Genomic DNA, 144179 nt, shown 5'->3' on the forward strand with positions numbered 1-144179 from the left:
ATTCTCAGAAACTTCTTCATGATGACAGCTTTCAACTCACAGACTTGAACGTTCCTTTTGAAAGAGCAGTTTTGAAACACTCTGATTGAAGAATCTGCAAGTGGATATTTGGAACGCTTTGAGGCCTAGGCTGGGAAATGAAATATCTTCACCTAAAAACTAGACAGAAGTATGCTCAGAAACTTCTGTATGATGAGTGCATCCAACTCACAGACTTGAACGTTCCTTTTGAAAGAGCAGTTTTGAAACACTCTTTTTGTAGAATCTGCTAGTGTATATTTTTAGCGCATTGAGGCCTGTGCTGGGAAATGAAATATCTTCACCTAAAAACTAGACAGAAGCATTCTCAGAAACTTCTGTGTGATGAGTGCATTCAACTCACAGACTTCAACGTTCCTTTTGATAGAACGGTTTTGACACACTCCTTTTGTAGGATCTGTAAGTGTTTATTTCGAGCGCTTTGGGGCCTATGCTGGAAAAGGAAATATCTTCACATTAAAACTAGACTGAAGCATTCTCAGAATCTTGTTTGTGATGACTTTATTCTACTCATGGAGTGAAACCTTCTTTTTGATAGAAGAGTTTTGAAACGCTCTTTTTGTAGAATCTGCAAGTGGATATTTGGAGCTGTTTGTGGCCAATACTGGAAAAGGAAACATCTTCACATAAAAACTAGACAGAAGAATTCTCAGAAACCTCTTTGTGATGAGTGCATTCAACTCACAGACTTGAACCTTTCTTTTGAAAGAGCAGTTTTGAAACACTCTTTTTGTAGAATCTGCTACTGTATATTTGGAGCGCACTGAGTCCTATGCTGGGAAATGAAATATCTTCACTTACAAACTAGACAGAAGGATTCTCAGAAACTACTGTGTGATGAGTACATTCAACTCACATATTTGAACCTTGCTTTTGAAAGAGGAGTTTTGAAACACTCTTTTTGTGGAATCTGCAAGTGGATATTTGGAGCGCCTTGAAGCCTATGCTGGGAAATGAAATATCTTCAACTAAAAACTAGACAGAAGCAATCTCAGAAACTTCTTCGCGATGCGTGCATTCAACTCACAGAGTTGAAACTGACTTTGATAGAGTAATTTGGAAACACACTTTTTGTAATTTCTGCAAGAGGATATATGGAGCGACTACGGCATCTAGTGGAAAAGGAAATACATGCAGATGAAAACTAGATAGAACCATTCTCAGAAACCTCTTTCTGAGGAGTGAGTTCAACTCACAGACTTGAACGTTCCTCTTGAAAGAGCAGTTTTGAAACACTCTTTTTGTAGAATCTGCAAGTGGATATTTGGAGCGCTCTCAGGTCTATGCTGGAAAAGGAAATATCTTCACATAAGAACTAGACAGAAGCATTCTCAGAAACTTCTGTGTGATGAGTGCATTCAACTCACGGACACGAACGTTCCTTTTGATATAACAGTTTTGTAACACTCCTTTTGTAAAATGTGCAAGTGTTTATTTGGAGGGCTTTGAGGCCTATGCAGGAAAAGGAAATATCTTCACGTAAGAACTAGACAGAAGCATTCTCAGAAACTTCTTCATGATGACAGCTTTCAACTCACAGACTTGAACGTTCCTTTTGAAAGAGCAGTTTTGAAACACTCTGATTGAAGAATCTGCAAGTGGATATTTGGAACGCTTTGAGGCCTAGGCTGGGAAATGAAATATCTTCACCTAAAAACTAGACAGAAGTATGCTCAGAAACTTCTGTATGATGAGTGCATCCAACTCACAGACTTGAACGTTCCTTTTGAAAGAGCAGTTTTGAAACACTCTTTTTGTAGAATCTGCTAGTGTATATTTTTAGCGCATTGAGGCCTGTGCTGGGAAATGAAATATCTTCACCTAAAAACTAGACAGAAGCATTCTCAGAAACTTCTGTGTGATGAGTGCATTCAACTCACAGACTTCAACGTTCCTTTTGATAGAACGGTTTTGACACACTCCTTTTGTAGGATCTGTAAGTGTTTATTTCGAGCGCTTTGGGGCCTATGCTGGAAAAGGAAATATCTTCACATTAAAACTAGACTGAAGCATTCTCAGAATCTTGTTTGTGATGACTTTATTCTACTCATGGAGTGAAACCTTCTTTTTGATAGAAGAGTTTTGAAACGCTCTTTTTGTAGAATCTGCAAGTGGATATTTGGAGCTGTTTGAGGCCAATACTGGAAAAGGAAACATCTTCACATAAAAACTAGACAGAAGAATTCTCAGAAACCTCTTTGTGATGAGTGCATTCAACTCACAGACTTGAACCTTTCTTTTGAAAGAGCAGTTTTGAAACACTCTTTTTGTAGAATCTGCTACTGTATATTTGGAGCGCACTGAGTCCTATGCTGGGAAATGAAATATCTTCACTTACAAACTAGACAGAAGGATTCTCAGAAACTACTGTGTGATGAGTACATTCAACTCACATATTTGAACCTTGCTTTTGAAAGAGGAGTTTTGAAACACTCTTTTTGTGCAATCTGCAAGTGGATATTTGGAGCGCCTTGAAGCCTATGCTGGGAAATGAAATATCTTCAACTAAAAACTAGACAGAAGCAATCTCAGAAACTTCTTCGCGATGCGTGCATTCAACTCACAGAGTTGAAACTGACTTTGATAGAGTAATTTGGAAACACACTTTTTGTAATTTCTGCAAGAGGATATATGGAGCGACTACGGCATCTAGTGGAAAAGGAAATACATGCAGATGAAAACTAGATAGAACCATTCTCAGAAACCTCTTTCTGAGGAGTGAGTTCAACTCACAGACTTGAACGTTCCTCTTGAAAGAGCAGTTATGAAACACTCTTTTTGTAGAATCTGCAAGTGGATATTTGGAGCGCTCTCAGGTCTATGCTGGAAAAGGAAATATCTTCACATAAGAACTAGACAGAAGCATTCTCAGAAACTTCTGTGTGATGAGTGCATTCAACTCACGGACACGAACGTTCCTTTTGATATAACAGTTTTGTAACACTCCTTTTGTAAAATGTGCAAGTGTTTATTTGGAGGGCTTTGAGGCCTATGCAGGAAAAGGAAATATCTTCACGTAAGAACTAGACAGAAGCATTCTCAGAAACTTCTTCATGATGACAGCTTTCAACTCACAGACTTGAACGTTCCTTTTGAAAGAGCAGTTTTGAAACACTCTGATTGAAGAATCTGCAAGTGGATATTTGGAACGCTTTGAGGCCTAGGCTGGGAAATGAAATATCTTCACCTAAAAACTAGACAGAAGTATGCTCAGAAACTTCTGTATGATGAGTGCATCCAACTCACAGACTTGAACGTTCCTTTTGAAAGAGCAGTTTTGAAACACTCTTTTTGTAGAATCTGCAAGTGGATATTTGGAGCGCTTTGTGGCCTATGCTGGGAAAAGGAATATCTTCAAATAAAAACTAGACAGAAGCATTCTCAGAAACTTCTGTGTGATGAGTGCATTCAACTCACAGACTTGAGCATTCCTTTTCATAGAACAGTTTGGAAACACTCCTTTTGTAGAATCTGCAAGTGTTTATTTGGAGCGCTTTGGGGCCTATGCTGGAAAAGGAAATATCATCACATAAAAACTAGACAGAAGCATTCTCAGAATCTGGTTTGTGATGACTGCATTCTACTCACAGGGTTGAACCTTCTTTTCGATAGAAGAGTTTTGAAACTCTCTTTTTGTTGAATCTTCAAGTGGATATCTAGAGCTGTTTGAGGCCAATTCTGGAAAAGGAAATATCTTCACATAAAAACTAGACAAAAGCATTCTCAGAAACCTCTTTGTGATGAGTGCATTCAACTCACAGACTTGAACCTTTCTTTTGAAAGAGCAGTTTTGAAACACTCTTTTTGTAGAATCTGCTAGTGTATATTTTTAGCGCATTGAGGCCTGTGCTGGGAAATGAAATATCTTCACCTAAAAACTAGACAGAAGCATTCTCAGAAACTTCTGTGTGATGAGTGCATTCAACTCACAGACTTCAACGTTCCTTTTGATAGAACGGTTTTGACACACTCCTTTTGTAGGATCTGTAAGTGTTTATTTCGAGCGCTTTGGGGCCTATGCTGGAAAAGGAAATATCTTCACATTAAAACTAGACTGAAGCATTCTCAGAATCTTGTTTGTGATGACTTTATTCTACTCATGGAGTGAAACCTTCTTTTTGATAGAAGAGTTTTGAAACGCTCTTTTTGTAGAATCTGCAAGTGGATATTTGGAGCTGTTTGAGGCCAATACTGGAAAAGGAAACATCTTCACATAAAAACTAGACAGAAGAATTCTCAGAAACCTCTTTGTGATGAGTGCATTCAACTCACAGACTTGAACCTTTCTTTTGAAAGAGCAGTTTTGAAACACTCTTTTTGTAGAATCTGCTACTGTATATTTGGAGCGCACTGAGTCCTATGCTGGGAAATGAAATATCTTCACTTACAAACTAGACAGAAGGATTCTCAGAAACTACTGTGTGATGAGTACATTCAACTCACATATTTGAACCTTGCTTTTGAAAGAGGAGTTTTGAAACACTCTTTTTGTGCAATCTGCAAGTGGATATTTGGAGCGCCTTGAAGCCTATGCTGGGAAATGAAATATCTTCAACTAAAAACTAGACAGAAGCAATCTCAGAAACTTCTTCGCGATGCGTGCATTCAACTCACAGAGTTGAAACTGACTTTGATAGAGTAATTTGGAAACACACTTTTTGTAATTTCTGCAAGAGGATATATGGAGCGACTACGGCATCTAGTGGAAAAGGAAATACATGCAGATGAAAACTAGATAGAACCATTCTCAGAAACCTCTTTCTGAGGAGTGAGTTCAACTCACAGACTTGAACGTTCCTCTTGAAAGAGCAGTTATGAAACACTCTTTTTGTAGAATCTGCAAGTGGATATTTGGAGCGCTCTCAGGTCTATGCTGGAAAAGGAAATATCTTCACATAAGAACTAGACAGAAGCATTCTCAGAAACTTCTGTGTGATGAGTGCATTCAACTCACGGACACGAACGTTCCTTTTGATATAACAGTTTTGTAACACTCCTTTTGTAAAATGTGCAAGTGTTTATTTGGAGGGCTTTGAGGCCTATGCAGGAAAAGGAAATATCTTCACGTAAGAACTAGACAGAAGCATTCTCAGAAACTTCTTCATGATGACAGCTTTCAACTCACAGACTTGAACGTTCCTTTTGAAAGAGCAGTTTTGAAACACTCTGATTGAAGAATCTGCAAGTGGATATTTGGAACGCTTTGAGGCCTAGGCTGGGAAATGAAATATCTTCACCTAAAAACTAGACAGAAGTATGCTCAGAAACTTCTGTATGATGAGTGCATCCAAATCACAGACTTGAACGTTCCTTTTGAAAGAGTAGTTTTGAAACACTCTTTTTGTAGAATCTGCTAGTGTATATTTTTAGCGCATTGAGGCCTGTGCTGGGAAATGAAATATCTTCACCTAAAAACTAGACAGAAGCATTCTCAGAAACTTCTGTGTGATGAGTGCATTCAACTCACAGACTTCAACGTTCCTTTTGATAGAACGGTTTTGACACACTCCTTTTGTAGGATCTGTAAGTGTTTATTTCGAGCGCTTTGGGGCCTATGCTGGAAAAGGAAATATCTTCACATTAAAACTAGACTGAAGCATTCTCAGAATCTTGTTTGTGATGACTTTATTCTACTCATGGAGTGAAACCTTCTTTTTGATAGAAGAGTTTTGAAACGCTCTTTTTGTAGAATCTGCAAGTGGATATTTGGAGCTGTTTGAGGCCAATACTGGAAAAGGAAACATCTTCACATAAAAACTAGACAGAAGAATTCTCAGAAACCTCTTTGTGATGAGTGCATTCAACTCACAGACTTGAACCTTTCTTTTGAAAGAGCAGTTTTGAAACACTCTTTTTGTAGAATCTGCTACTGTATATTTGGAGCGCACTGAGTCCTATGCTGGGAAATGAAATATCTTCACTTACAAACTAGACAGAAGGATTCTCAGAAACTACTGTGTGATGAGTACATTCAACTCACATATTTGAACCTTGCTTTTGAAAGAGGAGTTTTGAAACACTCTTTTTGTGCAATCTGCAAGTGGATATTTGGAGCGCCTTGAAGCCTATGCTGGGAAATGAAATATCTTCAACTAAAAACTAGACAGAAGCAATCTCAGAAACTTCTTCGCGATGCGTGCATTCAACTCACAGAGTTGAAACTGACTTTGATAGAGTAATTTGGAAACACACTTTTTGTAATTTCTGCAAGAGGATATATGGAGCGACTACGGCATCTAGTGGAAAAGGAAATACATGCAGATGAAAACTAGATAGAACCATTCTCAGAAACCTCTTTCTGAGGAGTGAGTTCAACTCACAGACTTGAACGTTCCTCTTGAAAGAGCAGTTATGAAACACTCTTTTTGTAGAATCTGCAAGTGGATATTTGGAGCGCTCTCAGGTCTATGCTGGAAAAGGAAATATCTTCACATAAGAACTAGACAGAAGCATTCTCAGAAACTTCTGTGTGATGAGTGCATTCAACTCACGGACACGAACGTTCCTTTTGATATAACAGTTTTGTAACACTCCTTTTGTAAAATGTGCAAGTGTTTATTTGGAGGGCTTTGAGGCCTATGCAGGAAAAGGAAATATCTTCACGTAAGAACTAGACAGAAGCATTCTCAGAAACTTCTTCATGATGACAGCTTTCAACTCACAGACTTGAACGTTCCTTTTGAAAGAGCAGTTTTGAAACACTCTGATTGAAGAATCTGCAAGTGGATATTTGGAACGCTTTGAGGCCTAGGCTGGGAAATGAAATATCTTCACCTAAAAACTAGACAGAAGTATGCTCAGAAACTTCTGTATGATGAGTGCATCCAACTCACAGACTTGAACGTTCCTTTTGAAAGAGCAGTTTTGAAACACTCTTTTTGTAGAATCTGCAAGTGGATATTTGGAGCGCTTTGTGGCCTATGCTGGGAAAAGGAATATCTTCAAATAAAAACTAGACAGAAGCATTCTCAGAAACTTCTGTGTGATGAGTGCATTCAACTCACAGACTTGAGCATTCCTTTTCATAGAACAGTTTGGAAACACTCCTTTTGTAGAATCTGCAAGTGTTTATTTGGAGCGCTTTGGGGCCTATGCTGGAAAAGGAAATATCATCACATAAAAACTAGACAGAAGCATTCTCAGAATCTGGTTTGTGATGACTGCATTCTACTCACAGGGTTGAACCTTCTTTTCGATAGAAGAGTTTTGAAACTCTCTTTTTGTTGAATCTTCAAGTGGATATCTAGAGCTGTTTGAGGCCAATTCTGGAAAAGGAAATATCTTCACATAAAAACTAGACAAAAGCATTCTCAGAAACCTCTTTGTGATGAGTGCATTCAACTCACAGACTTGAACCTTTCTTTTGAAAGAGCAGTTTTGAAACACTCTTTTTGTAGAATCTGCTAGTGTATATTTTTAGCGCATTGAGGCCTGTGCTGGGAAATGAAATATCTTCACCTAAAAACTAGACAGAAGCATTCTCAGAAACTTCTGTGTGATGAGTGCATTCAACTCACAGACTTCAACGTTCCTTTTGATAGAACGGTTTTGACACACTCCTTTTGTAGGATCTGTAAGTGTTTATTTCGAGCGCTTTGGGGCCTATGCTGGAAAAGGAAATATCTTCACATTAAAACTAGACTGAAGCATTCTCAGAATCTTGTTTGTGATGACTTTATTCTACTCATGGAGTGAAACCTTCTTTTTGATAGAAGAGTTTTGAAACGCTCTTTTTGTAGAATCTGCAAGTGGATATTTGGAGCTGTTTGAGGCCAATACTGGAAAAGGAAACATCTTCACATAAAAACTAGACAGAAGAATTCTCAGAAACCTCTTTGTGATGAGTGCATTCAACTCACAGACTTGAACCTTTCTTTTGAAAGAGCAGTTTTGAAACACTCTTTTTGTAGAATCTGCTACTGTATATTTGGAGCGCACTGAGTCCTATGCTGGGAAATGAAATATCTTCACTTACAAACTAGACAGAAGGATTCTCAGAAACTACTGTGTGATGAGTACATTCAGCTCACATATTTGAACCTTGCTTTTGAAAGAGGAGTTTTGAAACACTCTTTTTGTGCAATCTGCAAGTGGATATTTGGAGCGCCTTGAAGCCTATGCTGGGAAATGAAATATCTTCAACTAAAAACTAGACAGAAGCAATCTCAGAAACTTCTTCGCGATGCGTGCATTCAACTCACAGAGTTGAAACTGACTTTGATAGAGTAATTTGGAAACACACTTTTTGTAATTTCTGCAAGAGGATATATGGAGCGACTACGGCATCTAGTGGAAAAGGAAATACATGCAGATGAAAACTAGATAGAACCATTCTCAGAAACCTCTTTCTGAGGAGTGAGTTCAACTCACAGACTTGAACGTTCCTCTTGAAAGAGCAGTTATGAAACACTCTTTTTGTAGAATCTGCAAGTGGATATTTGGAGCGCTCTCAGGTCTATGCTGGAAAAGGAAATATCTTCACATAAGAACTAGACAGAAGCATTCTCAGAAACTTCTGTGTGATGAGTGCATTCAACTCACGGACACGAACGTTCCTTTTGATATAACAGTTTTGTAACACTCCTTTTGTAAAATGTGCAAGTGTTTATTTGGAGGGCTTTGAGGCCTATGCAGGAAAAGGAAATATCTTCACGTAAGAACTAGACAGAAGCATTCTCAGAAACTTCTTCATGATGACAGCTTTCAACTCACAGACTTGAACGTTCCTTTTGAAAGAGCAGTTTTGAAACACTCTGATTGAAGAATCTGCAAGTGGATATTTGGAACGCTTTGAGGCCTAGGCTGGGAAATGAAATATCTTCACCTAAAAACTAGACAGAAGTATGCTCAGAAACTTCTGTATGATGAGTGCATCCAACTCACAGACTTGAACGTTCCTTTTGAAAGAGCAGTTTTGAAACACTCTTTTTGTAGAATCTGCAAGTGGATATTTGGAGCGCTTTGTGGCCTATGCTGGGAAAAGGAATATCTTCAAATAAAAACTAGACAGAAGCATTCTCAGAAACTTCTGTGTGATGAGTGCATTCAACTCACAGACTTGAGCATTCCTTTTCATAGAACAGTTTGGAAACACTCCTTTTGTAGAATCTGCAAGTGTTTATTTGGAGCGCTTTGGGGCCTATGCTGGAAAAGGAAATATCATCACATAAAAACTAGACAGAAGCATTCTCAGAATCTGGTTTGTGATGACTGCATTCTACTCACAGGGTTGAACCTTCTTTTCGATAGAAGAGTTTTGAAACTCTCTTTTTGTTGAATCTTCAAGTGGATATCTAGAGCTGTTTGAGGCCAATTCTGGAAAAGGAAATATCTTCACATAAAAACTAGACAAAAGCATTCTCAGAAACCTCTTTGTGATGAGTGCATTCAACTCACAGACTTGAACCTTTCTTTTGAAAGAGCAGTTTTGAAACACTCTTTTTGTAGAATCTGCTAGTGTATATTTTTAGCGCATTGAGGCCTGTGCTGGGAAATGAAATATCTTCACCTAAAAACTAGACAGAAGCATTCTCAGAAACTTCTGTGTGATGAGTGCATTCAACTCACAGACTTCAACGTTCCTTTTGATAGAACGGTTTTGACACACTCCTTTTGTAGGATCTGTAAGTGTTTATTTCGAGCGCTTTGGGGCCTATGCTGGAAAAGGAAATATCTTCACATTAAAACTAGACTGAAGCATTCTCAGAATCTTGTTTGTGATGACTTTATTCTACTCATGGAGTGAAACCTTCTTTTTGATAGAAGAGTTTTGAAACGCTCTTTTTGTAGAATCTGCAAGTGGATATTTGGAGCTGTTTGAGGCCAATACTGGAAAAGGAAACATCTTCACATAAAAACTAGACAGAAGAATTCTCAGAAACCTCTTTGTGATGAGTGCATTCAACTCACAGACTTGAACCTTTCTTTTGAAAGAGCAGTTTTGAAACACTCTTTTTGTAGAATCTGCTACTGTATATTTGGAGCGCACTGAGTCCTATGCTGGGAAATGAAATATCTTCACTTACAAACTAGACAGAAGGATTCTCAGAAACTACTGTGTGATGAGTACATTCAACTCACATATTTGAACCTTGCTTTTGAAAGAGGAGTTTTGAAACACTCTTTTTGTGCAATCTGCAAGTGGATATTTGGAGCGCCTTGAAGCCTATGCTGGGAAATGAAATATCTTCAACTAAAAACTAGACAGAAGCAATCTCAGAAACTTCTTCGCGATGCGTGCATTCAACTCACAGAGTTGAAACTGACTTTGATAGAGTAATTTGGAAACACACTTTTTGTAATTTCTGCAAGAGGATATATGGAGCGACTACGGCATCTAGTGGAAAAGGAAATACATGCAGATGAAAACTAGATAGAACCATTCTCAGAAACCTCTTTCTGAGGAGTGAGTTCAACTCACAGACTTGAACGTTCCTCTTGAAAGAGCAGTTATGAAACACTCTTTTTGTAGAATCTGCAAGTGGATATTTGGAGCGCTCTCAGGTCTATGCTGGAAAAGGAAATATCTTCACATAAGAACTAGACAGAAGCATTCTCAGAAACTTCTGTGTGATGAGTGCATTCAACTCACGGACACGAACGTTCCTTTTGATATAACAGTTTTGTAACACTCCTTTTGTAAAATGTGCAAGTGTTTATTTGGAGGGCTTTGAGGCCTATGCAGGAAAAGGAAATATCTTCACGTAAGAACTAGACAGAAGCATTCTCAGAAACTTCTTCATGATGACAGCTTTCAACTCACAGACTTGAACGTTCCTTTTGAAAGAGCAGTTTTGAAACACTCTGATTGAAGAATCTGCAAGTGGATATTTGGAACGCTTTGAGGCCTAGGCTGGGAAATGAAATATCTTCACCTAAAAACTAGACAGAAGTATGCTCAGAAACTTCTGTATGATGAGTGCATCCAAATCACAGACTTGAACGTTCCTTTTGAAAGAGCAGTTTTGAAACACTCTTTTTGTAGAATCTGCTAGTGTATATTTTTAGCGCATTGAGGCCTGTGCTGGGAAATGAAATATCTTCACCTAAAAACTAGACAGAAGCATTCTCAGAAACTTCTGTGTGATGAGTGCATTCAACTCACAGACTTCAACGTTCCTTTTGATAGAACGGTTTTGACACACTCCTTTTGTAGGATCTGTAAGTGTTTATTTCGAGCGCTTTGGGGCCTATGCTGGAAAAGGAAATATCTTCACATTAAAACTAGACTGAAGCATTCTCAGAATCTTGTTTGTGATGACTTTATTCTACTCATGGAGTGAAACCTTCTTTTTGATAGAAGAGTTTTGAAACGCTCTTTTTGTAGAATCTGCAAGTGGATATTTGGAGCTGTTTGAGGCCAATACTGGAAAAGGAAACATCTTCACATAAAAACTAGACAGAAGAATTCTCAGAAACCTCTTTGTGATGAGTGCATTCAACTCACAGACTTGAACCTTTCTTTTGAAAGAGCAGTTTTGAAACACTCTTTTTGTAGAATCTGCTACTGTATATTTGGAGCGCACTGAGTCCTATGCTGGGAAATGAAATATCTTCACTTACAAACTAGACAGAAGGATTCTCAGAAACTACTGTGTGATGAGTACATTCAACTCACATATTTGAACCTTGCTTTTGAAAGAGGAGTTTTGAAACACTCTTTTTGTGCAATCTGCAAGTGGATATTTGGAGCGCCTTGAAGCCTATGCTGGGAAATGAAATATCTTCAACTAAAAACTAGACAGAAGCAATCTCAGAAACTTCTTCGCGATGCGTGCATTCAACTCACAGAGTTGAAACTGACTTTGATAGAGTAATTTGGAAACACACTTTTTGTAATTTCTGCAAGAGGATATATGGAGCGACTACGGCATCTAGTGGAAAAGGAAATACATGCAGATGAAAACTAGATAGAACCATTCTCAGAAACCTCTTTCTGAGGAGTGAGTTCAACTCACAGACTTGAACGTTCCTCTTGAAAGAGCAGTTATGAAACACTCTTTTTGTAGAATCTGCAAGTGGATATTTGGAGCGCTCTCAGGTCTATGCTGGAAAAGGAAATATCTTCACATAAGAACTAGACAGAAGCATTCTCAGAAACTTCTGTGTGATGAGTGCATTCAACTCACGGACACGAACGTTCCTTTTGATATAACAGTTTTGTAACACTCCTTTTGTAAAATGTGCAAGTGTTTATTTGGAGGGCTTTGAGGCCTATGCAGGAAAAGGAAATATCTTCACGTAAGAACTAGACAGAAGCATTCTCAGAAACTTCTTCATGATGACAGCTTTCAACTCACAGACTTGAACGTTCCTTTTGAAAGAGCAGTTTTGAAACACTCTGATTGAAGAATCTGCAAGTGGATATTTGGAACGCTTTGAGGCCTAGGCTGGGAAATGAAATATCTTCACCTAAAAACTAGACAGAAGTATGCTCAGAAACTTCTGTATGATGAGTGCATCCAACTCACAGACTTGAACGTTCCTTTTGAAAGAGCAGTTTTGAAACACTCTTTTTGTAGAATCTGCAAGTGGATATTTGGAGCGCTTTGTGGCCTATGCTGGGAAAAGGAATATCTTCAAATAAAAACTAGACAGAAGCATTCTCAGAAACTTCTGTGTGATGAGTGCATTCAACTCACAGACTTGAGCATTCCTTTTCATAGAACAGTTTGGAAACACTCCTTTTGTAGAATCTGCAAGTGTTTATTTGGAGCGCTTTGGGGCCTATGCTGGAAAAGGAAATATCATCACATAAAAACTAGACAGAAGCATTCTCAGAATCTGGTTTGTGATGACTGCATTCTACTCACAGGGTTGAACCTTCTTTTCGATAGAAGAGTTTTGAAACTCTCTTTTTGTTGAATCTTCAAGTGGATATCTAGAGCTGTTTGAGGCCAATTCTGGAAAAGGAAATATCTTCACATAAAAACTAGACAAAAGCATTCTCAGAAACCTCTTTGTGATGAGTGCATTCAACTCACAGACTTGAACCTTTCTTTTGAAAGAGCAGTTTTGAAACACTCTTTTTGTAGAATCTGCTAGTGTATATTTTTAGCGCATTGAGGCCTGTGCTGGGAAATGAAATATCTTCACCTAAAAACTAGACAGAAGCATTCTCAGAAACTTCTGTGTGATGAGTGCATTCAACTCACAGACTTCAACGTTCCTTTTGATAGAACGGTTTTGACACACTCCTTTTGTAGGATCTGTAAGTGTTTATTTCGAGCGCTTTGGGGCCTATGCTGGAAAAGGAAATATCTTCACATTAAAACTAGACTGAAGCATTCTCAGAATCTTGTTTGTGATGACTTTATTCTACTCATGGAGTGAAACCTTCTTTTTGATAGAAGAGTTTTGAAACGCTCTTTTTGTAGAATCTGCAAGTGGATATTTGGAGCTGTTTGAGGCCAATACTGGAAAAGGAAACATCTTCACATAAAAACTAGACAGAAGAATTCTCAGAAACCTCTTTGTGATGAGTGCATTCAACTCACAGACTTGAACCTTTCTTTTGAAAGAGCAGTTTTGAAACACTCTTTTTGTAGAATCTGCTACTGTATATTTGGAGCGCACTGAGTCCTATGCTGGGAAATGAAATATCTTCACTTACAAACTAGACAGAAGGATTCTCAGAAACTACTGTGTGATGAGTACATTCAGCTCACATATTTGAACCTTGCTTTTGAAAGAGGAGTTTTGAAACACTCTTTTTGTGCAATCTGCAAGTGGATATTTGGAGCGCCTTGAAGCCTATGCTGGGAAATGAAATATCTTCAACTAAAAACTAGACAGAAGCAATCTCAGAAACTTCTTCGCGATGCGTGCATTCAACTCACAGAGTTGAAACTGACTTTGATAGAGTAATTTGGAAACACACTTTTTGTAATTTCTGCAAGAGGATATATGGAGCGACTACGGCATCTAGTGGAAAAGGAAATACATGCAGATGAAAACTAGATAGAACCATTCTCAGAAACCTCTTTCTGAGGAGTGAGTTCAACTCACAGACTTGAACGTTCCTCTTGAAAGAGCAGTTATGAAACACTCTTTTTGTAGAATCTGCAAGTGGATATTTGGAGCGCTCTCAGGTCTATGCTGGAAAAGGAAATATCTTCACATAAGAACTAGACAGAAGCATTCTCAGAAACTTCTGTGTGATGAGTGCATTCAACTCACGGACACGAACGTTCCTTTTGATATAACAGTTTTGTAACACTCCTTTTGTAAAATGTGCAAGTGTTTATTTGGAGGGCTTTGAGGCCTATGCAGGAAAAGGAAATATCTTCACGTAAGAACTAGACAGAAGCATTCTCAGAAACTTCTTCATGATGACAGCTTTCAACTCACAGACTTGAACGTTCCTTTTGAAAGAGCAGTTTTGAAACACTCTGATTGAAGAATCTGCAAGTGGATATTTGGAACGCTTTGAGGCCTAGGCTGGGAAATGAAATATCTTCACCTAAAAACTAGACAGAAGTATGCTCAGAAACTTCTGTATGATGAGTGCATCCAACTCACAGACTTGAACGTTCCTTTTGAAAGAGCAGTTTTGAAACACTCTTTTTGTAGAATCTGCAAGTGGATATTTGGAGCGCTTTGTGGCCTATGCTGGGAAAAGGAATATCTTCAAATAAAAACTAGACAGAAGCATTCTCAGAAACTTCTGTGTGATGAGTGCATTCAACTCACAGACTTGAGCATTCCTTTTAATAGAACAGTTTGGAAACACTCCTTTTGTAGAATCTGCAAGTGTTTATTTGGAGCGCTTTGGGGCCTATGCTGGAAAAGGAAATATCATCACATAAAAACTAGACAGAAGCATTCTCAGAATCTGGTTTGTGATGACTGCATTCTACTCACAGGGTTGAACCTTCTTTTCGATAGAAGAGTTTTGAAACTCTCTTTTTGTTGAATCTTCAAGTGGATATCTAGAGCTGTTTGAGGCCAATTCTGGAAAAGGAAATATCTTCACATAAAAACTAGACAAAAGCATTCTCAGAAACCTCTTTGTGATGAGTGCATTCAACTCACAGACTTGAACCTTTCTTTTGAAAGAGCAGTTTTGAAACACTCTTTTTGTAGAATCTGCTAGTGTATATTTTTAGCGCATTGAGGCCTGTGCTGGGAAATGAAATATCTTCACCTAAAAACTAGACAGAAGCATTCTCAGAAACTTCTGTGTGATGAGTGCATTCAACTCACAGACTTCAACGTTCCTTTTGATAGAACGGTTTTGACACACTCCTTTTGTAGGATCTGTAAGTGTTTATTTCGAGCGCTTTGGGGCCTATGCTGGAAAAGGAAATATCTTCACATTAAAACTAGACTGAAGCATTCTCAGAATCTTGTTTGTGATGACTTTATTCTACTCATGGAGTGAAACCTTCTTTTTGATAGAAGAGTTTTGAAACGCTCTTTTTGTAGAATCTGCAAGTGGATATTTGGAGCTGTTTGAGGCCAATACTGGAAAAGGAAACATCTTCACATAAAAACTAGACAGAAGAATTCTCAGAAACCTCTTTGTGATGAGTGCATTCAACTCACAGACTTGAACCTTTCTTTTGAAAGAGCAGTTTTGAAACACTCTTTTTGTAGAATCTGCTACTGTATATTTGGAGCGCACTGAGTCCTATGCTGGGAAATGAAATATCTTCACTTACAAACTAGACAGAAGGATTCTCAGAAACTACTGTGTGATGAGTACATTCAGCTCACATATTTGAACCTTGCTTTTGAAAGAGGAGTTTTGAAACACTCTTTTTGTGCAATCTGCAAGTGGATATTTGGAGCGCCTTGAAGCCTATGCTGGGAAATGAAATATCTTCAACTAAAAACTAGACAGAAGCAATCTCAGAAACTTCTTCGCGATGCGTGCATTCAACTCACAGAGTTGAAACTGACTTTGATAGAGTAATTTGGAAACACACTTTTTGTAATTTCTGCAAGAGGATATATGGAGCGACTACGGCATCTAGTGGAAAAGGAAATACATGCAGATGAAAACTAGATAGAACCATTCTCAGAAACCTCTTTCTGAGGAGTGAGTTCAACTCACAGACTTGAACGTTCCTCTTGAAAGAGCAGTTATGAAACACTCTTTTTGTAGAATCTGCAAGTGGATATTTGGAGCGCTCTCAGGTCTATGCTGGAAAAGGAAATATCTTCACATAAGAACTAGACAGAAGCATTCTCAGAAACTTCTGTGTGATGAGTGCATTCAACTCACGGACACGAACGTTCCTTTTGATATAACAGTTTTGTAACACTCCTTTTGTAAAATGTGCAAGTGTTTATTTGGAGGGCTTTGAGGCCTATGCAGGAAAAGGAAATATCTTCACGTAAGAACTAGACAGAAGCATTCTCAGAAACTTCTTCATGATGACAGCTTTCAACTCACAGACTTGAACGTTCCTTTTGAAAGAGCAGTTTTGAAACACTCTGATTGAAGAATCTGCAAGTGGATATTTGGAACGCTTTGAGGCCTAGGCTGGGAAATGAAATATCTTCACCTAAAAACTAGACAGAAGTATGCTCAGAAACTTCTGTATGATGAGTGCATCCAACTCACAGACTTGAACGTTCCTTTTGAAAGAGCAGTTTTGAAACACTCTTTTTGTAGAATCTGCAAGTGGATATTTGGAGCGCTTTGTGGCCTATGCTGGGAAAAGGAATATCTTCAAATAAAAACTAGACAGAAGCATTCTCAGAAACTTCTGTGTGATGAGTGCATTCAACTCACGGACACGAACGTTCCTTTTGATATAACAGTTTTGTAACACTCCTTTTGTAAAATGTGCAAGTGTTTATTTGGAGGGCTTTGAGGCCTATGCAGGAAAAGGAAATATCTTCACGTAAGAACTAGACAGAAGCATTCTCAGAAACTTCTTCATGATGACAGCTTTCAACTCACAGACTTGAACGTTCCTTTTGAAAGAGCAGTTTTGAAACACTCTGATTGAAGAATCTGCAAGTGGATATTTGGAACGCTTTGAGGCCTAGGCTGGGAAATGAAATATCTTCACCTAAAAACTAGACAGAAGTATGCTCAGAAACTTCTGTATGATGAGTGCATCCAACTCACAGACTTGAACGTTCCTTTTGAAAGAGCAGTTTTGAAACACTCTTTTTGTAGAATCTGCAAGTGGATATTTGGAGCGCTTTGTGGCCTATGCTGGGAAAAGGAATATCTTCAAATAAAAACTAGACAGAAGCATTCTCAGAAACTTCTGTGTGATGAGTGCATTCAACTCACAGACTTGAGCATTCCTTTTCATAGAACAGTTTGGAAACACTCCTTTTGTAGAATCTGCAAGTGTTTATTTGGAGCGCTTTGGGGCCTATGCTGGAAAAGGAAATATCATCACATAAAAACTAGACAGAAGCATTCTCAGAATCTGGTTTGTGATGACTGCATTCTACTCACAGGGTTGAACCTTCTTTTCGATAGAAGAGTTTTGAAACTCTCTTTTTGTTGAATCTTCAAGTGGATATCTAGAGCTGTTTGAGGCCAATTCTGGAAAAGGAAATATCTTCACATAAAAACTAGACAAAAGCATTCTCAGAAACCTCTTTGTGATGAGTGCATTCAACTCACAGACTTGAACCTTTCTTTTGAAAGAGCAGTTTTGAAACACTCTTTTTGTAGAATCTGCTAGTGTATATTTTTAGCGCATTGAGGCCTGTGCTGGGAAATGAAATATCTTCACCTAAAAACTAGACAGAAGCATTCTCAGAAACTTCTGTGTGATGAGTGCATTCAACTCACAGACTTCAATGTTCCTTTTGATAGAACGGTTTTGACACACTCCTTTTGTAGGATCTGTAAGTGTTTATTTCGAGCGCTTTGGGGCCTATGCTGGAAAAGGAAATATCTTCACATTAAAACTAGACTGAAGCATTCTCAGAATCTTGTTTGTGATGACTTTATTCTACTCATGGAGTGAAACCTTCTTTTTGATAGAAGAGTTTTGAAACGCTCTTTTTGTAGAATCTGCAAGTGGATATTTGGAGCTGTTTGAGGCCAATACTGGAAAAGGAAACATCTTCACATAAAAACTAGACAGAAGAATTCTCAGAAACCTGTTTGTGATGAGTGCATTCAACTCACAGACTTGAACCTTTCTTTTGAAAGAGCAGTTTTGAAACACTCTTTTTGTAGAATCTGCTACTGTATATTTGGAGCGCACTGAGTCCTATGCTGGGAAATGAAATATCTTCACTTACAAACTAGACAGAAGGATTCTCAGAAACTACTGTGTGATGAGTACATTCAACTCACATATTTGAACCTTGCTTTTGAAAGAGGAGTTTTGAAACACTCTTTTTGTGCAATCTGCAAGTGGATATTTGGAGCGCCTTGAAGCCTATGCTGGGAAATGAAATATCTTCAACTAAAAACTAGACAGAAGCAATCTCAGAAACTTCTTCGCGATGCGTGCATTCAACTCACAGAGTTGAAACTGACTTTGATAGAGTAATTTGGAAACACACTTTTTGTAATTTCTGCAAGAGGATATATGGAGCGACTACGGCATCTAGTGGAAAAGGAAATACATGCAGATGAAAACTAGATAGAACCATTCTCAGAAACCTCTTTCTGAGGAGTGAGTTCAACTCACAGACTTGAACGTTCCTCTTGAAAGAGCAGTTATGAAACACTCTTTTTGTAGAATCTGCAAGTGGATATTTGGAGCGCTCTCAGGTCTATGCTGGAAAAGGAAATATCTTCACATAAGAACTAGACAGAAGCATTCTCAGAAACTTCTGTGTGATGAGTGCATTCAACTCACGGACACGAACGTTCCTTTTGATATAACAGTTTTGTAACACTCCTTTTGTAAAATGTGCAAGTGTTTATTTGGAGGGCTTTGAGGCCTATGCAGGAAAAGGAAATATCTTCACGTAAGAACTAGACAGAAGCATTCTCAGAAACTTCTTCATGATGACAGCTTTCAACTCACAGACTTGAACGTTCCTTTTGAAAGAGCAGTTTTGAAACACTCTGATTGAAGAATCTGCAAGTGGATATTTGGAACGCTTTGAGGCCTAGGCTGGGAAATGAAATATCTTCACCTAAAAACTAGACAGAAGTATGCTCAGAAACTTCTGTATGATGAGTGCATCCAACTCACAGACTTGAACGTTCCTTTTGAAAGAGCAGTTTTGAAACACTCTTTTTGTAGAATCTGCAAGTGGATATTTGGAGCGCTTTGTGGCCTATGCTGGGAAAAGGAATATCTTCAAATAAAAACTAGACAGAAGCATTCTCAGAAACTTCTGTGTGATGAGTGCATTCAACTCACAGACTTGAGCATTCCTTTTCATAGAACAGTTTGGAAACACTCCTTTTGTAGAATCTGCAAGTGTTTATTTGGAGCGCTTTGGGGCCTATGCTGGAAAAGGAAATATCATCACATAAAAACTAGACAGAAGCATTCTCAGAATCTGGTTTGTGATGACTGCATTCTACTCACAGGGTTGAACCTTCTTTTCGATAGAAGAGTTTTGAAACTCTCTTTTTGTTGAATCTTCAAGTGGATATCTAGAGCTGTTTGAGGCCAATTCTGGAAAAGGAAATATCTTCACATAAAAACTAGACAAAAGCATTCTCAGAAACCTCTTTGTGATGAGTGCATTCAACTCACAGACTTGAACCTTTCTTTTGAAAGAGCAGTTTTGAAACACTCTTTTTGTAGAATCTGCTAGTGTATATTTTTAGCGCATTGAGGCCTGTGCTGGGAAATGAAATATCTTCACCTAAAAACTAGACAGAAGCATTCTCAGAAACTTCTGTGTGATGAGTGCATTCAACTCACAGACTTCAACGTTCCTTTTGATAGAACGGTTTTGACACACTCCTTTTGTAGGATCTGTAAGTGTTTATTTCGAGCGCTTTGGGGCCTATGCTGGAAAAGGAAATATCTTCACATTAAAACTAGACTGAAGCATTCTCAGAATCTTGTTTGTGATGACTTTATTCTACTCATGGAGTGAAACCTTCTTTTTGATAGAAGAGTTTTGAAACGCTCTTTTTGTAGAATCTGCAAGTGGATATTTGGAGCTGTTTGAGGCCAATACTGGAAAAGGAAACATCTTCACATAAAAACTAGACAGAAGAATTCTCAGAAACCTCTTTGTGATGAGTGCATTCAACTCACAGACTTGAACCTTTCTTTTGAAAGAGCAGTTTTGAAACACTCTTTTTGTAGAATCTGCTACTGTATATTTGGAGCGCACTGAGTCCTATGCTGGGAAATGAAATATCTTCACTTACAAACTAGACAGAAGGATTCTCAGAAACTACTGTGTGATGAGTACATTCAACTCACATATTTGAACCTTGCTTTTGAAAGAGGAGTTTTGAAACACTCTTTTTGTGCAATCTGCAAGTGGATATTTGGAGCGCCTTGAAGCCTATGCTGGGAAATGAAATATCTTCAACTAAAAACTAGACAGAAGCAATCTCAGAAACTTCTTCGCGATGCGTGCATTCAACTCACAGAGTTGAAACTGACTTTGATAGAGTAATTTGGAAACACACTTTTTGTAATTTCTGCAAGAGGATATATGGAGCGACTACGGCATCTAGTGGAAAAGGAAATACATGCAGATGAAAACTAGATAGAACCATTCTCAGAAACCTCTTTCTGAGGAGTGAGTTCAACTCACAGACTTGAACGTTCCTCTTGAAAGAGCAGTTATGAAACACTCTTTTTGTAGAATCTGCAAGTGGATATTTGGAGCGCTCTCAGGTCTATGCTGGAAAAGGAAATATCTTCACATAAGAACTAGACAGAAGCATTCTCAGAAACTTCTGTGTGATGAGTGCATTCAACTCACGGACACGAACGTTCCTTTTGATATAACAGTTTTGTAACACTCCTTTTGTAAAATGTGCAAGTGTTTATTTGGAGGGCTTTGAGGCCTATGCAGGAAAAGGAAATATCTTCACGTAAGAACTAGACAGAAGCATTCTCAGAAACTTCTTCATGATGACAGCTTTCAACTCACAGACTTGAACGTTCCTTTTGAAGGAGCAGTTTTGAAACACTCTGATTGAAGAATCTGCAAGTGGATATTTGGAACGCTTTGAGGCCTAGGCTGGGAAATGAAATATCTTCACCTAAAAACTAGACAGAAGTATGCTCAGAAACTTCTGTATGATGAGTGCATCCAACTCGCAGACTTGAACGTTCCTTTTGAAAGAACAGTTTTGAAACACTCTTTTTGTAGAATCTGCTAGTGTATATTTTTAGCGCATTGAGGCCTGTGCTGGGAAATGAAATATCTTCACCTAAAAACTAGACAGAAGCATTCTCAGAAACTTCTGTGTGATGAGTGCATTCAACTCACAGACTTCAACGTTCCTTTTGATAGAACGGTTTTGACACACTCCTTTTGTAGGATCTGTAAGTGTTTATTTCGAGCACTTTGGGGCCTATGCTGGAAAAGGAAATATCTTCACATTAAAACTAGACTGAAGCATTCTCAGAATCTTGTTTGTGATGACTTTATTCTACTCATGGAGTGAAACCTTCTTTTTGATAGAAGAGTTTTGAAACGCTCTTTTTGTAGAATCTGCAAGTGGATATTTGGAGCTGTTTGAGGCCAATACTGGAAAAGGAAACATCTTCACATAAAAACTAGACAGAAGAATTCTCAGAAACCTCTTTGTGATGAGTGCATTCAACTCACAGACTTGAACCTTTCTTTTGAAAGAGCAGTTTTGAAACACTCTTTTTGTAGAATCTGCTACTGTATATTTGGAGCGCACTGAGTCCTATGCTGGGAAATGAAATATCTTCACTTACAAACTAGACAGAAGGATTCTCAGAAACTACTGTGTGATGAGTACATTCAACTCACATATTTGAACCTTGCTTTTGAAAGAGGAGTTTTGAAACACTCTTTTTGTGCAATCTGCAAGTGGATATTTGGAGCGCCTTGAAGCCTATGCTGGGAAATGAAATATCTTCAACTAAAAACTAGACAGAAGCAATCTCAGAAACTTCTTCGCGATGCGTGCATTCAACTCACAGAGTTGAAACTGACTTTGATAGAGTAATTTGGAAACACACTTTTTGTAATTTCTGCAAGAGGATATATGGAGCGACTACGGCATCTAGTGGAAAAGGAAATACATGCAGATGAAAACTAGATAGAACCATTCTCAGAAACCTCTTTCTGAGGAGTGAGTTCAACTCACAGACTTGAACGTTCCTCTTGAAAGAGCAGTTATGAAACACTCTTTTTGTAGAATCTGCAAGTGGATATTTGGAGCGCTCTCAGGTCTATGCTGGAAAAGGAAATATCTTCACATAAGAACTAGACAGAAGCATTCTCAGAAACTTCTGTGTGATGAGTGCATTCAACTCACGGACACGAACGTTCCTTTTGATATAACAGTTTTGTAACACTCCTTTTGTAAAATGTGCAAGTGTTTATTTGGAGGGCTTTGAGGCCTATGCAGGAAAAGGAAATATCTTCACGTAAGAACTAGACAGAAGCATTCTCAGAAACTTCTTCATGATGACAGCTTTCAACTCACAGACTTGAACGTTCCTTTTGAAAGAGCAGTTTTGAAACACTCTGATTGAAGAATCTGCAAGTGGATATTTGGAACGCTTTGAGGCCTAGGCTGGGAAATGAAATATCTTCACCTAAAAACTAGACAGAAGTATGCTCAGAAACTTCTGTATGATGAGTGCATCCAACTCACAGACTTGAACGTTCCTTTTGAAAGAGCAGTTTTGAAACACTCTTTTTGTAGAATCTGCTAGTGTATATTTTTAGCGCATTGAGGCCTGTGCTGGGAAATGAAATATCTTCACCTAAAAACTAGACAGAAGCATTCTCAGAAACTTCTGTGTGATGAGTGCATTCAACTCACAGACTTCAACGTTCCTTTTGATAGAACGGTTTTGACACACTCCTTTTGTAGGATCTGTAAGTGTTTATTTCGAGCGCTTTGGGGCCTATGCTGGAAAAGGAAATATCTTCACATTAAAACTAGACTGAAGCATTCTCAGAATCTTGTTTGTGATGACTTTATTCTACTCATGGAGTGAAACCTTCTTTTTGATAGAAGAGTTTTGAAACGCTCTTTTTGTAGAATCTGCAAGTGGATATTTGGAGCTGTTTGAGGCCAATACTGGAAAAGGAAACATCTTCACATAAAAACTAGACAGAAGAATTCTCAGAAACCTCTTTGTGATGAGTGCATTCAACTCACAGACTTGAACCTTTCTTTTGAAAGAGCAGTTTTGAAACACTCTTTTTGTAGAATCTGCTACTGTATATTTGGAGCGCACTGAGTCCTATGCTGGGAAATGAAATATCTTCACTTACAAACTAGACAGAAGGATTCTCAGAAACTACTGTGTGATGAGTACATTCAACTCACATATTTGAACCTTGCTTTTGAAAGAGGAGTTTTGAAACACTCTTTTTGTGCAATCTGCAAGTGGATATTTGGAGCGCCTTGAAGCCTATGCTGGGAAATGAAATATCTTCAACTAAAAACTAGACAGAAGCAATCTCAGAAACTTCTTCGCGATGCGTGCATTCAACTCACAGAGTTGAAACTGACTTTGATAGAGTAATTTGGAAACACACTTTTTGTAATTTCTGCAAGAGGATATATGGAGCGACTACGGCATCTAGTGGAAAAGGAAATACATGCAGATGAAAACTAGATAGAACCATTCTCAGAAACCTCTTTCTGAGGAGTGAGTTCAACTCACAGACTTGAACGTTCCTCTTGAAAGAGCAGTTATGAAACACTCTTTTTGTAGAATCTGCAAGTGGATATTTGGAGCGCTCTCAGGTCTATGCTGGAAAAGGAAATATCTTCACATAAGAACTAGACAGAAGCATTCTCAGAAACTTCTGTGTGATGAGTGCATTCAACTCACGGACACGAACGTTCCTTTTGATATAACAGTTTTGTAACACTCCTTTTGTAAAATGTGCAAGTGTTTATTTGGAGGGCTTTGAGGCCTATGCAGGAAAAGGAAATATCTTCACGTAAGAACTAGACAGAAGCATTCTCAGAAACTTCTTCATGAGGACAGCTTTCAACTCACAGACTTGAACGTTCCTTTTGAAAGAGCAGTTTTGAAACACTCTGATTGAAGAATCTGCAAGTGGATATTTGGAACGCTTTGAGGCCTAGGCTGGGAAATGAAATATCTTCACCTAAAAACTAGACAGAAGTATGCTCAGAAACTTCTGTATGATGAGTGCATCCAACTCACAGACTTGAACGTTCGTTTTGAAAGAGCAGTTTTGAAACACTCTTTTTGTAGAATCTGCAAGTGGATATTTGGAGCGCTTTGTGGCCTATGCTGGGAAAAGGAATATCTTCAAATAAAAACTAGACAGAAGCATTCTCAGAAACTTCTGTGTGATGAGTGCATTCAACTCACAGACTTGAGCATTCCTTTTCATAGAACAGTTTGGAAACACTCCTTTTGTAGAATCTGCAAGTGTTTATTTGGAGCGCTTTGGGGCCTATGCTGGAAAAGGAAATATCATCACATAAAAACTAGACAGAAGCATTCTCAGAATCTGGTTTGTGATGACTGCATTCTACTCACAGGGTTGAACCTTCTTTTCGATAGAAGAGTTTTGAAACTCTCTTTTTGTTGAATCTTCAAGTGGATATCTAGAGCTGTTTGAGGCCAATTCTGGAAAAGGAAATATCTTCACATAAAAACTAGACAAAAGCATTCTCAGAAACCTCTTTGTGATGAGTGCATTCAACTCACAGACTTGAACCTTTCTTTTGAAAGAGCAGTTTTGAAACACTCTTTTTGTAGAATCTGCTAGTGTATATTTTTAGCGCATTGAGGCCTGTGCTGGGAAATGAAATATCTTCACCTAAAAACTAGACAGAAGCATTCTCAGAAACTTCTGTGTGATGAGTGCATTCAACTCACAGACTTCAACGTTCCTTTTGATAGAACGGTTTTGACACACTCCTTTTGTAGGATCTGTAAGTGTTTATTTCGAGCGCTTTGGGGCCTATGCTGGAAAAGGAAATATCTTCACATTAAAACTAGACTGAAGCATTCTCAGAATCTTGTTTGTGATGACTTTATTCTACTCATGGAGTGAAACCTTCTTTTTGATAGAAGAGTTTTGAAACGCTCTTTTTGTAGAATCTGCAAGTGGATATTTGGAGCTGTTTGAGGCCAATACTGGAAAAGGAAACATCTTCACATAAAAACTAGACAGAAGAATTCTCAGAAACCTCTTTGTGATGAGTGCATTCAACTCACAGACTTGAACCTTTCTTTTGAAAGAGCAGTTTTGAAACACTCTTTTTGTAGAATCTGCTACTGTATATTTGGAGCGCACTGAGTCCTATGCTGGGAAATGAAATATCTTCACTTACAAACTAGACAGAAGGATTCTCAGAAACTACTGTGTGATGAGTACATTCAACTCAAATATTTGAACCTTGCTTTTGAAAGAGGAGTTTTGAAACACTCTTTTTGTGCAATCTGCAAGTGGATATTTGGAGCGCCTTGAAGCCTATGCTGGGAAATGAAATATCTTCAACTAAAAACTAGACAGAAGCAATCTCAGAAACTTCTTCGTGATGCGTGCATTCAACTCACAGAGTTGAAACTGACTTTGATAGAGTAATTTGGAAACACACTTTTTGTAATTTCTGCAAGAGGATATATGGAGCGACTACGGCATCTAGTGGAAAAGGAAATACATGCAGATGAAAACTAGATAGAACCATTCTCAGAAACCTCTTTCTGAGGAGTGAGTTCAACTCACAGACTTGAACGTTCCTCTTGAAAGAGCAGTTATGAAACACTCTTTTTGTAGAATCTGCAAGTGGATATTTGGAGCGCTCTCAGGTCTATGCTGGAAAAGGAAATATCTTCACATAAGAACTAGACAGAAGCATTCTCAGAAACTTCTGTGTGATGAGTGCATTCAACTCACGGTCACGAACGTTCCTTTTGATATAACAGTTTTGTAACACTCCTTTTGTAAAATGTGCAAGTGTTTATTTGGAGGGCTTTGAGGCCTATGCAGGAAAAGGAAATATCTTCACGTAAGAACTAGACAGAAGCATTCTCAGAAACTTCTTCATGATGACAGCTTTCAACTCACAGACTTGAACGTTCCTTTTGAAAGAGCAGTTTTGAAACACTCTGATTGAAGAATCTGCAAGTGGATATTTGGAACGCTTTGAGGCCTAGGCTGGGAAATGAAATATCTTCACCTAAAAACTAGACAGAAGTATGCTCAGAAACTTCTGTATGATGAGTGCATCCAACTCACAGACTTGAACGTTCCTTTTGAAAGAGCAGTTTTGAAACACTCTTTTTGTAGAATCTGCTAGTGTATATTTTTAGCGCATTGAGGCCTGTGCTGGGAAATGAAATATCTTCACCTAAAAACTAGACAGAAGCATTCTCAGAAACTTCTGTGTGATGAGTGCATTCAACTCACAGACTTCAACGTTCCTTTTGATAGAACGGTTTTGACACACTCCTTTTGTAGGATCTGTAAGTGTTTATTTCGAGCGCTTTGGGGCCTATGCTGGAAAAGGAAATATCTTCACATTAAAACTAGACTGAAGCATTCTCAGAATCTTGTTTGTGATGACTTTATTCTACTCATGGAGTGAAACCTTCTTTTTGATAGAAGAGTTTTGAAACGCTCTTTTTGTAGAATCTGCAAGTGGATATTTGGAGCTGTTTGAGGCCAATACTGGAAAAGGAAACATCTTCACATAAAAACTAGACAGAAGAATTCTCAGAAACCTCTTTGTGATGAGTGCATTCAACTCACAGACTTGAACCTTTCTTTTGAAAGAGCAGTTTTGAAACACTCTTTTTGTAGAATCTGCTACTGTATATTTGGAGCGCACTGAGTCCTATGCTGGGAAATGAAATATCTTCACTTACAAACTAGACAGAAGGATTCTCAGAAACTACTGTGTGATGAGTACATTCAACTCACATATTTGAACCTTGCTTTTGAAAGAGGAGTTTTGAAACACTCTTTTTGTGCAATCTGCAAGTGGATATTTGGAGCGCCTTGAAGCCTATGCTGGGAAATGAAATATCTTCAACTAAAAACTAGACAGAAGCAATCTCAGAAACTTCTTCGCGATGCGTGCATTCAACTCACAGAGTTGAAACTGACTTTGATAGAGTAATTTGGAAACACACTTTTTGTAATTTCTGCAAGAGGATATATGGAGCGACTACGGCATCTAGTGGAAAAGGAAATACATGCAGATGAAAACTAGATAGAACCATTCTCAGAAACCTCTTTCTGAGGAGTGAGTTCAACTCACAGACTTGAACGTTCCTCTTGAAAGAGCAGTTATGAAACACTCTTTTTGTAGAATCTGCAAGTGGATATTTGGAGCGCTCTCAGGTCTATGCTGGAAAAGGAAATATCTTCACATAAGAACTAGACAGAAGCATTCTCAGAAACTTCTGTGTGATGAGTGCATTCAACTCACGGACACGAACGTTCCTTTTGATATAACAGTTTTGTAACACTCCTTTTGTAAAATGTGCAAGTGTTTATTTGGAGGGCTTTGAGGCCTATGCAGGAAAAGGAAATATCTTCACGTAAGAACTAGACAGAAGCATTCTCAGAAACTTCTTCATGATGACAGCTTTCAACTCACAGACTTGAACGTTCCTTTTGAAAGAGCAGTTTTGAAACACTCTGATTGAAGAATCTGCAAGTGGATATTTGGAACGCTTTGAGGCCTAGGCTGGGAAATGAAATATCTTCACCTAAAAACTAGACAGAAGTATGCTCAGAAACTTCTGTATGATGAGTGCATCCAACTCACAGACTTGAACGTTCCTTTTGAAAGAGCAGTTTTGAAACACTCTTTTTGTAGAATCTGCAAGTGGATATTTGGAGCGCTTTGTGGCCTATGCTGGGAAAAGGAATATCTTCAAATAAAAACTAGACAGAAGCATTCTCAGAAACTTCTGTGTGATGAGTGCATTCAACTCACAGACTTGAGCATTCCTTTTCATAGAACAGTTTGGAAACACTCCTTTTGTAGAATCTGCAAGTGTTTATTTGGAGCGCTTTGGGGCCTATGCTGGAAAAGGAAATATCATCACATAAAAACTAGACAGAAGCATTCTCAGAATCTGGTTTGTGATGACTGCATTCTACTCACAGGGTTGAACCTTCTTTTCGATAGAAGAGTTTTGAAACTCTCTTTTTGTTGAATCTTCAAGTGGATATCTAGAGCTGTTTGAGGCCAATTCTGGAAAAGGAAATATCTTCACATAAAAACTAGACAAAAGCATTCTCAGAAACCTCTTTGTGATGAGTGCATTCAACTCACAGACTTGAACCTTTCTTTTGAAAGAGCAGTTTTGAAACACTCTTTTTGTAGAATCTGCTAGTGTATATTTTTAGCGCATTGAGGCCTGTGCTGGGAAATGAAATATCTTCACCTAAAAACTAGACAGAAGCATTCTCAGAAACTTCTGTGTGATGAGTGCATTCAACTCACAGACTTCAACGTTCCTTTTGATAGAACGGTTTTGACACACTCCTTTTGTAGGATCTGTAAGTGTTTATTTCGAGCGCTTTGGGGCCTATGCTGGAAAAGGAAATATCTTCACATTAAAACTAGACTGAAGCATTCTCAGAATCTTGTTTGTGATGACTTTATTCTACTCATGGAGTGAAACCTTCTTTTTGATAGAAGAGTTTTGAAACGCTCTTTTTGTAGAATCTGCAAGTGGATATTTGGAGCTGTTTGAGGCCAATACTGGAAAAGGAAACATCTTCACATAAAAACTAGACAGAAGAATTCTCAGAAACCTCTTTGTGATGAGTGCATTCAACTCACAGACTTGAACCTTTCTTTTGAAAGAGCAGTTTTGAAACACTCTTTTTGTAGAATCTGCTACTGTATATTTGGAGCGCACTGAGTCCTATGCTGGGAAATGAAATATCTTCACTTACAAACTAGACAGAAGGATTCTCAGAAACTACTGTGGGATGAGTACATTCAACTCACATATTTGAACCTTGCTTTTGAAAGAGGAGTTTTGAAACACTCTTTCTGTGCAATCTGCAAGTGGATATTTGGAGCACCTTGAAGCCTATGCTGGGAAATGAAATATCTTCAACTAAAAACTAGACAGAAGCAATCTCAGAAACTTCTTCGCGATGCGTGCATTCAACTCACAGAGTTGAAACTGACTTTGATAGAGTAATTTGGAAACACACTTTTTGTAATTTCTGCAAGAGGATATATGGAGCGACTACGGCATCTAGTGGAAAAGGAAATACATGCAGATGAAAACTAGATAGAACCATTCTCAGAAACCTCTTTCTGAGGAGTGAGTTCAACTCACAGACTTGAACGTTCCTCTTGAAAGAGCAGTTATGAAACACTCTTTTTGTAGAATCTGCAAGTGGATATTTGGAGCGCTCTCAGGTCTATGCTGGAAAAGGAAATATCTTCACATAAGAACTAGACAGAAGCATTCTCAGAAACTTCTGTGTGATGAGTGCATTCAACTCACGGACACGAACGTTCCTTTTGATATAACAGTTTTGTAACACTCCTTTTGTAAAATGTGCAAGTGTTTATTTGGAGGGCTTTGAGGCCTATGCAGGAAAAGGAAATATCTTCACGTAAGAACTAGACAGAAGCATTCTCAGAAACTTCTTCATGATGACAGCTTTCAACTCACAGACTTGAACGTTCCTTTTGAAAGAGCAGTTTTGAAACACTCTGATTGAAGAATCTGCAAGTGGATATTTGGAACGCTTTGAGGCCTAGGCTGGGAAATGAAATATCTTCACCTAAAAACTAGACAGAAGTATGCTCAGAAACTTCTGTATGATGAGTGCATCCAACTCACAGACTTGAACGTTCGTTTTGAAAGAGCAGTTTTGAAACACTCTTTTTGTAGAATCTGCAAGTGGATATTTGGAGCGCTTTGTGGCCTATGCTGGGAAAAGGAATATCTTCAAATAAAAACTAGACAGAAGCATTCTCAGAAACTTCTGTGTGATGAGTGCATTCAACTCACAGACTTGAGCATTCCTTTTCATAGAACAGTTTGGAAACACTCCTTTTGTAGAATCTGCAAGTGTTTATTTGGAGCGCTTTGGGGCCTATGCTGGAAAAGGAAATATCATCACATAAAAACTAGACAGAAGCATTCTCAGAATCTGGTTTGTGATGACTGCATTCTACTCACAGGGTTGAACCTTCTTTTCGATAGAAGAGTTTTGAAACTCTCTTTTTGTTGAATCTTCAAGTGGATATCTAGAGCTGTTTGAGGCCAATTCTGGAAAAGGAAATATCTTCACATAAAAACTAGACAAAAGCATTCTCAGAAACCTCTTTGTGATGAGTGCATTCAACTCACAGACTTGAACCTTTCTTTTGAAAGAGCAGTTTTGAAACACTCTTTTTGTAGAATCTGCTAGTGTATATTTTTAGCGCATTGAGGCCTGTGCTGGGAAATGAAATATCTTCACCTAAAAACTAGACAGAAGCATTCTCAGAAACTTCTGTGTGATGAGTGCATTCAACTCACAGACTTCAACGTTCCTTTTGATAGAACGGTTTTGACACACTCCTTTTGTAGGATCTGTAAGTGTTTATTTCGAGCGCTTTGGGGCCTATGCTGGAAAAGGAAATATCTTCACATTAAAACTAGACTGAAGCATTCTCAGAATCTTGTTTGTGATGACTTTATTCTACTCATGGAGTGAAACCTTCTTTTTGATAGAAGAGTTTTGAAACGCTCTTTTTGTAGAATCTGCAAGTGGATATTTGGAGCTGTTTGAGGCCAATACTGGAAAAGGAAACATCTTCACATAAAAACTAGACAGAAGAATTCTCAGAAACCTCTTTGTGATGAGTGCATTCAACTCACAGACTTGAACCTTTCTTTTGAAAGAGCAGTTTTGAAACACTCTTTTTGTAGAATCTGCTACTGTATATTTGGAGCGCACTGAGTCCTATGCTGGGAAATGAAATATCTTCACTTACAAACTAGACAGAAGGATTCTCAGAAACTACTGTGTGATGAGTACATTCAACTCACATATTTGAACCTTGCTTTTGAAAGAGGAGTTTTGAAACACTCTTTTTGTGCAATCTGCAAGTGGATATTTGGAGCGCCTTGAAGCCTATGCTGGGAAATGAAATATCTTCAACTAAAAACTAGACAGAAGCAATCTCAGAAACTTCTTCGCGATGCGTGCATTCAACTCACAGAGTTGAAACTGACTTTGATAGAGTAATTTGGAAACACACTTTTTGTAATTTCTGCAAGAGGATATATGGAGCGACTACGGCATCTAGTGGAAAAGGAAATACATGCAGATGAAAACTAGATAGAACCATTCTCAGAAACCTCTTTCTGAGGAGTGAGTTCAACTCACAGACTTGAACGTTCCTCTTGAAAGAGCAGTTATGAAACACTCTTTTTGTAGAATCTGCAAGTGGATATTTGGAGCGCTCTCAGGTCTATGCTGGAAAAGGAAATATCTTCACATAAGAACTAGACAGAAGCATTCTCAGAAACTTCTGTGTGATGAGTGCATTCAACTCACGGACACGAACGTTCCTTTAGATATAACAGTTTTGTAACACTCCTTTTGTAAAATGTGCAAGTGTTTATTTGGAGGGCTTTGAGGCCTATGCAGGAAAAGGAAATATCTTCACGTAAGAACTAGACAGAAGCATTCTCAGAAACTTCTTCATGATGACAGCTTTCAACTCACAGACTTGAACGTTCCTTTTGAAAGAGCAGTTTTGAAACACTCTGATTGAAGAATCTGCAAGTGGATATTTGGAACGCTTTGAGGCCTAGGCTGGGAAATGAAATATCTTCACCTAAAAACTAGACAGAAGTATGCTCAGAAACTTCTGTATGATGAGTGCATCCAACTCACAGACTTGAACGTTCGTTTTGAAAGAGCAGTTTTGAAACACTCTTTTTGTAGAATCTGCAAGTGGATATTTGGAGCGCTTTGTGGCCTATGCTGGGAAAAGGAATATCTTCAAATAAAAACTAGACAGAAGCATTCTCAGAAACTTCTGTGTGATGAGTGCATTCAACTCACAGACTTGAGCATTCCTTTTCATAGAACAGTTTGGAAACACTCCTTTTGTAGAATCTGCAAGTGTTTATTTGGAGCGCTTTGGGGCCTATGCTGGAAAAGGAAATATCATCACATAAAAACTAGACAGAAGCATTCTCAGAATCTGGTTTGTGATGACTGCATTCTACTCACAGGGTTGAACCTTCTTTTCGATAGAAGAGGTTTGAAACTCTCTTTTTGTTGAATCTTCAAGTGGATATCTAGAGCTGTTTGAGGCCAATTCTGGAAACGGAAATATCTTCACATAAAAACTAGACAAAAGCATTCTCAGAAACCTCTTTGTGATGAGTGCATTCAACTCACAGACTTGAACCTTTCTTTTGAAAGAGCAGTTTTGAAACACTCTTTTTGTAGAATCTGCTAGTGTATATTTTTAGCGCATTGAGGCCTGTGCTGGGAAATGAAATATCTTCACCTAAAAACTAGACAGAAGCATTCTCAGAAACTTCTGTGTGATGAGTGCATTCAACTCACAGACTTCAACGTTCCTTTTGATAGAACGGTTTTGACACACTCCTTTTGTAGGATCTGTAAGTGTTTATTTCGAGCGCTTTGGGGCCTATGCTGGAAAAGGAAATATCTTCACATTAAAACTAGACTGAAGCATTCTCAGAATCTTGTTTGTGATGACTTTATTCTACTCATGGAGTGAAACCTTCTTTTTGATAGAAGAGTTTTGAAACGCTCTTTTTGTAGAATCTGCAAGTGGATATTTGGAGCTGTTTGAGGCCAATACTGGAAAAGGAAACATCTTCACATAAAAACTAGACAGAAGAATTCTCAGAAACCTCTTTGTGATGAGTGCATTCAACTCACAGACTTGAACCTTTCTTTTGAAAGAGCAGTTTTGAAACACTCTTTTTGTAGAATCTGCTACTGTATATTTGGAGCGCACTGAGTCCTATGCTGGGAAATGAAATATCTTCACTTACAAACTAGACAGAAGGATTCTCAGAAACTACTGTGTGATGAGTACATTCAACTCACATATTTGAACCTTGCTTTTGAAAGAGGAGTTTTGAAACACTCTTTTTGTGCAATCTGCAAGTGGATATTTGGAGCGCCTTGAAGCCTATGCTGGGAAATGAAATATCTTCAACTAAAAACTAGACAGAAGCAATCTCAGAAACTTCTTCGCGATGCGTGCATTCAACTCACAGAGTTGAAACTGACTTTGATAGAGTAATTTGGAAACACACCTTTTGTAATTTCTGCAAGAGGATATATGGAGCGACTACGGCATCTAGTGGAAAAGGAAATACATGCAGATGAAAACTAGATAGAACCATTCTCAGAAACCTCTTTCTGAGGAGTGAGTTCAACTCACAGACTTGAACGTTCCTCTTGAAAGAGCAGTTTTGAAACACTCTTTTTGTAGAATCTGCAAGTGGATATTTGGAGCGCTCTCAGGTCTATGCTGGAAAAGGAAATATCTTCACATAAGAACTAGACAGAAGCATTCTCAGAAACTTCTGTGTGATGAGTGCATTCAACTCACGGACACGAACGTTCCTTTTGATATAACAGTTTTGTAACACTCCTTTTGTAAAATGTGCAAGTGTTTATTTGGAGGGCTTTGAGGCCTATGCAGGAAAAGGAAATATCTTCACGTAAGAACTAGACAGAAGCATTCTCAGAAACTTCTTCATGATGACAGCTTTCAACTCACAGACTTGAACGTTCCTTTTGAAAGAGCAGTTTTGAAACACTCTGTTTGAAGGATCTGCAAGTGGATATTTGGAACGCTTTGAGGCCTAGGCTGGGAAATGAAATATCTTCACCTAAAAACTAGACAGAAGTATGCTCAGAAACTTCTGTATGATGAGTGCATCCAACTCACAGACTTGAACGTTCCTTTTGAAAGAGCAGTTTTGAAACACTCTTTTTGTAGAATCTGCAAGTGGATATTTGGAGCGCTTTGTGGCCTATGCTGGGAAAAGGAATATCTTCAAATAAAAACTAGACAGAAGCATTCTCAGAAACTTCTGTGTGATGAGTGCATTCAACTCACAGACTTGAGCATTCCTTTTCATAGAACAGTTTGGAAACACTCCTTTTGTAGAATCTGCAAGTGTTTATTTGGAGCGCTTTGGGGCCTATGCTGGAAAAGGAAATATCATCACATAAAAACTAGACAGAAGCATTCTCAGAATCTGGTTTGTGATGACTGCATTCTACTCACAGGGTTGAACCTTCTTTTCGATAGAAGAGTTTTGAAACTCTCTTTTTGTTGAATCTTCAAGTGGATATCTAGAGCTGTTTGAGGCCAATTCTGGAAAAGGAAATATCTTCACATAAAAACTAGACAAAAGCATTCTCAGAAACCTCTTTGTGATGAGTGCATTCAACTCACAGACTTGAACCTTTCTTTTGAAAGAGCAGTTTTGAAACACTCTTTTTGTAGAATCTGCTAGTGTATATTTTTAGCGCATTGAGGCCTGTGCTGGGAAATGAAATATCTTCACCTAAAAACTAGACAGAAGCATTCTCAGAAACTTCTGTGTGATGAGTGCATTCAACTCACAGACTTCAACGTTCCTTTTGATAGAACGGTTTTGACACACTCCTTTTGTAGGATCTGTAAGTGTTTATTTCGAGCGCTTTGGGGCCTATGCTGGAAAAGGAAATATCTTCACATTAAAACTAGACTGAAGCATTCTCAGAATCTTGTTTGTGATGACTTTATTCTACTCATGGAGTGAAACCTTCTTTTTGATAGAAGAGTTTTGAAACGCTCTTTTTGTAGAATCTGCAAGTGGATATTTGGAGCTGTTTGAGGCCAATACTGGAAAAGGAAACATCTTCACATAAAAACTAGACAGAAGAATTCTCAGAAACCTCTTTGTGATGAGTGCATTCAACTCACAGACTTGAACCTTTCTTTTGAAAGAGCAGTTTTGAAACACTCTTTTTGTAGAATCTGCTACTGTATATTTGGAGCGCACTGAGTCCTATGCTGGGAAATGAAATATCTTCACTTACAAACTAGACAGAAGGATTCTCAGAAACTACTGTGTGATGAGTACATTCAACTCACATATTTGAACCTTGCTTTTGAAAGAGGAGTTTTGAAACACTCTTTTTGTGCAATCTGCAAGTGGATATTTGGAGCGCCTTGAAGCCTATGCTGGGAAATGAAATATCTTCAACTAAAAACTAGACAGAAGCAATCTCAGAAACTTCTTCGCGATGCGTGCATTCAACTCACAGAGTTGAAACTGACTATGATAGAGTAATTTGGAAACACACCTTTTGTAATTTCTGCAAGAGGATATATGGAGCGACTACGGCATCTAGTGGAAAAGGAAATACATGCAGATGAAAACTAGATAGAACCATTCTCAGAACCCTCTTTCTGAGGAGTGAGTTCAACTCACAGACTTGAACGTTCCTCTTGAAAGAGCAGTTTTGAAACACTCTTTTTGTAGAATCTGCAAGTGGATATTTGGAGCGCTCTCAGGTCTATGCTGGAAAAGGAAATATCTTCACATAAGAACTAGACAGAAGCATTCTCAGAAACTTCTGTGTGATGAGTGCATTCAACTCACGGACACGAACGTTCCTTTTGATATAACAGTTTTGTAACACTCCTTTTGTAAAATGTGCAAGTGTTTATTTGGAGGGCTTTGAGGCCTATGCAGGAAAAGGAAATATCTTCACGTAAGAACTAGACAGAAGCATTCTCAGAAACTTCTTCATGATGACAGCTTTCAACTCACAGACTTGAACGTTCCTTTTGAAAGAGCAGTTTTGAAACACTCTGATTGAAGAATCTGCAAGTGGATATTTGGAACGCTTTGAGGCCTAGGCTGGGAAATGAAATATCTTCACCTAAAAACTAGACAGAAGTATGCTCAGAAACTTCTGTATGATGAGTGCATCCAACTCACAGACTTGAACGTTCGTTTTGAAAGAGCAGTTTTGAAACACTCTTTTTGTAGAATCTGCAAGTGGATATTTGGAGCGCTTTGTGGCCTATGCTGGGAAAAGGAATATCTTCAAATAAAAACTAGACAGAAGCATTCTCAGAAACTTCTGTGTGATGAGTGCATTCAACTCACAGACTTGAGCATTCCTTTTCATAGAACAGTTTGGAAACACTCCTTTTGTAGAATCTGCAAGTGTTTATTTGGAGCGCTTTGGGGCCTATGCTGGAAAAGGAAATATCATCACATAAAAACTAGACAGAAGCATTCTCAGAATCTGGTTTGTGATGACTGCATTCTACTCACAGGGTTGAACCTTCTTTTCGATAGAAGAGTTTTGAAACTCTCTTTTTGTTGAATCTTCAAGTGGATATCTAGAGCTGTTTGAGGCCAATTCTGGAAACGGAAATATCTTCACATAAAAACTAGACAAAAGCATTCTCAGAAACCTCTTTGTGATGAGTGCATTCAACTCACAGACTTGAACCTTTCTTTTGAAAGAGCAGTTTTGAAACACTCTTTTTGTAGAATCTGCTAGTGTATATTTTTAGCGCATTGAGGCCTGTGCTGGGAAATGAAATATCTTCACCTAAAAACTAGACAGAAGCATTCTCAGAAACTTCTGTGTGATGAGTGCATTCAACTCACAGACTTCAACGTTCCTTTTGATAGAACGGTTTTGACACACTCCTTTTGTAGGATCTGTAAGTGTTTATTTCGAGCGCTTTGGGGCCTATGCTGGAAAAGGAAATATCTTCACATTAAAACTAGACTGAAGCATTCTCAGAATCTTGTTTGTGATGACTTTATTCTACTCATGGAGTGAAACCTTCTTTTTGATAGAAGAGTTTTGAAACGCTCTTTTTGTAGAATCTGCAAGTGGATATTTGGAGCTGTTTGAGGCCAATACTGGAAAAGGAAACATCTTCACATAAAAACTAGACAGAAGAATTCTCAGAAACCTCTTTGTGATGAGTGCATTCAACTCACAGACTTGAACCTTTCTTTTGAAAGAGCAGTTTTGAAACACTCTTTTTGTAGAATCTGCTACTGTATATTTGGAGCGCACTGAGTCCTATGCTGGGAAATGAAATATCTTCACTTACAAACTAGACAGAAGGATTCTCAGAAACTACTGTGTGATGAGTACATTCAACTCACATATTTGAACCTTGCTTTTGAAAGAGGAGTTTTGAAACACTCTTTTTGTGCAATCTGCAAGTGGATATTTGGAGCGCCTTGAAGCCTATGCTGGGAAATGAAATATCTTCAACTAAAAACTAGACAGAAGCAATCTCAGAAACTTCTTCGCGATGCGTGCATTCAACTCACAGAGTTGAAACTGACTTTGATAGAGTAATTTGGAAACACACCTTTTGTAATTTCTGCAAGAGGATATATGGAGCGACTACGGCATCTAGTGGAAAAGGAAATACATGCAGATGAAAACTAGATAGAACCATTCTCAGAAACCTCTTTCTGAGGAGTGAGTTCAACTCACAGACTTGAACGTTCCTCTTGAAAGAGCAGTTTTGAAACACTCTTTTTGTAGAATCTGCAAGTGGATATTTGGAGCGCTCTCAGGTCTATGCTGGAAAAGGAAATATCTTCACATAAGAACTAGACAGAAGCATTCTCAGAAACTTCTGTGTGATGAGTGCATTCAACTCACGGACACGAACGTTCCTTTTGATATAACAGTTTTGTAACACTCCTTTTGTAAAATGTGCAAGTGTTTATTTGGAGGGCTTTGAGGCCTATGCAGGAAAAGGAAATATCTTCACGTAAGAACTAGACAGAAGCATTCTCAGAAACTTCTTCATGATGACAGCTTTCAACTCACAGACTTGAACGTTCCTTTTGAAAGAGCAGTTTTGAAACACTCTGTTTGAAGGATCTGCAAGTGGATATTTGGAACGCTTTGAGGCCTAGGCTGGGAAATGAAATATCTTCACCTAAAAACTAGACAGAAGTATGCTCAGAAACTTCTGTATGATGAGTGCATCCAACTCACAGACTTGAACGTTCCTTTTGAAAGAGCAGTTTTGAAACACTCTTTTTGTAGAATCTGCAAGTGGATATTTGGAGCGCTTTGTGGCCTATGCTGGGAAAAGGAATATCTTCAAATAAAAACTAGACAGAAGCATTCTCAGAAACTTCTGTGTGATGAGTGCATTCAACTCACAGACTTGAGCATTCCTTTTCATAGAACAGTTTGGAAACACTCCTTTTGTAGAATCTGCAAGTGTTTATTTGGAGCGCTTTGGGGCCTATGCTGGAAAAGGAAATATCATCACATAAAAACTAGACAGAAGCATTCTCAGAATCTGGTTTGTGATGACTGCATTCTACTCACAGGGTTGAACCTTCTTTTCGATAGAAGAGTTTTGAAACTCTCTTTTTGTTGAATCTTCAAGTGGATATCTAGAGCTGTTTGAGGCCAATTCTGGAAAAGGAAATATCTTCACATAAAAACTAGACAAAAGCATTCTCAGAAACCTCTTTGTGATGAGTGCATTCAACTCACAGACTTGAACCTTTCTTTTGAAAGAGCAGTTTTGAAACACTCTTTTTGTAGAATCTGCTAGTGTATATTTTTAGCGCATTGAGGCCTGTGCTGGGAAATGAAATATCTTCACCTAAAAACTAGACAGAAGCATTCTCAGAAACTTCTGTGTGATGAGTGCATTCAACTCACAGACTTCAACGTTCCTTTTGATAGAACGGTTTTGACACACTCCTTTTGTAGGATCTGTAAGTGTTTATTTCGAGCGCTTTGGGGCCTATGCTGGAAAAGGAAATATCTTCACATTAAAACTAGACTGAAGCATTCTCAGAATCTTGTTTGTGATGACTTTATTCTACTCATGGAGTGAAACCTTCTTTTTGATAGAAGAGTTTTGAAACGCTCTTTTTGTAGAATCTGCAAGTGGATATTTGGAGCTGTTTGAGGCCAATACTGGAAAAGGAAACATCTTCACATAAAAACTAGACAGAAGAATTCTCAGAAACCTCTTTGTGATGAGTGCATTCAACTCACAGACTTGAACCTTTCTTTTGAAAGAGCAGTTTTGAAACACTCTTTTTGTAGAATCTGCTACTGTATATTTGGAGCGCACTGAGTCCTATGCTGGGAAATGAAATATCTTCACTTACAAACTAGACAGAAGGATTCTCAGAAACTACTGTGTGATGAGTACATTCAACTCACATATTTGAACCTTGCTTTTGAAAGAGGAGTTTTGAAACACTCTTTTTGTGCAATCTGCAAGTGGATATTTGGAGCGCCTTGAAGCCTATGCTGGGAAATGAAATATCTTCAACTAAAAACTAGACAGAAGCAATCTCAGAAACTTCTTCGCGATGCGTGCATTCAACTCACAGAGTTGAAACTGACTATGATAGAGTAATTTGGAAACACACCTTTTGTAATTTCTGCAAGAGGATATATGGAGCGACTACGGCATCTAGTGGAAAAGGAAATACATGCAGATGAAAACTAGATAGAACCATTCTCAGAACCCTCTTTCTGAGGAGTGAGTTCAACTCACAGACTTGAACGTTCCTCTTGAAAGAGCAGTTTTGAAACACTCTTTTTGTAGAATCTGCAAGTGGATATTTGGAGCGCTCTCAGGTCTATGCTGGAAAAGGAAATATCTTCACATAAGAACTAGACAGAAGCATTCTCAGAAACTTCTGTGTGATGAGTGCATTCAACTCACGGACACGAACGTTCCTTTTGATATAACAGTTTTGTAACACTCCTTTTGTAAAATGTGCAAGTGTTTATTTGGAGGGCTTTGAGGCCTATGCAGGAAAAGGAAATATCTTCACGTAAGAACTAGACAGAAGCATTCTCAGAAACTTCTTCATGATGACAGCTTTCAACTCACAGACTTGAACGTTCCTTTTGAAAGAGCAGTTTTGAAACACTCTGTTTGAAGAATCTGCAAGTGGATATTTGGAACGCTTTGAGGCCTAGGCTGGGAAATGAAATATCTTCACCTAAAAACTAGACAGAAGTATGCTCAGAAACTTCTGTATGATGAGTGCATCCAACTCACAGACTTGAACGTTCCTTTTGAAAGAGCAGTTTTGAAACACTCTTTTTGTAGAATCTGCAAGTGGATATTTGGAGCGCTTTGTGGCCTATGCTGGGAAAAGGAATATCTTCAAATAAAAACTAGACAGAAGCATTCTCAGAAACTTCTGTGTGATGAGTGCATTCAACTCACAGACTTGAGCATTCCTTTTCATAGAACAGTTTGGAAACACTCCTTTTGTAGAATCTGCAAGTGTTTATTTGGAGCGCTTTGGGGCCTATGCTGGAAAAGGAAATATCATCACATAAAAACTAGACAGAAGCATTCTCAGAATCTGGTTTGTGATGACTGCATTCTACTCACAGGGTTGAACCTTCTTTTCGATAGAAGAGTTTTGAAACTCTCTTTTTGTTGAATCTTCAAGTGGATATCTAGAGCTGTTTGAGGCCAATTCTGGAAAAGGAAATATCTTCACATAAAAACTAGACAAAAGCATTCTCAGAAACCTCTTTGTGATGAGTGCATTCAACTCACAGACTTGAACCTTTCTTTTGAAAGAGCAGTTTTGAAACACTCTTTTTGTAGAATCTGCTAGTGTATATTTTTAGCGCATTGAGGCCTGTGCTGGGAAATGAAATATCTTCACCTAAAAACTAGACAGAAGCATTCTCAGAAACTTCTGTGTGATGAGTGCATTCAACTCACAGACTTCAACGTTCCTTTTGATAGAACGGTTTTGACACACTCCTTTTGTAGGATCTGTAAGTGTTTATTTCGAGCGCTTTGGGGCCTATGCTGGAAAAGGAAATATCTTCACATTAAAACTAGACTGAAGCATTCTCAGAATCTTGTTTGTGATGACTTTATTCTACTCATGGAGTGAAACCTTCTTTTTGATAGAAGAGTTTTGAAACGCTCTTTTTGTAGAATCTGCAAGTGGATATTTGGAGCTGTTTGAGGCCAATACTGGAAAAGGAAACATCTTCACATAAAAACTAGACAGAAGAATTCTCAGAAACCTCTTTGTGATGAGTGCATTCAACTCACAGACTTGAACCTTTCTTTTGAAAGAGCAGTTTTGAAACACTCTTTTTGTAGAATCTGCTACTGTATATTTGGAGCGCACTGAGTCCTATGCTGGGAAATGAAATATCTTCACTTACAAACTAGACAGAAGGATTCTCAGAAACTACTGTGTGATGAGTACATTCAACTCACATATTTGAACCTTGCTTTTGAAAGAGGAGTTTTGAAACACTCTTTTTGTGCAATCTGCAAGTGGATATTTGGAGCGCCTTGAAGCCTATGCTGGGAAATGAAATATCTTCAACTAAAAACTAGACAGAAGCAATCTCAGAAACTTCTTCGCGATGCGTGCATTCAACTCACAGAGTTGAAACTGACTATGATAGAGTAATTTGGAAACACACCTTTTGTAATTTCTGCAAGAGGATATATGGAGCGACTACGGCATCTAGTGGAAAAGGAAATACATGCAGATGAAAACTAGATAGAACCATTCTCAGAACCCTCTTTCTGAGGAGTGAGTTCAACTCACAGACTTGAACGTTCCTCTTGAAAGAGCAGTTTTGAAACACTCTTTTTGTAGAATCTGCAAGTGGATATTTGGAGCGCTCTCAGGTCTATGCTGGAAAAGGAAATATCTTCACATAAGAACTAGACAGAAGCATTCTCAGAAACTTCTGTGTGATGAGTGCATTCAACTCACGGACACGAACGTTCCTTTTGATATAACAGTTTTGTAACACTCCTTTTGTAAAATGTGCAAGTGTTTATTTGGAGGGCTTTGAGGCCTATGCAGGAAAAGGAAATATCTTCACGTAAGAACTAGACAGAAGCATTCTCAGAAACTTCTTCATGATGACAGCTTTCAACTCACAGACTTGAACGTTCCTTTTGAAAGAGCAGTTTTGAAACACTCTGATTGAAGAATCTGCAAGTGGATATTTGGAACGCTTTGAGGCCTAGGCTGGGAAATGAAATATCTTCACCTAAAAACTAGACAGAAGTATGCTCAGAAACTTCTGTATGATGAGTGCATCCAACTCACAGACTTGAACGTTCGTTTTGAAAGAGCAGTTTTGAAACACTCTTTTTGTAGAATCTGCAAGTGGATATTTGGAGCGCTTTGTGGCCTATGCTGGGAAAAGGAATATCTTCAAATAAAAACTAGACAGAAGCATTCTCAGAAACTTCTGTGTGATGAGTGCATTCAACTCACAGACTTGAGCATTCCTTTTCATAGAACAGTTTGGAAACACTCCTTTTGTAGAATCTGCAAGTGTTTATTTGGAGCGCTTTGGGGCCTATGCTGGAAAAGGAAATATCATCACATAAAAACTAGACAGAAGCATTCTCAGAATCTGGTTTGTGATGACTGCATTCTACTCACAGGGTTGAACCTTCTTTTCGATAGAAGAGTTTTGAAACTCTCTTTTTGTTGAATCTTCAAGTGGATATCTAGAGCTGTTTGAGGCCAATTCTGGAAACGGAAATATCTTCACATAAAAACTAGACAAAAGCATTCTCAGAAACCTCTTTGTGATGAGTGCATTCAACTCACAGACTTGAACCTTTCTTTTGAAAGAGCAGTTTTGAAACACTCTTTTTGTAGAATCTGCTAGTGTATATTTTTAGCGCATTGAGGCCTGTGCTGGGAAATGAAATATCTTCACCTAAAAACTAGACAGAAGCATTCTCAGAAACTTCTGTGTGATGAGTGCATTCAACTCACAGACTTCAACGTTCCTTTTGATAGAACGGTTTTGACACACTCCTTTTGTAGGATCTGTAAGTGTTTATTTCGAGCGCTTTGGGGCCTATGCTGGAAAAGGAAATATCTTCACATTAAAACTAGACTGAAGCATTCTCAGAATCTTGTTTGTGATGACTTTATTCTACTCATGGAGTGAAACCTTCTTTTTGATAGAAGAGTTTTGAAACGCTCTTTTTGTAGAATCTGCAAGTGGATATTTGGAGCTGTTTGAGGCCAATACTGGAAAAGGAAACATCTTCACATAAAAACTAGACAGAAGAATTCTCAGAAACCTCTTTGTGATGAGTGCATTCAACTCACAGACTTGAACCTTTCTTTTGAAAGAGCAGTTTTGAAACACTCTTTTTGTAGAATCTGCTACTGTATATTTGGAGCGCACTGAGTCCTATGCTGGGAAATGAAATATCTTCACTTACAAACTAGACAGAAGGATTCTCAGAAACTACTGTGTGATGAGTACATTCAACTCACATATTTGAACCTTGCTTTTGAAAGAGGAGTTTTGAAACACTCTTTTTGTGCAATCTGCAAGTGGATATTTGGAGCGCCTTGAAGCCTATGCTGGGAAATGAAATATCTTCAACTAAAAACTAGACAGAAGCAATCTCAGAAACTTCTTCGCGATGCGTGCATTCAACTCACAGAGTTGAAACTGACTTTGATAGAGTAATTTGGAAACACACCTTTTGTAATTTCTGCAAGAGGATATATGGAGCGACTACGGCATCTAGTGGAAAAGGAAATACATGCAGATGAAAACTAGATAGAACCATTCTCAGAAACCTCTTTCTGAGGAGTGAGTTCAACTCACAGACTTGAACGTTCCTCTTGAAAGAGCAGTTTTGAAACACTCTTTTTGTAGAATCTGCAAGTGGATATTTGGAGCGCTCTCAGGTCTATGCTGGAAAAGGAAATATCTTCACATAAGAACTAGACAGAAGCATTCTCAGAAACTTCTGTGTGATGAGTGCATTCAACTCACGGACACGAACGTTCCTTTTGATATAACAGTTTTGTAACACTCCTTTTGTAAAATGTGCAAGTGTTTATTTGGAGGGCTTTGAGGCCTATGCAGGAAAAGGAAATATCTTCACGTAAGAACTAGACAGAAGCATTCTCAGAAACTTCTTCATGATGACAGCTTTCAACTCACAGACTTGAACGTTCCTTTTGAAAGAGCAGTTTTGAAACACTCTGTTTGAAGGATCTGCAAGTGGATATTTGGAACGCTTTGAGGCCTAGGCTGGGAAATGAAATATCTTCACCTAAAAACTAGACAGAAGTATGCTCAGAAACTTCTGTATGATGAGTGCATCCAACTCACAGACTTGAACGTTCCTTTTGAAAGAGCAGTTTTGAAACACTCTTTTTGTAGAATCTGCAAGTGGATATTTGGAGCGCTTTGTGGCCTATGCTGGGAAAAGGAATATCTTCAAATAAAAACTAGACAGAAGCATTCTCAGAAACTTCTGTGTGATGAGTGCATTCAACTCACAGACTTGAGCATTCCTTTTCATAGAACAGTTTGGAAACACTCCTTTTGTAGAATCTGCAAGTGTTTATTTGGAGCGCTTTGGGGCCTATGCTGGAAAAGGAAATATCATCACATAAAAACTAGACAGAAGCATTCTCAGAATCTGGTTTGTGATGACTGCATTCTACTCACAGGGTTGAACCTTCTTTTCGATAGAAGAGTTTTGAAACTCTCTTTTTGTTGAATCTTCAAGTGGATATCTAGAGCTGTTTGAGGCCAATTCTGGAAAAGGAAATATCTTCACATAAAAACTAGACAAAAGCATTCTCAGAAACCTCTTTGTGATGAGTGCATTCAACTCACAGACTTGAACCTTTCTTTTGAAAGAGCAGTTTTGAAACACTCTTTTTGTAGAATCTGCTAGTGTATATTTTTAGCGCATTGAGGCCTGTGCTGGGAAATGAAATATCTTCACCTAAAAACTAGACAGAAGCATTCTCAGAAACTTCTGTGTGATGAGTGCATTCAACTCACAGACTTCAACGTTCCTTTTGATAGAACGGTTTTGACACACTCCTTTTGTAGGATCTGTAAGTGTTTATTTCGAGCGCTTTGGGGCCTATGCTGGAAAAGGAAATATCTTCACATTAAAACTAGACTGAAGCATTCTCAGAATCTTGTTTGTGATGACTTTATTCTACTCATGGAGTGAAACCTTCTTTTTGATAGAAGAGTTTTGAAACGCTCTTTTTGTAGAATCTGCAAGTGGATATTTGGAGCTGTTTGAGGCCAATACTGGAAAAGGAAACATCTTCACATAAAAACTAGACAGAAGAATTCTCAGAAACCTCTTTGTGATGAGTGCATTCAACTCACAGACTTGAACCTTTCTTTTGAAAGAGCAGTTTTGAAACACTCTTTTTGTAGAATCTGCTACTGTATATTTGGAGCGCACTGAGTCCTATGCTGGGAAATGAAATATCTTCACTTACAAACTAGACAGAAGGATTCTCAGAAACTACTGTGTGATGAGTACATTCAACTCACATATTTGAACCTTGCTTTTGAAAGAGGAGTTTTGAAACACTCTTTTTGTGCAATCTGCAAGTGGATATTTGGAGCGCCTTGAAGCCTATGCTGGGAAATGAAATATCTTCAACTAAAAACTAGACAGAAGCAATCTCAGAAACTTCTTCGCGATGCGTGCATTCAACTCACAGAGTTGAAACTGACTATGATAGAGTAATTTGGAAACACACCTTTTGTAATTTCTGCAAGAGGATATATGGAGCGACTACGGCATCTAGTGGAAAAGGAAATACATGCAGATGAAAACTAGATAGAACCATTCTCAGAACCCTCTTTCTGAGGAGTGAGTTCAACTCACAGACTTGAACGTTCCTCTTGAAAGAGCAGTTTTGAAACACTCTTTTTGTAGAATCTGCAAGTGGATATTTGGAGCGCTCTCAGGTCTATGCTGGAAAAGGAAATATCTTCACATAAGAACTAGACAGAAGCATTCTCAGAAACTTCTGTGTGATGAGTGCATTCAACTCACGGACACGAACGTTCCTTTTGATATAACAGTTTTGTAACACTCCTTTTGTAAAATGTGCAAGTGTTTATTTGGAGGGCTTTGAGGCCTATGCAGGAAAAGGAAATATCTTCACGTAAGAACTAGACAGAAGCATTCTCAGAAACTTCTTCATGATGACAGCTTTCAACTCACAGACTTGAACGTTCCTTTTGAAAGAGCAGTTTTGAAACACTCTGTTTGAAGAATCTGCAAGTGGATATTTGGAACGCTTTGAGGCCTAGGCTGGGAAATGAAATATCTTCACCTAAAAACTAGACAGAAGTATGCTCAGAAACTTCTGTATGATGAGTGCATCCAACTCACAGACTTGAACGTTCCTTTTGAAAGAGCAGTTTTGAAACACTCTTTTTGTAGAATCTGCAAGTGGATATTTGGAGCGCTTTGTGGCCTATGCTGGGAAAAGGAATATCTTCAAATAAAAACTAGACAGAAGCATTCTCAGAAACTTCTGTGTGATGAGTGCATTCAACTCACAGACTTGAGCATTCCTTTTCATAGAACAGTTTGGAAACACTCCTTTTGTAGAATCTGCAAGTGTTTATTTGGAGCGCTTTGGGGCCTATGCTGGAAAAGGAAATATCATCACATAAAAACTAGACAGAAGCATTCTCAGAATCTGGTTTGTGATGACTGCATTCTACTCACAGGGTTGAACCTTCTTTTCGATAGAAGAGTTTTGAAACTCTCTTTTTGTTGAATCTTCAAGTGGATATCTAGAGCTGTTTGAGGCCAATTCTGGAAACGGAAATATCTTCACATAAAAACTAGACAAAAGCATTCTCAGAAACCTCTTTGTGATGAGTGCATTCAACTCACAGACTTGAACCTTTCTTTTGAAAGAGCAGTTTTGAAACACTCTTTTTGTAGAATCTGCTAGTGTATATTTTTAGCGCATTGAGGCCTGTGCTGGGAAATGAAATATCTTCACCTAAAAACTAGACAGAAGCATTCTCAGAAACTTCTGTGTGATGAGTGCATTCAACTCACAGACTTCAACGTTCCTTTTGATAGAACGGTTTTGACACACTCCTTTTGTAGGATCTGTAAGTGTTTATTTCGAGCGCTTTGGGGCCTATGCTGGAAAAGGAAATATCTTCACATTAAAACTAGACTGAAGCATTCTCAGAATCTTGTTTGTGATGACTTTATTCTACTCATGGAGTGAAACCTCCTTTTTGATAGAAGAGTTTTGAAACGCTCTTTTTGTAGAATCTGCAAGTGGATATTTGGAGCTGTTTGAGGCCAATACTGGAAAAGGAAACATCTTCACATAAAAACTAGACAGAAGAATTCTCAGAAACCTCTTTGTGATGAGTGCATTCAACTCACAGACTTGAACCTTTCTTTTGAAAGAGCAGTTTTGAAACACTCTTTTTGTAGAATGTGCTACTGTATATTTGGAGCGCACTGAGTCCTATGCTGGGAAATGAAATATCTTCACTTACAAACTAGACAGAAGGATTCTCAGAAACTACTGTGTGATGAGTACATTCAACTCACATATTTGAACCTTGCTTTTGAAAGAGGAGTTTTGAAACACTCTTTTTGTGCAATCTGCAAGTGGATATTTGGAGCGCCTTGAAGCCTATGCTGGGAAATGAAATATCTTCAACTAAAAACTAGACAGAAGCAATCTCAGAAACTTCTTCACGATGCGTGCATTCAACTCACAGAGTTGAAACTGACTTTGATAGAGTAATTTGGAAACACACTTTTTGTAATTTCTGCAAGAGGATATTTGGAGCGACTACGGCATCTAGTGGAAAAGGAAATACATGCAGATGAAAACTAGACAGAACCATTCTCAGAAACCTCTTTCTGAGGAGTGAGTTCAACTCACAGACTTGAACGTTCCTCTTGAAAGAGCAGTTTTGAAACACTCTTTTTGTAGAATCTGCAAGTGGATATTTGGAGCGCTCTCAGGTCTATGCTGGAAAAGGAAATATCTTCACATAAGAACTAGACAGAAGCATTCTCAGAAACTTCTGTGTGATGAGTGCATTCAACTCACGGACACGAACGTTCCTTTTGACATAACAGTTTTGTAACACTCCTTTTGTAAAATGTGCAAGTGTTTATTTGGAGGGCTTTGAGGCCTATGCAGGAAAAGGAAATATCTTCACGTAAGAACTAGACAGAAGCATTCTCAGAAACTTCTTCATGATGACAGCTTTCAACTCACAGACTTGAACGTTCCTTTTGAAAGAGCAGTTTTGAAACACTCTGTTTGAAGGATCTGCAAGTGGATATTTGGAACGCTTTGAGGCCTAGGCTGGGAAATGAAATATCTTCACCTAAAAACTAGACAGAAGTATGCTCAGAAACTTCTGTATGATGAGTGCATCCAACTCACAGACTTGAACGTTCCTTTTGAAAGAGCAGTTTTGAAACACTCTTTTTGTAGAATCTGCAAGTGGATATTTGGAGCGCTTTGTGGCCTATGCTGGGAAAAGGAATATCTTCAAATAAAAACTAGACAGAAGCATTCTCAGAAACTTCTGTGTGATGAGTGCATTCAACTCACAGACTTGAGCATTCCTTTTCATAGAACAGTTTGGAAACACTCCTTTTGTAGAATCTGCAAGTGTTTATTTGGAGCGCTTTGGGGCCTATGCTGGAAAAGGAAATATCATCACATAAAAACTAGACAGAAGCATTCTCAGAATCTGGTTTGTGATGACTGCATTCTACTCACAGGGTTGAACCTTCTTTTCGATAGAAGAGTTTTGAAACTCTCTTTTTGTTGAATCTTCAAGTGGATATCTAGAGCTGTTTGAGGCCAATTCTGGAAAAGGAAATATCTTCACATAAAAACTAGACAAAAGCATTCTCAGAAACCTCTTTGTGATGAGTGCATTCAACTCACAGACTTGAACCTTTCTTTTGAAAGAGCAGTTTTGAAACACTCTTTTTGTAGAATCTGCTAGTGTATATTTTTAGCGCATTGAGGCCTGTGCTGGGAAATGAAATATCTTCACCTAAAAACTAGACAGAAGCATTCTCAGAAACTTCTGTGTGATGAGTGCATTCAACTCACAGACTTCAACGTTCCTTTTGATAGAACGGTTTTGACACACTCCTTTTGTAGGATCTGTAAGTGTTTATTTCGAGCGCTTTGGGGCCTATGCTGGAAAAGGAAATATCTTCACATTAAAACTAGACTGAAGCATTCTCAGAATCTTGTTTGTGATGACTTTATTCTACTCATGGAGTGAAACCTCCTTTTTGATAGAAGAGTTTTGAAACGCTCTTTTTGTAGAATCTGCAAGTGGATATTTGGAGCTGTTTGAGGCCAATACTGGAAAAGGAAACATCTTCACATAAAAACTAGACAGAAGAATTCTCAGAAACCTCTTTGTGATGAGTGCATTCAACTCACAGACTTGAACCTTTCTTTTGAAAGAGCAGTTTTGAAACACTCTTTTTGTAGAATCTGCTACTGTATATTTGGAGCGCACTGAGTCCTATGCTGGGAAATGAAATATCTTCACTTACAAACTAGACAGAAGGATTCTCAGAAACTACTGTGTGATGAGTACATTCAACTCACATATTTGAACCTTGCTTTTGAAAGAGGAGTTTTGAAACACTCTTTTTGTGCAATCTGCAAGTGGATATTTGGAGCGCCTTGAAGCCTATGCTGGGAAATGAAATATCTTCAACTAAAAACTAGACAGAAGCAATCTCAGAAACTTCTTCGCGATGCGTGCATTCAACTCACAGAGTTGAAACTGACTATGATAGAGTAATTTGGAAACACACCTTTTGTAATTTCTGCAAGAGGATATATGGAGCGACTACGGCATCTAGTGGAAAAGGAAATACATGCAGATGAAAACTAGATAGAACCATTCTCAGAACCCTCTTTCTGAGGAGTGAGTTCAACTCACAGACTTGAACGTTCCTCTTGAAAGAGCAGTTTTGAAAGACTCTTTTTGTAGAATCTGCAAGTGGATATTTGGAGCGCTCTCAGGTCTATGCTGGAAAAGGAAATATCTTCACATAAGAACTAGACAGAAGCATTCTCAGAAACTTCTGTGTGATGAGTGCATTCAACTCACGGACACGAACGTTCCTTTTGATATAACAGTTTTGTAACACTCCTTTTGTAAAATGTGCAAGTGTTTATTTGGAGGGCTTTGAGGCCTATGCAGGAAAAGGAGATATCTTCACGTAAGAACTAGACAGAAGCATTCTCAGAAACTTCTTCATGATGACAGCTTTCAACTCACAGACTTGAACGTTCCTTTTGAAAGAGCAGTTTTGAAACACTCTGTTTGAAGAATCTGCAAGTGGATATTTGGAACGCTTTGAGGCCTAGGCTGGGAAATGAAATATCTTCACCTAAAAACTAGACAGAAGTATGCTCAGAAACTTCTGTATGATGAGTGCATCCAACTCACAGACTTGAACGTTCCTTTTGAAAGAGCAGTTTTGAAACACTCTTTTTGTAGAATCTGCAAGTGGATATTTGGAGCGCTTTGTGGCCTATGCTGGGAAAAGGAATATCTTCAAATAAAAACTAGACAGAAGCATTCTCAGAAACTTCTGTGTGATGAGTGCATTCAACTCACAGACTTGAGCATTCCTTTTCATAGAACAGTTTGGAAACACTCCTTTTGTAGAATCTGCAAGTGTTTATTTGGAGCGCTTTGGGGCCTATGCTGGAAAAGGAAATATCATCACATAAAAACTAGACAGAAGCATTCTCAGAATCTGGTTTGTGATGACTGCATTCTACTCACAGGGTTGAACCTTCTTTTCGATAGAAGAGTTTTGAAACTCTCTTTTTGTTGAATCTTCAAGTGGATATCTAGAGCTGTTTGAGGCCATTTCTGGAAAAGGAAATATCTTCACATAAAAACTAGACAAAAGCATTCTCAGAAACCTCTTTGTGATGAGTGCATTCAACTCACAGACTTGAACCTTTCTTTTGAAAGAGCAGTTTTGAAACACTCTTTTTGTAGAATCTGCTAGTGTATATTTTTAGCGCATTGAGGCCTGTGCTGGGAAATGAAATATCTTCACCTAAAAACTAGACAGAAGCATTCTCAGAAACTTCTGTGTGATGAGTGCATTCAACTCACAGACTTCAACGTTCCTTTTGATAGAACGGTTTTGACACACTCCTTTTGTAGGATCTGTAAGTGTTTATTTAGAGCGCTTTGGGGCCTATGCTGGAAAAGGAAATATCTTCACATTAAAACTAGACTGAAGCATTCTCAGAATCTTGTTTGTGATGACTTTATTCTACTCATGGAGTGAAACCTCCTTTTTGATAGAAGAGTTTTGAAACGCTCTTTTTGTAGAATCTGCAAGTGGATATTTGGAGCTGTTTGAGGCCAATACTGGAAAAGGAAACATCTTCACATAAAAACTAGACAGAAGAATTCTCAGAAACCTCTTTGTGATGAGTGCATTCAACTCACAGACTTGAACCTTTCTTTTGAAAGAGCAGTTTTGAAACACTCTTTTTGTAGAATCTGCTACTGTATATTTGGAGCGCACTGAGTCCTATGCTGGGAAATGAAATATCTTCACTTACAAACTAGACAGAAGGATTCTCAGAAACTACTGTGTGATGAGTACATTCAACTCACATATTTGAACCTTGCTTTTGAAAGAGGAGTTTTGAAACACTCTTTTTGTGCAATCTGCAAGTGGATATTTGGAGCGCCTTGAAGCCTATGCTGGGAAATGAAATATCTTCAACTAAAAACTAGACAGAAGCAATCTCAGAAACTTCTTCGCGATGCGTGCATTCAACTCACAGAGTTGAAACTGACTTTGATAGAGTAATTTGGAAACACACTTTTTGTAATTTCTGCAAGAGGATATTTGGAGCGACTACGGCATCTAGTGGAAAAGGAAATACATGCAGATGAAAACTAGATAGAACCATTCTCAGAAACCTCTTTCTGAGGAGTGAGTTCAACTCACAGACTTGAACGTTCCTCTTGAAAGAGCAGTTTTGAAAGACTCTTTTTGTAGAATCTGCAAGTGGATATTTGGAGCGCTCTCAGGTCTATGCTGGAAAAGGAAATATCTTCACATAAGAACTAGACAGAAGCATTCTCAGAAACTTCTGTGTGATGAGTGCATTCAACTCACAGACACGAACGTTCCTTTTGATATAACAGTTTTGTAACACTCCTTTTGTAAAATGTGCAAGTGTTTATTTGGAGGGCTTTGAGGCCTATGCAGGAAAAGGAAATATCTTCACGTAAGAACTAGACAGAAGCATTCTCAGAAACTTCTTCATGATGACAGCTTTCAACTCACAGACTTGAACGTTCCTTTTGAAAGAGCAGTTTTGAAACACTCTGTTTGAAGAATCTGCAAGTGGATATTTGGAACGCTTTGAGGCCTAGGATGGGAAATGAAATATCTTCACCTAAAAACTAGACAGAAGTATGCTCAGAAACTTCTGTATGATGAGTGCATCCAACTCACAGACTTGAACGTTCCTTTTGAAAGAGCAGTTTTGAAACACTCTTTTTGTAGAATCTGCAAGTGGATATTTGGAGCGCTTTGTGGCCTATGCTGGGAAAAGGAATATCTTCAAATAAAAACTAGACAGAAGCATTCTCAGAAACTTCTGTGTGATGAGTGCATTCAACTCACAGACTTGAGCATTCCTTTTCATAGAACAGTTTGGAAACACTCCTTTTGTAGAATCTGCAAGTGTTTATTTGGAGCGCTTTGGGGCCTATGCTGGAAAAGGAAATATCATCACATAAAAACTAGACAGAAGCATTCTCAGAATCTGGTTTGTGATGACTGCATTCTACTCACAGGGTTGAACCTTCTTTTCGATAGAAGAGTTTTGAAACTCTCTTTTTGTTGAATCTTCAAGTGGATATCTAGAGCTGTTTGAGGCCATTTCTGGAAAAGGAAATATCTTCACATAAAAACTAGACAAAAGCATTCTCAGAAACCTCTTTGTGATGAGTGCATTCAACTCACAGACTTGAACCTTTCTTTTGAAAGAGCAGTTTTGAAACACTCTTTTTGTAGAATCTGCTAGTGTATATTTTTAGCGCATTGAGGCCTGTGCTGGGAAATGAAATATCTTCACCTAAAAACTAGACAGAAGCATTCTCAGAAACTTCTGTGTGATGAGTGCATTCAACTCACAGACTTCAACGTTCCTTTTGATAGAACGGTTTTGACACACTCCTTTTGTAGGATCTGTAAGTGTTTATTTCGAGCGCTTTGGGGCCTATGCTGGAAAAGGAAATATCTTCACATTAAAACTAGACTGAAGCATTCTCAGAATCTTGTTTGTGATGACTTTATTCTACTCATGGAGTGAAACCTCCTTTTTGATAGAAGAGTTTTGAAACGCTCTTTTTGTAGAATCTGCAAGTGGATATTTGGAGCTGTTTGATGCCAATACTGGAAAAGGAAACATCTTCACATAAAAACTAGACAGAAGAATTCTCAGAAACCTCTTTGTGATGAGTGCATTCAACTCACAGACTTGAACCTTTCTTTTGAAAGAGCAGTTTTGAAACACTCTTTTTGTAGAATCTGCTACTGTATATTTGGAGCGCACTGAGTCCTATGCTGGGAAATGAAATATCTTCACTTACAAACTAGACAGAAGGATTCTCAGAAACTACTGTGTGATGAGTACATTCAACTCACATATTTGAACCTTGCTTTTGAAAGAGGAGTTTTGAAACACTCTTTTTGTGCAATCTGCAAGTGGATATTTGGAGCGCCTTGAAGCCTATGCTGGGAAATGAAATATCTTCAACTAAAAACTAGACAGAAGCAATCTCAGAAACTTCTTCGCGATGCGTGCATTCAACTCACAGAGTTGAAACTGACTTTGATAGAGTAATTTGGAAACACACTTTTTGTAATTTCTGCAAGAGGATATTTGGAGCGACTACGGCATCTAGTGGAAAAGGAAATACATGCAGATGAAAACTAGATAGAACCATTCTCAGAAACCTCTTTCTGAGGAGTGAGTTCAACTCACAGACTTGAACGTTCCTCTTGAAAGAGCAGTTTTGAAAGACTCTTTTTGTAGAATCTGCAAGTGGATATTTGGAGCGCTCTCAGGTCTATGCTGGAAAAGGAAATATCTTCACATAAGAACTAGACAGAAGCATTCTCAGAAACTTCTGTGTGATGAGTGCATTCAACTCACAGACACGAACGTTCCTTTTGATATAACAGTTTTGTAACACTCCTTTTGTAAAATGTGCAAGTGTTTATTTGGAGGGCTTTGAGGCCTATGCAGGAAAAGGAAATATCTTCACGTAAGAACTAGACAGAAGCATTCTCAGAAACTTCTTCATGATGACAGCTTTCAACTCACAGACTTGAACGTTCCTTTTGAAAGAGCAGTTTTGAAACACTCTGTTTGAAGAATCTGCAAGTGGATATTTGGAACGCTTTGAGGCCTAGGCTGGGAAATGAAATATCTTCACCTAAAAACTAGACAGAAGTATGCTCAGAAACTTCTGTATGATGAGTGCATCCAACTCACAGACTTGAACGTTCCTTTTGAAAGAGCAGTTTTGAAACACTCTTTTTGTAGAATCTGCAAGTGGATATTTGGAGCGCTTTGTGGCCTATGCTGGGAAAAGGAATATCTTCAAATAAAAACTAGACAGAAGCATTCTCAGAAACTTCTGTGTGATGAGTGCATTCAACTCACAGACTTGAGCATTCCTTTTCATAGAACAGTTTGGAAACACTCCTTTTGTAGAATCTGCAAGTGTTTATTTGGAGCGCTTTGGGGCCTATGCTGGAAAAGGAAATATCATCACATAAAAACTAGACAGAAGCATTCTCAGAATCTGGTTTGTGATGACTGCATTCTACTCACAGGGTTGAACCTTCTTTTCGATAGAAGAGTTTTGAAACTCTCTTTTTGTTGAATCTTCAAGTGGATATCTAGAGCTGTTTGAGGCCATTTCTGGAAAAGGAAATATCTTCACATAAAAACTAGACAAAAGCATTCTCAGAAACCTCTTTGTGATGAGTGCATTCAACTCACAGACTTGAACCTTTCTTTTGAAAGAGCAGTTTTGAAACACTCTTTTTGTAGAATCTGCTAGTGTATATTTTTAGCGCATTGAGGCCTGTGCTGGGAAATGAAATATCTTCACCTAAAAACTAGACAGAAGCATTCTCAGAAACTTCTGTGTGATGAGTGCATTCAACTCACAGACTTCAACGTTCCTTTTGATAGAACGGTTTTGACACACTCCTTTTGTAGGATCTGTAAGTGTTTATTTCGAGCGCTTTGGGGCCTATGCTGGAAAAGGAAATATCTTCACATTAAAACTAGACTGAAGCATTCTCAGAATCTTGTTTGTGATGACTTTATTCTACTCATGGAGTGAAACCTCCTTTTTGATAGAAGAGTTTTGAAACGCTCTTTTTGTAGAATCTGCAAGTGGATATTTGGAGCTGTTTGAGGCCAATACTGGAAAAGGAAACATCTTCACATAAAAACTAGACAGAAGAATTCTCAGAAACCTCTTTGTGATGAGTGCATTCAACTCACAGACTTGAACCTTTCTTTTGAAAGAGCAGTTTTGAAACACTCTTTTTGTAGAATCTGCTACTGTATATTTGGAGCGCACTGAGTCCTATGCTGGGAAATGAAATATCTTCACTTACAAACTAGACAGAAGGATTCTCAGAAACTACTGTGTGATGAGTACATTCAACTCACATATTTGAACCTTGCTTTTGAAAGAGGAGTTTTGAAACACTCTTTTTGTGCAATCTGCAAGTGGATATTTGGAGCGCCTTGAAGCCTATGCTGGGAAATGAAATATCTTCAACTAAAAACTAGACAGAAGCAATCTCAGAAACTTCTTCGCGATGCGTGCATTCAACTCACAGAGTTGAAACTGACTATGATAGAGTAATTTGGAAACACACCTTTTGTAATTTCTGCAAGAGGATATATGGAGCGACTACGGCATCTAGTGGAAAAGGAAATACATGCAGATGAAAACTAGATAGAACCATTCTCAGAACCCTCTTTCTGAGGAGTGAGTTCAACTCACAGACTTGAACGTTCCTCTTGAAAGAGCAGTTTTGAAAGACTCTTTTTGTAGAATCTGCAAGTGGATATTTGGAGCGCTCTCAGGTCTATGCTGGAAAAGGAAATATCTTCACATAAGAACTAGACAGAAGCATTCTCAGAAACTTCTGTGTGATGAGTGCATTCAACTCACGGACACGAACGTTCCTTTTGATATAACAGTTTTGTAACACTCCTTTTGTAAAATGTGCAAGTGTTTATTTGGAGGGCTTTGAGGCCTATGCAGGAAAAGGAGATATCTTCACGTAAGAACTAGACAGAAGCATTCTCAGAAACTTCTTCATGATGACAGCTTTCAACTCACAGACTTGAACGTTCCTTTTGAAAGAGCAGTTTTGAAACACTCTGTTTGAAGAATCTGCAAGTGGATATTTGGAACGCTTTGAGGCCTAGGCTGGGAAATGAAATATCTTCACCTAAAAACTAGACAGAAGTATGCTCAGAAACTTCTGTATGATGAGTGCATCCAACTCACAGACTTGAACGTTCCTTTTGAAAGAGCAGTTTTGAAACACTCTTTTTGTAGAATCTGCAAGTGGATATTTGGAGCGCTTTGTGGCCTATGCTGGGAAAAGGAATATCTTCAAATAAAAACTAGACAGAAGCATTCTCAGAAACTTCTGTGTGATGAGTGCATTCAACTCACAGACTTGAGCATTCCTTTTCATAGAACAGTTTGGAAACACTCCTTTTGTAGAATCTGCAAGTGTTTATTTGGAGCGCTTTGGGGCCTATGCTGGAAAAGGAAATATCATCACATAAAAACTAGACAGAAGCATTCTCAGAATCTGGTTTGTGATGACTGCATTCTACTCACAGGGTTGAACCTTCTTTTCGATAGAAGAGTTTTGAAACTCTCTTTTTGTTGAATCTTCAAGTGGATATCTAGAGCTGTTTGAGGCCATTTCTGGAAAAGGAAATATCTTCACATAAAAACTAGACAAAAGCATTCTCAGAAACCTCTTTGTGATGAGTGCATTCAACTCACAGACTTGAACCTTTCTTTTGAAAGAGCAGTTTTGAAACACTCTTTTTGTAGAATCTGCTAGTGTATATTTTTAGCGCATTGAGGCCTGTGCTGGGAAATGAAATATCTTCACCTAAAAACTAGACAGAAGCATTCTCAGAAACTTCTGTGTGATGAGTGCATTCAACTCACAGACTTCAACGTTCCTTTTGATAGAACGGTTTTGACACACTCCTTTTGTAGGATCTGTAAGTGTTTATTTAGAGCGCTTTGGGGCCTATGCTGGAAAAGGAAATATCTTCACATTAAAACTAGACTGAAGCATTCTCAGAATCTTGTTTGTGATGACTTTATTCTACTCATGGAGTGAAACCTCCTTTTTGATAGAAGAGTTTTGAAACGCTCTTTTTGTAGAATCTGCAAGTGGATATTTGGAGCTGTTTGAGGCCAATACTGGAAAAGGAAACATCTTCACATAAAAACTAGACAGAAGAATTCTCAGAAACCTCTTTGTGATGAGTGCATTCAACTCACAGACTTGAACCTTTCTTTTGAAAGAGCAGTTTTGAAACACTCTTTTTGTAGAATCTGCTACTGTATATTTGGAGCGCACTGAGTCCTATGCTGGGAAATGAAATATCTTCACTTACAAACTAGACAGAAGGATTCTCAGAAACTACTGTGTGATGAGTACATTCAACTCACATATTTGAACCTTGCTTTTGAAAGAGGAGTTTTGAAACACTCTTTTTGTGCAATCTGCAAGTGGATATTTGGAGCGCCTTGAAGCCTATGCTGGGAAATGAAATATCTTCAACTAAAAACTAGACAGAAGCAATCTCAGAAACTTCTTCGCGATGCGTGCATTCAACTCACAGAGTTGAAACTGACTTTGATAGAGTAATTTGGAAACACACTTTTTGTAATTTCTGCAAGAGGATATTTGGAGCGACTACGGCATCTAGTGGAAAAGGAAATACATGCAGATGAAAACTAGATAGAACCATTCTCAGAAACCTCTTTCTGAGGAGTGAGTTCAACTCACAGACTTGAACGTTCCTCTTGAAAGAGCAGTTTTGAAAGACTCTTTTTGTAGAATCTGCAAGTGGATATTTGGAGCGCTCTCAGGTCTATGCTGGAAAAGGAAATATCTTCACATAAGAACTAGACAGAAGCATTCTCAGAAACTTCTGTGTGATGAGTGCATTCAACTCACAGACACGAACGTTCCTTTTGATATAACAGTTTTGTAACACTCCTTTTGTAAAATGTGCAAGTGTTTATTTGGAGGGCTTTGAGGCCTATGCAGGAAAAGGAAATATCTTCACGTAAGAACTAGACAGAAGCATTCTCAGAAACTTCTTCATGATGACAGCTTTCAACTCACAGACTTGAACGTTCCTTTTGAAAGAGCAGTTTTGAAACACTCTGTTTGAAGAATCTGCAAGTGGATATTTGGAACGCTTTGAGGCCTAGGATGGGAAATGAAATATCTTCACCTAAAAACTAGACAGAAGTATGCTCAGAAACTTCTGTATGATGAGTGCATCCAACTCACAGACTTGAACGTTCCTTTTGAAAGAGCAGTTTTGAAACACTCTTTTTGTAGAATCTGCAAGTGGATATTTGGAGCGCTTTGTGGCCTATGCTGGGAAAAGGAATATCTTCAAATAAAAACTAGACAGAAGCATTCTCAGAAACTTCTGTGTGATGAGTGCATTCAACTCACAGACTTGAGCATTCCTTTTCATAGAACAGTTTGGAAACACTCCTTTTGTAGAATCTGCAAGTGTTTATTTGGAGCGCTTTGGGGCCTATGCTGGAAAAGGAAATATCATCACATAAAAACTAGACAGAAGCATTCTCAGAATCTGGTTTGTGATGACTGCATTCTACTCACAGGGTTGAACCTTCTTTTCGATAGAAGAGTTTTGAAACTCTCTTTTTGTTGAATCTTCAAGTGGATATCTAGAGCTGTTTGAGGCCATTTCTGGAAAAGGAAATATCTTCACATAAAAACTAGACAAAAGCATTCTCAGAAACCTCTTTGTGATGAGTGCATTCAACTCACAGACTTGAACCTTTCTTTTGAAAGAGCAGTTTTGAAACACTCTTTTTGTAGAATCTGCTAGTGTATATTTTTAGCGCATTGAGGCCTGTGCTGGGAAATGAAATATCTTCACCTAAAAACTAGACAGAAGCATTCTCAGAAACTTCTGTGTGATGAGTGCATTCAACTCACAGACTTCAACGTTCCTTTTGATAGAACGGTTTTGACACACTCCTTTTGTAGGATCTGTAAGTGTTTATTTCGAGCGCTTTGGGGCCTATGCTGGAAAAGGAAATATCTTCACATTAAAACTAGACTGAAGCATTCTCAGAATCTTGTTTGTGATGACTTTATTCTACTCATGGAGTGAAACCTCCTTTTTGATAGAAGAGTTTTGAAACGCTCTTTTTGTAGAATCTGCAAGTGGATATTTGGAGCTGTTTGATGCCAATACTGGAAAAGGAAACATCTTCACATAAAAACTAGACAGAAGAATTCTCAGAAACCTCTTTGTGATGAGTGCATTCAACTCACAGACTTGAACCTTTCTTTTGAAAGAGCAGTTTTGAAACACTCTTTTTGTAGAATCTGCTACTGTATATTTGGAGCGCACTGAGTCCTATGCTGGGAAATGAAATATCTTCACTTACAAACTAGACAGAAGGATTCTCAGAAACTACTGTGTGATGAGTACATTCAACTCACATATTTGAACCTTGCTTTTGAAAGAGGAGTTTTGAAACACTCTTTTTGTGCAATCTGCAAGTGGATATTTGGAGCGCCTTGAAGCCTATGCTGGGAAATGAAATATCTTCAACTAAAAACTAGACAGAAGCAATCTCAGAAACTTCTTCGCGATGCGTGCATTCAACTCACAGAGTTGAAACTGACTTTGATAGAGTAATTTGGAAACACACTTTTTGTAATTTCTGCAAGAGGATATTTGGAGCGACTACGGCATCTAGTGGAAAAGGAAATACATGCAGATGAAAACTAGATAGAACCATTCTCAGAAACCTCTTTCTGAGGAGTGAGTTCAACTCACAGACTTGAACGTTCCTCTTGAAAGAGCAGTTTTGAAAGACTCTTTTTGTAGAATCTGCAAGTGGATATTTGGAGCGCTCTCAGGTCTATGCTGGAAAAGGAAATATCTTCACATAAGAACTAGACAGAAGCATTCTCAGAAACTTCTGTGTGATGAGTGCATTCAACTCACAGACACGAACGTTCCTTTTGATATAACAGTTTTGTAACACTCCTTTTGTAAAATGTGCAAGTGTTTATTTGGAGGGCTTTGAGGCCTATGCAGGAAAAGGAAATATCTTCACGTAAGAACTAGACAGAAGCATTCTCAGAAACTTCTTCATGATGACAGCTTTCAACTCACAGACTTGAACGTTCCTTTTGAAAGAGCAGTTTTGAAACACTCTGTTTGAAGAATCTGCAAGTGGATATTTGGAACGCTTTGAGGCCTAGGCTGGGAAATGAAATATCTTCACCTAAAAACTAGACAGAAGTATGCTCAGAAACTTCTGTATGATGAGTGCATCCAACTCACAGACTTGAACGTTCCTTTTGAAAGAGCAGTTTTGAAACACTCTTTTTGTAGAATCTGCAAGTGGATATTTGGAGCGCTTTGTGGCCTATGCTGGGAAAAGGAATATCTTCAAATAAAAACTAGACAGAAGCATTCTCAGAAACTTCTGTGTGATGAGTGCATTCAACTCACAGACTTGAGCATTCCTTTTCATAGAACAGTTTGGAAACACTCCTTTTGTAGAATCTGCAAGTGTTTATTTGGAGCGCTTTGGGGCCTATGCTGGAAAAGGAAATATCATCACATAAAAACTAGACAGAAGCATTCTCAGAATCTGGTTTGTGATGACTGCATTCTACTCACAGGGTTGAACCTTCTTTTCGATAGAAGAGTTTTGAAACTCTCTTTTTGTTGAATCTTCAAGTGGATATCTAGAGCTGTTTGAGGCCATTTCTGGAAAAGGAAATATCTTCACATAAAAACTAGACAAAAGCATTCTCAGAAACCTCTTTGTGATGAGTGCATTCAACTCACAGACTTGAACCTTTCTTTTGAAAGAGCAGTTTTGAAACACTCTTTTTGTAGAATCTGCTAGTGTATATTTTTAGCGCATTGAGGCCTGTGCTGGGAAATGAAATATCTTCACCTAAAAATTAGACAGAAGCATTCTCAGAAACTTCTGTGTGATGAGTGCATTCAACTCACAGACTTCAACGTTCCTTTTGATAGAACGGTTTTGACACACTCCTTTTGTAGGATCTGTAAGTGTTTATTTCGAGCGCTTTGGGGCCTATGCTGGAAAAGGAAATATCTTCACATTAAAACTAGACTGAAGCATTCTCAGAATCTTGTTTGTGATGACTTTATTCTACTCATGGAGTGAAACCTCCTTTTTGATAGAAGAGTTTTGAAACGCTCTTTTTGTAGAATCTGCAAGTGGATATTTGGAGCTGTTTGATGCCAATACTGGAAAAGGAAACATCTTCACATAAAAACTAGACAGAAGAATTCTCAGAAACCTCTTTGTGATGAGTGCATTCAACTCACAGACTTGAACCTTTCTTTTGAAAGAGCAGTTTTGAAACACTCTTTTTGTAGAATCTGCTACTGTATATTTGGAGCGCACTGAGTCCTATGCTGGGAAATGAAATATCTTCACTTACAAACTAGACAGAAGGATTCTCAGAAACTACTGTGTGATGAGTACATTCAACTCACATATTTGAACCTTGCTTTTGAAAGAGGAGTTTTGAAACACTCTTTTTGTGCAATCTGCAAGTGGATATTTGGAGCGCCTTGAAGCCTATGCTGGGAAATGAAATATCTTCAACTAAAAACTAGACAGAAGCAATCTCAGAAACTTCTTCGCGATGCGTGCATTCAACTCACAGAGTTGAAACTGACTTTGATAGAGTAATTTGGAAACACACTTTTTGTAATTTCTGCAAGAGGATATTTGGAGCGACTACGGCATCTAGTGGAAAAGGAAATACATGCAGATGAAAACTAGATAGAACCATTCTCAGAAACCTCTTTCTGAGGAGTGAGTTCAACTCACAGACTTGAACGTTCCTCTTGAAAGAGCAGTTTTGAAAGACTCTTTTTGTAGAATCTGCAAGTGGATATTTGGAGCGCTCTCAGGTCTATGCTGGAAAAGGAAATATCTTCACATAAGAACTAGACAGAAGCATTCTCAGAAACTTCTGTGTGATGAGTGCATTCAACTCACAGACACGAACGTTCCTTTTGATATAACAGTTTTGTAACACTCCTTTTGTAAAATGTGCAAGTGTTTATTTGGAGGGCTTTGAGGCCTATGCAGGAAAAGGAAATATCTTCACGTAAGAACTAGACAGAAGCATTCTCAGAAACTTCTTCATGATGACAGCTTTCAACTCACAGACTTGAACGTTCCTTTTGAAAGAGCAGTTTTGAAACACTCTGTTTGAAGAATCTGCAAGTGGATATTTGGAACGCTTTGAGGCCTAGGATGGGAAATGAAATATCTTCACCTAAAAACTAGACAGAAGTATGCTCAGAAACTTCTGTATGATGAGTGCATCCAACTCACAGACTTGAACGTTCCTTTTGAAAGAGCAGTTTTGAAACACTCTTTTTGTAGAATCTGCAAGTGGATATTTGGAGCGCTTTGTGGCCTATGCTGGGAAAAGGAATATCTTCAAATAAAAACTAGACAGAAGCATTCTCAGAAACTTCTGTGTGATGAGTGCATTCAACTCACAGACTTGAGCATTCCTTTTCATAGAACAGTTTGGAAACACTCCTTTTGTAGAATCTGCAAGTGTTTATTTGGAGCGCTTTGGGGCCTATGCTGGAAAAGGAAATATCATCACATAAAAACTAGACAGAAGCATTCTCAGAATCTGGTTTGTGATGACTGCATTCTACTCACAGGGTTGAACCTTCTTTTCGATAGAAGAGTTTTGAAACTCTCTTTTTGTTGAATCTTCAAGTGGATATCTAGAGCTGTTTGAGGCCATTTCTGGAAAAGGAAATATCTTCACATAAAAACTAGACAAAAGCATTCTCAGAAACCTCTTTGTGATGAGTGCATTCAACTCACAGACTTGAACCTTTCTTTTGAAAGAGCAGTTTTGAAACACTCTTTTTGTAGAATCTGCTAGTGTATATTTTTAGCGCATTGAGGCCTGTGCTGGGAAATGAAATATCTTCACCTAAAAACTAGACAGAAGCATTCTCAGAAACTTCTGTGTGATGAGTGCATTCAACTCACAGACTTCAACGTTCCTTTTGATAGAACGGTTTTGACACACTCCTTTTGTAGGATCTGTAAGTGTTTATTTCGAGCGCTTTGGGGCCTATGCTGGAAAAGGAAATATCTTCACATTAAAACTAGACTGAAGCATTCTCAGAATCTTGTTTGTGATGACTTTATTCTACTCATGGAGTGAAACCTCCTTTTTGATAGAAGAGTTTTGAAACGCTCTTTTTGTAGAATCTGCAAGTGGATATTTGGAGCTGTTTGATGCCAATACTGGAAAAGGAAACATCTTCACATAAAAACTAGACAGAAGAATTCTCAGAAACCTCTTTGTGATGAGTGCATTCAACTCACAGACTTGAACCTTTCTTTTGAAAGAGCAGTTTTGAAACACTCTTTTTGTAGAATCTGCTACTGTATATTTGGAGCGCACTGAGTCCTATGCTGGGAAATGAAATATCTTCACTTACAAACTAGACAGAAGGATTCTCAGAAACTACTGTGTGATGAGTACATTCAACTCACATATTTGAACCTTGCTTTTGAAAGAGGAGTTTTGAAACACTCTTTTTGTGCAATCTGCAAGTGGATATTTGGAGCGCCTTGAAGCCTATGCTGGGAAATGAAATATCTTCAACTAAAAACTAGACAGAAGCAATCTCAGAAACTTCTTCGCGATGCGTGCATTCAACTCACAGAGTTGAAACTGACTTTGATAGAGTAATTTGGAAACACACTTTTTGTAATTTCTGCAAGAGGATATTTGGAGCGACTACGGCATCTAGTGGAAAAGGAAATACATGCAGATGAAAACTAGATAGAACCATTCTCAGAAACCTCTTTCTGAGGAGTGAGTTCAACTCACAGACTTGAACGTTCCTCTTGAAAGAGCAGTTTTGAAAGACTCTTTTTGTAGAATCTGCAAGTGGATATTTGGAGCGCTCTCAGGTCTATGCTGGAAAAGGAAATATCTTCACATAAGAACTAGACAGAAGCATTCTCAGAAACTTCTGTGTGATGAGTGCATTCAACTCACAGACACGAACGTTCCTTTTGATATAACAGTTTTGTAACACTCCTTTTGTAAAATGTGCAAGTGTTTATTTGGAGGGCTTTGAGGCCTATGCAGGAAAAGGAAATATCTTCACGTAAGAACTAGACAGAAGCATTCTCAGAAACTTCTTCATGATGACAGCTTTCAACTCACAGACTTGAACGTTCCTTTTGAAAGAGCAGTTTTGAAACACTCTGTTTGAAGAATCTGCAAGTGGATATTTGGAACGCTTTGAGGCCTAGGCTGGGAAATGAAATATCTTCACCTAAAAACTAGACAGAAGTATGCTCAGAAACTTCTGTATGATGAGTGCATCCAACTCACAGACTTGAACGTTCCTTTTGAAAGAGCAGTTTTGAAACACTCTTTTTGTAGAATCTGCAAGTGGATATTTGGAGCGCTTTGTGGCCTATGCTGGGAAAAGGAATATCTTCAAATAAAAACTAGACAGAAGCATTCTCAGAAACTTCTGTGTGATGAGTGCATTCAACTCACAGACTTGAGCATTCCTTTTCATAGAACAGTTTGGAAACACTCCTTTTGTAGAATCTGCAAGTGTTTATTTGGAGCGCTTTGGGGCCTATGCTGGAAAAGGAAATATCATCACATAAAAACTAGACAGAAGCATTCTCAGAATCTGGTTTGTGATGACTGCATTCTACTCACAGGGTTGAACCTTCTTTTCGATAGAAGAGTTTTGAAACTCTCTTTTTGTTGAATCTTCAAGTGGATATCTAGAGCTGTTTGAGGCCATTTCTGGAAAAGGAAATATCTTCACATAAAAACTAGACAAAAGCATTCTCAGAAACCTCTTTGTGATGAGTGCATTCAACTCACAGACTTGAACCTTTCTTTTGAAAGAGCAGTTTTGAAACACTCTTTTTGTAGAATCTGCTAGTGTATATTTTTAGCGCATTGAGGCCTGTGCTGGGAAATGAAATATCTTCACCTAAAAATTAGACAGAAGCATTCTCAGAAACTTCTGTGTGATGAGTGCATTCAACTCACAGACTTCAACGTTCCTTTTGATAGAACGGTTTTGACACACTCCTTTTGTAGGATCTGTAAGTGTTTATTTCGAGCGCTTTGGGGCCTATGCTGGAAAAGGAAATATCTTCACATTAAAACTAGACTGAAGCATTCTCAGAATCTTGTTTGTGATGACTTTATTCTACTCATGGAGTGAAACCTCCTTTTTGATAGAAGAGTTTTGAAACGCTCTTTTTGTAGAATCTGCAAGTGGATATTTGGAGCTGTTTGATGCCAATACTGGAAAAGGAAACATCTTCACATAAAAACTAGACAGAAGAATTCTCAGAAACCTCTTTGTGATGAGTGCATTCAACTCACAGACTTGAACCTTTCTTTTGAAAGAGCAGTTTTGAAACACTCTTTTTGTAGAATCTGCTACTGTATATTTGGAGCGCACTGAGTCCTATGCTGGGAAATGAAATATCTTCACTTACAAACTAGACAGAAGGATTCTCAGAAACTACTGTGTGATGAGTACATTCAACTCACATATTTGAACCTTGCTTTTGAAAGAGGAGTTTTGAAACACTCTTTTTGTGCAATCTGCAAGTGGATATTTGGAGCGCCTTGAAGCCTATGCTGGGAAATGAAATATCTTCAACTAAAAACTAGACAGAAGCAATCTCAGAAACTTCTTCGCGATGCGTGCATTCAACTCACAGAGTTGAAACTGACTTTGATAGAGTAATTTGGAAACACACTTTTTGTAATTTCTGCAAGAGGATATTTGGAGCGACTACGGCATCTAGTGGAAAAGGAAATACATGCAGATGAAAACTAGATAGAACCATTCTCAGAAACCTCTTTCTGAGGAGTGAGTTCAACTCACAGACTTGAACGTTCCTCTTGAAAGAGCAGTTTTGAAAGACTCTTTTTGTAGAATCTGCAAGTGGATATTTGGAGCGCTCTCAGGTCTATGCTGGAAAAGGAAATATCTTCACATAAGAACTAGACAGAAGCATTCTCAGAAACTTCTGTGTGATGAGTGCATTCAACTCACAGACACGAACGTTCCTTTTGATATAACAGTTTTGTAACACTCCTTTTGTAAAATGTGCAAGTGTTTATTTGGAGGGCTTTGAGGCCTATGCAGGAAAAGGAAATATCTTCACGTAAGAACTAGACAGAAGCATTCTCAGAAACTTCTTCATGATGACAGCTTTCAACTCACAGACTTGAACGTTCCTTTTGAAAGAGCAGTTTTGAAACACTCTGTTTGAAGAATCTGCAAGTGGATATTTGGAACGCTTTGAGGCCTAGGCTGGGAAATGAAATATCTTCACCTAAAAACTAGACAGAAGTATGCTCAGAAACTTCTGTATGATGAGTGCATCCAACTCACAGACTTGAACGTTCCTTTTGAAAGAGCAGTTTTGAAACACTCTTTTTGTAGAATCTGCAAGTGGATATTTGGAGCGCTTTGTGGCCTATGCTGGGAAAAGGAATATCTTCAAATAAAAACTAGACAGAAGCATTCTCAGAAACTTCTGTGTGATGAGTGCATTCAACTCACAGACTTGAGCATTCCTTTTCATAGAACAGTTTGGAAACACTCCTTTTGTAGAATCTGCAAGTGTTTATTTGGAGCGCTTTGGGGCCTATGCTGGAAAAGGAAATATCATCACATAAAAACTAGACAGAAGCATTCTCAGAATCTGGTTTGTGATGACTGCATTCTACTCACAGGGTTGAACCTTCTTTTCGATAGAAGAGTTTTGAAACTCTCTTTTTGTTGAATCTTCAAGTGGATATCTAGAGCTGTTTGAGGCCAATTCTGGAAAAGGAAATATCTTCACATAAAAACTAGACAAAAGCATTCTCAGAAACCTCTTTGTGATGAGTGCATTCAACTCACAGACTTGAACCTTTCTTTTGAAAGAGCAGTTTTGAAACACTCTTTTTGTAGAATCTGCTAGTGTATATTTTTAGCGCATTGAGGCCTGTGCTGGGAAATGAAATATCTTCACCTAAAAACTAGACAGAAGCATTCTCAGAAACTTCTGTGTGATGAGTGCATTCAACTCACAGACTTCAACGTTCCTTTTGATAGAACGGTTTTGACACACTCCTTTTGTAGGATCTGTAAGTGTTTATTTCGAGCGCTTTGGGGCCTATGCTGGAAAAGGAAATATCTTCACATTAAAACTAGACTGAAGCATTCTCAGAATCTTGTTTGTGATGACTTTATTCTACTCATGGAGTGAAACCTCCTTTTTGATAGAAGAGTTTTGAAACGCTCTTTTTGTAGAATCTGCAAGTGGATATTTGGAGCTGTTTGAGGCCAATACTGGAAAAGGAAACATCTTCACATAAAAACTAGACAGAAGAATTCTCAGAAACCTCTTTGTGATGAGTGCATTCAACTCACAGACTTGAACCTTTCTTTTGAAAGAGCAGTTTTGAAACACTCTTTTTGTAGAATCTGCTACTGTATATTTGGAGCGCACTGAGTCCTATGCTGGGAAATGAAATATCTTCACTTACAAACTAGACAGAAGGATTCTCAGAAACTACTGTGTGATGAGTACATTCAACTCACATATTTGAACCTTGCTTTTGAAAGAGGAGTTTTGAAACACTCTTTTTGTGCAATCTGCAAGTGGATATTTGGAGCGCCTTGAAGCCTATGCTGGGAAATGAAATATCTTCAACTAAAAACTAGACAGAAGCAATCTCAGAAACTTCTTCGCGATGCGTGCATTCAACTCACAGAGTTGAAACTGACTTTGATAGAGTAATTTGGAAACACACTTTTTGTAATTTCTGCAAGAGGATATTTGGAGCGACTACGGCATCTAGTGGAAAAGGAAATACATGCAGATGAAAACTAGATAGAACCATTCTCAGAAACCTCTTTCTGAGGAGTGAGTTCAACTCACAGACTTGAACGTTCCTCTTGAAAGAGCAGTTTTGAAACACTCTTTTTGTAGAATCTGCAAGTGGATATTTGGAGCGCTCTCAGGTCTATGCTGGAAAAGGAAATATCTTCACATAAGAACTAGACAGAAGCATTCTCAGAAACTTCTGTGTGATGAGTGCATTCAACTCACGGACACGAACGTTCCTTTTGATATAACAGTTTTGTAACACTCCTTTAGTAAAATGTGCAAGTGTTTATTTGGAGGGCTTTGAGGCCTATGCAGGAAAAGGAAATATCTTCACGTAAGAACTAGACAGAAGCATTCTCAGAAACTTCTTCATGATGACAGCTTTCAACTCACGGACTTGAACGTTCCTTTTGAAAGAGCAGTTTTGAAACACTCTGTTTGAAGAATCTGCAAGTGGATATTTGGAACGCTTTGAGGCCTAGGCTGGGAAATGAAATATCTTCACCTAAAAACTAGACAGAAGTATGCTCAGAAACTTCTGTATGATGAGTGCATCCAACTCACAGACTTGAACGTTCCTTTTGAAAGAGCAGTTTTGAAACACTCTTTTTGTAGAATCTGCAAGTGGATATTTGGAGCGCTTTGTGGCCTATGCTGGGAAAAGGAATATCTTCAAATAAAAACTAGACAGAAGCATTCTCAGAAACTTCTGTGTGATGAATGCATTCAACTCACAGACTTGAGCATTCCTTTTCATAGAACAGTTTGGAAACACTCCTTTTGTAGAATCTGCAAGTGTTTATTTGGAGCGCTTTGGGGCCTATGCTGGAAAAGGAAATATCATCACATAAAAACTAGACAGAAGCATTCTCAGAATCTGGTTTGTGATGACTGCATTCTACTCACAGGGTTGAACCTTCTTTTCGATAGAAGAGTTTTGAAACTCTCTTTTTGTTGAATCTTCAAGTGGATATCTAGAGCTGTTTGAGGCCAATTCTGGAAAAGGAAATATCTTCACATAAAAACTAGACAAAAGCATTCTCAGAAACCTCTTTGTGATGAGTGCATTCAACTCACAGACTTGAACCTTTCTTTTGAAAGAGCAGTTTTGAAACACTCTTTTTGTAGAATCTGCTAGTGTATATTTTTAGCGCATTGAGGCCTGTGCTGGGAAATGAAATATCTTCACCTAAAAACTAGACAGAAGCATTCTCAGAAACTTCTGTGTGATGAGTGCATTCAACTCACAGACTTCAACGTTCCTTTTGATAGAACGGTTTTGACACACTCCTTTTGTAGGATCTGTAAGTGTTTATTTCGAGCGCTTTGGGGCCTATGCTGGAAAAGGAAATATCTTCACATTAAAACTAGACTGAAGCATTCTCAGAATCTTGTTTGTGATGACTTTATTCTACTCATGGAGTGAAACCTCCTTTTTGATAGAAGAGTTTTGAAACGCTCTTTTTGTAGAATCTGCAAGTGGATATTTGGAGCTGTTTGAGGCCAATACTGGAAAAGGAAACATCTTCACATAAAAACTAGACAGAAGAATTCTCAGAAACCTCTTTGTGATGAGTGCATTCAACTCACAGACTTGAACCTTTCTTTTGAAAGAGCAGTTTTGAAACACTCTTTTTGTAGAATCTGCTACTGTATATTTGGAGCGCACTGAGTCCTATGCTGGGAAATGAAATATCTTCACTTACAAACTAGACAGAAGGATTCTCAGAAACTACTGTGTGATGAGTACATTCAACTCACATATTTGAACCTTGCTTTTGAAAGAGGAGTTTTGAAACACTCTTTTTGTGCAATCTGCAAGTGGATATTTGGAGCGCCTTGAAGCCTATGCTGGGAAATGAAATATCTTCAACTAAAAACTAGACAGAAGCAATCTCAGAAACTTCTTCGCGATGCGTGCATTCAACTCACAGAGTTGAAACTGACTTTGATAGAGTAATTTGGAAACACACTTTTTGTAATTTCTGCAAGAGGATATTTGGAGCGACTACGGCATCTAGTGGAAAAGGAAATACATGCAGATGAAAACTAGATAGAACCATTCTCAGAAACCTCTTTCTGAGGAGTGAGTTCAACTCACAGACTTGAACGTTCCTCTTGAAAGAGCAGTTTTGAAACACTCTTTTTGTAGAATCTGCAAGTGGATATTTGGAGCGCTCTCAGGTCTATGCTGGAAAAGGAAATATCTTCACATAAGAACTAGACAGAAGCATTCTCAGAAACTTCTGTGTGATGAGTGCATTCAACTCACGGACACGAACGTTCCTTTTGATATAACAGTTTTGTAACACTCCTTTTGTAAAATGTGCAAGTGTTTATTTGGAGGGCTTTGAGGCCTATGCAGGAAAAGGAAATATCTTCACGTAAGAACTAGACAGAAGCATTCTCAGAAACTTCTTCATGATGACAGCTTTCAACTCACGGACTTGAACGTTCCTTTTGAAAGAGCAGTTTTGAAACACTCTGTTTGAAGAATCTGCAAGTGGATATTTGGAACGCTTTGAGGCCTAGGCTGGGAAATGAAATATCTTCACCTAAAAACTAGACAGAAGTATGCTCAGAAACTTCTGTATGATGAGTGCATCCAACTCACAGACTTGAACGTTCCTTTTGAAAGAGCAGTTTTGAAACACTCTTTTTGTAGAATCTGCAAGTGGATATTTGGAGCGCTTTGTGGCCTATGCTGGGAAAAGGAATATCTTCAAATAAAAACTAGACAGAAGCATTCTCAGAAACTTCTGTGTGATGAGTGCATTCAACTCACAGACTTGAGCATTCCTTTTCATAGAACAGTTTGGAAACACTCCTTTTGTAGAATCTGCAAGTGTTTATTTGGAGCGCTTTGGGGCCTATGCTGGAAAAGGAAATATCATCACATAAAAACTAGACAGAAGCATTCTCAGAATCTGGTTTGTGATGACTGCATTCTACTCACAGGGTTGAACCTTCTTTTCGATAGAAGAGTTTTGAAACTCTCTTTTTGTTGAATCTTCAAGTGGATATCTAGAGCTGTTTGAGGCCAATTCTGGAAAAGGAAATATCTTCACATAAAAACTAGACAAAAGCATTCTCAGAAACCTCTTTGTGATGAGTGCATTCAACTCACAGACTTGAACCTTTCTTTTGAAAGAGCAGTTTTGAAACACTCTTTTTGTAGAATCTGCTAGTGTATATTTTTAGCGCATTGAGGCCTGTGCTGGGAAATGAAATATCTTCACCTAAAAACTAGACAGAAGCATTCTCAGAAACTTCTGTGTGATGAGCGCATTCAACTCACAGACTTCAACGTTCCTTTTGATAGAACGGTTTTGACACACTCCTTTTGTAGGATCTGTAAGTGTTTATTTCGAGCGCTTTGGGGCCTATGCTGGAAAAGGAAATATCTTCACATTAAAACTAGACTGAAGCATTCTCAGAATCTTGTTTGTGATGACTTTATTCTACTCATGGAGTGAAACCTCCTTTTTGATAGAAGAGTTTTGAAACGCTCTTTTTGTAGAATCTGCAAGTGGATATTTGGAGCTGTTTGAGGCCAATACTGGAAAAGGAAACATCTTCACATAAAAACTAGACAGAAGAATTCTCAGAAACCTCTTTGTGATGAGTGCATTCAACTCACAGACTTGAACCTTTCTTTTGAAAGAGCAGTTTTGAAACACTCTTTTTGTAGAATCTGCTACTGTATATTTGGAGCGCACTGAGTCCTATGCTGGGAAATGAAATATCTTCACTTACAAACTAGACAGAAGGATTCTCAGAAACTACTGTGTGATGAGTACATTCAACTCACATATTTGAACCTTGCTTTTGAAAGAGGAGTTTTGAAACACTCTTTTTGTGCAATCTGCAAGTGGATATTTGGAGCGCCTTGAAGCCTATGCTGGGAAATGAAATATCTTCAACTAAAAACTAGACAGAAGCAATCTCAGAAACTTCTTCGCGATGCGTGCATTCAACTCACAGAGTTGAAACTGACTTTGATAGAGTAATTTGGAAACACACCTTTTGTAATTTCTGCAAGAGGATATATGGAGCGACTACGGCATCTAGTGGAAAAGGAAATACATGCAGATGAAAACTAGATAGAACCATTCTCAGAAACCTCTTTCTGAGGAGTGAGTTCAACTCACAGACTTGAACGTTCCTCTTGAAAGAGCAGTTTTGAAACACTCTTTTTGTAGAATCTGCAAGTGGATATTTGGAGCGCTCTCAGGTCTATGCTGGAAAAGGAAATATCTTCACATAAGAACTAGACAGAAGCATTCTCAGAAACTTCTGTGTGATGAGTGCATTCAACTCACGGACACGAACGTTCCTTTTGATATAACAGTTTTGTAACACTCCTTTTTTAAAATGTGCAAGTGTTTATTTGGAGGGCTTTGAGGCCTATGCAGGAAAAGGAAATATCTTCACGTAAGAACTAGACAGAAGCATTCTCAGAAACTTCTTCATGATGACAGCTTTCAACTCACAGACTTGAACGTTCCTTTTGAAAGAGCAGTTTTGAAACACTCTGTTTGAAGGATCTGCAAGTGGATATTTGGAACGCTTTGAGGCCTAGGCTGGGAAATGAAATATCTTCACCTAAAAACTAGACAGAAGTATGCTCAGAAACTTCTGTATGATGAGTGCATCCAACTCAGAGACTTGAACCTTCGTTTTGAAAGAGCAGTTTTGAAACACTCTTTTTGTAGAATCTGCAAGTGGATATTTGGAGCGCTTTGTGGCCTATGCTGGGAAAAGGATTATCTTCAAATAAAAACTAGACAGAAGCATTCTCAGAAACTTCTGTGTGATGAGTGCATTCAACTCACAGACTTGAGCATTCCTTTTCATAGAACAGTTTGGAAACACTCCTTTTGTAGAATCTGCAAGTGTTTATTTGGAGCGCTTTGGGGCCTATGCTGGAAAAGGAAATATCATCACATAAAAACTAGACAGAAGCATTCTCAGAATCTGGTTTGTGATGACTGCATTCTACTCACAGGGTTGAACCTTCTTTTCGATAGAAGAGTTTTGAAACTCTCTTTTTGTTGAATCTTCAAGTGGATATCTAGAGCTGTTTGAGGCCAATTCTGGAAAAGGAAATATCTTCACATAAAAACTAGACAAAAGCATTCTCAGAAACCTCTTTGTGATGAGTGCATTCAACTCACAGACTTGAACCTTTCTTTTGAAAGAGCAGTTTTGAAACACTCTTTTTGTAGAATCTGCTAGTGTATATTTTTAGCGCATTGAGGCCTGTGCTGGGAAATGAAATATCTTCACCTAAAAACTAGACAGAAGCATTCTCAGAAACTTCTGTGTGATGAGTGCATTCAACTCACAGACTTCAACGTTCCTTTTGATAGAACGGTTTTGACACACTCCTTTTGTAGGATCTGTAAGTGTTTATTTCGAGCGCTTTGGGGCCTATGCTGGAAAAGGAAATATCTTCACATTAAAACTAGACTGAAGCATTCTCAGAATCTTGTTTGTGATGACTTTATTCTACTCATGGAGTGAAACCTTCTTTTTGATAGAAGAGTTTTGAAACGCTCTTTTTGTAGAATCTGCAAGTGGATATTTGGAGCTGTTTGAGGCCAATACTGGAAAAGGAAACATCTTCACATAAAAACTAGACAGAAGAATTCTCAGAAACCTCTTTGTGATGAGTGCATTCAACTCACAGACTTGAACCTTTCTTTTGAAAGAGCAGTTTTGAAACACTCTTTTTGTAGAATCTGCTACTGTATATTTGGAGCGCACTGAGTCCTATGCTGGGAAATGAAATATCTTCACTTACAAACTAGACAGAAGGATTCTCAGAAACTACTGTGTGATGAGTACATTCAACTCACATATTTGAACCTTGCTTTTGAAAGAGGAGTTTTGAAACACTCTTTTTGTGCAATCTGCAAGTGGATATTTGGAGCGCCTTGAAGCCTATGCTGGGAAATGAAATATCTTCAACTAAAAACTAGACAGAAGCAATCTCAGAAACTTCTTCGCGATGCGTGCATTCAACTCACAGAGTTGAAACTGACTTTGATAGAGTAATTTGGAAACACACTTTTTGTAATTTCTGCAAGAGGATATTTGGAGCGACTACGGCATCTAGTGGAAAAGGAAATACATGCAGATGAAAACTAGATAGAACCATTCTCAGAAACCTCTTTCTGAGGAGTGAGTTCAACTCACAGACTTGAACGTTCCTCTTGAAAGAGCAGTTTTGAAACACTCTTTTTGTAGAATCTGCAAGTGGATATTTGGAGCGCTCTCAGGTCTATGCTGGAAAAGGAAATATCTTCACATAAGAACTAGACAGAAGCATTCTCAGAAACTTCTGTGTGATGAGTGCATTCAACTCATGGACACGAACGTTCCTTTTGATATAACAGTTTTGTAACACTCCTTTTGTAAAATGTGCAAGTGTTTATTTGGAGGGCTTTGAGGCCTATGCAGGAAAAGGAAATATCTTCACGTAAGAACTAGACAGAAGCATTCTCAGAAACTTCTTCATGATGACAGCTTTCAACTCACGGACTTTAACGTTCCTTTTGAAAGAGCAGTTTTGAAACACTCTGTTTGAAGAATCTGCAAGTGGATATTTGGAACGCTTTGAGGCCTAGGCTGGGAAATGAAATATCTTCACCTAAAAACTAGACAGAAGTATGCTCAGAAACTTCTGTATGATGAGTGCATCCAACTCACAGACTTGAACGTTCCTTTTGAAAGAGCAGTTTTGAAACACTCTTTTTGTAGAATCTGCAAGTGGATATTTGGAGCTCTTTGTGGCCTATGCTGGGAAAAGGAATATCTTCAAATAAAAACTAGACAGAAGCATTCTCAGAAACTTCTGTGTGATGAATGCATTCAACTCACAGACTTGAGCATTCCTTTTCATAGAACAGTTTGGAAACACTCCTTTTGTAGAATCTGCAAGTGTTTATTTGGAGCGCTTTGGGGCCTATGCTGGAAAAGGAAATATCATCACATAAAAACTAGACAGAAGCATTCTCAGAATCTGGTTTGTGATGACTGCATTCTACTCACAGGGTTGAACCTTCTTTTCGATAGAAGAGTTTTGAAACTCTCTTTTTGTTGAATCTTCAAGTGGATATCTAGAGCTGTTTGAGGCCAATTCTGGAAAAGGAAATATCTTCACATAAAAACTAGACAAAAGCATTCTCAGAAACCTCTTTGTGATGAGTGCATTCAACTCACAGACTTGAACCTTTCTTTTGAAAGAGCAGTTTTGAAACACTCTTTTTGTAGAATCTGCTAGTGTATATTTTTAGCGCATTGAGGCCTGTGCTGGGAAATGAAATATCTTCACCTAAAAACTAGACAGAAGCATTCTCAGAAACTTCTGTGTGATGAGTGCATTCAACTCACAGACTTCAACGTTCCTTTTGATAGAACGGTTTTGACACACTCCTTTTGTAGGATCTGTAAGTGTTTATTTCGAGCGCTTTGGGGCCTATGCTGGAAAAGGAAATATCTTCACATTAAAACTAGACTGAAGCATTCTCAGAATCTTGTTTGTGATGACTTTATTCTACTCATGGAGTGAAACCTCCTTTTTGATAGAAGAGTTTTGAAACGCTCTTTTTGTAGAATCTGCAAGTGGATATTTGGAGCTGTTTGAGGCCAATACTGGAAAAGGAAACATCTTCACATAAAAACTAGACAGAAGAATTCTCAGAAACCTCTTTGTGATGAGTGCATTCAACTCACAGACTTGAACCTTTCTTTTGAAAGAGCAGTTTTGAAACACTCTTTTTGTAGAATCTGCTACTGTATATTTGGAGCACACTGAGTCCTATGCTGGGAAATGAAATATCTTCACTTACAAACTAGACAGAAGGATTCTCAGAAACTACTGTGTGATGAGTACATTCAACTCACATATTTGAACCTTGCTTTTGAAAGAGGAGTTTTGAAACACTCTTTTTGTGCAATCTGCAAGTGGATATTTGGAGCGCCTTGAAGCCTATGCTGGGAAATGAAATATCTTCAACTAAAAACTAGACAGAAGCAATCTCAGAAACTTCTTCGCGATGCGTGCATTCAACTCACAGAGTTGAAACTGACTTTGATAGAGTAATTTGGAAACACACTTTTTGTAATTTCTGCAAGAGGATATTTGGAGCGACTACGGCATCTAGTGGAAAAGGAAATACATGCAGATGAAAACTAGATAGAACCATTCTCAGAAACCTCTTTCTGAGGAGTGAGTTCAACTCACAGACTTGAACGTTCCTCTTGAAAGAGCAGTTTTGAAACACTCTTTTTGTAGAATCTGCAAGTGGATATTTGGAGCGCTCTCAGGTCTATGCTGGAAAAGGAAATATCTTCACATAAGAACTAGACAGAAGCATTCTCAGAAACTTCTGTGTGATGAGTGCATTCAACTCACGGACACGAACGTTCCTTTTGATATAACAGTTTTGTAACACTCCTTTTGTAAAATGTGCAAGTGTTTATTTGGAGGGCTTTGAGGCCTATGCAGGAAAAGGAAATATCTTCACGTAAGAACTAGACAGAAGCATTCTCAGAAACTTCTTCATGATGACAGCTTTCAACTCACGGACTTGAACGTTCCTTTTGAAAGAGCAGTTTTGAAACACTCTGTTTGAAGAATCTGCAAGTGGATATTTGGAACGCTTTGAGGCCTAGGCTGGGAAATGAAATATCTTCACCTAAAAACTAGACAGAAGTATGCTCAGAAACTTCTGTATGATGAGTGCATCCAACTCACAGACTTGAACGTTCCTTTTGAAAGAGCAGTTTTGAAACACTCTTTTTGTAGAATCTGCAAGTGGATATTTGGAGCGCTTTGTGGCCTATGCTGGGAAAAGGAATATCTTCAAATAAAAACTAGACAGAAGCATTCTCAGAAACTTCTGTGTGATGAGTGCATTCAACTCACAGACTTGAGCATTCCTTTTCATAGAACAGTTTGGAAACACTCCTTTTGTAGAATCTGCAAGTGTTTATTTGGAGCGCTTTGGGGCCTATGCTGGAAAAGGAAATATCATCACATAAAAACTAGACAGAAGCATTCTCAGAATCTGGTTTGTGATGACTGCATTCTACTCACAGGGTTGAACCTTCTTTTCGATAGAAGAGTTTTGAAACTCTCTTTTTGTTGAATCTTCAAGTGGATATCTAGAGCTGTTTGAGGCCAATTCTGGAAAAGGAAATATCTTCACATAAAAACTAGACAAAAGCATTCTCAGAAACCTCTTTGTGATGAGTGCATTCAACTCACAGACTTGAACCTTTCTTTTGAAAGAGCAGTTTTGAAACACTCTTTTTGTAGAATCTGCTAGTGTATATTTTTAGCGCATTGAGGCCTGTGCTGGGAAATGAAATATCTTCACCTAAAAACTAGACAGAAGCATTCTCAGAAACTTCTGTGTGATGAGCGCATTCAACTCACAGACTTCAACGTTCCTTTTGATAGAACGGTTTTGACACACTCCTTTTGTAGGATCTGTAAGTGTTTATTTCGAGCGCTTTGGGGCCTATGCTGGAAAAGGAAATATCTTCACATTAAAACTAGACTGAAGCATTCTCAGAATCTTGTTTGTGATGACTTTATTCTACTCATGGAGTGAAACCTCCTTTTTGATAGAAGAGTTTTGAAACGCTCTTTTTGTAGAATCTGCAAGTGGATATTTGGAGCTGTTTGAGGCCAATACTGGAAAAGGAAACATCTTCACATAAAAACTAGACAGAAGAATTCTCAGAAACCTCTTTGTGATGAGTGCATTCAACTCACAGACTTGAACCTTTCTTTTGAAAGAGCAGTTTTGAAACACTCTTTTTGTAGAATCTGCTACTGTATATTTGGAGCGCACTGAGTCCTATGCTGGGAAATGAAATATCTTCACTTACAAACTAGACAGAAGGATTCTCAGAAACTACTGTGTGATGAGTACATTCAACTCACATATTTGAACCTTGCTTTTGAAAGAGGAGTTTTGAAACACTCTTTTTGTGCAATCTGCAAGTGGATATTTGGAGCGCCTTGAAGCCTATGCTGGGAAATGAAATATCTTCAACTAAAAACTAGACAGAAGCAATCTCAGAAACTTCTTCACGATGCGTGCATTCAACTCACAGAGTTGAAACTGACTTTGATAGAGTAATTTGGAAACACACTTTTTGTAATTTCTGCAAGAGGATATATGGAGCGACTACGGCATCTAGTGGAAAAGGAAATACATGCAGATGAAAACTACATAGAACCATTCTCAGAAACCTCTTTCTGAGGAGTGAGTTCAACTCACAGACTTGAACGTTCCTCTTGAAAGAGCAGTTTTGAAACACTCTTTTTGTAGAATCTGCAAGTGGATATTTGGAGCGCTCTCAGGTCTATGCTGGAAAAGGAAATATCTTCACATAAGAACTAGACAGAAGCATTCTCAGAAACTTCTGTGTGATGAGTGCATTCAACTCACGGACACGAACGTTCCTTTTGATATAACAGTTTTGTAACACTCCTTTTGTAAAATGTGCAAGTGTTTATTTGGAGGGCTTTGAGGCCTATGCAGGAAAAGGAAATATCTTCACGTAAGAACTAGACAGAAGCATTCTCAGAAACTTCTTCATGATGACAGCTTTCAACTCACGGACTTGAACGTTCCTTTTGAAAGAGCAGTTTTGAAACACTCTGTCTGAAGGATCTGCAAGTGGATATTTAGAACGCTTTGAGGCCTAGGCTGGGAAATGAAATATCTTCACCTAAAAACTAGACAGAAGTATGCTCAGAAACTTCTGCATGATGAGTGCATCCAACTCACAGACTTGAACGTTCCTTTTGAAAGAGCAGTTTTGAAACACTCTTTTTGTAGAATCTGCAAGTGGATATTTGGAGCGCTTTGTGGCCTATGCTGTGAAAAGGAATATCTTCAAATAAAAACTAGACAGAAGCATTCTCAGAAACTTCTGTGTGATGAGTGCATTCAACTCACAGACTTGAGCATTCCTTTTCATAGAACAGTTTGGAAACACTCCTTTTGTAGAATCTGCAAGTGTTTATTTGGAGCGCTTTGGGGCCTATGCTGGAAAAGGAAATATCATCACATAAAAACTAGACAGAAGCATTCTCAGAATCTGGTTTGTGATGACTGCATTCTACTCACAGGGTTGAACCTTCTTTTCGATAGAAGAGTTTTGAAACTCTCTTTTTGTTGAATCTTCAAGTGGATATCTAGAGCTGTTTGAGGCCAATTCTGGAAAAGGAAATATCTTCACATAAAAACTAGACAAAAGCATTCTCAGAAACCTCTTTGTGATGAGTGCATTCAACTCACAGACTTGAACCTTTCTTTTGAAAGAGCAGTTTTGAAACACTCTTTTTGTAGAATCTGCTAGTGTATATTTTTAGCGCATTGAGGCCTGTGCTGGGAAATGAAATATCTTCACCTAAAAACTAGACAGAAGCATTCTCAGAAACTTCTGTGTGATGAGTGCATTCAACTCACAGACTTCAACGTTCCTTTTGATAGAACGGTTTTGACACACTCCTTTTGTAGGATCTGTAAGTGTTTATTTCGAGCGCTTTGGGGCCTATGCTGGAAAAGGAAATATCTTCACATTAAAACTAGACTGAAGCATTCTCAGAATCTTGTTTGTGATGACTTTATTCTACTCATGGAGTGAAACCTTCTTTTTGATAGAAGAGTTTTGAAACGCTCTTTTTGTAGAATCTGCAAGTGGATATTTGGAGCTGTTTGAGGCCAATACTGGAAAAGGAAACATCTTCACATAAAAACTAGACAGAAGAATTCTCAGAAACCTCTTTGTGATGAGTGCATTCAACTCACAGACTTGAACCTTTCTTTTGAAAGAGCAGTTTTGAAACACTCTTTTTGTAGAATCTGCTACTGTATATTTGGAGCGCACTGAGTCCTATGCTGGGAAATGAAATATCTTCACTTACAAACTAGACAGAAGGATTCTCAGAAACTACTGTGTGATGAGTACATTCAACTCACATATTTGAACCTTGCTTTTGAAAGAGGAGTTTTGAAACACTCTTTTTGTGCAATCTGCAAGTGGATATTTGGAGCGCCTTGAAGCCTATGCTGGGAAATGAAATATCTTCAACTAAAAACTAGACAGAAGCAATCTCAGAAACTTCTTCGCGATGCGTGCATTCAACTCACAGAGTTGAAACTGACTTTGATAGAGTAATTTGGAAACACACTTTTTGTAATTTCTGCAAGAGGATATTTGGAGCGACTACGGCATCTAGTGGAAAAGGAAATACATGCAGATGAAAACTACATAGAACCATTCTCAGAAACCTCTTTCTGAGGAGTGAGTTCAACTCACAGACTTGAACGTTCCTCTTGAAAGAGCAGTTTTGAAACACTCTTTTTGTAGAATCTGCAAGTGGATATTTGGAGCGCTCTCAGGTCTATGCTGGAAAAGGAAATATCTTCACATAAGAACTAGACAGAAGCATTCTCAGAAACTTCTGTGTGATGAGTGCATTCAACTCACGGACACGAACGTTCCTTTTGATATAACAGTTTTGTAACACTCCTTTTGTAAAATGTGCAAGTGTTTATTTGGAGGGCTTTGAGGCCTATGCAGGAAAAGGAAATATCTTCACGTAAGAACTAGACAGAAGCATTCTCAGAAACTTCTTCATGATGACAGCTTTCAACTCACGGACTTGAACGTTCCTTTTGAAAGAGCAGTTTTGAAACACTCTGTTTGAAGAATCTGCAAGTGGATATTTGGAACGCTTTGAGGCCTAGGCTGGGAAATGAAATATCTTCACCTAAAAACTAGACAGAAGTATGCTCAGAAACTTCTGTATGATGAGTGCATCCAACTCACAGACTTGAACGTTCCTTTTGAAAGAGCAGTTTTGAAACACTCTTTTTGTAGAATCTGCAAGTGGATATTTGGAGCGCTTTGTGGCCTATGCTGGGAAAAGGAATATCTTCAAATAAAAACTAGACAGAAGCATTCTCAGAAACTTCTGTGTGATGAGTGCATTCAACTCACAGACTTGAGCATTCCTTTTCATAGAACAGTTTGGAAACACTCCTTTTGTAGAATCTGCAAGTGTTTATTTGGAGCGCTTTGGGGCCTATGCTGGAAAAGGAAATATCATCACATAAAAACTAGACAGAAGCATTCTCAGAATCTGGTTTGTGATGACTGCATTCTACTCACAGGGTTGAACCTTCTTTTCGATAGAAGAGTTTTGAAACTCTCTTTTTGTTGAATCTTCAAGTGGATATCTAGAGCTGTTTGAGGCCAATTCTGGAAAAGGAAATATCTTCACATAAAAACTAGACAAAAGCATTCTCAGAAACCTCTTTGTGATGAGTGCATTCAACTCACAGACTTGAACCTTTCTTTTGAAAGAGCAGTTTTGAAACACTCTTTTTGTAGAATCTGCTAGTGTATATTTTTAGCGCATTGAGGCCTGTGCTGGGAAATGAAATATCTTCACCTAAAAACTAGACAGAAGCATTCTCAGAAACTTCTGTGTGATGAGTGCATTCAACTCACAGACTTCAACGTTCCTTTTGATAGAACGGTTTTGACACACTCCTTTTGTAGGATCTGTAAGTGTTTATTTCGAGCGCTTTGGGGCCTATGCTGGAAAAGGAAATATCTTCACATTAAAACTAGACTGAAGCATTCTCAGAATCTTGTTTGTGATGACTTTATTCTACTCATGGAGTGAAACCTTCTTTTTGATAGAAGAGTTTTGAAACGCTCTTTTTGTAGAATCTGCAAGTGGATATTTGGAGCTGTTTGAGGCCAATACTGGAAAAGGAAACATCTTCACATAAAAACTAGACAGAAGAATTCTCAGAAACCTCTTTGTGATGAGTGCATTCAACTCACAGACTTGAACCTTTCTTTTGAAAGAGCAGTTTTGAAACACTCTTTTTGTAGAATCTGCTACTGTATATTTGGAGCGCACTGAGTCCTATGCTGGGAAATGAAATATCTTCACTTACAAACTAGACAGAAGGATTCTCAGAAACTACTGTGTGATGAGTACATTCAACTCACATATTTGAACCTTGCTTTTGAAAGAGGAGTTTTGAAACACTCTTTTTGTGCAATCTGCAAGTGGATATTTGGAGCGCCTTGAAGCCTATGCTGGGAAATGAAATATCTTCAACTAAAAACTAGACAGAAGCAATCTCAGAAACTTCTTCGCGATGCGTGCATTCAACTCACAGAGTTGAAACTGACTTTGATAGAGTAATTTGGAAACACACTTTTTGTAATTTCTGCAAGAGGATATTTGGAGCGACTACGGCATCTAGTGGAAAAGGAAATACATGCAGATGAAAACTACATAGAACCATTCTCAGAAACCTCTTTCTGAGGAGTGAGTTCAACTCACAGACTTGAACGTTCCTCTTGAAAGAGCAGTTTTGAAACACTCTTTTTGTAGAATCTGCAAGTGGATATTTGGAGCGCTCTCAGGTCTATGCTGGAAAAGGAAATATCTTCACATAAGAACTAGACAGAAGCATTCTCAGAAACTTCTGTGTGATGAGTGCATTCAACTCACGGACACGAACGTTCCTTTTGATATAACAGTTTTGTAACACTCCTTTTGTAAAATGTGCAAGTGTTTATTTGGAGGGCTTTGAGGCCTATGCAGGAAAAGGAAATATCTTCACGTAAGAACTAGACAGAAGCATTCTCAGAAACTTCTTCATGATGACAGCTTTCAACTCACGGACTTGAACGTTCCTTTTGAAAGAGCAGTTTTGAAACACTCTGTTTGAAGAATCTGCAAGTGGATATTTGGAACGCTTTGAGGCCTAGGCTGGGAAATGAAATATCTTCACCTAAAAGCTAGACAGAAGTATGCTCAGAAACTTCTGTATGATGAGTGCATCCAACCCACAGACTTGAACGTTCCTTTTGAAAGAGCAGTTTTGAAACACTCTTTTTGTGGAATCTGCAAGTGGATATTTGGAGGGCTTTGTGGCCTATGCTGGGAAAAGGAATATCTTCAAATAAAAACTAGACAGAAGCATTCTCAGAAACTTCTGTGTGATGAGTGCATTCAACTCACAGACTTGAGCATTCCTTTTCATAGAACAGTTTGGAAACACTCCTTTTGTAGAATCTGCAAGTGTTTATTTGGAGCGCTTTGGGGCCTATGCTGGAAAAGGAAATATCATCACATAAAAACTAGACAGAAGCATTCTCAGAATCTGGTTTGTGATGACTGCATTCTACTCACAGGGTTGAACCTTCTTTTCGATAGAAGAGTTTTGAAACTCTCTTTTTGTAGAATCTTCAAGTGGATATCTAGAGCTGTTTGAGGCCAATTCTGGAAAAGGAAATATCTTCACATAAAAACTAGACAAAAGCATTCTCAGAAACCTCTTTGTGATGAGTGCATTCAACTCACAGACTTGAACCTTTCTTTTGAAAGAGCAGTTTTGAAACACTCTTTTTGTAGAATCTGCTAGTGTATATTTTTAGCGCATTGAGGCCTGTGCTGGGAAATGAAATATCTTCACCTAAAAACTAGACAGAAGCATTCTCAGAAACTTCTGTGTGATGAGTGCATTCAACTCACAGACTTCAACGTTCCTTTTGATAGAACGGTTTTGACACACTCCTTTTGTAGGATCTGTAAGTGTTTATTTCGAGCGCTTTGGGGCCTATGCTGGAAAAGGAAATATCTTCACATTAAAACTAGACTGAAGCATTCTCAGAATCTTGTTTGTGATGACTTTATTCTACTCATGGAGTGAAACCTTCTTTTTGATAGAAGAGTTTTGAAACGCTCTTTTTGTAGAATCTGCAAGTGGATATTTGGAGCTGTTTGAGGCCAATACTGGAAAAGGAAACATCTTCACATAAAAACTAGACAGAAGAATTCTCAGAAACCTCTTTGTGATGAGTGCATTCAACTCACAGACTTGAACCTTTCTTTTGAAAGAGCAGTTTTGAAACACTCTTTTTGTAGAATCTGCTACTGTATATTTGGAGCGCACTGAGTCCTATGCTGGGAAATGAAATATCTTACTTACAAACTAGACAGAAGGATTCTCAGAAACTACTGTGTGATGAGTAGAATCTGCAAGTGGATATTTGGAGAGCTTTGAGTTCTTTTGTGAAAAAGGAAATATCCTCACATAAAACTGGATAGAAGCATTCAGAGAAACATCTTTGTGTTGTGCGCATTCATCTTACAGAATTGAACGTTACTTTCAATGGACCAGTTTTGAGACACTCTTTCTGTATAGTCTGCAACAGGACATTTGCAGAGCTTTGAGGTTTATGGTGGATAACGAAATAACATCATATAATAACTAGAGAGAAACATTATGAGAAACTTCTTTGTGATGTGTGCATTCTTCTCAGAAAGATTTGAACCTTTCTTTGTTTGATGAGCTTTGCAACACTCTTTTAGTAGACCCTGCAAGTGGATATTTGGAGTGCATTGAGGCCTATGGTGGAAAAGGAAATATCTTCACATAAAAAACAGACGGAAGCATTCTGTCAAACTTCTTTTTGATGTGTACATTTATCTCACAGAGTTGAACCTTACTTTTCACTGACCAGTTTTGAAACAGTCTTTTTGTAGAATCTGCAAGTGGATAATTGGATCTCTTTGTGGCCTATGGTGGAAAAGGAAATATGTTCACATAAAAACTAGACAGAAACCTTCTGACAAACGTCTTTCTGATGTGTGCATTCATTTTACAAAGTTGAACCTTTCTTTTGATTGAGCAGCTTTGAAACTCTCTTTTTGTGGAATCTGCAAGTGGACATTTGGAGCGCTTTGAGGCCTTTGGTGGAAAAGTAAATATCTTCACATAAAAACTAGACAGAAGCTTTCTGACAAACTTCACTGTGATGTGTGCATTCAACTCACAGAGCTGAACCTTACAATCAATTGAGCAATTTTGAAACTCTCTTTTTGTAGGTTCTGCATGTGCACATTTGGAGGGCTTTGAGGCTTATGTTGCATAGTGAAGTAAGTTCATATAATAACTACAGGGAAGCATTAAGAGAAACTTCTTTGTGATGTGTGCATTCATCTCACAAAGAGTTGAACCTTTCTTTTTTTTTCTTTTTATTATTTATTTATTTTTTTATTTATTGTTATTATACTTTAGGTTTTATGGTACAAGTGCGCAATGTGTAGGTTAGTTACATATGTATACATGTGCCATGCTGGTGTGCTGCAACCACTTACTCGTCATCAAGCATTAGTTTTATCTCCCAGTGCTATCCCTCCCCTCTCTCCCCACCCGACAAGAGTCCCCAGAGTGTGATGTTCCCCTTCCTATGTCAATCTTTCTTTGATTGATGAGCTTTCAAACACTTTTTGTAGAATCTGCAAGTGGACAACTGGAGCACTTTGTGGCCTATGGTGGAGAAGGAAATATCTTCACATAAAAACTAGACAGAAGAATTCTGAAAAACTTCATTGTGATGTGCACATTCACCTCACAGAGTTGAACCTTTCTTTTGATTGAGCAGCTTTGAAACACTCTTTGTGTACAATCTGCAAGTGGATGTTTAGAGCGCTTTGGAGCCAATGGTGGAAAAGGAAATATCTTCACATAAAACTAGACAGAAGCATTCGACAAACTTGTTTGAAATGTGTGCATTCATCTCACACACTTGAAACTTTATTTTGATTGAATAGCTTTGAACCCCTTTTTTTGTAGAATCTGCTACTGGACATTTAGGGTACTTTGAGGTCTATGGTCGAAAAGGAAATACCTCCACATAAAAACTAGACAGAACAATTCTGACAAACCTCTTTGTGTTGTGTGCATTCAGCTCACAGAGTTGAACTTTCCTTTTGATAGAGCAGTTTTGAAACACTCTTTTTGTAGTATCTGCAAGTGGACATATGGAGCACTTTGAGGCCTATATTGGAAAAGGAAATATATTCACATAAAAATTGAACAGAAGTATTCTGAGAAACTTCTTTGGACGTGTGCATTCAACTCAAAGATTTGAACCTTCCGATTGATAGAGCAGTTTTGAAACACTCTTTTTGTAGAATCTGCAAGTAAATATTTGGAGAAATTTGAGGCCTTTCATGGAGAAGGAAATATCTTCACATAAAAACTAGACAGAAGCATTTTGAAAACCTTCTTTGTGATGTGTGTATTCATTTCACAGAGGTGATCCTTTCTTTAGATTGAGCAGTTTTGAAACACACTTTTTATAGAATCTGAAAGTGGACATTTGGAGCACTTTGATCCCTATGTTGGAAAAGAAAATATCTTCACATAAAAACCAGACAGAAGCATTCTGACAAACTTCTTTGTTTTGAGTGCTTTCATCACACAGAAACTGTATTTTGATTGAGCAGCTTTGAAACACTCTTTTTGTAGAATCTGCAAGTGGACAATTGGAGCACTTTGCGGCCTATGGTGGAAAAGGAAATATCTGCACATAAAAACTAGACAGAAACCTTCTGATAAACTTCTTTGTAATGTGTGCATTCGTCTTATGGAGTTGAACCTTTCTTTTGACTGAGCAGCTTTGAAGCGCTCTTTTTGTAGAATCTGCAATTGGACATTTGGAGTGCATTGAGGCCTATGGTGAAAAAGGAAATACCTTCACATAAAAGCTAGACAGAAGAATTCTGACAAACTACTTTGTAATGTGTGCATTCATCTCACAGAGTTGAACCTTACTTTTCCTTGAGCAGTTTTAAAAAACTCTTTTTGTAGAATCTGCAAGTGGACGTTTGGAGAGCTCTGAGGCCTATATTGGAAAAGGAAATATCTTCACATAAAAAATAGACAGAAGAATTCTCACAAACTTCATTCTGATGTGTGCATTCACCTCACAGAGTTGAACCTTTCTTTTGATTGAGTAGCTTTGAAACACTCTTTTTGTAGAATCTGAAAGTGGACATTTAGAGCGCTTTGGAGCCTATGGTGGAAAAGGAAATATCTTCACATAAAACTAAAAAAAATAATTCAGACATACTTCTTTGAAATGTGTGCATTCATTTCACACAAATGAAACTTTCTTTTGATTGACCAGCTTTGAACGACTCTTTTTGTAGAATCTGCAATTGGACATTTGGAGCGATTTGAGGCCAATGGTGGAAAAGGAAATATTTTCAAATAAAAGCTAGACAGAAGCATTCTGACAAAGTCCTTTGTGATGTGTGCATTCATCTCACAGAGTTGAACCTTTGTTTCGATTGGGAAGCTTTGAAAGACTCTTTTTGTAGAATCTGCAAGTGGACAACTGGAGCGTTTTGAGATCTATGGTGGAAAACGAAAAATCTTCACACAATAACTAGGCAGAAGTATTCTGAGAAACTTCTTTGTGATGTGCGCATTCATCTCACAGAGTTGAAACTTTCTTTTGATAGAGCAGCTTTGAAACACTCTTGTTGTAAAATCTGCAAGTGGACATTTGAAGCACTGCGAGGCCTATTGTGGAAGTGGAAATATCTTCACCTAAAATCTATACAGAAACTTTCTGACAAACTTCTTTGTGATGTGTGCATTCATCTCACAGAGTTGAACCTTTCTTTTCATTGAGCAGTTTTGAAACACTCTTTTTGTAGAATCTGCAAGTGGACATTTGGACGCTTTGCGGCCTATGGTGGAAATGGAAATACCTTCAAATAAAAACTAGACAGAAGCATTCTGACAAACTTCTTTGTGATGTGTGCATTCACCTCACAAAGTTGAACCTTACTTTCGATTGATCAGCTTTGAAACACACTTTTTGTAGAATCTGCAGGTGGACAATTGCAGCGCTTTAAGGCCTATGGTGGAAAAAGAAATATCGTCACATAATAGATAGACAAAAGCATTCTGAGAAACTTATTTGTGATATGTGCATTCATATCCCGTAGCTGAAGTTTATTTTCATTGAGCATTTTAGAAAAAGTCTTTTTGTAGAATCTTCAAGTGTACTTTTGTAGCGCTTTGAGGCCTATGATGAAAAGGAAATATCTTCACCGGAAAATTAGACAGAATCACTCTGAGAAAATCCTTTGTGATGTGTGCATTCATGTCACAGAGTTGTACCTTTCTCTTGATTGAGCAGTTTTGAAACACTGTCTTTTTAAAATCTGCAAGTGGACATTTGGAGCGCTTTGAGGCCTATGGTGGGAAAGGAAATATCTTCACATAAAACTAGAGAGAAGCATTCTGTGAATCTTCTTTTTGATGTGTGAATTCATCTCACAGAATTGAACCTTAATTTCAATTGAGCAGTTTGCAACTCTCTTTTTGTAGAATCTGCAATTGGAAATTTGGAGCGCATTGAAGCCTGCGGTGGAACTCGAAATATCTTCACATAATAGATAGACAGAAGCATTCTGAAAAACCTGTTTGTGATATGTGCATTCATCTCACAGAATTGAAACTTTCTTTTGATTGAGCAACTTTGAAACACTCTTTTTGTAGAATCTGCAAGTGGATAATTGGAGCGCTTTGAGGTCTATGGTGGAAAAGGAAATATCTACCCTTAACTACTAGACAGAAGCATTCTGAGAAACTTCTTTGTGATGTGTGCGTTCATCTCACAGAATTGAACCTTTCTTTTGATAGAGCAGTTCTGAAACACTCTTTTTGTAGAATCTGCAAATGGATATTTGGAGGGCTTTGAGTCCAATGGCGGAAAAGGAAATATCTTCACATAAAAACTAGACAGAAGCATTCTCAGAAACTTCTTTGTGATGTGCACATTCAACTCACGGAGTTGAACGTTCCTTTTAATAGAGCAATTTTGAAACACTCTTTTTGTAGTATCGGCAAGTGGATATTTGGAGCGCTTTGAGGCCTATGCTGGAAAAAGAAATATCTTCACAGAAAAACTAGACAGAAGCATTCTCAGAAACTTCTTTGGGATGCGTGCATTCATCTCACAGAGTTGAAACTTTCTTTTGATTGAGCAGCTTTGAAAGAAACTTTTTGTAGAATCTGCAGGTGATCAATTGGAGCACTTTGAGGCCTATGGTGGAAAATGAAATATCTTCACATCATAGCTACACAAAAGCATTCTGAGAAACTTCTTTGTGTTGTGTGCATTCATCTCCCAGAGTTGAACCTTATTTTCAATGAGCATTTTAGAAACTCTCTTTTTGTGGAATCTGCAAATGGACATTTGGAGTACTTTGAGGTCTATGGTGGAAAAGGAAATATCTTCACATGAAACTAGATAGAAGCATTCTGCGGAACTTCTTTGTGATGTGTGCATTCAACTCACAGAGTTGAAACTCTTTTTAGATTGAGGCGTTTGGAAACACACTTTTTGTAGAATCTGCAAGTGGATATTTGGAGTGCTTTGAGGCATATGGTGAATAAGGAAATATCTCCACTTAAGAACTAGAAGGAAGCATTCAGAGAAACTTCTTCTTGATGTGTGCATTCATCTCACGGATTTGAACATTTCTTTTGATTGAGCAGTTTTGAATCACCCTTTTGTAGAATCTGCAAGTGCACATTTAGCACGTTTAAGGCCTAAGGTGTGAAAGGAAATTTCTTCACATAAAAACTAGACAGAATCATTCTGAGAAAATTCTTTGTGATGTGTGCATTCATCTCACATAGGTGAACCTTTCTTTTTATTCATCAGTTTTAAACACTGTTTGTGTAGAATCTGCAAGTGGGCATATGGAGCGCTTTGAGGCCCATGGTGGAAAAAGAAATATCTTCACTTAGGAACTAGACAGAAGTATTCTGAGAAACTTCTTTGTGATGTGTGCATGCATCTCACTGAGTTGAACCTTTCTTTTGATTGAGCAGCTTTGAAACACTCTTTTTTTAAATCTGAAAGTGGACATTTGGATCGCTTAAGGCCTATGGAGCAAATAGAAATATCTTCACAAAAAAAACTATACAGAAACTTTCTGAGAAACTTCTTTGTGATATGTGCATTAATCTCACAGATTTGAACCTTTCTTTTCACTGAGCAGTTTTGAAATACACTTTTTCTAGAATGTGCTTGTGTACATTTGGAGCACTTTGAAGCCTATGGTAGAAGATGAAATATCTTCACATACAAACTAGGCAGAATCATTCTGAGAAAATTCTTCGTGATGTATGCATTCATCTCACAGAGTTGAAACTTTCTTTGGATTGAGCAGCTTTGGAACACTCTTTTTGTATAATCTACACGTGGACATTTGGAGTGCTTTGAGGCCTATGGTGGAAAAGGAAATATCATCAAATAAAAACTAGAAAGAAGCATTCTGACAAACCTCTTTGTGATACGTGCATTCATCTCACAGAATTTAAATTTACTTTTGATTGAGCAGTTTTGAAACACCCTTTTTGTACTATCTGCAATTGGAAATTTGGAGTGATTTGAGGCCTATGGTGGAAAAGGAAATATCTTCATTTAAAAACCAGACGGAATCATTCTGAGAAAATTCTTTGTGATGTGTGCATTCGTCTCACAGAGTTGAACATTTCTTTTGATTGAGTAGTTTGGAAACACTCTTTTTGTAGAATCTGAAGGTGGACATTTGGAGTGCTTTGAGGCGTAAGGTGGAAAAGGAAATATCTTGAATTAAAAACTAGACAGAAGCATTCTGAGAAACTCCTTTGTGATGTGTGCATTCATTTCTCAGAATTGAACATTTCTTTTGATTGAGCTGTTTTGAAGCACTCCTTTTGGAGAATCTGCAATGGGACATTTGTACCGCTTTTTGGGCTATGGTGGAAAGGGAAATACCTTCAGATAAAAACTAGATAGAAACATTCTGACAATCTATTTTGTGAGGTGTGCATTCATCTCACAGATTTGAACCTTACTTTCCAATGAGCGGGTTTGAAACACACTTTTTCTTGAATCTTCAAGTGGACATTTGGAGCGATTTGAGGCCTATGTTGGAAAACGAAATATCTTCACATAATAACTAGACAGAAGCATTCTGAGAAACTATCTTTGAGATTTCTGTATTCATTTCACAGAGTTGAACCTTTCTTTTGATTGAGCAGCTTTGAGACACTCTTTACGGGATCTTCAAGGGGACATTTGGGGCGATTTGAGGCCTGTGGAGGAAAAGGAAATATCTTCACTTAAGAACAGGACAGAAGCATTCTGAGAAACATTTTGTAACGTGTGCATTCATCTCCCATAGTTGAATCTCTCTTTTGATTGAGCAGTTTTGAAACACTCTTTTTTTGGAATCTGCAAGTGGACATTTGGAGCGCTTTGAGGCCTAAGGTGGAAATCAAAATATCTTCACATAATAACTAAATGGAAGCATTCTGAGAAACTATCTTTGTGATGTCTGCGTTCATCTCACAGATTTGAACCTTTCTTTTCATTAAGCAGCTTTGAAACTCTCTTTTTATGGGATCTGCAAGGGGACATTTTGGGCGATTTGAGGCCTACGGTGGAAAAGGAAATATTTTCACATAAAAACTAGACAGAAGTTTTCTGAGAAACTTCTTTGTGATGTGTTCAATCATCTCACAGAGTTGAACATTTCTTTTGATTGAGCAGTTTGGAAGCACTCCTTTTGTCGAATCTGCATATGGATATTTGGAGCCCTTTGAGGCCTATGGTGGTAAAGGAAATAGCTTCAAATAAAAACTAGTCAGAAACATCCTGACAAGCTTCTTTGTGATATGTGCATTCATCTCACAGAGTTGAACCTTAATTCTGATTGGGCAGTTTTCAAACAAGCTTTTTATCCTATGTGCAAGTGGACAATTGGAGTGTTTTGCGGCCTATGGTGGAAAAGGAAATATCTTCACCTAAAAATTAGAAAGAAGCATTCTGACAAACTCCTTTGTGATGTGTATATTCATCTCACAGAGTTGAACCTTTCTTTTGATTGAGTAGTTTGGAAACTCTGTTTTTGTAGAATCTGCAAGTGGAGATGTGGAGCACTTTGCGGCCTATGGTGGAAAAGGAGATATCTTCACTTAAGAACAAGACAGAAGCATCCTGAGAAACTTCTTTGTGATATGTTCATTCATCTCACAGAGTAGAACTTTTCTTTTGATTGAGCAGTTTAGAAACACTCTTTTTGAAGAATCTGCATGTGGACATTCAGAGCACTTTGCGGCCTATGGTGGAAAAGGAAATATCTTCACATAAAAACTGGACAGAAGCATTCTGACAGAATTCTCTGTGAAATGTGAATTCATCTCATAGAGTTCAACCTTACTTTCAACTGAACAGTTTTGAAACACTCTTTTTGTAGAATCTGCAAGTGGATGTTTGGAGCGCTTTGAGGTCTACTGTGGAAAAGGAAATATCTTCACATAAAAACTGGACAGAATCATTCTGAGAAAATTCTCTGTGATGTGTGCATTCATCTCAAGGAGTTGAAACTTTCTTTTGATTGAGCGGTTTTGAAACACTCTTTTTGTAGAAACTGCAAGTGTACATTTGGAGGGCTTTGAAGCCTATGGTGGAAAAGGAAATATGTACACATAAAAACTAGACAGAAGCTTTCTGAGAAAATTCTTTGTGATTTCTGCATTCATCTCACAGAGTTGAACCTTTCCTTTCTCTAAGCAGTTTTGAAACACTCTTTTTGAAGAATCGGCAAGTGGACATTTGGAGCGCTTTGCAGCCTATGGTGGAAGAGGAAATATCTTCACATAAAAACTAGACAGAAGCTTTCTGACAAACTTCTTTTTGATATGTTTATACATCTCACAGAGTTGATGCTTACTTTTGATTTAGCAGTTTTGAAACTCTCTTTTTGTAGAATCTGCAAGTGGACATTTGGAATGCTTTGAGGCCTAAGGTGGAAATCAAAATACCTTCACATAATAGTTAAACAGAAGCATTCTGAGAAACTTCTTTGTGATTTGTGCTTTCATCTCACAGAGTTGAAACTTTCTTATATTGAGCAGCTTTGAAAATCTCCTTTTGTAGAATCTGCAAGCGGACATTTTGAAAGCTTTGAGGCCTGTGGTGGAAAAGGAAATATTTCCACATAAAAACTAGACAGAAATTTTTTGAGAAACTTCTTTCTGATGTTTCCATTCGTCTCACAGAGTTGAACATTTCTTTTGATTGAGCAGTTTAGAAACACTCTTTTTGTAGAAACTGCATATGGACATTTGGAGTTCTTTGACGCCAATGGTGGAAAACGAAATATCTTCATATAAAAACAAGTCAGAAGAATTCTGACAAACTACTTTGTGATAGATGTATTCATCTGACAGAGTTGAATCTTATTTCTGATTGAGCAGTTTTCAAACAACCTTTTTATACTATCTGCAAGTTGACATTTTGAAGGCTTTGTGGCCTATGGTGGAAAAGGAAAAATCTTCACATAAAAACTAGACAGAAGCATTCTGACAAATTTCTTTGTGATATGCCCATTCATCTCAGAGAGTTGAAACTTATTTTGATTGAGCAGTTTGGAAACACCCTTTTTGTACTATCTGAAAGTGCACATTTGGAGTGCTTTGAGGCCTATGGCAGTAAAAGAAATATCTTCAAAGGAAAACTAGACAGAAGCATTCTTACAAAATTCTCTGTGATGTGTGCATTCATCTCAAAGATTTGAAACTTTCTTTTGATTGAGCAGTTAGGAAAGTCTCTTTTTGTAGAAACTGCAAGTGGACATTTGCAGCCCTTTGAGGTCTATCGTGGAAAAGGAGATATCTTCACTTAAGAACTAGACAGAAGCATTCTGATAAACTTCTTTGTGAGTTGTGCATTCGTCTTACAGGGTTGAACCTTTCTTTTGATTGAGCCGTTTTGAAATAAACTTTTTGTAGTATTTGCAAGGGGACTTTTGGAGTGTTTTGTGGCCTATGGTGGGAAAGGAAATATCTTCACATAATAACTAGACAGAAGGATTCTGGGAAACTTATTTGTGATGTGTGCATTCATCTCACAGAGTTGAAAATTTCTTTTGATTGAACAGCTTTGAAACACACGTTTTGTAGAATCTGCAAATGGATATTTGGACTGCTTCAAGGCCTATGGTGGAAAAGGAAATATCTTCACATAAAAACTAGACAGAATCATTCTGAGAAAATTCTCTGTGATGTGTTCATTCATCTCTCAGAGTTGAACATTTCTTTTGATTGAGCAGTTTAGAAACACTCTTTTTGTAGAATCTGCAAGGGGACATTTGGAACGCTTTGAGGCCTATGGTGGAAAAGGAAATATCTTCACATAAAAACTAGATAGAAGCATTCTGTGAAACTTCTTTGTGATGTGTGTATCCAACTTACAGAGTTGAAACTTTCTTTCGTTGAGCAGTTTTGAAATACTCTTTTTGTAGAATCTGCAAGTTGACAATTGGAGCGCTTTGAGGCCTATGGTGAAAAAGGAAATATCTTCACCTAAAAATTAGAAAGAAGCATTCTCAGAAACTTCTTTGTGATGTCTACTTTCAACCCAAAGAGTTGAATATTCTCTTTGATAGAACTGTTTAAAAACACTCTTTTTGAAGAATCTGAATGTGGGCATTTGGAGCGCTTTGAGGCTTCTGCTACAAATGGAAATATCTGCACATGAAAATTAGACAGAAGCATTCTCAGAAACTTCTTTGTGATGTGTACATTCAAACCAAAGAGTTGAACCTTCCTTTTCATAGAGCAGTTTTTAAACACTGTTTTTGCACTATCTGCAAGTGGACATTTGGAGTGATTTGAGGCCAATCCTGGAAAAGAAAATATCTTTACATAAAAACTAGACAGAAGCGTTCTCAGAAACTTCTTTGTGATGTGTGATTTCACCTCACAGAGTTGAAACTTATTTCCGAAAGAGCAGTTTTGAAACACACTTTTTGTAGAATCTGCAAGTAGATATTTGGGGCGCTTTGAGGCCTATGCTGGAAAAGGAAATATCTTCAAATCAAAACCAGACAGAAGCATTTTCAGAAACTTCTTTGTGATGTGTGCATTCAACTGACAGAGTTGAACCTTCCTTTTGATAGAGCAGTTTTGAAACACTCTTTTTGTAGAATCTGCAAGTGGATATTTGGAGAGCTTTGAGGCCTATGCTGGAAAAGGAAATATGTTCACATAAAAACTAGACAGAAGGATTCTCAGCAAATACTTTGTGATATGTGCATTCAAGTCACAGAATTGAATCTTCCTTTTCATAGAGGAGAATTGAAAAATTCTTTTTGAAGTTTCTGCAATTGTAAATTTGGAGCGCTTTGAGACCTAGCTGGAAAAGGAAATATCTTCAAATAAAAACTAGACATAAGGATTCTCAGAAACTAGTTTATGATATGTGCATTCAACTTACAATGTTGAACCTTCTTTTTGATAGAAGAGTTTTGAAACTCTCTTTTTGAAGCATCTGCCAGTGGATATTTGGAGGGCTTTGAGGCGTATGCTGGAAAAAGAAATATATTCACATGAAAAGTAGACAGAAGCATTCCCAGAAACTTCTTTGTGATGTTTGCATTCAACTCACTGAGTTGAAACTTCCTTTTGATTGAGCAGTTTTGAAACACTATTTTTGTAGAATCTACCAGTGGATATTTGGGGAGTTTTGAGGCCTATGTTGGAAAAGGAAATACCTTCACATAAAAATTAGACAGAAGCATTCTCAGAAACTTCTTTGTGATGTGTGCATTCACCTCACAGAATTGAACCTTCCTTTTGATAGAGCAGTTTTGAAGCACACTTTTTGTAAAATTTGGAAGTGCATATTTGGACCGCTTTCTGGCCTAGGCTGGAAAAAGAAATACTTTCACATAAAAACTAGAAAGAAACAATCACAGAAACTTCTTTGTGAAGTGTGCACTCAATTCACAGAGGTTAAACTTCGTTTTGATAGAGCAGTTTTGAAACACTCTTATTGTAGAATCTGCAAGTGGACATTTGGAGCGCTTTGAGGCCTATGATGGAAAACGAAATATCTTAATATAAAAATTAGATAGAAGCATTCTTAGAAACTTCTTTCTGATATGCACATTCAAATAAAAGAGTTGAATCTTCCTTTTGATACAGCACTTTCGAAACACTCTTTTTTCACAATCTGCAAGTGGATATTTGGAGCGCTTTGTGGCCTATGCTGGAAAAGGAAATATCTTCACATAAAAACCAGACAGAAGCTTTCTCAGAAACTTATTTGTGATGTGTGCACTCAACTCACAGAGTTGAACCTTCCTTTTGATAGAGCAGATTTGAAACACTTTTTGTAGAAACTGCAATTGCATATTTGGTGTGCTTTGAGGCCTATGCAGGAAAAAGAAATATGTTCACATAAAACCTAGACAGAAGCATTCTCAGAAAATTCTTTTTGATGAGTGCATTCAACTCACAGAGTTGAACCTTCCTTTCGATAGGGCAGTTTTGAAACACTATATTTGTAGAATCTGCAAGTGGATATTTGCAGCCCTTTGAGGCCTGTGCTGGAAATGGAAATATCTTCACATAAAAACTAGACAGAAGCATTCTCAGAAACTTCTCGTTTTTTATTTATTATTATGATACATTAGGTTTTAGGGTACATGTGCACAATGGGCAGTTTAGTTACATATGTATACATGTGGCATGCTGGTGTGCTGCATCCAATAACTCTTCTAGCATTAGGTGTATCTCCCAGTGATATCCCTCCCCCCTCCCCAGACCCCACAACAGTCCCCAGAGTGTGATGTTTCCCTTCCTGTGTCCATGTGTTCTCATTTAAAATTCCCACCTATAAGTGTGAATATGTGGTGTTTGGTTTTTTGTTCTTGCGATAGCTGACTGAGAATAATGATTTCCAATTTCATCCATGTCCCCACAAAGGACATAAACTCATCATTTTTCATGTCTGCATAGTATTCCGTGGTGTATATGTGTGACATTTCCTTTTTTTTTAATTACTATTATTATTATACTTTAGGTTTTATGGTACATGTGCACAACGTGCAGATAAGTTACATAAGAATACATGTGCCATGCTGGTGCACTGCACCTACTAACTCGTCATCTAGCATTAGGTGTATCTCCCAATGCTATCCCTCTCCCCTCCCCCCATCCCACCACTGTCCCCGAAATGTGATGTTACCCTTTCTGTGTCCATGTGTTCTCATTGTTCAATTCCCACCTATGAGTGAGAATATGCGGTGTTTGGTTTTTTGTTCTTGGGATAGTTTACTGAGAATGATGATTTCCAGTTTCATCCATGTCCCTACAAAGGATATGAACTCATCATTTTTTATGGCTGCATAGTATTCCATGGTGTATATATGCCACATTTTCCTAATCCAGTCTATCATTGTTGGACATTTGGGTTGGTTCCAAGTCTTTGCTGTTGTGAATAATGCCACAATAAACATACGTGTGCATGTGTCTTTATAGCAGCATGATTTATAGTCCTTTGGGTATATACCCAGTGATGGGGTGGCTAGGTCGAATGGAATTTCTAGTTCTAGATTCCTGAGGAATCGCCACACTGACTTCCACAAGGGTTGAACTAGTTTACAGTCCCACCAACAGTGCAAAAGTGTTCCTATTTCTCCACATCCTCTCCAGCACCTGTTGTTTCCTGACTTTATAATGATTGCCATTCTAACTGGTGTGAGATGGTATCTCATTGTGGTTTTCATTTGCATTTCTCTGATGGCCAGTGATGGTGAGCATTTTTTCATGTGTTTTTGGCTGCATAAATGTCTTCTTTTGAGAAGTGTCTGTTCATGTCCCTCGCCCACTTTTTGATGGGTTTGTTTGTTTTTTTCTTGTAAATTTGTTTGAGTTCATTGTAGATTCTGGATATTATCCCTTTGTCAGATGAGTAGGTTGCGAAAATTTTCTCCCATTTTGTAGGTTGCCTGTTCACTCTGATGGTAGTTTCCTTTGCTGTACAGAAGCTCTTTAGTTTAATTAGATTCCATTTGTCAATTTTGGCTTTTGTTGCCTTTGCTTTTGGTGTTTTAGACGTGAAGTCCTTGCCCATGCCTATGTCCTGAATGGTAATGCCTAGGTTTTCTTCTAGGGTTTTTATGGTTTTAGGTCTAACATTTAAGTCTTTAATCCATCTTGAATTGATTTATGTATAAGGTGTAAGGAAAGGATCCAGTTTCAGTTTTCTACATATGGTAGCCAGTTTTCCCAGCACCATTTATTAAATAGGGAATCCTTTCCCCATTGCTTGTTTTTGTCAGGTTTGTCAAAGATCAGATACTTGTAGATATGTGGCATTATTTCTGAGGGCTCTGTTCTGTTCCATTGATCTATATCTCTGTTTTGGTACCAGTACCATGCTGTTTTGGTTACAGTAGCCATGTAGTATATTTTGAAGTCAGGTAGTGTGATGCCTCCAGCTTTGTTCTTTTGGCTTAGGATTGACTTGGTGATGCGGACTGCTTTTTGGTTCCATATGAACTTGAAAGTAGTTTTTTCCAATTCTGTGAAGAAAGTCATTGGTAGCTTGATGGGGATGGCATTGAATCTGTAAATTACCTTGGACAGTATGGCCATTTTCACGATATTGATTCTTCCTATCCATGAGTATAGAATGTTCTTCTATTTGTTTGTATCCTCTTTTATTTCCTTGAGCAGTGGTTTGTAGTTCTCCTTGAAGAGTTCCTTCACATCCCTTGTAAGTTGGATTCCTAGGTATTTTATTCTCTTTGAAGCAATTGTGAATGGGAGTTCACTCATGATTTGGCTCTCTGTTTGTCTGTTATTGGTGTATAAGAATGCTTGTGATATTTGTACATTGATTTTGTATCCTGAGACGTTGCTGAAGTTGCTTATCTGCTTAAGGAGATTTTGGGCTGAGACAATGGGGTTTTCAAGATATACAATCATGTCATCTGCAAACAGGGACAATTTGACTTCCTCTTTTCCTTATTGAATACCCTTTATTTCCTTCTCCTGCCTAATTGCCCTGGCCAGAACTTCCAACACTATGTTGAATAGAAGTGGTGAGAGAGGGCATCCCTGTCTTGTGCCAGTTTTCAAAGGGAATGCTTCCAGTTTTTGCCAATTCAGTATGATATTGGCTGTGGGTTTGTCATAGAGAGCTCTTATTATTTTGAGATATGTCCCATCAATACCTAATTTATTGAGAGCTTTTAGCATGAAGGGTTGTTGAAATATGTCAAAGGCCTTTTCTGCATCTATTGAGATAATCATGTGGTTTTTGTCTTTGGTTCTGTTGACAGGCTGGATTACATTTATTGACTTGCATATATTGAACCAGGCTTGCATCCCAAGGATGAAGCCCACTTGATGCTGGTGGATAAGCTGTTTGATGTGCTGCTGGATTCTGTTTGCCAGTATTTTATTGAGGATTTTTGCATCAATGTTCATCAAGGATATTGGTCTAAAATTCTCTTTTTTGGTTGTGTCTCTGCCCGGCTTTGGTATCAGGATGATGCTGGCCTCATAAAATGAGTTAGGGAGGAATCCCTCTTTTTCTATTGATTGGAATAGTTTCAGAAGGTATGGTACCAGCTCCTCCTTTTACCTCTGGTAGAATTCGGCTGTGAACCCATCTGGTCCTGGACTGTTTTTGGTTGCTAAGCTATTGATTATTGCCACAATTTCAGCTGCTGTTATTGGTCTATTCAGAGATTCATCTTTTTCCTGGTTTAGTCTTAGGAGGGTGTATGTGTCGAGTAATTTATCCATTTCTTCTAGATTTTCTAGTTTATTTGCGTAGAGGTGTTTGTAATATTCTCTGATTGTAGTTTGTATTTCTGTGGGATTGGTGGTGATATCCTGTTTATCATTTTTTATTGCATCCATTTGATTCTTCTCTCTCTTTTTCTTTATTAATTTTGCTAGTGGTCTATCAATTTTGTTGATCCTTTCAAAAAACCAGCTCCTGGATTCATTTATTTTTCGAAGGATTTTTTTGTCTCTATTTCCTTCAGCTCTGCTCTGATTATAGTTATTTCTTGCCTTCTGCTAGCTTTTGAATGTGTTTGCTCTTGCTTTCCTAGTTCTTTTAATTGTGATGTTAGGGTGTCAATTTTGGATCTTTCCTGCTTTCTCTTGTGGGCATTTAGTGCCATAAATTTCCCTCTACACACTGCTTTGAATGCATCCCATAGATTCTGGTATGTTGTGTCTTGGTTCTCGTTGGTTTCAAAGAACATCTTTATTTCTGCCTTCATTCCGTCATATACCCAGTAGTCATTCAGGAGCAGGTAGTTCAGTTTCCACGTAATTGAGCAGTTTTGAGTGAGATTCTTAATCCTGAGTTCTAGCTTGATTGCACTGTGATCTGAGAGACAGTTTGTTATAATTTCTGTTCTTTTACATTTATTGAGGAGAGCTTTACTTCCAAGTATGTGGTTAATTTTGTAATAGGTGTGGTGTGGTGCTGAAAAAAATGTATATTCTATTGATTTGTGGTGGAGAGTTCTGTAGATGTCTATTAGGTTCACTTGGTGCAGAGATGAATTCAAATCCTGGTTGTCCTTGTTGAGTTTCTGTCTCGTTGATCTGTCTAATGTTGACAGTGGGGTGTTAAATTCTCCCATTATTAATGTGTGGGAGTCTAAGTCTCTTTGTAGGTTACTCAGGACTTGCTTTATGAATCTGGGTGCTCCTGTATTGGGTGCATTCATATTTAGGATAGTTAGCTCTTCTTGTTGAATTAATCCCTTTACCATTATGTAATGGCCTTCTTTGTCTCTTTTGATCTTTGTTGGTTTAAAGTCTGTTTTATCAGAGACTAGGATTGCAAACCCTAGGATTGATATGGGTTTACTGAATACAGTACACTGATGGGTCTTGAGTCTTTATCCAATTTGCCAGTCTGTGTCTTTTAACTGGAGCATTTAGTCCATTTACATTTAAAGATAATATTGTTATGTGTGAATTTGATCCTGTCATTGTGAAGTTAGCTGGTTATTTTGCTCGTTAGTTGATGCAGTCTCTTCCTAGTCTCGATGGTCTTTACATTTCGGCATGATTTTGCAGTGGCTGGTACCGGTTGTGCCTTTCCATGTTTAGCGCTTCCTTCAGGAGCTCTTTTAAGGCAGGCCTGGTGGTGACAAAATCTCTCAGCATTTGCTTGTCTGTAAAGTATTTTATTTCTCCTTCACTTATGAAGCTTAGTTTGGCTGGATATGAAATTCTGTGTTGAAAATTCTTTTCTTTAAGATTGTTGAATATTGGCCCCCACTCTCTTCTGGCTTGTAGGGTTTCTGCCGAGAGATCCGCTGTTAGTCTGATGGGTTTCCCTTTGATGGTAACACGACCTTTCTCTCTGGCTGCCCTTAACATTTTTTCCTTCATTTCAAATTTGGTGAATCTGACAGTTATGTGTCTTTGAGTTGCTCTTCTCGAGGAGTATCTTTGTGGCGTTCTCTGTATTTCCTGAATCTGAATGTTGGCCTGCCTTGCTAGATTGGGGAAGTTCTCCTGGATAATATCATAAAGAGTGTTTTCCAACTTGTTTTCATTCTCCCCGTCACTTTCAGGTACACCAATCAGACGTAGATTTGGTCTTTTTACATAGTCCCACATTTCTTGGAGGCTTTGCTCATTTCTTTTTATTCTTTTTTCTCTTAGCTTCCCTTCTCACTTCATTTCATTCATTTCATCTTCCAGGGCTGATACCCTCTCTTCCATTTGATCGCATCGGCTCATGAGGCTTCTATATTCTTCACGTAGTTCACGAGCCTTGGTTTTCAGCTCCATCAGCTCCTTTAAGCACTTCTCTGTATTGGTTATTCTAGTTATTCATTCTTCTAAATTTTTTTTCAAAGTTTTCAACTTCTTTGCCTTTGGTTTGAATATCCTCCCGTAACTCGGAGTAATTTGATCATCTGAAGCCTTCTCTCAGCTCGTCAAAGTCATTCTCTGTCCAGCTTTTTTCCATTGCTGGTGAGGAACTGTATTCCTTTGAAGGAGGAGAGGTACTCTGCTTTTTAGAGTTTCCAGTTTTTCTGCTCTGTTTTTTCCCCTATTTGTGGTTTTATCTACTTTTGGTCTTTGATGATGGTGATGTACAGATGGGTTTTTGGTGTGGATGTCCTTTCTGTTAGTTTTCCTTCTAACAGACAGAACCCTCAGCTGCAGGTCTGTTGGAGTACCTGGCCGGCCGTGTGAGGTGTCAGTCTGCCCCTGCTGGGGGATGCCTCCCAGTTAGGCTGCTTGGGGGTCAGGGGTCAGGGACCCACTTGAGGAGGCAGTCTGCCCGTTCTCAGATCTCCAGGTGCATGCTGGGAGAACCACTGCTGTCTTCAAAACTGTCAGACAGGGACATTTAAGTCTGCAGATGCTACTGCTGTCTTTTTGTCTGTCTGTGCCCTGCCCCCAGAGGTGGAGCCTACAGAGGCAGGCAGGCCTCCTTCAGCTGTGGTGTGCCCCACCCAGTTCAAGCTTCCAGGCTGCTTTGTTCACCGAAGCGAGCCTGGGCAATGGCGGTCGCCGCTCCCCCAGCCTCGCTGCCGACTTGCTGTTTGATCTCAGACTGCTGTGCTAGCAATCAGCGAGATTCCGTGGGCATAGGACCCTCTGAGCCAGGTGCGGGCTATACTCTCCTGGGGCACCGTTTCCTAAGCCCGTCGGAAAAGCACAGTATTCGAGTGGGAGTGGCCCGATTTTCCAGGTGCCGTCTGTCACCCCTGCAAAGGGAACTCCGTGTCCCCTTGTGCATCCCGTGTGAGGCAATGCCTCGCCCCTTCCTTGGCTGGTGCATGGTGCAGTCACCCACTGACCTGCGCCCACTGTCTGGTACTCCCTAGTGAGATGAACAGGGTACCTCAGACGGAAATGCAAAAATCACCTGTCTTCTGTGTCGCTCACGCTGCGAGCTGTAGACCAGAGATGTTCCTATTCGATTTGTGCCAGATTTTCTTAATCCAATTTATCATTGTTGGACATTTGGGTTAGTTCCAAGTGTTTCGTATTGTGAATAATGCCGCAATAAGCATACGTGTTCATGTCTGTTTATTGCAGCATGATTTATAGTCCTTTGTGTATATACCCAGTAATGTGATGACTGTGTCAAGTGGTGTTTCTAGTTCTAGATCCCTGAGAAATCCCCACACTGACTTCTACAATGGTTGAACTTGTTTACAGTCCAACCAACAGTGTAAAAGTCTTCCTATTTCTCCATATCCTCTCCAGCATATTTTGTTTCCTGACTTTTTAGTGATTGCCATTCTAACTGGTGTGAGATGGTATCTCATTGTTGATTTGATTTGCTTTTCTCTGATGGCCATTGATGGTGAGCATTTTTTCATGTGTTTTTTGGCTGCATAATAGTCTTCTTTTGAGAAGTATCTGTTCATGTCCTTTGCCCCCTTCTTTTTGATGGGGGCTAAATGCTCCAATTAAAAGACACAGACTGGTAAATTGGATAAAGTGTCAAGACCCATCAGTGTGCTGTATTCAGGAAACCCATCTCACGTGCAGAGACACACATAGGCTCAAAATAAAAGCTTGGAGGATGATCTACCTAGCAAACGGAAAGCAAAAAAATGCAGGGGTTGCAATCCTAGTGTCTGATAAATCAGACTTTAAACCAAAAAAGATCAAAAGAGACAAAGAAGGCCATTGCATAATGGTAAAGGGATCAATTCAACAAGAAGAGCTAATTATTCTGAATATATAAGCACCCAACACAGGAGCACCCAGATTCATAAAGCAAGTCCTGAGTGACCTACAAAGAGACTTAGTCTCCCACACATTAATATTGGGAGACTTTAACACCCCACTGTCTACATTAGACAGATCAACGAGACAGAAAGTCAAGAAGGATACCCAGGAATTGAACTGAGCTCTGCACCAAGCCGACCTAATAGACATCTACAGAACTCTCCACCCGAAATCAACAGAATATACATTTTTTTCGGCACCACACCACACCTGTTCCAAAATTGACCACATAGTTGGAAGTAAAGCTTTCCTCAGCAAAAGTAAAAGAACAGAGGGTATAACAAACTATCTCTCAGATCACAGTGCAATCAAACTAGAACTCAGGATTAAGAATCTCTCTCAAAACTGCTCAACTACATGGAAACTGAACAACCTGCTCCTGAATGACTACTGGGTACATAACGAAATGAAGGCAGAAATAAAGATGTTCTTTGAAACCAACGAGAACCAAGACACAACATACCAGAACTTCTGGGATGCATTCAAAGCAGTGTGTAGAGGAAAATTTATAGCACTAAATGCCCACAACAGAAAGCAGGAAAGATCCAAATTTGACACCCTAACACTATAATTAAAAGAACTAGAAAAGCAAGAGCAAACACATTCAAAAGCTAGCAGAAGGCAAGAAATAACTAAAATCAGAACAGAACTGAAGGAAGTAGAGACACAAAAAAACCCTTCCAAAAATTAATGAATCCACGAGCTGGTTTTTTGAAAGCATCAACAAAATTGATAGACTGCTAGCAAGAATAATAAAGAAAAAAAGAGAGAAGAATGAGATAGATGCAATAAAAAATGATAAATGGGATATCACCACTGATCCCACAGAAATACAAACTACCATCAGAGAATACTACAAACACCTCTACGAAAATAAACTAGAAAATTTAGAAGAAAAGGATAAATTCCTCGTCACATATACTCTCCCAAGACTAAACCAGGAAGAAGTTGAATCTCTAAATACACCAATAACAGGCTCTGAAATTGTGGCCATAATCAATAGCTTACCAACCAAAAAGAGTCCAGGACCAGATGGTTTCACAGCCAAATTCTATGAGAGGTGCAAGGAGGAACTGGTACAATTCCGTCAGAATCTATTCCAATCAATAGAAAAAGAGGGAATCCTCCCTAACTCATTTTATGAGGCCAGCATCATCCTGATACCAAAGCCGGGCAGAGACACAACCAAAAAAGAGAATTTTAGACCAATATCCTTGATGAACATTGATGCAAAAATCCTCAATAAATTACTGGCAAACCGAATCCAGCAGCACATCAAAGAGCTTATCCACCAGGATCAAGTGGGCTTCATCTCTGTGATGCAAGTGTGGTTCAATATACACAAATCAATAAATGTAATCCTGCATATAAACAGAACCAAAGACAAAAACCACATGATTATCTCAATAGATGCAGAAATGGCCTCTGACAAAATTCAACGACACTTCATGCTTAAACCTCTCAATAAATTAGGTATTCATGGGACGTATCTCAAAATAATAAGAGCTGTCCATGAGAAACCCACAGCCACAATCATACTGAATGGGCAAAAACTGGAAGCATTCCCTTTGAAAACTGGCACAAGACAGGGATTCCCTCTCTCACCACTTCTATTCAACACAGTGTTGGAATTTCTGGCCAGGGCAATTAGGTAGGAGAAGGAAATAAAGGGTATTCAATTAGGAAAAGAGGAAGTCAAATTGTCCCTGTTTGTTGGTGACATGATTTTATATCTAGAAAACCCCATTGTCTTAGCCCAAAATTTCAAGCTGATAAGCAACTTCAGCAAAGTCTCAGGATACAAAATCAATGTACAAATATCACAGGAATTCTTATACACCAGTTACAGACAAACAGAGAGCAAAATCATGAGTGAACTCCCTTTCATAATTGCTTCAAAGAGAATAAAATACCTAGGAATCCAACTTACAAGGGATGTGAAGGACCTCTTCAAGGAGAAGTACAAACCACTGCTCAAGAAAATAAAAGGGGAAACAAACAAATGGAAGAACATTCCATACTCATGGGTAGGAAGAATCAATATCGTGAAAATGGCCATACTGCCCAAGGTAATTTACAGATTCAATGCCATCCCCATCAAGCTACCAATGACTTTCTTCACAGAATTGGAAAAAACTACTTTAAAGTTGATATGGAACCAAAAAAGAGCCCGCATCGCCAAGACAATCCTAAGCCAAAAGAACAAAGCTGGAGGCATCACACTACCTGAATTCAAACTATATTACATAGCTACAGTAACCAAAACAGCATGGTACTGGTACCAAAACAGAGATATAGATCAATGGAACAGAACAGAGCCGTCAGAAATATCGCCACATATCTACAACTATCTGATCTTTGACAAACCTGACAAAAACAAGCAATGGGGAAAGGATTCCCTATTTAATAAATGGTGCTGGGAAAACTGGCTAGCCATATGTAGAAAGCTGAAACTGGATCCCTTCCTTACACCTTATACAAAAATCAATCCAAGATGGATTAAAGACTTAAATGTTAGACCTAAAACCATAAAAACCCTAGAAGAAAACCTAGGCATTAACATTCAGGACACAGGCACGTGCAAGGACTTCATCTCTAAAACACCAAAGGCAATGGCAACAAAAGCCAAAATTGACAAATGGGATCTAATTAAACTAAAGAGCTTCTGCACAGAAAAAGAAACTACCATCATGGTGAACAAGCAACCTACAAGATGGAAAAAATATTCGCAACCTACTCATCTGACAAAGGGCTAATATGCAGAATCTACAATGAACTCCAACAAATTTACAAGAAAAAAACAAACAACCCCGTCAAAAAGTGGGGGAAGGACATGCAGAGACACTTCTCAAAATAAGACATTTATGCAGCCAAAAAACACATGAAAAAATGCTCACCATCACTGGCCATCAGAGAAATGCAAATGAAAACCACAATGAGATACCATCTCACACCAGTGAGAATGGCAATCATTATAAAGTCAGGAAACAACAGGTGCTGGAGGGGATGTGGAGAAATAGGAACACTTTTACACTGTTGGTGGGACGGTAAACTAGTTCAACCCTTGCGGAAGTCAGTGCGGCGATTCCTCAGGGATCTAGAACTAGAAATTCCATTTGACCCAGCCATCCCATTACTGGGTATATACCCGAAGGACTATAAATCATGTTGCTATAAAGACACATGCACACGTATGTTTTTTGTGGCATTATTCACAACAGCAAAGACTTGGAACCAACCCAAATGTCCAAAAATGATAGACTGGATTAAGAAAATGTGGCACATATACACCATGGAATACTATGCTGCCATAAGAAAAGATGAGTTCATGTCCTTTGTAGGGACATGGATGAAATTGGAATTCATCATTCTCAGTAAACTATCACAAGAACAAAAAACCAAACACCGCATATTCTCACTCACAGGTGGGAATTGAACAATGAGAACACATGGACACAGGAAGTGTAACGTCACACTTCGGAGACTGTTGTGGGGTGGGGGAAGGTTGGAGGGATAGCATTGGGAGATATACTTAATGCTAGATGACGAGTTAGTGGATGCAGCGCACCCGCATGGCACATGTGTACATATGTAACTAACCTGCACATTGCGCACATGTACCATAAAACCTAAAGTGTAATAATAATAAAAAAAAGAAAAAAATCAGACCATTCCATTCCATTCCGTTTTATTCCATTCCATTCCACTCCATTCCATTCCATTAAATTCCATTCCTTTCCATTCCACTCCACTCTATTCCACCCCATTGCATTCCATCCCATTCCATTGCACTCCATTCCACTCCACTCTACTCCACTCCACTCCACTCCACTCCAGTCCATTCCATTCCATTCCACTCCTTTCCATTCCATTACTTTCCTTCGACATGATCTCTGTTACACAGGCTGGAGTGCAGTGGCACAATCTCAGCTCAGATTTCACTTCACCATTCCATTTCATTCCATTCCATTCCATTCCGTTCCATTCCATTCCATTCCATTCCATTCCAATCCATTCCATTCCACTCCACCCCACTCCTCTCCACTCCATTCCACTCCTTTCCATTCCATTCCATTCCACTCCACTCAACTCCACTCCACTCCATTCCATTGCATCCCATTCCATTCAACTCCATTGCACTCTTCTCCATTCCACTCCATTACCGTCTGCACCATTCCATTCTATCCCATTCCATTCCACTCCATTCCACTCCACTCCACTCAAATCAACTTCACTCCACTCCATTCCATTCCACTCCATTCCATTCCATTCCTTTCTTTCGACAGGATCTCACGTAGTCACCCAGGCTGGAATGCAGTGGAACAATCTAAGCTCACATGTCATTTCACCATTCTGTTGCATTCCATTGCATTCCATAATATTCGAATCCACTCCACTCCACTCCACTCAACTCCATTCCACTCCATTCCACTCCACTCCACCCCACTCCTGTACATTTCATTCAATCCCTTTCCATCCCATTCAATTCCACTCCATTCCACTCCATCCCACTGCACTGCACTCCACTACATTCCACTCAAATCCATACCATCCCATTCCACTACATTCTACTCTACTCCACTCCACTCCACTCCACCCCATTCCATCCCATTCTGCTCCATTCCATTCCATTTCTTTCTTTCGACAGGATCTCTCTCTGTCATCCAGGCTGGAGTGCAGCGGCACAATCTCAGCTCACATTTCATTTCACCATTCCATTCCATTCCATTGCATTCCATTCCATTCCATTTCTATCAATTCCATTCCATTCAACTCCACTCCACTTCCCTCCAGTCCACTCCATTCCATTCCCTTCCATTCCATTCTACTCCATTCCAGTCCACTCCACTCCACTCCGGTACATTTCACTACACTCCATTAGATTGAATACCATTCCTTTCCACTCTACTCCACTCAACTCCACTTCATTCCACTCCATTCCATTCCATTCGTTTCTTTCAACAGGATCTCACTCAGTCACCCAGGCTGAAGTGCAGTGGAACAATCTCAGCTCACATGCCATTTCTCCATTCTGTTGCATTCCATTGCATTCCATTCCATTCCATAACATTCGAATCCACTCCATTCCACTCCACTCCACTCAACTCCATTCCACTCCATTCCACTCCACTCCCCTCCAGTACAATTCACTCGATCCCATTCCATCCCATTCAGTTCCACTCCATTCCATTCTACTCCACTCCACTCCACTCCACTTCACTCCAGTCCACTGCACTCCACACCATTCCATTCCATTCCATTGAATTCCATTCCATTCCATTGAATTCCATTCCATTCCTTTCTTTCGACAGGATTTCTGTCTGTCACTCAGCCTGGAGTGCAGCGGCACAATCTCAGCTCACATTTCATTTCACCATTAAATTCCATTCTATTCCATTCCATTTCAATCAATTCCATTCCATTCCACTCCACTCCATTCCAGTCCACTCCATTCCAATCTCTTCCATTCCAGTCCGCTCCACTCCACTCCACTATGTTCCACTACACTCCATTAGATTCAATCCCATTCCATTCCACTCCATTCCACTCCACTCTACTCCATTCCATTCCATTCAATCCCATTCCTTTCCACTCCTTTGCACTCCACACCACTACACTCCAGTCCACCAGACTCCACTCGATTCCATTCCATTCCTTTCAATTCCAGTCCATTCCAAACCTTTCTTTCAACAGGATCTCACACTGTCACAGAGTCTGGAGTGCATTGGCACAATCTAAGCTCACATTTCATTTCACCATTCCATTCCATTTCATTCTATTTCATTCCATTCCAAACCACTCCACTGCACTCCACTCAAATCCAATCAATTACATTCCATTCAGTTCCACTCCACTTGAGTCCACTCCACTCCACTCCACTGAGTACCATCCCATTCCATTCCACTCCATTCCACTCCATTCGACTCCACTCCACTCCAATCCATTCCGTTCCATTACATCCCATTCCATTCCACTCCATTCAACTCTACTGCACTCCTCTCCAATCCCCTCCACTCCACTCCACTCCACTTCACTCCATTCCATTCCACTCCATTCCACTCCATTCCACTCAATTCCATTCCATTCCATTCCATTCCATTCCTTTTTTCTGACAGGATCTCACTCTGTCACCCAGGCTGGAGTGTAGTACAACAATCTCAGCTCACATTTCATTTCACCATTCCAATCCATTCCACTCCATTCCATTCACCTTCACTCCACTCCATTCCACTCAATCCCATTCCATTCCACTACATTCCTCTCCACTCCACTAAACTCCACTCTACTCCACTCGTTTCCACTCCATTCCATTCTCGTCCATTCCATTCCTTTCTTTCGACAGGATCTCACTCTGCGATACAGGCTGGAGTGCAGTGGCAGAATCTCAGCTGACATTTAATTTCACCATTCCATTCCACTCCACTCCACTCCACTCCATTTCAGTCCACTCCATTGCATTCCATTCTATTCCATTCCGTTCCATTCCACTACATTCCAATCCACTCCACTCCACTACAATCCACTCCATTCCTTTCCATCCCATTCAATTCCACTTCACTCCATTCCATTCCACTCCATCCCATTACATTCCACTCCTCTCCTCTCCACTCCAGTCCACTCCACTCCATACCACTCCATTCCACTCCATTCAATTACATTCCATTCTATTACACTCCATTCCATTCTATTCCTTTCTTTTGATATGACCTCATTCTGTCATGCAGGCTGCAGTTCACTGGCAAAATCTCAGCTCAAATTTCATTTCACCATTCCATTCCATTGCATTCCATTGCATTCCATTCCACTCCACTCCACTCCACTCCATTCTACTCCACTCCACTCCACTTCATTCCATTACATTACACTCTACTCCACTCATCTCCACTCCATTCCATTGCTTTCCATTCCATTACAGTCCACTCCACTCCACTCCACTCCATTCCACTACATTCAATTCCATTCCATTCTATTTTACTCCATTCCATTTCATTCGTTTTTTTTGACAGGATATCTCTCTGTCAACCAGGCTGGAATGCAGTGGCCCAATCTCAGCTCATATTTAGTTTCACCATTCCTTTCCACTCCATTCCATTCCATTCTATTCCATTCAAATACCCTCCACTCTACTCTATTCCATTCACCTCCACTCCAATCCCCTCCATTCCAATCTTCTCAATTCCAGTCCATTCCACTCCACTCCACTCCACTCCATTCCCTTCCATGCCATTCCATTCCAATACATTCCACTCTACTCCACTCCACACCACTCCACTCCACTCCATTCCATTCCATCCCACTCCATTCCACTCCACTCCACTCCACTCAACTCCATTCCACTCCACTGCACTCCGTTCCATTCCATTCCATTCCATTGCATTACATTCCACTCAATTTCTTTTTTTTGACAGGATCTCACTCTGTGTCCAGGCTGAAGTGTAGTGGCACAATCTCAGGTCACATTTCATTTCACCATTCCATTCCATTCCATTCCATTCCATTCCATTCCATTCCATTCCATGCCTTTCTATTCCTTTCCTTTCCATTCTATGGCATTCCATTCCATTCCACTCCATGCCAATCCACTCCACTCCAGTCCAGTCCATTCCTTCCCATTCCATTCCACTCCATTCCACTCCATTCCACTCCATTCCACTCCAGTCCACTCCAATCCACACCACTCTACTCCATTCCATCCATCCCATTCCATTCAACTGTACTCCACTCCACTCCATTCCATGCCACTACATCCCATTCCATTCCACTCCACTACACTCCAATCCACTCCTCTCCCCTCCATTCCATTCTTTTCCATTCACTCCATTCCACTCCACTCCACTCCACTCCATTCTATCCCATTCCATTCCACTCCATTCCACTCCACTCCATTCCATGCCACTACATCCCATTCCATTTCACTCCACTACTCTCCAATCCACTCCTCTCCCCTCCATTCCACTCCTTTCCATTCACTCCATTCCACTCCACTCCACTCCATTCCATCGCATTCCACTGCACTCCATTCCACTCCACTCCACTGCAGTCCACTCCATTCCATTGCATTCTATCCCATTCCTTTCCACTCCTTTCCACTCCACTCCACTGCACTCCACTGCGTTCCGTTCCATTCCTTTCCATTCCATTCCATTCCATTCCACTCCATTCCATTCCATTCCATTCCATTCCATTCCATTCCATTCCATTCATTTCTTTCGACAGAATCTCACTCTGTCACACAGCCTGGAGTGCAGTGGCACAATCTCAGCTCACATTTCATTTTACCTTTCCATTCCATTCCATTCCATTCCATTCCATTCCATTCCGTTTCACTCCACTACACTCCTCCCCTCCATTCCATTTCATTGAACTCCACTCTACTGGACTCCACTCCACTCCACCCCTTTCCATTCCATCTCATTCCATTCCAAATATTTCCACTCCATTCCACTCCACTCTACTCCACACCACTACATTCCACTTGATTACATCAAATTCCATTCCACTCCATTCCACTCCACTCCCTTCCACTCCACTGCTCTCCACTCTACTCAATTTCATTCCATTCCATTCCAATACACTCTATTCCATTCCATTCCTTTCTTTCAACTGGATCTCACTCTGTAACCCTTGCTGGAGTGCAGCTGCAGGATCTCACCTCACATTACATTTCACCTTTCCATTCCATTGAAATCGATTCCATTTCACTCCATTCCAGTTCATTGCATTCCATTCCCTTCTTTCGAGAGGATTTCACTCTGATACACAGGCCGGAGTGCAGTAGCCCAATCTCATATCACATTTCATTTCACCATTCCATTCCACTCCATTCCACTTCACTCCACTCCACTCCACTCCATGTCATTCCACTCCATTCTATTCCACTCCATTCCATTCCATTCCTTCGACAGGATCTCTTTCTGTCCCCCAGGCTGGAGTGCAGTGGGACAATCTCAGCTAACATTTCATTTCACCATTCCATTCCATTCCAATCCATTCCACTGCACTCCACTATACTCCACTCTACTCCTCTGCACTCCATTCTATTCTGTTCCACTCCACACCACTCCACTCCACTCATCCCATTCCTTCCCATTCAATTCCATTCCACTCCATTCCACTCCACTCCACTCCATTCCTTTCCACTCTATCCCATTCCATACCACTCCATTCCACTCCACTCCTCTCCACTTCACTCCACTCCATTCCTTTCTTTTCCACTCCCTTCCATTCTATTCCTTTTTTTTGACAGGATCGCACTCTGTCAAACTGGCTGCAGCGCAGTGGCAAAATCTCAGCTCACATTTCATTTCACCATTCCATTCCACTGCATTCCAATCCATTCCATTCCATTCCACTCCACTCCACTCTACTCCACTCTACTCCTCTGCACTCCATTCCATTCTGTTCCACTCCACACCACTCCATTCCACTCCACACCCCACCACTCCACTTCACTCCATCCCTTTCCTTCCCATTCAATTCCACTTCACTCCATTCCACTCCACTCCACTCTATTCCATTCCTCTCTATCCCATTCCATTCCACTCTATTCCACTCCACTCCTCACCACTTCACTCCACTCCATTCCTTTCTTTTCCACTCCCTTCCATTCCATTCCTTTCTTTTGACAGGATCTCATTCTGTCACCCTGGCTGCAGTTCAGTGGCACAATCTCAGCTCACATTTCATTTCACTGTTCCATTCCATTGCATTCCATTGCTTACCATTCCATCCCATTCCTTTTCAGTCCACTAAACTCCACTCCATTCCACTACACTCCAATACACTCCATTCCATTCCATTCCACTCCACTCCATTCCACTCCACAACACACCAATCAATTCCAATCCATCCCATTCCATTCCAATCTGTTAAACTCCAGTCCAATTCACTCCCCTCCATTCCATTCCACTCCATCCCATTCTATTCCACTCCATTCCCCTCCACTCCACTCTACTCCACTCCAGTCCACTCCACTCCACTTCATTCCGTTCCACATTATTCCATTCTACTCCATTCCATTCCATTCTTTCTTATGACAGGATCTCACTCTGTCACCCAGGATGGATTACAGTGCAACAATTTCAGGTCACAATTCATTTCACCAGCCCATTCCTTTCCATTCCATTTCATTTCATTCCATTAAATTCCATTCCTTTCCATTTCACTCCACTCCACTCCTCTCCACCCCATACCATTCCATCCCACTCCATTCCACTCCATTCCACTCTTCTCCACTCCACTCCTTTCCATGACATCCCATTACATTCCACTCTAATCCACTGCATTCCACACCACTCCACTCCACTCCTCTCCATTCCATTCGATTCCATTCCATTCCTTTCCTTTCCATTCCTTTCTTTCGATATGATCTCAGTCTGTTACACCGGCTGGAGTGCAGTGGCACAATCTCAGCTCACATTTCATTTCAGCATTCCATTGCATTCCATTCCATTCCATTCCATTGCATTCCATTCCATTGCATTGCATTCCATCCATTCCATTCCATTCCGTTCCATTCCACTAGATTCCCCTCCATTGCACTACAGTCCATTTCACTGCACTCCACTCCACCCCATTCCATTCAGTCTCATTCCATTCCAGTCCATTCCACTCCACTCCACTTCACACCTCTCCATTCCTTTCCACACCATCCCATTCCTTTACAATCCACTACACTCCAATCCACTCATCTCCCCTCCTATCCATTCCATTCCATTCCATTCCACTCCACTCAACTCGACTCCATTCCATTCCATCCCATTCCATTCCACTACATTCCACTCCACTCCACTCCATTCCCTCCCACTCCATTCCACTCCATTTCACTCCTCTCCTCTCCACTCCACTGCACTCCACTCCATTCCATTCCACTCCATTCCATTCCATTCCTTTCTTTCAACAGGATCTCACTGTCAGACAAGCTGGAGTGCAGTGGCACAATCTCAGCTCACATTGCCTTTTACCATTGCATTCCATTCCGTTTCATTCCACTCCACTCCACTCCACTCCATCCCGTGCTATTCAACTCCAATCCACTCCACTCCACTCCATTCAATTCCGTCCCATTCCATTCCACTCCATTCCCCTCCACTCTAATTGACTCCACTCCAGTCCACTCCACTCCACTCCAATCCACTACATTCCATTCCATTCCATTCCATTCCATTTCATTCCATTCCATTCCATTGTATTCCATTCCATTGCATTCCATTCCTTTGCATTCCTTTCCATTCCCTTCCATTACATTCCACTCCATTCCCTTCCATTCCTTTATTTCCATTCCGTTCCATTGCATTCCATTCCATTGCATTCCATTCCATTCCATTCCATTCCATTCCATTCCATTCCATTCCACTCCATTCCCTTCCATTCCCTTATTTCAACAGGATCTCGCTCTTACACCCAGGCTGGAGTGCAGAAGCACAATCTCAGCTCACTTTTCTTTTCACCATTCCACTCCATTGAATTCCATTCCATTCCTTTCCATTTCCAATCCACTCCACTCCACTCTACTATACTACATTCCATTTCACTCCTTTGTATTCTATTCCTCTCCACTCCACTCCATTCCATTCACTTCCATCAAATTCCATTTTACTCTATTCCACTCTACTCCTCTCCACTCCTCTCCTTTTCATTCCATTCCCTTCCATTCCAATCCAATCCATTCCATTCCATTCCTTTCTTTTGACAGGATCTCACTCTATGACACAGGCTGGAGTGCAGTGGCACTCCATTCCACTGCATTCCATTCCATTCCATTCCATTCCGTTGCATCCCATTCCATTCCATTCCATTGCATTCGATTCCATTCCATTACACTCTATTCCACTCCACTCCGCACTGCTACACTACACTCCTTGTCACTCCTTTAAATTCTATTCCTTTCCACTCCACAACACTCCACTCCATTCCATTCCATCAAATTCCGTTCCACTCTTTTCCACTCCACTCCACTCCAATCCATTCAATTCCTTTCTATTCCATTCCACTCCATTCCATACATTACTTTCTTTCGACAGGATCTCACTCTTGGACACAGGCTGTAGTGCAGTGGCACTCCATTCCATTGCATTGTATTCCGTTTCATTCCATTCCATTGCATTCCACTCCATTCCATTCCATTAAATTGCATTGCATTCCATTGCATTCCATTGCATTCCTTTCCATTCCAATTCTTTCCATTCCTTTCCATTCCATTGCATTCCGTTCCATTCCACTAGATTCTCCTACACTCACTACAGTCCATTTCACTCCACTCCACTCCACCCCATTCCATTCTATCTCATTCCATTCCACTCCATTCCACTCCACTCCACACTACTCCATTCCATTCCACACCATCCCTTTCTATTACAATCCACTACACTCCAATCCACTCATCTCCCTTCCAATCCATTCCATTCCATTCCATTCCACTCCACTCCAGTCCACTCCAGTCCACTCCATTCCATTCCATCCCATTCCATTCCACTAAATTCCACTCCACTCCAGTCCACTCCAGTCCACTCCATTCCATTCCATCCCATTCCATTCCACTACATTCCACTCCACTCCACTCCACTCCATTTCATTCCATTCCATCCCATTCCATTCCACGCCATTCCACTCCACTCTTCTCCACTCCACTGCATTCATTTCCATTCCATTCCATCCCATTCCATTCCACTACATACCACTCCAATCCACTCCACTCTATTTCATTCCATTCCATCCCATTCCATTCCACGCCATTCCACTCCACTCTACTCCACTCCACTGCATTCATTTCCATTCCATTCCCTTCCACTCCATTCCATTCCATTCCTTTTTTCGACGGATCTCACTCTGTCACACAAGCTGGAGTGCAGTGGCACAATCTCAGCTCACATTTCATTTTACCATTGAATTTCATTCCACTCCACTCCATCCCGTTCCATTCAACTCCACTCCACTCCACTCCACTCGACTATACGCCACTCCTCTCTTTTGCATCCCATTCCAATCCTTTCCACTGCACTCCACTGTACTCCATTCCACTCCATTCCACTTTATTACATCAAATTCCATTCAACTCCATTCCACTCCACTCCCCTCCAATGCACTCCACTCCTCTCCACTGCACCCCTTTCTATTCCATTCCATTCCAGTACACTCCATTACATTACATTCCTTTCTTTCACCAGGATCTCTCTCTGTCAACCAGGTTGGAGTGCAGTGGCACAATCTCAGCTCATATTTCATTTCACCGTTCCTTCCCATTCCATTTGATTACATTTCATTCCATTCCACTCTATTCCATTCCATTGCCTTCTTTCCACAGGATCTCATTCTGTCACACAGGCTGGAGTGCAGTAGCACAATCTCATCTCATATTTCATTTCACCATTCCATTCCACTCCATTTCTCTCCACTCCACTCCATGCCATTCCACTCCATTTCTCTCCACTCCACTCCATGCCATTCCACTCGATTCCATTACAATCTTTTTCTCGACTGGATCTCATTCTGTCACCCAGCCTGGAGTTCAGTGGCACAATCTCAGCTCACATTTCATTTCAAAGTTGCATATCATTGCATTCCATTCCATTTCACAACACTCTACTCCACTCTACTCCTCTGCACTCCATTCCATTCCATTCCACTCCACACCACTCCACTCCACTTCCATCCATTCTGTTCCTTCCCATTCCATTCCACTCCACTCCATTCCACTCCACTCCACTCCATTCCACTCCACTCCACTCCATTCCATCCCACCCCATCCCATTCAATTCCACTCCATTCCATTCCACTGCACTCCACTTCACTCCACTCCATTCCATTCTATTACACTCCCTTTCATTCCATTCCTTTCTTTCGACAGGATCTCACTCTGTCACCCTGGTTGCAGTGCAGTGGCACAATCTCAGCTCACATTTCATTTCACCATTGCATTCCATTGCATTCTATTCCATTGCTTTCCATTCTATCCATTCCCTTGCATTCCTTTCTTTCGACAGGATCTCACTCTGTCACCCAGGTTTGATTACAGTGCAAAAATTTCAGCTTATTATTCATTTCACCATTCCATTGCATTCCAATCCATTCCATTCCATTCCATTCCATTCCATTCCATTCCATTCCACTCCATTCCATTCCATTCCATTAAATGACATTCCTTTCCATTCCACTCTACCCCACTCCACTCCACTCCTCTCCACCACATTCCATTCCATCCCATTCCAGTCCACTCCATTCCACTCCATTCCACTCCACTCCACTCCTTTGCATTCCACCCCTTTACGTTCCACTCCAATCCACTCTGCTACACTCCATTCCACTCCAGTCCATTCCATACAATTCCATTCCATTCCACTCCTTTCCATTACGTTCCTTTCTTTAGACATGATCTCACTCTGTTACACAGGCTGGAGTGCAGTGGCACAGTCTCAGCTGACATTTCTTTTCACCATTCCATGGCATTCCATTCCACTCCATTCCGCTCCACTCTACTCCAGTCCACCGTGCTACATTCCATTCCATTCCATTCAGTTCCATTCCATTCCACTCCACTCCAGTCCACTCTGCTACACTCCATTCCATTCCATTCCCTTCCATTCCATTCCATTCCATTCCATTCCATTCCATTCCATTCCATTGCTTTCCATTCCATTCCACTCCACTCTAATCCACTCCATTCCTCTCCATCCCATTCTATCCCATTCGATTCCACTCCATTCCTCTCCACTCCATTCCATTGCATACCTTCCCATCCCATTCCACTCCATTCCACTACAATCCACTCCACTCCACTCCATTCCTTTCAATTCAACTCCATTCCATTCCATTCCACTCCATTGCATTTCATTCCTTTCAACTTCACTCCTCTCCATTCCATTCTATTCCATCCTATTCCATTCCACTCCTTTCCCCTCCACTCCAATCCACTCCATTCCTGTCCACTCCACTCCAATCCAATCCACTACATTCCATTCCATTCCACTGCATTCCTTTCCATTCCTTTCCATTCCATTCCATTCCACTCCGTTCCCTTCCATTCCTTATTTCAACAGGATCTCACTCTTGTACCCAGGCTGCAGTGCAGTGGCACAATCTCAGCTCACTTTTCTTTAAACCATTCCACTGCATTGCATTGCATTCCATTCCATTCCACTCCATTCCACTCCACTCCACAACACTCCACTGTGCTCCACTCCACTCCACTGCACCCCATTCCATTCCATTCCACCCCATTCCATTCCATTCTCTCCTTTGACAGGATCTCGCTCTGTCACCCAGGCTGGAGTGCAGTGGCACAATCTCAGCTCACACTTTATTTCACCATTCTATTGCATTCCATTCCATTTGATTTCATTCTAGTGAATTCCCATCCACTCCACTCCACTCCATCCCACTCCACTGCACTCCACGCCATTCCATTCTATTACTTTCCAGTCCATTCCACTCCGTTCCACTCCCCACCACTCTGCTACATTCCATTCCATTCCATCCCAAACCATTCCACTCCACTCCTCTCCTTTCCACTGCATTCCATTCCATTCCATTATTCTTCATTCTTTTCCATTCCATTCCATTCCATTCCATTCGACTTTTCCATTCCATTCCATTCCATTCCATTCCATTCCTTTCATTTGACAGCATCTCACTCTGTCACTCAGGCTTTACTGCATTGGTACAATCTCAGCTCACATTTCATTTCACCATTCCATTCCATTCCACTCCACTGCACTCCACTCCACTCCATTCCCTTAAATTCCATTCCACTCCACTCCACTCTTCTCCACTACATTCCGTTCCATCTCATTCCACTCCATTCCACACCACACCACTCCTCTCCACTCCATTCCAGTCTATCCCATTCCCTTCCACTTCATTACAATCCACTCCCCTCCACTCCACTCCATTCCATTCCATTCCATTCCATTCTGTTCCATTCCATTCCTCTAAATTCCATTACATTGCTTTCTTTAGACCAGATGTCACTCTGTCACACCGACTGGTGTGCCGTGGCAGAATCTCAGCTCACATTTGCCTTCTCCATTCCATTCTATTCCATTTCATTAAATTCCTTCCACTCCACTCCACTCCTCTCCATTCCATCCCTTTCCATTCCACTGCATTCCACTCCACTCCACTCCACTCCATTCCGTTCCATTACATCCCATTCCATTCCACTCTATTCCCCTCCACTCCATTCTTCTCCACTGCACCGTGCTCCATTCCATTCCAATACAGTCCATTACATTGGATTCCTTCCTTTTGACAGGATCTCACTCTGTCACCAAGGCTGGAGTGCAGTGGCACAATCTCAGGTCACATTCCATTTCACCATTCCATTCCACCATTCCATTCCATTCCATTCCAATCGGTTCCATTCCAATCCATTGCACTCCACTCCACTCCACTCCAATCCACTCCGGTCCACTCTGTTCCATTCCACTCCATTCCACTCAAATTCAGTACACACCACTCCACTCTTGTCCACTCATTTCCATTCCATTCCGTGCCATTCACTAGAATCCACTCCACTCCACTCCACTCCACTCCATTCCATTCCTTTCCCTTCCATTCCATTCCTCTCCTTTACCTTCCATTCGTTTTTTTTTTTTTGACAGGATCTCACACTGTCACCCAAGCTGTAGTGCAGTGACAGAATCTCAGCTCACATTTCATTTCACCATTCCATTGCATTCCATTCCATTTCTTTCCACTCCACTCCACTCCTCTCCCCTCCACTGTGTGGCATTGCATTCCATTCCACTCCTTACCTCTCCACTCTACTCCACTTCTCTCCACTCCATCCCACTTCACCCCACTTCATTCCAGTCCATTCCACTTCCTTCCACTCCACTCCATTCCATTCCATTCCATTCCATTCTATTCTATTCCATTCCATTCCATTACATTCCTTTCTGTCGGCAAGATCTCACTCTGTCACACTGGCTGGTGTGCAGTGGCACTATCTCAGCTCACATTTCATTTCCCCATTCCATTTGATTCCACTTCAATCCACTCCATTCCACTCCATTCCACTACATTCCACTACACTCAACCCCACTCCACTCAACTCCACTCCTCTCCACTCCATTCCATTCCATTACTTCCCATTCCACTCCACTTGGGTCCACTCCACTCAAGTTCACTCCACTCCACTCCATTCCATTCCTTTCCATCCCATTCCATTCCACTCCAGTCAACTCCAATTCACTCCACTCCTCTCCAGTCCACTCCACTCCATTCCATCCCACTCCATTCCCCTGCATTCCACTCCAGTCCACTCCATCCCTTTAAATTCCACTCCATTCCACTCCATTCCACTCCACTCCACTCCACTCCATTCCGTTCCAATCCATCGCATTCCATTTCACTCCTTTCCACTCCACACCACTCCTCACCACTACACCGCCTTCCATTCCATTCCATTCCATTCCTCTCCATTCCATTCCACTACACTCCCGTCCACTCCACTCCCCTCCACACCATTCCATTCCATACCTTTCCATACCACTCCATTCCATTCCTTTCCTTTCTTTTGACAGGATCTGACTCTGTCATTCAGGTTGGAGTGCAGTGAAATAATTTCAGCTCACATTTCATTTTACCATTCCATTCCATTCCATTCCATTCCACTCCACTCCACTCCATTCCATTTCATTGCATTTCATTTCATTCCAGTCCATTCCAATCCAGTCCTCTCCACTCCTCTCCACTCCTTTCCATTCCCCTCCTTTCCATTCCTTTCCTCTCCATTCCACTCCACTCCTCTAAGTTTCACTCCACTCCACCCCTTTCCATTCCATTCCATCCCATCCCTTTCCATTCCACTCCATTCCGTTCCACTCCACTCCATAGAATTCTACCCGATGCCATCCCATTCCATTCTGCTCCATTCCCGTCTATCCCACTCCACTCCACTCCGTTCCATTGCATTCCACTGCATTCCATTCCGTTCCTTTCTTTCGACAGGATCACACTCTGTGACAGGGGCTGGAGTGCAGTGGCACAATCTCAGCTAATATTTCATTTCAGCATTCAATTCCATTGCTTTCCATTTCATTCCAATCCATTGCATTCCACTGCATTCCATTTCATTCCATTCCACTCCACTCCACTGCACTCCTCTCCACTATACTCCACTCAATTCTATTCCATTCCATTCCACTACACTCCACTACACGCCATTCCACTCCACTCCACTCCATTTCATTCCATTCCATCCCATTCCGTTCCACTCCAGCACTCAACTCCACTCCACTTTGTTCAATTCCATTGCACTCCATTCCACTCCTTTCCATTTCATGTCTTTCTATCGACAGGATCTCACTCTGTCACCCAGGCTGAAGTGCAGTGGAAGAGTCTCGGTTCACATTTCATTTCACCATTCCATTGTATTCCATTCCATTCCATTCCATTCCATTCCACTCCATTACAATCCATACCATCACATTCCATTCCACTCCACTCCATACCATTCCATTCCACTCCATTCCACCTCACCATACTCCACTCCTCTACACTGCATCTCATTCCATCCCATTCCATTCAACTCCATTCAACTCCACTCCACTCCATTTCAATTCATTCCATCTCATCCTATTCCACTCCATTCCTCTCGACTCTTCTCCACTCCTGTGCACTCCACTCCAATGCATTCCATTACACTCCATTCCATTCCATTTCTTTCTGTCTACAGGATGCAACTTTATCACACTGGCTGGAGTGCAGTTGCACAATCTCAGCTCACATTTCATTTCACCATTTAACTCCATTGCATTCCATTCCATTCCATTCCATTCCATTCCATTCCATTCCATTCCACTCCACTCCACTCCACTCCATTCAATTCCATTCCATTCTGTACCATTCCTCTCCATTCCATTCCATTCCTTTCTTCCTACAGGATCTCAATATGTCACCCATCCTGGAGTGCAGTCGCACAATCTCAGATCACATTTCTTTTCACCGTTCCATTCCATTTCTTTAAATTCCATTCCATTCCACTCCACTGCACTTCTCTCCAATCAACTCCATTTCACGCCATTCCACTCCACTCCACTCCACTCTACTCCACTCCACATCATTCCATTCCATCCCATTCAATTCCTCTCCATTCCACTCCACTCCTCTCCACTCCACACGACTCCACTCCACTTCATCCCATTACATTCCATTCCACTGCGTTGAATTCCACTCCTTTCTTTTGACAGGAACTCACCCTGTTAACCAGCTTGGAGTGTATTGGCACAATCTCAGCTCACATTTCATTTCACCATTCTATTTCATTCCGTTCCACTCCATTCCATTCCGTTCCGTTCCATTCCGTTCCATTCCGTTCCACTCCACTCCACTCCACTCACTCCACTCCACTCCACTCCAGTCCACTCCACTCCACTCCATTCCATTCCATTCCTTTTCATTTCAATCCATTCAATTCCTTTCCTTTCTTTTGACAGGATCTCACTCTGTCACACAGGCTGGAGTGAAGTGTAATAATCTCAGCTTACATTTCATTTCACCATTTCATTGCATTCCTTTCCATTCCATTCCATTCCACTACACTCCTCTCCACTACACTCCAGTCTATTCCACTCCATCCGATTCCATTCCACTCCACTCCACTCAACTCAAATCCACTCCACTACATCCCATTCATTCCACTCCGCTCCACTCCACTACATTCCATTCCATTGCATCCCATCCCATTCCATTTCACTCCATTCCACTCCACTCCACTCCACTGCACACCACTCCACGACACTCCACTACACGCCATTCCATTCGTTTCTTTTGGAAGGATCTCACTCTTTCAATCTGGCTGGAGTGAAGGGGAACAATCTCAGCTCACATTTCATTTCCCTTTTCCATTCCATTCCATTCCATTCCTTTGCAGTCCACTCCTCTCCACTCCATTCCACTCCTATCCACTCAACAGCATTCCACTCCACTCCATTCCATTCCATCCCATTCCATTCCACTCAATGCCACTCAACTTCAATCCACTCCACTCCACTCCACTCCACTCTACTCCATTCCACCACATTTCATCCTATTCCATTGCAATCCATTCCACTCCACTTCACTCCACTCCACTGCCCTCCACACCATTCCATTCCATTCATTCCACTCGATTCTATTCCATTCCTTTCTTTCTTCAGGGTCTCACTCTGTCTCCCGGGCTGGAGTGCAGTGACACAATCTTAGCTAACATTTCATTTCATTATTCCATTCCATTCCATGCCATTCCACTCCACTCCAGTCCACTCCACTCCCATTCATTCAATTCCATTCCACTGCATTCCACTCCTCTGCCCTCCAATCCACTCCACTCCATCCCATTCTATCCCATTCTATTCCACTCCTTTCCTCTCCAATCCTTTTCAATCCACTCCACTCCACTCCATTCCATTCCATTCCATTCCATTCCACTAAATTCCACTCTACTCCACTCTACTCCGCTCCACTCCACTCCACTTCACTCCACTCCATTACATTCCTTTCAATTCCACTCCATTCCATTCCATTCCTTTCTTTCGACAGGATATCACTCTGTCTCCCGAGCTGGAGTGCAATGGCAGAATCTTAGCTCACGTTTCATTTCACTATTCCATTCCATTGCCACCATTCCACCCCATTCCATTCCATTCCATTCCATTGCATTCCTTTCCATTCCATTGCATTCCATCCCATTCCATTGTATTCCATTCCATTCCATTCCACTCCACAACTCTCCACTCTACTCCACTCTATTCCCCTCCATTGTATTCCATTCCATTCCATTCCAGTCCATTCCATTCCACTCAACTTCACTCCACTCCATTCCTCTCTATTTCATTCCATTCCGTTCCATTCCACTCCATTCAATTCCATCCCTTTTCATTCCACTCCATTCCACACAACTCCACTCCAGTCCACTCCACTCCATTCCATCCCATTCCATTCCACTTCATTGCACTCCGCTCCACTCCACTCCACACCATTCATTCCATTCCACTCCCTTCCATTCCATTCCATTCCATTCCTTTCTTACGGAAGGATCTCACTCTGTCACCCTGCTGGAGTGCAGTGGCACAATCTCAGCTCACCTTTCGTTTCACCATTCCATTGCATTTTATTCCATTCCATTCCATTCTACTCTATTTCATTGCATTCCACTCCACTCCACTGCACTCCATTGCATTCCATTCGATTCCATTCCAATCCATTCCACTCCACTCCAATCAAATCCACTCCATTCCATTCCATCTATAACTCTCCCTTCCACTCCATTCCAATCCTCTCCACTGCACTCCACTCCACTCAACTCTTTTGATTCCATTCCATCCCATTGCATTCCACTCCATTCCAGTCCACTAAACTCCACGCCATTCAACTCCACTCAATTCCTTTCCATTCCATTCCATTCTACTCCATTCCTTTCTTCGACAGGATCTCAGTTTGTCACACAGGCTGGAGTGCAGTGTCACAATCTCAGCTCAAATTTCATTTCACCATTTCATTCCATTCCTTTCCATGCCATTCCATTCCACTCCACCCCACTACACTCCTCTCCATTGCATTCCACTCCACTCCATTCCACTCCATATCACTCCACTCCACTCCATTCCATTCCATCCCATTCCACTCCACTCCATTCCACTGCACTACATTCCTCTCCATTCCCCTCGTTTCAGTCCCATTCCACTCCAATCCATTCCACTGCACTCCACTCCACTGCCTTCCTTTCCACCCCATTCCATTCCACTCCATTCCACTGCACTCCACTCCAGTCCACTCCACTTCACTCCATTTATTCCATTACACATCATTCCATTGTTTTCCTTTCTTTTGAGAGGTTCTCTCTCTGCCACTGTGTCTGGAGTGCATTGGCATAATCTCTGCTCTCATTTCATTTCACCATTCCATTCCATTCTGTCCATTAAATTCCACTCCACTCCACTCCACTCCACTACATAACAGTCCAGCCCATTCCATTCCATTCCAATCCACTCCACTCCACTCCTCTCCTCTCCACTCCACTCCATTCCATTCTTTGCCATACGATTCCATTCCACTCCCCTCCACTCCAGTACACTCCACTCCACTCCAGTTAACTCCACTACATTTCATTCCCCTCCATTCCATTCTATTCCATTCCATTCCATTCCTTTCATTCGACAACATCTCACTCTGTCACCCAGGCTGCAGTGCATTGGCACCATCTCATCTCTCATTTCATTTCACAATTATTCTATTCCATTCCATTCCACTCCATGCCATTCCATTGTATTTCATTCCATTCCACTCCACCCACCTCGATTCCTCTCCACTCCATTCCATTCCACTCCATTCCGCTCCACTCCACTCCATTCCATCACATCACATTCCATTCAACTCCATTACACTGCACTCCACTCCACTCCAATCCATTCTATTCCATTCCATTCCATCTCACTCCATTCCAATTCACTCCACTCTACTCCAGTCCACTCCAATCAACTCCATTCCTTTCCATTTCACTCCAGTCCATTATACTCCACTCCTCTCCACTCTACTCCACTGCAGTCCATCCTATTCCCCTCCATTCCACTCCATTCCATTGCATCTAATTCCATTCCCCTCCATTCCACTACTCTGCACTCCACTCCCCTCCACTCTATCCCATTCCAACCCATTCCATTCCACTTCATTCCACTCCACTCCACTCCATTCACTCCACACCGTTCCATTCCATTCCATCCCATTCCATTCCTCTCCTTTCCACTCCACTCCACTCCCTCCACTCCATTCCTTTCCTTCCCATCCCATTGCACTCGACTTCACTCCACCAACTCCACTGCACTCTGTTTCATTCCATTCCAATCTAGTCTACTCCACTCGACTCAACTGCACTCCACTCCTATACACTACATCCCATTCCATTCCTGTCCACTCCACTCCACTCTATTCCATTCCAATCCTTTCCATTCCACTCCTTTCCACTCCACTCCACTCCACTCTACTCCATTCTATTCCATTACGTTTCATTCCATTCCATTCTACTCCTTTCTTTTGACAGAATCTCACTCTGTCACACAGGCTGGAGTGCAGTGGGAAAATATCAGCTCACATTTCACTTCACCATTTCATTCCATTCCGTTCCCTTCCATTCGATTCCATTCCACTCCACTCCACTCCACTCCCCTCCATTCCATCCCAGCCCATTCTTTGCCCTCCATTCTACTCCAATCCAATCCACTAAACTCAATTCCAATCCTCTCCACTCCACTCCACTCCACTCCACAGTACAGCACTCCACTGCACTCCACTCCACTCCACAGTACAGCACTCCACTGCACTCCACTCCACTCCACTCCACTCCACTCCATTCCACTCCATTCCATTCCACTCCATTCCATTCCATTCCATTCCATTCCATTCCATTCCATTCCATTCCGTTCCGTTCTGTTCCGTTCCTTTCCATTCCATTCTGTTCCATTCCGTTCCATTCCATTCCATTCCATTCCGTTACATTCCATTCCATTCCATTCCATTCCTCTCTATTCCTTTCCTCTCCATTCCATTCCATTCCTTTCTTTCGACAGGATCTCACTCTGTCACCCAGGCTGGAGTGTAGTGGCACAATCTCAGCTTGCATTTCATTTAACCTTTCCATTCCATTCCATTACACTTCACTCCACTCTACTCCATTCCATTCCTTTCTTTCGACGGGATCTCACTCAGTCACCCAGGGTAGTGTGCAGTGGCACAATCTCAGCTCACATTTCATTTCACCATTCCATTCCATTGCATTCCATTCCATTCCATTCCGCTCCACTCCACTCCATTCCACTGAACTAAATTCCACTCCATTCCACTCTGCTGCACTCCACTACTCTCCAGTCAACTCCATTCCATTCCATTCCATTTCTTTCGACTCTGTACCATTTCATTCCTTTCTTTCGACTGGATCTGAGTCTTTCACCCAGGCTAGTGTACAGTGTCACAATCTCAGCTCACATTCCATTTCAGAATTCCATTCCTTTACATTCCATTCCATACCATTCCATTCCATTCCACTCCATTCGTCTGAACTTCATTTCCATCCATTCCACCCCATTAAATTCCACTCCATTCCAATCCACTCCACTCCACTCCATCCATTTCCATTCCATTCCATTCAACTCCATGCCATTCCATTGCTTTCTTTCGACAGGATCTCACTCTGTCTCCCAGGCTGGAGTGCAGTGACACAATCTCCTATTTCATTTCACCATTCCATTCCGTTCCATTCCGTTCACCTCCATTCCATTCCACTCCTCTCCAATCCATTCCATTCCATTCCACTCCACTCCAATCCAATCCATTCCACTCTACTCCAACCCATTCCATGCCATTCCATTCTATTCCATTCCATTCCATTCCACTGTATTCCATCCCATTCCATTACCTTGCATTCCATCCCATTCCATTCTACTCCATTCAACTCCACTCCACTCCTATCCACTCAATTCCCTTCCATCCCATTCGATTCCACTCCACCCCACTCCACTCATGTAACCTCCACTCCACTCCATTCCATTCTATTCCATTCCATTACATTCCACTCCTTTCCACTCCACTCCACTGCACTCCATTGCATTCTGCTCCATTCCATTACATTCATTTCTTTCGACAGAATCTCACTCTGTCACCCAGCCTGGAGGGCAGTGGCACAATCTCAGCTCAAATTTCATTTCACAATTCCATTCCATTCTGTTGCATTCCATTCCACTCCCTTCCACTCCACTCCACTCCATTCCATTTGGTTCCATTCCACATCACTCCATTCCACTCCACTACACTCCAATATATTCCATTTAATTCCATTCCATTCCATTCCATTACACTTCATTTCACTCATCTCCACTCCACTCCATCCTATTCCATCCCTTTCTATACCACTCCATTCCACTGCACTCCACTCCACTATACTCCACTCCACTCCACTCTTTTCCATTACAGTTCCTCAATCTCAGCTGACACTTCATTTCACCATCCCATTCCATTCCATTCCTCTTGACTTCACTGCACTCCACTTTATTCCACTCCAGTCCACTCCACTCCATTCCATTCCATTCTATTTACTCTATTCTTTTCCATTCCTTTCTTTCGAAGGGATCTCACTCTGCCACCCAGGCTGGAGCGCAGTGGTTCAATCTCAGCTCAATTTTCATTTCAGAATTCCATTCCATTCCATTCCAGTCCAATCCATTCCACACTACTCCAATGCAGTATATTCCATTAAATTCCATTCCATTCCACTCCTCTATACTCCACTCCACTCCACTGCACTCCATCCCATTCCATCCCAATACATTGCACTCCATTCCACTCCACTCCACTCCACTAAACTCCACAACACTCCACTCCACTCTATTCCACAGCAGTGCCACTATCTCAGCTCACACTACATTTCACCATTCCATTCGACTCCACTCCACTCCACTTTATTCCACACCACCCCACTCAACTCCACTCCATTCCATTCCATTCAACTCCATTCTATTCAATTCCTCCCTTTTGAAAGGATCTCATTCTGTCACCCAAGCTCGAGTGCATTGGCACAATCTCAGCTCACATTCCTTTTCACCATTCCATTCAATTCCATTCCTTTCCGCTCCATTCCATTCCAGTCCATTCCATTCGACTTCACTCCACTCCACTTTATTCCAATCCACTCCACTCCACTCCATTCCATTCCATTCCATTTCACTCCATTCCATTCCATTCCTTTCTTTCGAAGGGATCTCACTCTGCCACCCAGGCTGGAGTGCAGTGGCTCAATCTCAGCTCAATTTTCATTTCAGAATTCCACTCCGTTCCATTCCATTCCATTCCATTCCACTCCACTCCACTCCACTCTACTCTACTCCATTCCATTCCATTCCATTACACTCCAAACCATTCCACACTTCTCCAATACAGTATATTCCATGAAATTCCATTCCATTCCATTCCACTCCTCTATACTCAACTCCACTCCACTGCACTCCATCCCATTCCATCCCAATATATTCCACTCCATTCCACTCCACTCTACTCTATACTCCACACCACTCCACTCCACTCTATTCCACTGCAGTGCCACAATCTCAGCTCACACTATGTTTCACCATTCCATTCCTTTCCATTCGACTCCACTCCACTTTATTCCACTCCACCCCACTTAACTCCACTCCATTCCATTCCATTCCACTCAATTCTATTTAATTCCTTTCTTTTGAAAGGATCTCACTCTGTCACCCAAGCTCGAGTGCATTGGCACAATCTCAGCTCACCTTTCTTTTCACCATTCCATTCAATTCCATTCCATTCCACTCCATTCCATTCCATTGCATTGCATACCACTCCACTCCACTCCATTCCACTCCATTCCACTGCATTCCATTCCTCTCCAATCCACTCCACTCCACCCTATTCCATCCCATTCCTTTCCACTCCATAACACTGCACTCCACTCCATTCCACTTCATTCCATTCCACTCCATTCCTTTCCATTCCAGTTCATTCAACTCCATTCCTCTCCACTCCACTCCACTCCTCTCCATTCCGTTCCATTCTACTCCTTTCGATTACATTCCTTTCTTTTGACAGAATGTCACTCTGTCACCCGAGCAGGAGAGCAGTGGCAGAATCTCAGCTCACATTTCATTTCTCCATTCCATTCCATTCCATTCCATTCCATTCCATTCCATTCCATTCCATTCCATTCCCTTCATTCCCCTGCACTCCACTCCACACCCCTCCATTCCATTCCACTCCATTCCATTTCTTTCCACTCCACTCCACTCCACTTCCCTCTACCACACTCCACACCACTCCAATCCCCTCTACTACACTCCACACCACTCCAATCCATTCCATTCCATTACGTTCATTCCTCTCCACTCCACTCCACATCCCTCCATTCCATTCCACTCCATCCCATTTCTTTCCACTCCACTCCACTCCACTCCCCTCTACTCCACTCCACACCACTCCACTCCATTCCATTCCATTTCTTTCCAATCCATTCCATTCCATTCTTTTCTTTCAAGAGGATCTCACTCTGTAAGTCAGGCTGGATTGCAGTGGCTGAATCTCAACTATCATTTCATTTCACCATTCCATTCCATTCCACTCCATCGTATTCCACTCCACTCCACTCCACTCCAGTCCATTGCATTCCCTTCCTCTCCATTCCACTACACTACACTCCATTCTAGTCCATCCCATTCAATCTCATTCCATTCCAATTCACTCCACTCCACTCCACTTCACTCCACTCCACTCCATTCCATTCCATGGCATTCAATTCCATTCCATTCCATTCCCTTCCATTCCTTTCTTTCGACAGGATCTCGCTCTGTCACCAAGGCTGGAGTGCAGTGACAGAATCTCAGCTCAGGTTTCATTTCACCATTCCATTCCATTCCATTCCATTCCATTCCATTCCATTCCATTCCACTCCACTCCACTCCATTCCATTCTATTCGTTTGCACTCCACTCCAATCCATTCCACTCCAGTACGTTCCATTCCATTCCATTCCATTCAACTCCATTCCATTCCACTCCATTCTATCCCATTCCATCTCTTTCCATTCCACTCCATCCCATTCCATTCCACTCCACTCCACTGCACTCCACTCCATTCCACTGCAGTGGCACAATCTCCCCTCACACTTCATTTCAACATTCCTTTCCATTCCATTCAACTTCACTCCAATCCACTACATTCCAATCCATTCCATTCCATTCTCTTCCCCTCCATTCCATTCCGTTAATTTCCACTCCACTCCACTCCACCCCACATCACTTCATTCTATTCCATTGCATTCCATTCCATTCCGCTCCACTGAACTTCACTCCACTCCACTCCAATCCACTCCATTCAATCTTATTCCATCCCATTCCATTTCACTCCATTTGACTCCACTCCTCTCCACTGCACAACATTCCACTCTGCTCCGCTGCACTCCACTCCACTTGAGTCCTCTCATTTCCATTGATTCCATTCCATTCCACTCAATTCCATTCCATTCCTTTCTTTCCACAGGATCTCTCTCTGTCACCCATGCTAGAGTGCAGTGGCACAATATGAGCTCACATTTTATTTCACCATTCCGTTCCATTGCATTGCATTGAATTCTCTTCCATTTCTTTGCCTTCTGTTCCATTCCAATCCTTCCCATTCCATTCCGTTCCATCACTTTCCATTCCATTGCATTCCATCCCATTCCATTCCATTCCATTACACTCCCCTCCACTCCACTACACTGCACTCCACTCCATTCCATTCCATTGCATTTTATTCCATTCCAATCCATTCCACTGCAGTCCACTCCACTCCCCCCCATTCCACTCCACTCCCCTCCCCTCCACTCCACTCCACTCCACTCCGTTCCGTTCCGTTCCATTCCATTCCATTCCATTCCATTCCTTTCCTTTCCTTTCCATTCCATTCCATTCCATTCCTTTCTTTGGACAGGATCTCACTCTCTCACCCAGGCTGGAGTGCAGTGGCACTATCTCAATTCTCATTCGATTTCACCATTCCATTCCATTCCATTCAACTCCTTTCCACTCCACTCCACTCCATTCCACTCCCCTACACTCCACTCCACTCCAGTCCACTCCCCTCCACTCCACTCCGTTCCGTTCCGTTCCATTCCATTCCATTCCATTCCATTCCTTTCCTTTCCTTTCCATTCCATTCCATTCCATTCCTTTCTTTCGACAGGATCTCACTCTCTCACCCAGGCTGGAGTGCAGTTGCACTATCTCAATTCTCATTCGATTTCACCATTCCATTCCATTCCATTCAACTCCTTTCCACTCCACTCCACTCCATTCCACTCCCCTACACTCCACTCCACTCCAGTCCACTCCCCTCCACTCCAATCCATTCAATTCCATTCTATTCCACTCTACTCCATGTCATTCCATTCTTTTCTTTCGACAAGTTCTCCATCTGTCATGCAGGCTGTAGTGCAGTGGCACAATCTCAGCTCACATTTCTTTAGACAATTCCATTCCATTCCATTCCATTCCATTCCATACCTTTCCATTTCATTTCACTAAACCCCTCTCCACTCCACTCTGATCCATTCCATTCCACTCCACTCCACTCCAATCTACTCCACTCCATTCTCCTCTTCCCCTTCTATTCCACTCCGTTCCACTCCACTCTACTCCAATCCACTCAAATTCACTCCACTCTTTTCCATTCCATTCCATTCCAATCCATTCCATTCCATTCCTCTCTTTCGACAGGATCTCACCATGTCACCCAGGCTGGAGTGCAGTGACACAATCTCACATATCATTTCACCATAGCATACCATTCCATTCCTTTCCATTCCATTCCACTACTCTCCACTCCTCTCCACTCCATCCCACTCCATTCCACTCCACTCCACTCCACTCCATTCCATTCCATTCCTTTCTTATGACAGGATCTCACTCTGTCTCCCAGGCTGGTGTGCAGTAGCACAATCTGAGCTCACATTTCATTTCTCCATTCCATTCCATTCCATTCCATTCCATTCCATTCCATTCCATTCCATTCCACTCCACTCCACTCCACTCCACTCCACTCCATTCCATCCCATTCCATTCCCGTCCATTCCACTCCACTCAACTCCACAGAACTCCACTCCATTCCATTCCACTCTATTCCACTCATTTCATTCCATGCCTTTCTTTAGAGAGGATCTGACCCTGTCACCCAGGCTGGATTGCAGTGGCACAATCTCGGCTCATATTTCATTTCACCATTCCATTCCATTCCATTCAACTCCACTCCACTCCACTCCACTCCACTTCATTCCACTTCATTCCTTTCCATTCCATTCCAATCCACTACACTTAAATCCATTCCATTCCATCCCATTCCATACCACTCCACTCCGGTCCAGTCTACTCCATTGAAATCCATCCCTTTCCATGTCACTCCATTCCACTCCACTCCAGTCCACTCCACTCCACTTCTCCCCACTACATTCCGTTCTATTACATCCCATTCCGTTAAAATCCATTCCAATCCACTCCATTCCACTCCACTCCACTTCACTCCATTCCATTTCATTCAATTCCATTCCACCACATTGCATCCCATTCCTTTCTTTTGACAGGATCTCAATCTCTCATCCATGCTGGAGTGCAGTGCCACAATCTCAGCTCACATTCCATTAAACCATTCCATTCTATTGCATTCCATTCCATTCCATTCCTTTCCATTCCATTCTTTCCTTTTCATTCCATTCCACTACAGTCCACTGCACTTCTATCCATTCCGTTCCATCCATTCCATCCCATTCCATTCCATTACACTCCATTCCATTCCACGCCACTCCACCCCACTCCACTCCTTTCCATTCCATCCCATTCTATTCCACTCCATTCCATTCCATTCCTTGCTTTCCACGGGATCTCACTCCATCACCCCAGCGGCACTGCAGTGGCACAATCTCAGCTCATATTTCATTTCACCATTCCATTACACTGCATTCCATTCCCTTTCCTTCCATTCCATTCCACTCCATTCCACTCCACTCCACTCAATTCCATTCCATTCCACTCCACTGCATTCCAATCCATTGCATTCCACTCCATTCCATTCCATTCCTTTCTTTTGACGAGATCTCACTCTGTCACGCAGGCTGGAATGTAGTAGCACAATCTCAGCTCACATTTCATTTCAACATTCCATTCCATTCCATTCCATATCACTCCACTCCACTACATTCCACTCAATTCCATTCCATCAAATCCCAATGCACTTCATTCCACTCCACTGCACTCCACTCTACTCCACTGCACTCCTTTCCATTGCACTCCATGCCATTCCATTCCACTCCACTCCACTCCAACCCAGTCCATTCCCCTCCACTCCACTCCTTTCCATTCCATTCCATTCCAATCCATTCTATTCAATTCCTTTCTTTCGACAGGATCTCACTCTGTCACCCAGGCTGGAGTGCAGTGGCAAAATCTGAGCTCACATTTCATTTCAGCATTCCATTCCCTTACTTTCCATTCCTTTCTTTTGACAGCCTTTCATGATTCTATTCCATTCCATTCCATTCCACTGCACTGTGCTCCATTCAAATCCATTCCATTCCAATCTTTTCCACCACATTCCACTCCATTCCATTCCACTCCACTCCACTCCACTCCACTCCACACTAATGCTTTTCATTCCCCTGCAACCCATTCGTTCCACACCATTCCACTCTAATCCACTCCACTCCCTTCCATTCCATTCTATTCCATTCCATTCCATTCCATTCCATCCCATTCCATTCCATTCCATCCCATTCCATTGCACTCCATTCCATTCCACTCCATTCCGTTCCACTCCACTCCACTCTACTCCACTAACCTCCCCTTCATTCCATTCCGTTCCATCCCATTCCATTCCACTCCACTCCACTCCACTCCTTTCCATTCCATTCCATTCCCTTCCCTTCCATTCCATTCCAGTCCACTGCATTCCATTCCTTTCCATTCTTTCAACAGGATCTCACTCTGTCACAAAAGTTGGAATGATGTGGCACAATCTCAGCTGCCATTTCATTTCACCAGTCCATTCCATTCCATTCCGTTCCATTCCATTCCACTGTGCTCCACTCCATTCCAATCCACTCCACTGCAGTCCATTCCATTCCACTCCACTCTATTCCGTCTCATTCCATTCCAATAAATTCCACTCCAATCCACTCCACTAAACTCCATTGCATTCCATTCCATTACATCCTATTATATTCCACTCCATTCCACTCAACTTCACTCCAGTACACTGAAATCCACTCCACTCCATTCCATTCCTTTCCATTCCAATACACTCCATTCCATTCCAATCCTTTCTTTCTATGGAATCTCTCTGTGTGACCCAGGCTTGAGGGCAGTGACACTATCTCAGCTCACATCTCATTTCACCATTCTATTCCATTGCAATCCATTCCATTAAATTCCATTCCATTCCACTCCATTCCGCTAAACTCCACTCCTTTCCACTCCATTACACTCCACTCCACTCGACTGCAGTCCACTCCACTTTATTCCACTCCATCTCATTCTGTTCCACTCCATTCCACTCAACTCCAATCCACTCCACTAGATTAAATTACATTCCACTCCACTCCACTCCAATCCATTCCATTCCATTGCTTTTCACTCCATTCTACTCCACTCAACCGCACTCCAATCCACTCGATCCCATTCCATCCCTTTCCATTCCACTGCATTCCACTGCAGTCCACTCCACTCCACTCCATTCCATTCAATCCCTTTGCATTCCACTCCATTCCACTCCACTCCACTCCAATCCATTCCACTCCATGCCACTCCACTCCACTCTACTCAATTCCATTCCATTCTACTCCATTCCACTCCAGCCCACTCCACTCCACTCCAGTTTACTCCACTCCAAACCATTCCATTCCATTCCTTGCCATACCATTCCATTTCATTCTGTTGCATTCCATTCCACTCCACTTTACTCCATTCCATTACAATCCATTCCACTCCACGCCACGCCACTTCTCTCCACTCTATTCCATTCCATTGCATTCCATTCCATTCCATTCCATTCCATTCCACTCTACTCTACTCCACTCCTCTTCGTGCCATTCCACTCCATCCCATTCCATTCCACTCCGTTCCCCTCCACTCTACTAAACTCCACTCCACTCAACTCTATGCCGTTTCATTCCTTTATTTCGATAGGATCTCACTCTGTCACCGAAGCTGTAGTGCAGTGGCACAATCTCTGCCCTCATTTCTTTGCATTCCATTGCATTCCATTCCATTCCGTTCCATTCCACTCCATTCCACACCCTTCCATTACATCCATTCCCTTCCACTACATTCCACTCCAATCCACTCCACTCGACACCAAAGTACTCCACTCCACTCCTCTCCATTCCATTCCATTCCATTCCATTCCATTCCATTCCTTCCCATTCAATTCCATTACGTTCCATTCCTTTCTTTTGACAGGATCTCGCTCTCTCACCAAGGATGGAGTGCAGTGCCACAATCTCAGCTCACATTTCTTTTCACCATTCCATTCCACTGCACTCCATTCCATTCCATTCAATTCCATTTCATTATCTTCCTTTCCATTCTACTCCACTCCACTCCACTCCATTCCACTCCACTCCACTCCTTACCACTCCTCTCCATTGTATTCCACCCGACTCCACTCCATTCCGTTCAAACCCATTCCATTCCAACACATTCCACTCCACACCACACCACTCCACTCCACTCATTCCATTCCATTCCATTCATTCCCCTTCTATTACACTCCATTACACTCCACTGCACTCCATTCCTCTCCACTCCATCCTATTCCATTCCACTCCACTTCTCTCCATTCCATTCTATTCCATTCCATTCCATTCCTTTCCTTTCCATTCGAATCCACTCCATCTTATTCCATTCCACTCCACTTCTCTCCATTCCATTCCATTCCATTCCATTCCATTACTTTCCTTTCCATTCGACTCCACTCAACTCCATTTCATTCCACTTCATTCCATTCCATTCCACTCCATTCCACTCCAGTCCAGTCCACTGCACCCCATTCCACTCCATCCCATTCCATCCCATTCCACTTCACTCCATTGTACTCCACCCCACTCCACTCAATTCAGCTCCATTCCATTGTATTCCATCACGTTACATTCCATTATACTACACTCCACTCGACTCCACTCCATTCCATTCATTCCACTCTATTCCATTCCATCACATTTCACTCCACTCCATTCCACTCCAATTCATTCCATTCAATTCCACTACATTCAATTCCACCCCATCCCATTCCATTCCACTCCACTCCACTCCACTGTACTCCATTCCAATCCATTCCACTCCACTCCACTGCACTCCATTCCAATCCATTCCATTCCACTCCATTCCATTCCATTCCTTTCTTTCGTCAGGAAAACAATCCGTAACTCACACGAGAGTGCAGTGGCATAATATCAGCTCACGTTTCATTTCACTGTTCCATTCAATTCCAATCCATTCCATTCCAATCTGCAACTTTCCATGCCATTCCACTCCATTCCATTCCATTCCATTCCATTCCATTCCATTCCATTCCACTCCACTCCACTCCATTCCATTCCATTCCACTCCATTCCATTCCATTCCATTCCATTCCATTCCATTCCACTCCATTCCATTCCATTTCATTCCATTCCATTCCACTCCTTTCCACTCCATTCCATTCCATTCTATTCCATTCCTCTCCACTCCAAACCACTACACTTAATTCCATTCCACTCCATCCCATGCCATTCCACTCCATTCCACTCCACTGCCCTCCAGTCCAGTCTTCTCCATTGAAATCCATCCCATTCCACATCACTGCATTCCACTCCACTCCACTCCTCTCCTCCCCACTACATTCCTTTCTATTACATCTCATTCTGTTCAACTCCATTCCAATCCTCTCCATTCCACTCCACTCAATTCCACTCCACTCCATTCCATTTCATTCAATTCCATTCCACCCCATTGCATTCCATTCTTTCTTTCAAAAGGATCTCACTCTCTCACTCATGCTGGAGTGCAGTGCCACTATCTCAGTTCACATTCCATGAAACCGTTCCATTCCATTTCATTCCATTCCATTTCTTTCCATTCCATTGCTTTCCATTCCTTTCTATTCCATTACATTCCTTTTCATTCCATTCCACTACACTCCACTGCACTCCTCTCCACTCCGTTCATATCCATTCCATCCCATTCCATTCTATTCCACTCCATTCCTTTCCACTCCACCTCACTCCTCTCCATTCCAACCCATTCCATTCCACTCCATTCCATTCCATTCCAATGCATTCCACTTCATAGCATTCCATTCCTTGCTTTCCAAGGGATGTCACTCCATCACCTAGGTGGCACTGCAGTGGCACAATCTCAGTTCATATTTCATTTCATCATTCATTTACACTGCATTCCATTCCCTTTCCTTCCATTCCATTCCATTCCATTCCACTGCACTCCACTGAATTCCATTCCATTCCATTCCATTCGATTCCACTCCATTCCATTCCATTCCTTTCTTTCGACGAGATCTCACTCTGTCACGCAGGCTGGAATGTAGTGGCACAATCTCAGCTCACATTTCATTTCAACATTCCATTCCATTCCTTTCCATATAACTGCACGCCACTCCATTCCACTCAATTCTATTCCATCAAATCCCAATACACTTCATTCCACTCCACTCCACTCCACTCCTCTCTACTCTATTGCACTCCATTCCATTGCACTCCATGCCATTCCATTCCACTCCACTCCACTCCAATCCAGTCCACTCCCCTCCATTCTACTGCTTTCCATTCCATTCCATTCCAATACATTCCATTCCATTCCATTCCATTCCTTTCTTTCGACAGGATCTCACTCGGTCACCCAGGCTGAAGTGCAGTGGTACAATCTGAGCTCACATTTCATTTCAGCATTCCATTCCCTTACATTCCATTCCTTTCTTTTGACAGCATTTCACCGTTCTATTCCATTCTATTCTATTCCACTCCACTGCACTCTACTGCACTCAAATCCTTTCCATTCCATTCTGTTCCACTCCATTCCACTCCATTCCACTCCATTCCATTCCACTCTCCTCCCCACTCCACTCCACACTAATCCTTTCCATACTACTCCAACCCATTTCTTTCCACTCCATTGCACTGTAATCCACTCCACTCCCTTCCATTCCATTCCACTCCATTCCACTCCATTCCATTCCACTCCTCTCCACTCCACTCTACTCCACTAACCTCCCCTTCATTCCATTCCCTTCCATCCCATCCCATTCCACCCCATTCCTCTCCACACCACTCCATTCCACTCCACTCCCTCCACTCCACTCCACTCTTTTCCATCCCATTCCATTCCAATAAATTCCACTCCAATCCACTTCACTAAACTCCATTGCATTCCATTCTATTACATAGTATTATATTCCACTCCATTCCACTCAACTCCACTCCACTACACTGAACTCCACTTCACTCCATTCCATTCCTTTCCAATCCAATACACTCCATTCCATTACAATCCTCTCTTTCGATGAGATCTCACTGTGTCACCCAGGCTTGAGTGAAGTGGCACTATCTCAGCTCACATTTCATTTCACCATTCCATTCCATTCCAATCCATTCCATTAAATTCCATTCCATTCCACTCCACTCCGCTAAACTCCACTACTTTCCACTCCATTACACTCCACTCCACTCGACTGCAGTCTACTCCACTTCTTTCCACTCCATCTCATTGCATTCCACTCAATTTCACACAACCCAATCCACTCCACTCGATTAAATTCCATTCCACTCCACTCCACTCCACTCCAATCCCTTCCATTCCATTGCTTTCCACTCCATTCTACTCCACTCAGCTGCACTCCAATCCTCTTGATCCCATACCATCCCTTTCCATTTCACTGCGTTCCACTGCACTCCACTCCACTCCACTCCATTCCATTCAATCCCATTGCATTCCACTCCATTCCACTCCACTCCACTCCAATCCATTCCACTCCATTCCACTTCCCTCCACTCCACTGAATTCCATTCCATTCCACTCCATTCCACTCCCCTCCACTCCACTTCACTTCACTCCAATCCATTCCATTCCATTCTTTGCCATCCCTTTCAATTCCATTCCATTCCATTCCATTCCATTCCATTCCATTCCACTCCACTCCACTCCATTCCATTCCAATCCATTCCACTTTACGCCACTCCACTTCTTTCCACTCCACTCCATTCCATTCCATTCCATTCTATTCCACTCCACTCTACTCCACTCCTCTTCATTCCATTCCACTCCATCCCATTCCATTACACTCCATTCCCTTCCACTCCACTCCATTCCCTTCCACTCCACTAAACTCCACTCCACTCCAGTCCACTCCAAGCCATTCCATTCCTTTATTTCCATAGGATCTCCCTCGGTCACCCAGGCTGGAGTGCAGTGGCACAATGACAGCCCACATTTCATTGCATTCCATTGCATTCCATTCAATTCCATTACATTCCATTACATTCCACTCCACTCCACTCCCTTCCATTTCATCCCATTCCATTCCACTACGTTCCACTCCACTCCACTCCACGCCACACCACTGCACTCCGCTCCACTCCATTCCATTCTATTCCATCCCATTCCATTCCATTACATTCTATTCCTTTCTTCTGACAGGATCTCACTGTCTCAATAGGGATGGATTGCAGTGGCACAATCTCAGCTCACATTTCATTTCACCATTCCATTCCACTGCACTCCATTCCATTCTATTCCATTTCATTCCATTGCATTCAATTCCATTTCATTCCCTTCCTTTCCATTCTACTCCACTCCACTCCACTCCACTCCATTCCACTCCACTCCTTACCACTCCTCTCCATTCCCGTCCACTCCACTCCACCCCATTCCATTCAATCCCATTCCATTCCAATACATTCCACTCCACACTACCCTCCTCCACTCCACTCCACTCCATTCCATTCCATTCATTCCCATTCCATTACACTCCATTACACTCCATTACACTCCACTGCACTCCATTCCTTTCCACTCCATCCCATTCCATTCCACTCCACGCCACTCCACTCCTCTCCATTCCAATCCATTCCATTCCACTACATTCCTTTCCATTCCTTTCCTTCGACAGGATCTAACTCTGTCATACATGCTGGAGTGCAGTGGCACAATCTCATGTCACATTTCATTTCACAATTACATTGACTTCCATGCCACTCCATTCCATTCCATTCCACATAATTCCTGTCCAATCCACTGCACTCCACTCCACTCCATGCCATTCCATTCCATTGCATTCCAGTCCATTCCAGTCCATTCCAGTCCATTCCACTTCCCTCCACTCCACTCCACCATATTCTATTCCATTAAATTACACTCTATTTCACCCCACTCCACTCCACTACACTCCATTCCATTCCATTCCATTCCATCTCATCACATTCAACTCCATTCCACTCCTGTCCACTCCACTCCAGTCTATTCCACTCCACTCCACTACACTCCTCTGCTCTCCACTCCATTCCATTGCATTCCATTCTTTAACGTTCCATTCCTTTCTTTCAAGAGGATTTCACCATTCCATTCCATTCCACTCCACTGCACTCTACTCCACTCCACTCAATTCCCTTCCATTCCATTCCACTCCATTCTACACCACTCCACTCCCCTCCATTCCATGCCATGCCATTCCACTCCATTCCACTCCACTCCACTCTACTCTACAATATTCCTTTCCATTCCACTCCAACCCATTTCTTTCCACTCTGTTCCACTCCACTCCACTCCATTTCCTTCCATTCCATTCCATTCCATCCCATTCCATTCCACTCTATTCCACTCCACTCCATTCCATTCCACTCCACTCAACTCCATTCCCCTACATTCCATTACAGTCCATTCCATTACATTCCCTTCCTTTCCATTGCATTCCATTCCATTCCATTCCATTCCCTTCCATTCCATTGCATTCCATTCCATTCCCTTCCATTCCTTTCCCTTCCATTCCATTCCATTCCATTTCATTCCATTCCACTGTATTCCTCTCCATTCCTTTCTTTCGACAGGATCTCACTCTGTCACAAATGCTGGTGTGGAGTGGCACAATCTCAGTTCTCATTTCATTTCACCATTGAATTCCAGTCCATTCCATTGCATTCCGTTCCACTGCACTCCACTCCCCTCCAGTCAACTCCACTCCACTCCAGTGCATTTCATTCGATTCCACTCAATTCCATCCACTGAACTCCATTCTATTCCATCCCATTCCATTCCAATCAATTCCACTCCACTCCACTCCACTAAACTCCACTCCATTGCATTCCATTATTTCCCATTCCATTCCACTAAAATCCACTCCACTCCACTCCACTCCACACCACTGCATTCCTTTCCATTCCATTGCAGTACTCTGCATTCCATTCCATTCCTTTCTTTCGATGGGATCTCACTGTGTTACCCAGGCTTGTGCGCAGTGTCACAATCTCAGATCGCATTTCATTTCATCACTCCATTCCATTCCATTCCATTCCATTCCATTCTATTCTATTCCATTCCATCCATTAAATTCCATGCCATTCCACTCCACTCCACTCCACTCCATTCCACTCCATTCCACTCCACTAAACTCCACTCCTTTCCACTCCATTCAACTCCACTCCACTCGACTGCAGTCCACTCTACATCCTTCCACCCCATGCCATTCCATTCCACTCCATACCACTCCACTCCAATCCACTCCACTCTATTAAATTCCATTCCACTCCACTCCGCCCCATTCCACTCCTTTCCACTCCACTCCACTCCACTCGATCCCATTCCATCTCTTTCCATTCCACTGAATTCCACTCCAGTCCACTCCAATCCACTCCCTTCCATTCCATTGCATCCCATTGCATTCCACCCCATTCTACTCCACTCCAATCCATTGCATTTCATTGCTTCCCATTGCATTCCACTGAATTCCACTCCAATTCACACCACTCAACACCACTCCACTCCACTCCACTCCACTCTACTGCACTCCAATCCTTTCTTTTCCATTCCATTCCATTCCACTCCTTTTTATTCCATTCCTTCCTTTCGACAGGACCTCAGTCTGTCACCCAGGTTGGAATGCAGTGGCAGAATCTCATCTCTCATTTCATTTCACCATTCCATTCCTATCCATTCTATTCAATGCTATTCCATTCCATTAAATGTCACTCCAATCCTCTCCACTCCATTCCATTCGACTCCACTCAACTCCACTGCACTCCACTCCACTCCATTCAACTCTGCTCCACTCCACACTTCTCCACTCCACTCAACTCATCTCATTTGCATTCCATTCCATTCCATTCAACTCCATACCATTCCACTCTTTTCTTTTGAAAGGACCTCACTCTGTCACCCAGGCTAGAGTGCAGTGGCACAATATCAGCTCAGGTTTCCTTTCACCATTCTATTCCATTGCTTTCCATTTCATTTCCTTCAATTGCATTGCATTGCATTGCATTCCATTCCATTCAATTCAACTTCCCTCCACTCCACTCCTCTCCTCTCCATTCCATTACATTACTTTCAATTCCACTCCATTCTTCTCTACTCCACTCCACTCTACTCCACTCCAGTCCAGTGCACTCCACTCTATTCCATTCCATTACTTTCCACTCAGTTCCATCCCTTTCCTTTCTTTCAACAGGATCTCAGTGTGTCACCCAGGCTGCAGTGCGGTGGCACAATCTCAGCTCACATTTCATTTCACATTTCCATTCGATTCAATTCGATTCGATTCCATTCCATTCCATTCCATTCTGTTCCGTTCCATACCA

The sequence above is a fragment of the Pongo pygmaeus genome, chromosome 22 (assembly GCF_028885625.2).
Source record: "Pongo pygmaeus isolate AG05252 chromosome 22, NHGRI_mPonPyg2-v2.0_pri, whole genome shotgun sequence".
NCBI lineage: Eukaryota > Metazoa > Chordata > Mammalia > Primates > Hominidae > Pongo > Pongo pygmaeus.